This window comes from Phoenix dactylifera, unplaced genomic scaffold (assembly GCF_009389715.1).
Source record: "Phoenix dactylifera cultivar Barhee BC4 unplaced genomic scaffold, palm_55x_up_171113_PBpolish2nd_filt_p 000100F, whole genome shotgun sequence".
Classification (NCBI taxonomy): domain Eukaryota; kingdom Viridiplantae; phylum Streptophyta; class Magnoliopsida; order Arecales; family Arecaceae; genus Phoenix; species Phoenix dactylifera.
In genome coordinates, this window is record NW_024067682.1 from 819,943 (window position 1) to 964,121 (window position 144,179).

Sequence of the window (144,179 nt, forward strand, 5' to 3'; positions counted from 1 at the left end):
TACTCTGCTTTTTCTGGCCGTTCTGCACACTCTGTGCAGCCTGACAATATGACCGTTGGTGGGTTGGAGTCGACTCGCGCGATCAGGAGTCGACTCGGCTGTAGCAGGAGTCGACTCACGCTTTTCCGGAGTCGACTCGGCAACTGTTCCAAATTTGAATTAAAGTTGCCGTCTTGACTGGGAGTCGACTCGTCTTGATCTGGAGTCGACTCGCCAACTTCTGGAGTTGACCTGGCAATTTTTGGAGTCTACTCATCCACTGAAGTCCGTGGATCCAAATTTGAATTTTGTCCACTCGAGTCGACTCGACTGTCCTGGGAGTCGACTCGAATCTCAGAGCCCGAACTCTCGATTCTCTGTCGTTTGGCTCATCCAGTCTTGGAGTCGACTCGAACCTCCTTGGAGTCGACTCGGCTCTCAGTTTCCGAAAGTTGGTCTTCTGCCTTTTGACGTGAAGCTTGTCTTGGACTCGACCCGAGCTGTCTGGGAGTCGACTCGAATCTCAGAGGCAGTAACATGGTCTTCTGTCTGTTGATGGTCGCTCAGTCTCGGAGTCGACTCGTGTACTGCGGGAGTCGACTCGAATCTCAGAGTCCGAAAATCGTTCTCTGACTTTTTCCTTGTGTTCCTCTGAGAGTCGACTCTTACCTTCTTTGGAGTCGACCTGCCAACCATCAGAGTCGACTCGCATTCCACTGGAGTCGACTCGAATCTCAGACCCGAAAACTGCTCTCTGACTTTTCTTTGTGTACCTCTTGGAGTCGACTCTTACTACCCTGGAGTCGACTCGTTGAACATTGGAGTCGACTCGCGCACTTCAGGAGTCGACTCGTTGACAGGTTCTGAGATGAGGCTTTATGTTCTTCTTTCTGTTCTCAGTCGGAGTCGACTCGTACTAGTCTGGAGTCGACTCGAGCTCGTGCCAGTGAACTTGATACGCTTGGAGTCGACTCGTGATACTCGGGAGTCGACTCGAGTCTCAGACATTGGTTCATGCAGACTTCTTAACTTATCCAAAATACTATGAACCAAGTCTAGAAACACTTGGACAGGATTTTCACTGAAACACTCAATTGAATTCATTAGTAATCACAAGATATACTCAATTGCTTTGAGCTCATCAAAATCAAATGGGGTTTTAATCAATCACTCCACAATCTCCCCCTTTTTGATGATGACAAAACTTTGAGTATATGTAAAATGAATTGCTCATAAAATAATGAAGTAAAATCCATAAATGAATTCAAATGTCTGATAATTTAATTTATCCAAGTTTGAAAGGAGTGAAACATTAAATTTCGGAGTTAAAGCTCCCCCTTTCATTTGGAATTATATAAGCCTTCATATTATGCAATCAATTGTTTGGCTTATATGTCATTAATGATTTAGCTTGATTAAAATTCAGATTCTCCCCCTCAACATATGCATTCAACTATATTTTGATTTTCTGAATTTCCTCTTCATGCTTTGAAGTTTTTTTTTTTGAACTGAATTTTATCTTTTTAGAGGGAAAATCTGTCAATTTATTCTTGAGTAGGATTCAGCTAATCTCCGAATATCCCTTGAATAGATTCTGGAGATTACTCCATTAGGAGCCCCAAAAGAGAGATAATGAGCCTCGAGGTACCGAATCCACTTAGAACAAATTTGTGTGTGTTTTTAAGAGTTTATCGTTTTATTTATTTCCATTGATTTCTTTTACATATTTTTTTTCAATATTTCTCCCCTTTTACATATTTTACCATATTTTATACATATTTCTCCCCCTTTTTGTCATCATACCAAAAAGGAGGTAATCACACACAATCAATGGCACAATCAACAAATGGCACATCAAATGGCACATAATTGAAGATAAAATGTCTACTCATTGTATTGATATGAATGTGAATACATTTGAGAATACAATAAGTAAAGTAAAACAATACATCACACAAAAACATCTATGGCCTCCTCGAGGATGAGGCTCCCGCTCTCGAGGATGTGGCACCTCCTCTCGAGGATGGTGCTCCTCCTCTCAATCGGCTCTGCTCCATGAGGAGGGTGACTGCATCTGTCACATGTCCGAGCTGCGTGATAATAGACGTGGTGGCTCTGCTATGTGTAGTGGAGAGCTCTGTCACCGACGCCTGAAGCCCAGTCACCGATGTCTGTAGTGCGTCCAGCTTGTCGATGAGTACATTCGACAAGCGCTCGGCCCCCTCGGTGGTGGTGTGCATGTCACGACCTATCTCCTCTCGCATCTGTCGAGTGGAGCTCGTGACCTCATTCATGCTTTGGAACTGGGCCTGGACCAAACTCCGGATATTGTAGATCTCTTCCCGTACATGAGCCGTCATGTCAGTCACGGCTGTCAAGGAAGGGACCAACTGAGAAGATACGGGTGCAGGAGTGGGAGCAGGCACCGCACCTCGGAGCTCCCGAAGCAGCTCGTCCCTCAGATCTCGGACGATCTCCTGCCGCAGTTCCCGGAGCTGCTCTGGATCAATCCGAACCTCCATAGATGGTGTAGCTGAGGAGGAAGGTCCGGCAAAGGTGGTAGGAGCAGGAGGAGTGGATGGGAGGTCTGGATGGTCTGGAAGGTCTGGGTAGTCTGAATCTGGCTCAGGACTGGGTGATGGTCTGGTGGTCTGAGCAGTGAGAGTAGACTTCCTAACCCAGATCCCTTCTCTCTTCCGAAATCCCATCTTGTGCATAGTCCCCGTACACAATCGATCAGTCCATCGCAAGGCACGAGAGGGTTCCCTCTCAGGAATGGGAATCTCGTATTGCCTAAAAAGAAGAGTGAATAACATCCCGTATGGGAGTGAGAGCCTAGGTCTATCTAGGGGCTCACACATATACCTATAAATGAGCTTTGGGAAGTTGATCGGGGTGTCCTGAAGGATATAAGACATAATAGCTAAGTCCCTCTCATTCACAAAATCAAATCTCCCTGTCTTAGGGAAGATGGACCTGGACAGAATGCTCAAAAGGATTCTCACTTCAATAGGAAGTGAGCTAGCAGATACCTCATCTAGGGGGGACTGAGGTGGATGCCCTAAGACGACCGTAAGGGCCGCAACTCTATCCTCAGGGTGTGCGGGAGCCACCCCTACTAATGGAAGGTGAAGGATATGGGCAATGAGGTCCTCTGTGACACGCAACGGGACACCTACTACCGTACCCTCGATACCTCCATCTCCCCGATGGACGGTACTGTAAAACTCTTGAACTAGGCCAGGATAGGTGGGAAGGTCCAAGGTGAGGAAGTACTCTAGGCCCTGGGCTCTAAGCCTATCGCCTATGGTGAACCCCTCCCGGGAGAGATAGTCGAAATCGACAAACCTCCCGGAGGTGACGGCCTTCCCGGCCAACGGCCTAACGAGAACCACCCTAGGCGGGGACCGATCCGGAGGTGGTTGCCTCGCGGGATCGTGCCGCGCCTTGGAGCGTCGCTCGGGACCGGCCTCGGGACAGGACCTCTTCCTAACGACGGTCTTACGAGGCATCTTGACTTAAACGGGAAGGAAAATACCTAGAGGACGGTGAAGAACCGACAGAGAAAGCTCGGGACGGACCGGAAATGACCTAGGAACGGACGGAAACTCAATGTCCGGCGAAGAATCGACGGGAAAAGGACTTGGAGACGATCGGGGATGACCTAGGAGTCGGCTCTAGGGCTTTGTGAACAGTGGCGGCTTGAGGAAAAGTGTCTGCAAAACGACAAACCTAGGGTTAAAAAGTCGGATCCCGACTGCGAGTTGACTCTCTGTTAGCGCATGTAGACTTCGAGTCGACTCCCGACAGTGTGCGAGTCGACTCCCCCTCAGCTGCCAACTTTGCGAGTCGACTCCCCCTTAGGAGTCGGCTCTGAAACTTACTCGAGTCGTCTCTAACCTTGGCACGCACCTAAAAACCATGCCATAATCATGCCAAATGAGGAAAAATCACCTAATTAAGGACTGATTTGATGATCACTGCATAGAAACTCTATTTTAACCTCATTCTAATCATCAAAATCAATTAATCTAGTGAAAAACTCCCACTAGGATGGATCAATCACTCCTAATCCCCTTCTAAGCACACTAAACCTCTCTTCACTTAGGGGTTTTGTAAAAATATCTGCTAATTGATTATCAGTACACACAAATTGGAGTGACACATCACCATTCAATACATGATCTCTTATGAAGTGATGTCTTATCTCAATGTGTTTAGTTCTTGAGTGTTGAATTGGATTTTTAGTTAGATTTATGGCACTTGTGTTATCACAATTAATGGGAATTTTATCTTGTTTAATGCCATAATCTTCTAATTGTTGTTTAATCCATAAGATTTGAGCACAACAACTCCCAGCTGCAACATATTCAGCTTCTGCAGTGGATAATGCAACCGAGTTTTGTTTCTTGCTAAACCATGAGATTAGGTTTTCTCCTAGAAATTGACAAGACCCGCTGGTACTTTTTCTATCAAGCTTACATCCAGCGAAGTCTGAATCTGTGTACCCTATTAAGTTTAGGCTAGATTCTTTAAAGTACCACAGCCCTATGTTCTTAGTTCCAATTAAGTATTAAAGATTCTCTTAACTGCAGCTAGGTGTGATTCTTTAGGATTAGCCTGATATCTAGCACACATGCACACACTAAACATAATATCAGGCCTACTTGCAGTAAGATACAGTAAAGAACCTATCATACCTCTATAAAGTTTTTGATCTACAGATTTACCTGATTCATCTTGGTCTAACTTGCATGATGAGCTAATGGGGGTGCTGATTGACTTGTTTCCCTCCATATCAAACTTCTTGAGCATCTCCTTGATATATTTTGCTTGATTGATGAAGATGCCTCCTTCAGATTGTTTGATTTGAAGCCCGAGGAAATAGTTCAGCTCTCCCATCATGCTCATCTCAAACTCACTCTGCATCAAATCAGCAAATTCCTCGCAGAGGCGATTGTTAGTAGCACCGAACATAGATCTGTACTAATAACATATCCTTATTTTTCTTTTTCAGAAATAATGTTGTATCTATATTTCCCCTAGAGAATTCATGTTCTAATAGGAATTTACTAAGTCTCTCATACCATGCTCTAGGTGCTTGTTTTAGTCCATAAAGCGCTTTGTTCAGTTTATACACATGATTAGGGTATTGATGATTTTCAAAACCAGGAGGTTGTTCTACATACACCTCCTCATTAATAAACCCATTTAGAAAAGCACTTTTTACATCCATTTGATATAGCTTGAAGTCCTTAGAGCATGCATATGCTAATAGAAGTCTAATCGCCTCAAGTCTAGCTACGGGAGCAAAGGTTTCATCAAAATCTATGCCTTCTTCTTGATTATAACCCTTTGCTACTAGTCTAGCCTTATTCCTTATAACAATTCCATTTTCATCTAGTTTATTTTTATATATCCATTTTGTACCTATTATTGGATATTCAGAAGGTCTCTCTACTAGATCCCACACTTTGTTTCTAGTAAATTGGTTTAGTTCTTCTTGCATTGCATTTATCCAATTTACATCATTCTCGGCTTCTTCTATATGTTTGGGCTCAAAGTGTGAAACAAAAGCTAGATGGTTATTCAAATTCCTAAGAGATGCTCTAGTCCTAACCGGTTGAGATGGATCATCTAGAATGAGTTCCTTAGGATGCCCGTGAGCATACCTCCAAGCTTTTGTTAACCCATGATCCACAATAGGCTCTTGGTTTGATGATTCTCCTTCAATCAACTTTTGATTACCATCTTGTAATCCCACCTCATCTATCTTTTCTTCAAGTATTTCAATATCATCATCAAGATTGGCTTTCTTACTAGAGGAGATGTCACTAGAGTCATCAAATACAACATGTATAGATTCTTCTATAACTAGTGTTCTTTTATTAAAGACTCTATAGGCTTTACTAGTTGTAGAATAACCTAAGAATATTCCTTCATCAGATTTAGGGTCAAATTTCCCTAGATTATCTTTCCCATTATTATGTACAAACACCTACATCCAAAAACATGAAAATAGTTAACCTTTGGTTTTCTGTTTTTCCACAGTTCATAAGGTGTTTTCTTTATGATGGGTCTTAATAGAACTCTATTTAATATATGGCAAGAAGTATTAATGGCTTCTCCCCAAAAGTACTTAGGGAGGTTACTTTCACATAACATCGTTCTAGCCATTTCCTCTAGTGTTCTATTTTTTCTTTCCACAACTCCATTTTGTTGTGGTGTCCTAGGTGCAGAAAAATTATGGGTTATCCCCTTTTTACTACAAAATTCATCAAATAATTGATTTTCGAATTCGGTACCATGGTCACTTCTAATGGCTATGACTGAAGACTCTCTAGCATTTGTTACTTCCTTGTGGAACTTTTTAAACATGGAAAATGCTTGGTCCTTATGTGCTAGAAACATGACCCATGTGTACCTAGAGTAATCATCTACTATGACTAGACCATATTTATTTCCACCTAGGCTTGTTGTTCTAGTTGGACCAAATAGGTCCATGTGTAATAATTCTAGAGGCCTAGAGGTAGAGACACATTTTATGAGTTTAAAAGAATTCCTAGATTGTTTGCCAAATTGACATGCTTCACAGATTTTGTTCTTTTCAAATTTTAACTTTGGCAAACCTATCACGGAATCTCTTTTAACTAATTTAGTTATTGTGTCCATGCTTGCATGACCTAACTTACGGTGCCATAACCAACTAGCATTATTATCTTTAGTTTCATTAACAACTAAACATTGGTTATGTTTTGCAAGGTCTTCTAGGTCTACCACATATACATTTCCACGTCTAATCCCTTTAAAAACTAAACTATTATCATTAGTATTTGTTATAATGCACAGTGATGGTTTAAACATAACATCATATCCTTTGTCACATAATTGACTAATGCTTAACAAGTTATGCTTAAGACCATCAACATATCTAACATTATCTATAAAAGTAGAAGGGGTGATTTGAACTTTACCAATACCAATGATGTGACCTTGGTTGTTGTCTCCAAACGTCACAGCACCTCCCTTCTTAGCTTCAAGGGTGAAAAATTGGTCTTTATCACCCGTCATGTGCCTTGAGCAGCCACTATCCAAATACCAGCAATTTTTGTTGACCTTGGCTGCAAGACACTCCTACACAAGCAAATCATGTCATCTTAGGTACCCAAGTTTTCTTGGGTCCTTCATGGTTAGTCAAGTTGGTTCCTTTTGGAACCCATACCCTTTTAATTTTTCTTTTAGTTTTACTTTTCCTAAAATTACATACATTTGCTTTATGGCCTACTGTACCACAACAAAAGCAGGTTATTTTCTTAGTTTTTGTTTCCCCAGCTTTAACAAAGAAGTTACTAAGAAGTTTTTGCTTATTCCTTGGTTTATATCCTAAACCGGCTTTATTAAACACTGCACGTTGACTATTTAGTATCATGTTTAATTTTTTAGAACTATAGGTAAATCTTTCAACTAAGGGTTTGTATTTGTTAAGTTCTTTAGTTAGTGTCTGATTTTCGGCTTTTAGATCATTAAGTTCTTTAGTAAGATCCTTATCTAAGGTTTGTTTATATTTTTTAAGTTCTGAAAATTCCTTAGTTAGTTTTTCATTTTCTTTAGTTAAGGTGTTGGTCTTTTGAGTTAAAAGTTGGTTGCTTGTTTTAAGTTCTATATTTTCTTTGGTGATTAAATCCTTATCCTTAACTAATTTATCGTATTTATGTAGGTATGATTGATTAGTTATTTTCAGTTCTTTATTCTTAAGATTTATAGCCTTATATTCTACCATTAATTCATTAAATGCATCATAAAGTTCATCAAATGAAAAATCATAGTGCGTATCGGAAGTTACCTCATTTTCGTTGGCCATGAAACAAAAATTGGCCTTCTCTTCTTGTTCTTCATCCGATGATGAAGATGATGCGTCGGAGTCCGATAGGGTGGTGACAAGGGCTTTCTTCTTCTTCTTGTACTTGCTGCTCTTCTTTAGTAAGGGACACTCAGCTCGGATGTGTCCCGGCTTTTTGCACTCATAGCAGCCGATCCCCTCACTTTCCCTTTCCTTACCTTTGTCCTTGCGGTAGGAATTTGAGGGGCCTCTCCTTTGATGATAGGACTTCTTGTGGTTGATGAATTTCTTGAACTTGCGCACAAGAAGAGCCTCACCACCATCTTCCTCATCTTCTTCTTCTTCACTGCTGCTGCTGCAAGACAAGTCCTTGTTAGAAGAAGTAGATTTTAAAGCTATTACCTTTTTCTTATGGGAGGACTCTTCCTCGTTGTGTTGTTTCATGGTAAGCTCATGCGTCATAAGGGATCCAAGGAGCTCTTCAAGTGGAAGCTTGTTCAAGTCTTTAGCTTCTTGGATTGCCGTCACTTTAGCTTCCCACGACCTTGGTAGACACCGAAGGATTTTCCTGACAAGTTCACTGTTAGTATAGTTCTTGCCAAGGCTTTTTAGGCCATTGATAATATCAGTAAACCTAGTGAACATGCATGTAATTGTTTCGTTAGAGTCCATTTTAAATAGTTCATATTTATGAACCAAAATATTTATTTTGGACTCTTTCACTTGATTCGTGCCCTCATGGGTCACTTCAAGTCTGTCCCAAATCTCTTTTGCAGAATTGCAAGTAGAGACCCTATTGAATTCATTACGGTCTAAGGCACAATAAAACACATTCATAGCTTTAGAGTTTAATTGTGCCTTCCTCATGTCATGTTCATCCCAGTCCATTTCTAGTTTAGGTACCTTAACACCATCTACGTATATGGATGGGATGTATGGCCCATTTACTACAATGGACCACATCTCATAGTCTTGGGCTTGGATGAATATTCTCATCCTAGCCTTCCAGTATGAGTAGTCAGATCCATTGAAGAAAGGGGATCTTTGGGTGGACTGACCCTCAATGTGAGAAGATCCAAATGGGGTTGTCATTTTGATCTTTTAACTCTTGAGTGGAAGAGTTTTTGGCTCTGATACCACTTGTTGCCCAGATAGACAACCCAAGAGGGGGGGTGAATTGGATTTTTAATATAATTTGGCTAATTAAAACTTTGTGGATGATTAATTAAAAACTATAGCAAGTTATTTAATTAAAGCCTAGTGCTGTGAGTAATGTACGGAGAAGAAGATGAGAGACAATGCACTACAAACACAAAGTTTTATAGTGGTTCGGAGCTAACCCTTGCTCCTACGTCCACTCTCCAAGTCTCACTTGGGAATTTCACTATAACCCCCTTGGATTACAGCCGGTTGTTTTGCAAGCTCACAACCAAACTTGTTGTTTTACGAGCTCACAACGAACTCGGTCGGTTTTCCCAGGCTCACCGACTAGAACCAACTCCGATTGTTTTTCCGGGCTCACAATCAAACCCTTACACACGTTGGTTTTAACTTGGCTCACCAACCAACCTTAAACCCCTTGATTCAATCCCCCGATTGAATCAAGTAAATACAAGAGATAGAAGAAAACAGAAAATAGCTTCTCAAAAGCAGATTTAAGACAATATAATCGTAAAGGAGTTAGAAGCCCTCAAACGCTTTTAAGCTGGTGAAGAGGTATGGCTTCTGGAACTCCGGTCTCCTCTTGAAAGAGTGGTCGACTTGAATGCAGGAGGAGGAAGCTTTGATTGTTGGGAAGAAGTTGTTGGAGCAGTAAATGCAGATCTCCCCTTTTTCGTTTAAGAGCACTTGGAGAGCTTGAAAACTTGAATGCTTGGAGTGGAATATCTGTTCTCTTCCTTGCTACAGTCCTCTGTGGCTATTTAAGCCAACCCCCACGGAAACTAGCCGTTACTCTGCTTTTTCTGGCCGTTCTGCACACTCTGCGCAGCCTGACAATATGACCGTTGGTGGGTTGGAGTCGACTCGCGCGATCAGGAGTCGACTCGGCTGTAGCAGGAGTTGACTCACGCTTTTCCGGAGTCGACTCGGCAACTGTTCCAAATTTGAATTAAAGTTGTCGTCTTGACTGGGAGTCGACTCGTCTTGATCTGGAGTCGACTCGCCAACTTCTGGAGTTGACCTGGCAATTTTTGGAGTCTACTCATCCACTGAAGTCCGTGGATCCAAATTTGAATTTTGTCCACTCGAGTCGACTCGACTGTCCTGGGAGTCGACTCGAATCTCAGAGCCCGAACTCTCGATTCTCTGTCGTTTGGCTCATCCAGTCTTGGAGTCGACTCGAACCTCCTTGGAGTCGACTCGGCTCTCAGTTTCCGAAAGTTGGTCTTCTGCCTTTTGACGTGAAGCTTGTCTTGGACTCGACCCGAGCTGTCTGGGAGTCGACTCGAATCTCAGAGGCAGTAACATGGTCTTCTGTCTGTTGATGGTCGCTCAGTCTCGGAGTCGACTCGTGTACTGCGGGAGTCGACTCGAATCTCAGAGTCCGAAAATCGTTCTCTGACTTTTTCCTTGTGTTCCTCTGAGAGTCGACTCTTACCTTCTTTGGAGTCGACCTGCCAACCATCGGAGTCGACTCGCGTTCCACTGGAGTCGACTCGAATCTTAGACCCGAAAACTGCTCTCTGACTTTTCTTTGTGTACCTCTTGGAGTCGACTCTTACTACCCTGGAGTCGACTCGTTGAACATTGGAGTCGACTCGCGCACTTCAGGAGTCGACTCGTTGACAGGTTCTGAGATGAGGCTTTCTGTTCTTCTTTCTGTTCTCAGTCGGAGTCGACTCGTACTAGTCTGGAGTCGACTCGAGCTCGTGCCAGTGAACTTGATACGCTTGGAGTCGACTCGTGATACTCGAGAGTCGACTCGAGTCTCAGACATTGGTTCATGCAGACTTCTTAACTTATCCAAAATACTATGAACCAAGTCTAGAAACACTTGGACAGGATTTTCACTGAAACACTCAATTGAATTCATTAGTAATCACAAGATATACTCAATTGCTTTGAGCTCATCAAAATCAAATGGGGTTTTAATCAATCACTCCATACAACTACATTGGCATGCTACCCCATCGCTCTCCCCTAAGACATTTTGGTTTGGACTTCCTCATTAGAAAAATTAAAAAGAATCTATTTGCATGGAGGGTCAAAGTTGATAGCAGACTTGATTCATGCTAGCCTCAATCACGGGATATGCCAACATGATTACCATTTCTAGTGCATTTCAAATTTAAATTTGAATTTCAAACATCAATAGTAGACATGATTTATGCAATCACAACATATGCCAACATGATTACCATTGTTGGTGCATTTCAAATTTGAATTTGAATTTCAAACATCAACCATGCAATTGTCTTCTCTCAGTCTTGGGATATGCAAAATTACCATTTCTCTTGCATTTAAAATTTTGAATTTGAAGTTTGAATTCAAGAAAGGTCCACTCTTAATGCAAGAGTATTTACATAAAATTAAACAAATTAAGGACCAACTAGCTGCTAATAGGGAACCTATGACATTGATATTCTTACGTACACCTTATAGACCCTTCCAAACTGCAATTAGAATATGTGCAAAATATGTCCCAGTCACTGTAGAAGAACTCCGTAGCCTTTTATTGGCAGAAGAGTGAAGTCTTTGTAAGTCATCCAATTTCATGCAACTCAATGCTACTGCATTTGTTGCAAATCACAATGGGTCCAACAGGCAAAATGATGATCATTCAACAACTAGAACAGCAACCCTCCAGCAAATATCAACAGTGACATCAAGCATTTGGCACTCAAAAGCATTCCTAGCAATATTGTAGAGGGCCTAAGAATCATGCCAACAATCATGAAGCACCAATCTAGCAAAATAGTATACGGCCTACTTGTCAAATATGTAGCAAAGCTAGATATATAGCTTTGGATTGCTATCATCTTTTGCTCTTGCTTTCTAAGGTCGGCTTCCTCCTCAATGCCTAGCTCCAATGATGGCCACACTGTAGCCCGTGAATGACTCTATAGTGCACGAATACTAGAGCTAATCACCATATTATTGCCGATCTCAGAAATCTGACCACCAACTCTCCATATCAAGGCTCAAATAATGTACAAATCGGAAATGATAAAGGGTTGATTATCAAACATATTAGATCTTCTCATGTCACCACTTCATCCCAATCATTTATATTAAATGATATCCTCCATTGTCCCAATGCATCAGCCAATCTACTTTCAATCAAAAAATTTGCTCATGATAACAATTGCTCCTTCATATTTGATGCTGATGACTTTGTAGTAGAAGATAAGGCTACAAGGAAGATGCTCCACTGTGGGTTACTTAAGAATTGACCCTACACTTTTTACTCACTCCAACCATCAAATAAGAAGATCTCTCCAACATTATTCATCGAGCATTGTGTCTCTATGAGGTATGACACTATCGACTGGGGCACCCATCTTCTTTTCAACAACATTTACTCCTATCTAAATTTTCTCCTTCAATAAAGTCTTCCAAGAGCATTTGCCCATCATATCAACTTGGAAAAAGTCACGAAATTTTCTTTTCTTTTTCTAATTCCTTGTCCTCTATACCCTTGGAACTAATACATTATGATGTATGGAGCTCCGCTCCCCTTATTTCAATTTCAAATTTTAAGTATTATCTTATTTTTGTTCAAAATTTTAGTCATTATAGATGATTATTTTCATTTAATTGCAAGTTTGATGGGTTCACCATATTTGTTCACTTCAAACAACAAGTTGAAACTGTTTTTCAAACAAAAATTAAAATTTTTACATTTGAATGGTGGAAGTTAATTCATGGGACATGCATTCACTAATTTTCTTAAATCTCATAGTATTGTCCATCATTTAACATGTCCACATATGCCTAAATGAAATGGTGTTTTTGAACAAATACATCGCCATATTATTGAAACCACCCTAAGCTTATTGCCTCACTCCAATTTGCCCTTAAATTTAAGTCCTCTTGCAATATTTTTTTGGCTACAGTACCAATCAAAAGGGGCATGGATGCCTTGACATTAAATTAGGTCATATTTTTTTATCCAGATATATTGTCTTTGATGAATTTTTCTTTCGATATCAAAATATTACCTCTCTTCCTTCCACCACATCCTCATCGCTTTCAAATTTGCAAACATGGTGGGTTACATTTAGTTCTAAATTGCCTCACTCAATAGTGCCCCACCAAAATGCTATCCAACGTCCAAGCTCCACTTCAAATCTTGAGCCTATTTTGAGCATTTACCATAGACAATAGTCCATCACATGCCTTGTTAGGCCTCTCTTCAAGCCCACCTGTACCACAACATCAACACACTCAGCTACCAGCCCACATTGATCCCCATGCCCAACCACTAATCACCATCGAGCAACCCTTCCAACCACTCAATTCAACTCACCTAGAATAGTCCCAAAATAACTCAATCCTGCAATCTAATCCTACATCTAACTTGTCCCCATCTATCCCACCCCAACCAGCCTCAAACTCAAGCCGCACTCATTCAATGGTGACAAAATCCCAACATGGAATTATTAAAAAGAAGACCTTCTTTAGCATCAAACATCAAGTTGTCAAGTTATTCTCATCGAAGAAAGGCTTCAACCAGAAGAAAGGTATTGACTTTGATGAGATATACTCTCCAGTTGTCAAGATGAGTTTCATTCGAGTTGTTCTAGGTTTGACAGCTAGCTTGGATCTTGAGCTTGAGCAGTTAGATGTGAAGACTGCTTTTCTCCATGGTGATTTAGAGGAAGAGATCTATATGGTTCAGCAAGAAGAATTTGAAGTAAAGAAAAAATAGCATATAGCTTATAGGTTGAAAAAGAGTCTGTATGGGTTAAAGAAGGGTCAAAGGTAATAATACAAAAAGTTTGATTCATTCATGGCGGGTCATGACTATACCAAAATAGAGACAGATCATTGTGAGTATATTAGAAAATTTTCTGATGATAAATTCATTATTCTTCTGTTATATGTAGATGACATGTTGATGATAGGACAAGATGATCAATTGATTCACAGTTTGAAGGTAGAGTTGTCCAAATCTTTTTACATGAAAGATCTTGGTGCAGCACAATAAATTTTAGGTATGCAGATTTTTTGGTGACAAAAAAGCCAAGAAGCTATGGTTATCAGAGGAGATGTATATTGAGCGGGTACTTGAAAGGTTTAATATGAAGCAGGCTAAACCGGTCAGTACACCTCTTGGCGATCACTTCAGACTAAGTAAGAAAACTTGTCCTACCAAGGAAGAGAAAGAAAGCATGACAGTAGTTCCTTACGCCTCTGCAGTCGGGAGTTTGATGTATGCTATGGTTTGCACATGCCCAAATATTGCTCATGCTGTTGGAGTTGTCAGCAGGTTTCTTGTTAATCCTAGCAAAGATCACTGGCAAGCAGTAAAGTGGATCTTTAGATATTTTAGAGATAGCTCCAAGATATGCTTGACTTTTGGGGGCTCAAAACTAATTTTGGAAGGCTATACAGATACAGATATGGCAGGTGACCTTGATGGAAGGAAATTAACTTCAAGGTATTTGTTTACTTTTGCAGGGAGAGCTATATCTTGGCAGTCAAAACTGCAAAAGTGTGTTGCCTTATCTACCACTGAGGCTGAGTATATTGCAGCTAGTAATGCAGGAAAAGAGATGCTTTGAATGAGACAATTTCTCCAAGATTTGAGTTTGAAGCAAAATGAGTATGTAGTTTATTGTGATAGTCAAAGTGCACCAGACTTGAGCAAGAATGCTACATATCCTTCACACATGAAGCACATAGATGTGAGATACCATTAGCTATGCTAGGCAGCTACAGAGTAGTTAGTACTGCTAAAAAAGATTCACACTAAGAAGAACCCGGCTGACATGATGACAAAAGTTGTTACTAGAGAGAAACTGGAACTTTGTGCCAGATTGGCCGGATGGATTCTAACTAGTAAGTTAGAGCACAGTCTCCTTCCTGTATGGGTTGAAGGGAGAGATTGTAAGTAGGTCCAGCCCATTTGGGTTGGGGGGGCAGATAGCCCACTAGGGCTTCATCCCTTTGCTTTAAAACAAAAAGCTGAAACCTTAATAGGGGTGGCGGTGGCGCATAATAGAGAGACGAGTAGAGAGAGTGATGTGCAGCGGAGAAGAAAGGACACTAGAAGCTTTGGATGCCGAATGGAGAAGAAGAAAGGAAGAAGAAACAAGTTTTTCTCTTATCTTTCTTGAGTGTGGTTTTTCACGCGGAGATTTAACAAATTGGGTTTCTATCTAAAAGTTGTATTTGATACTATAAAGAGATGTAGTATTTATTATTAGGGATCTCATTACATTCTTGGGTTCATTACATTGTGGTTGTTTGAGTAAGATTATTGTTACTCTTAGGGCATTGATAATGGTGTTTTTCCAATTTATTGAGAACTCAAGTTTTGGGCATAAACTTGAGCATTGTGAACTCTATATTTATTATAATGGATTGATCAGATTTACCCCATAGTTTTTTTTTTTCTCTACACTGGTAGGTTTTTCCACGTACATTTGGTGTATGGGTTCTTCTTTCGCTCCCTAGGTGTTTGATATATTGCTTGTGTCAATATTGCTTTTAGTTGGTTTTAGTTTTGGTTTAATATATTCCACAATATTCTTTTTTGGCCCTAACACAACCTAGGCATCAGGCTTGTCTCCCACCTTTCCCACTTAATCCTTGTAAATATGTTATCCTTTAACCACCAGGTGTTAATCACTCCAGTTCTTCCTATAAATTCTTCATATTTAATTAAACTCTCGAGTCAGGCCTCCCTCTCCTCCTCTTTAACATCTTTCACTGTTCTGCATTCTTTGGTGCATTGCTCCCTCCCTTGCTCTTTGAACTTGTTGGTGGCACTCTTTGTGAAACCAAAATTTTGATGCTTAGTTATGGTTTTCTTTCTAATTATCTATTTTAGTGAAATTTTTAGATAATGAATGTCAACCTAACATGAAACATATGATGTGAGACTTGGGTCCATTCCTCCATGACAAGTCCCAATCTCAAAAATAAATGATGTCTCACTAATGCTAATATCCCAGAGCAAAGGGTTAAAATTCTCCGCTGCATGGTTTAGAAAACTAAAACTCCACTGTACATTTCCCCATATCGAAGGGGTGCCGACATGATGCTCTTGGAATGGCCAAAATCCATGGGAATCCCCCACCTGCTACACTCCGTGTATCCCACGGATCCAAGGCTGCCGTATCGGACCGGAGAAGTGAAGCACGAGCAATAACAGTGCTCAACCCCATGCAAGTTTTGGATAGGAATGGCAATAGGTGGGATATGAGCAGGACAGACCATCACTCATATCCGTCCAATACCTATCTCGGTAGGAGACAAAACAGGTGGGGCAGGTAGGCTCTCGGAATAAAAAGGATGGATTGGTTTAGATACAAGAAGTTCGATGGATTGGGCCAAGTAAAGCTACAAATTTAATTTTTTATTTTTTTTATCTCAATTTTTTTTTTTTTAAAGAGTTATATATAATCTGTTCAGGTTCGGGATGAGTTTTGGATAAAACCCGTCATATTAGGTTCAAGTCTGATATATGATGGGGCGGACTAAATTTTCATCCTTGGTTGTGGACAGCATCTAACACCTACTTTTGATGAATATGTCTTGAATACAATAATAACTGTTATGGCAGTCAGTATTAACTATTGTAGTAGAAATTAATGGAGAATAGATATCAGATAGAGGTATTATATTTTGCAATGTAACTATTATAAAAGTTCTTATATACATTGTGTCAAGGGGATCTGAGTTGAAAATTTGTCCATTGGACGGATGCTTGACAGGAGAAAATGTCAGCCATATTTAAAGAAAAAAGCTGGAATGGAGGCCTGTGAACATTATGACAGCCCTTAACTATATATGTTTGTTGTTGTAAGCTGTGCTGCCCAGCCCTTCGAGTCTTCAGCACGTACATAGCAAACTGTGGAGTTCCTATCCTTTACTTTGGGCCATGTTTGTGAGACTAGGAGAGTGGTTGGATGTCTTGATTAATCCATGACAAGACCTGACTTCAAAGTCACATAACATCCAAAACACTTCACCCAACTCCATGTATGCTTTGTAATGTCGGTGAGAAATTAGATTTGCTCTCTTGACCACCCTCACCAAGTAAACCTTCTAAAGCCAAGAAAGGATGCAGTGGTCTAAATTGAGAGAATCAATCCAGTTGAAAACTTCAATTTTGTGGACTTGATAAAAGCAGCTGAGGTCCGCCACCTAATGGTCATATAACAAGGAAAATTATGGGCGAGATCAATTCCCTTTCTCTTCACAGCTCATAGAATCATATAATGTTCAGGCTGGAAAACTGGTGAATTGAACCCCTGGCCAGTTCTTCAGACTGTTTATAAAACCTTTGAAAATGGTGCTTTAAATAGTATTCAAATAACTATAATCTGGTTTAGGTTGAAGGCCATCAACCAATTAATATAGCAACTCTTGCAGCTATAATTAAGATTCTTTTTTATAGTTAATCTATATCATTATTTTTTTGTTATGGCATTATCTTAAATAGGTGTTTCATAATCAATTATTTCCATGAAATATTATGATCAATTCTTTAATGATTTAGTAGAAATTTACATATATACTCATTTCAGTTTTTTTATATTATTAAAACCATATAATTTAGCATATTAAAAATATCTACGAATTCCATATATTTTTCTACATCATACATTCTTTACAATTTTTAGAAAACTTTAGTGATTCATCTTATTTCTATTTATGTTGCAATTAAAGAGAAGCATTTAATTAATGTTGACCTATGTGATCTATGGAGTAGTTTAAAAAATATCAATTATTATGCATATCTAATATAAAATAATATTATTTTTAATTTTTTAAATTTAAAATAATTTTAATGCAAATCAGTCCTAGAAATTGATCTAGTGGTTGGACCAGTGGCCCAATGACCCGTACCCTTGCTCATCTATGGTCCCGTTTTAATTACTATGTATAGAGTAACATTATCCTTTAAAATTTCAGCAAGATATTCAAGATTGCAACAAATCCCAATGCCATAAAAGAAATGGTTAGTTTGTTTGATTTAACTAAGCACTGCAATTCATATTAGATTCCCATCCTACTCCTAATACTTGAGGTTTGCTTGGATTAAGATGAGAAAATTATTTTTCAGTTTTCCTTTATTTTTGTTCCAAGATATTCTTTTTTTATTTATTGGAAAAAAAAATTAAGCATGCGATTATAGATAATAATTGTGTCTCAAGGAAGAAAATATTATTTTGTATGTGGTTCTATAAAATCTACCTACTTCCTTCTGAGAAAGAGAAATCTTTGTCTTGAACATGTCCCCCAACCATTTCCCCTTTTGACTTCCCATCTTGCTTTAAGGTTTACTGGTGATTTCATTTGGATTGAACATAAACAACATGAATAAATAGAAGTAGAGGAGCTCCCTGTTAATTTTTTCGCCACCAATTCATGATTTGCTAATGATTTAGTTAATTAGAAACAGAGTTTATGATTTTATAAAGCAACCAATGAGAAGAATCTTCAATTGCATAAGCCGGATTTTCTGATTATATCTGGCTATCTGCATGCTGATTTAGCATTATTACCTCTATAATTGTGCCTACAAAACAAAAGACATGCTGTGGTAACTAGTTGCCCATTATGGTAGTTATTCGTGGAAGCAACATGACATTTCAACAACTGGTTGTTGGATCGCTGAGTTTGCCATTGTTAGCACAGCTATCATATTTTCTTTCTCAGGAAGTTTTAATTTCTAAATTCTGAATTAGATAATGTGACGACTCACCTTTAATCTCATGTCGGTTATCCGTCGAGAAGATCTTGCGTACCTATACAAGACTAAAGAATTTAAAAAATACATTCCAGTTAGTTTTTTTAGGTGAGGTCCTGAGTTGTGACAAATGGTATCAGAGCGAACTTAGCTCATAGCCTATGTGGACTAAGAGACACTACAGCATAGGTTCATGAAGACTGACCATGGGCCTATCGTAGTGCTTGTGATTAGATTTGAATAAATTTGAATTCTCAGCCTGACGAGAACGTGAAGGCTTGAACGCCTTTAGTCCCATATGGTTATTCGCTGAGGAGATCTTGAGTATTTATATAGAATTAAGGAACCCAAAAAAAATACCTTTCGGCTAGTTTTTTTTGGTGAGGTTCTAGGTTGTGATCGATAATTAAGGGGATAAAATAAGTTAAGCAAAACTATCTTTTATATTTCTATGACGACTCCTACAACAGCTTACTGAAAAATGTTGTTTCCATCGATCTTATGATTAATGACCGTTATCCAAACTCTCATGTCGCAACCTATATCTGCCAATATAAAACCAGTACATTTCTTAGACTCTCTCTCTCCTTATAACTAATCTAAAGTGACATTTTATAATCAAGACTTTGTCGAAAGCTGTCTGATATTACTAACAGGAAGAAATCACTGTATCCTGACTGCTTCAATCAATGCTAGATAAGAGAACAAATTAAACATTTGAAATGGCGTATTGACTATGGGTCTTTAATTAACTTTTTCTACAAGAACTGTATTATTTGGAATAGGATCAAATGGCAGTGTTTACTTATAGTTTACCAATCATCAATTGTATTTACCGACTCACTTTTTTCTGCTAAAGTTCCAGACATGCTCGCCCATCACAATCCAGTTCGTTGAACTGTCTACATCTCTCTAATGGGCAGATTCCCATTGCATCTTTGGCTGCTTCCATCATTGCTGACATGGAAAATAACATGAAAAAAGCTTAAAAGTTAAAGAAAATTTGTTGGGTTTTAGTCTTCTAGTTTGAAATTAATGTAACATAGTGGTATTATTGCATTAAATGGAATGGGATTTGATCTCTTCTATCTTTGATGGTACTGGAATCCAAAATCCACCATTAGCTTCCTTGAGCGTGGCTAGATTTATAGCCATTGGAAGCAAAGCAAGTGGATGATGAGGTAGCACTATTACTATATTCAAATATCTGAGATGCATAGAATAGCAAAACCATCTTTACAATTTTACCACTTTCACTAATCCTCTAAATGTTATCTAAAATAGAAAAGGGAATGTTACCTTAAGAGAACATGGCATCCAGTTAAATATTTATAAGCATAACTGTGAGGACCCGTACGGGCGTGTGTTCAGTCTCATATTAGTTATTTGCTTGATAGATCTTGGGTACTTATACAGGATCAAAAAATTCAAATAATACCTTCTAGCTAGTCTTTTTGGGTGAGGTCCCAGATTGTGACAAATGGTAACAGAGCGGACTCGACCTATAATCTATGTGGACTAGGAGACACTGCAGCACGGATCCATTGGGGCTGACCACGGGCCGATCATAGTGTTTGTAATTACATGTAAATAGATTTGAACCTTTAGCCTGACGAACACGTCAGGATTTGAACAGAGAGAGTATATGAGGACCCATATGGACGTGTGTTTAGTTTCATATCAGTTATTTACTAAATAGATTTTAGGTACTTATATAAGATCAAGAAATCCAAATAATATCTTCCGGCTAGCCATTTTGGGTGTGGTCTTGGGTTGTTACAATAACAAAGGACAAACTAATGGCTTGAGGCTACTCCAGAAGCTACTGATATTGAGAGCATGGTAAAGGTTACACTCTAATATTTGCTTATGTTAAGAGAGCATATGATACAGCTGGAAAGGAAGAAGAAATGATTTGATCCATGAAGCTACACTTTGAAGATTGGCATATAAGTAGAAGTAAACTGAATTGAACAATCTTTTGCTTAGTGAAGAAAATTCTCTTGAATTTTATTAGTATACTAAAAAACTACTCTAAAGGTTCAATTATAGGTTTACTAATATTCAGAAAGCATGTGACATAGTTGGAAAAAAAGATTGGGTGATTTGATCGACGTTGTTACATTTTGAAGATTAACATGTAAATAGAAGTTAACTAGATTAAAGAATATTTTGCTTGGTGAACAAAATTCTCCTGAAAAATTTTATTAATATGTCAAAAAACTACTCTAGAGGTTCAATCACAGGATTTACTTATATTCAAAGAGCATGTGATATAGCCGGAAAGAAAAAAGGGATGATTTAATCGACGATGTTACACTTTGAAGATAAATATGTAAATAGAACCAAACTAGATTGAATAATCCTTCGCTTGGTAAAGAAAATTCTCTCAAAAAAAATTTATTAATATGTCAAGAAAACTACTCTAAAGGTTCGATGACAGGGTTTACTTATGTTTAAAAGTGTGAGACATAGCTAAATAGAAAGAAGGGGTGATTTGATCAACAAAGTTATACTTTAAAGATTAACACATAGATAGCAATAAACTGGATTGAAGAACCCTTCACTTGGTGAAGAAAAATTTCTCATAAAATTTTATTAATATAGACTACTCTGTACAATATATTAGATGCATATATAAGACATAATTCTCTAACCCTAATTCGGGACTTAAAATAGAAATTAACAATAAGAAAATATGCTGTAGTTATTCTACTACAGGTATAAAAACCTGACTAAAATATGATATTGTCCCTACTAAAAAAATTATAAGAAAATCCAACAAAAATCTGTGAATTTGCTAACTCATGCGATGCTTGGCATGATCTAGCTAGTCATGGTGCTTGTTGGCTGCACCCTGTGCTACATCAGCATGTGAGATAGTAGGAAACCTAAAGAACCCTAAGGGTTTCTTCCTTAACACATTTTAAACATGTACTATGAATTGCTATATAGTAGGATACTAGTCATTTTCTCCTAAAAACAGTATTGATCGTTTGTATTATGTATCATGCCATTATATACTATTTCCTAAAAACAATATTATATGCTTTGACTGTTTAAAAATCCATTTCTCCGAGAAAGTCACTTAAATAAATTAATTAATAGTCATTAGTAAGAACTCATTCCAAACAAATGCATACATCCATATATATGTATATCGGGTGTGTGTGTGTGTGTAACTGGGATCAGGTCTTAGATTAGTTTGAGTCTTGATTGAATGATAGGGGTCCAACATTAATGATTCAAGCTATTGGATGCAATCTTCTACATCTAAACTATTTATATATAAAAAATCGTGTGTGACTGGGGGATTTTGCGGTGGCCATAAAACGGCACCATATCTCTTTTTTCTGCCATCCCTGTCCCTATCCGTTTTCATAGGAGTTGGATTCTTCCTATGCATATGGCTTGGATCCTTCTCACCATGTGTCTCCTTCCTACCACAAGTCTTGGAACCTTCATTTTAAATTTATTAAATTCCATGCTTCCTTTCTTTATGTTGAGGTTTGTAGGAATAACAATATCATAGGAGTTGGTGGTTTTACTACGTTAGCTGTTAGTTATGTCTGTATATGTTTAATTGGTTGCTTGTGATCAGATTTAAGAATTCAGACAACTAAGCCTGCTGGAACGGAAGAAGTACTCCGGTATGGTCTCAGACAATACGAGTGAAGAAGGGAAGATGGAAAGGGTGCCAGATGTGAATCTTTCAAGATCTCTAAAGCTAAATCTTGGCACCAAAAAGTACGAAGATTCACTGCTTGCTTATGCGAGTCCCCTCCTCAGTCCTTTATGCTAGCAAGGGATGCCATAGAGTTGCGATTAGTTGGAAGAATCTAACACGGTTGCAATCGTCCGAACATCAACAGTTCATTGCATGGAACCACAGAAAGCAACACAAAAAAAATCAGAAGCATACCAAAAATGAGTGAAACATTCACTTGGGTCGCTTGTCAAAAGAAATTGCCTCCACTGGACGGCAAAAATTTTCACTATATAGTAATAATAGACTAGGATATGAGTTCATATGACAAGATCACAAAATGCTACCTATAGCAGCATGCCTTCATGTAGTGGTCATAGCAAGTAATATATCCAACATTAGTATTTACATATTTAATATAATTTATGTATTTTAACATATATATGGGAATTTACATTTATAATTTCGTTAAATATAGAATGATTGTAGTGCTGTTTTTCTCACTATTAAGAGTTGTTATATCCAATATCCTAGTGACTAATATATAACAGGTACCATGACATAGAAATAAAGTGATACTTTATTGTTGGCCAAACAGTGATCCATTGGAACACTACTATAGTCCATAATAGTTTCAGCCTACAGCCTTTAAGCAGCCAAATAACATTTTTCTTTTACATTTAATATAGGCTTGAAACTAGAAAATATATGGAATCGATAAATTATCAGGGAATTCAATTACCTACCATGGTTTCTCACTATGTCAGCAATGCTGCAGGGGGACATGTATCTTAATGAAAGGATACCAAGTGTCATAAGCCTCTGTGCCATGTCCTCTGCAAGCCAACTAATTAGACACTGGTGCCATGTGATATGCCTCGCAATGTCAATGTAGTGGGATCCAACGTTTTTGGTAATTGTCGTTCTATTTTCCATTATGGAAGTCTAATCACCATACTAATAAAAAGCCATCCTAGCGGCCAAATAAACCCAACAATGGATTTATGTCGTTCTTTACGCTCTTGTTTATGTTTTTCTTCTTCCAACTATTATTAAATTAACTATATATTAGCTAGTTTCTTATAAAATTTAGAATAAATTTTGCTAATGAAAGGTATTGGCATAAATGAGTGGATTTTTTTAGTTGGTTTATCTATTCATTCCACACCATTTGTAATGGTGAAGGATATAATAAGGAGAAAAAAGATAATGATATATTGCTTCTAAGTCAAGTCAACTTGTGAAGTTAAAAGACATCTTCGGAATGTCTTCAAAGTGAGGCTGCCAAAGTTTTAGTACCCAACCTGCTGCCTCTTTTCCCTTGCACGCGGAAGGATCTTCCCTTTGCATACCTTCTTATTCTTAGTTTAATGACTGTGAAATCTCAGCATTAGCTATTGGAAAGGATTTAATAGAAAATATTCAAGATTTTATATTGGAAAAGATTTATTGTAGATAGACAGGGTTTATGTATTATACTCTTACAGAATTAGCTAAAATTCTCGACCTCAAGTTGGGTATATACGACAAGATTTAAATAATATTTTTTCCGATTGATCATTCTGGACAAATCAACCATGGGGTTGTTAAAACGATGCAAACTCAACCATTTTTCTTTAATGGATATGATTGGAATGAATGTTGAATCCAATATCTTAGGATGGTGAATCTAAAAGGATATACATATATAGCATCTTCTCTCGTTATAACATAGCAGCTTCGTCTGAAGCCCGTTTCATCATGGAAGGATGTTCTTGTGGCAAGTCCTAGCAAACTAAGACACAAAATGGAGTCTGAAGACAACATGGAAGGGTGTTCTTGGGGCAGGTCCTAGGAAACTAAGATGCAAAATGGAGTCTGAAGAACATTCTTCCAATATGGATCAATCAACATCGACAAATGATATGAATGTTGTCGGGTATGCATTGAAAAGCTGAGACTAAAATCCTTCATCAAATTCCAACAGTATCTCACACTAGCCTTTAACCATATTGTTGTTGCATTTTATTGGAAGGAGGCATCTCCAAATGGAGGGTGGAAGTAAAAGATTGCTCATTTAATTTTGTTTATAACTAGCTACAATTAAACTACAATATATTAATTTTCTGACTAGTTACAAGTTTTCTGGCAGGAGAAAGACTCCAACACAAATTTAGTCAATATCTTCAAACATTATTGATCCGAATATGAGGGAATTTTGATAAAGGATTTGCATTACATCCCGAATATATTGTATGAAACTTGTTGGATGTTATTTCATATATTATTCTCTAATTTTGATGTTTAACTTTTCCTCTCTCCATTTCCAACAACTATTTGTACAATGCCATTGGCACCTAACTTCTAAGAGCTTGCCCTTCAGGAGATCCAAGATCATACAAATCCTAGGTGTATATATATATATCCCCTCCATTGTCATGTAACACAATGGAATGCATTCTTATATTGCATTGGAAGTCTATTACCCAGAAGTACGTAAGGTTAATAGAAATTGAGATAGTTTGGACACGGCCCGCAGCTAGTAGCTCAACTGGTTGGCAGGCCTCCTCTTCAAATTAGAGGTCTCGGATTCAAACCTAAGTGGTGGCGAATGATCCTGCCGTGTAAAAAAAAAAAAAAAACTTGGACATATTGTTTATAAAATGATAATACAAACCTTTCGTTTTATTCCAATCATGTAATTTTAACTGTTTGTCATTACATATTCTTCCTTGGTCTTCTTGCCTTCAATCAGAGAAGGAATCTTTAAAAGCTAGTACTTACATGACCAAACACATAAAATGATGCATGACCTATTGAAGCCAGACCACTCACCAAAACTTCCTCTCAACATAAACACACCCACCCACACACACACACACACACACACACACAAAGAATCTTCATATAATATATGGTTTATCTGAGATAGTCTAACAGCATAGATAAAGGGTCCCAGCATAGTCCCTTTTTCCTCATCTCTGAACCCTCAAATTTCTTCTCGCTAAAATTCATTTCATCAATCTCTTCTCCCCTCGGCTCTCCACAATTAGCACTTCCCAGACTCTTTCTCTACAGAAAACCGAAAACAATATATATATATATATATATATATATATATATATATATATATATATATATATATATATATATATATATATATGTTTGTTATGTAATATAAAACAAGAAAATACCAAAACCTGATCAAGATACAAAGGGAAACAGTAACAAAACCGACATAAAAAACTTAAGCTATCGGAGATATCTTTCTGTCGTCCTCTTTCCTCCTTAAATCAACACCTAAATAATTCAAATGACTAACCTGTTCAAGAAATCAACGTTTTTAGAGCCTAAACCATATAAGAAAATATTAATAATAACTTGAGCATAAGAGAAGAACAGGAAAATAGAACTTGAGCTATCCTAACCTTAGGACTGTTAAGAGGAGAACTAGCAGTATCCTCCAGGGGATCATCCCCCAAGGTCACCTTTGCCTTCCTTTTCTTAAAGCTTAACTTCTTGCACCCCTTGGATGGCTCGGCGTGAGCTGGAGGCTTCCATGCGACGTATGAAGCGGCATCAGAGACCATGGAAGACCCACCACCAATATTAGGAGAAAAACCAGTAGAAGTAGAACCTTCCTTCTTCTGTGATGCTAAGAAGTCCTCGAGATAGGAGGTCCAACCACTCTCCTCAGACAGAGGTGTCCCTTCCTTGGAACAATGAGACTTGCCCATGGAAGAGTGGCCTGGGTCCTCCATTTGAGGGAATGGGTGATAGTGAGGTTCGCCTTTATGTAGAGAGAAGAGGAACCAAGGAGTCGCTTATATAACATCGAAGAAAGGAGAGTAAACGGAGACAAAATATGAGAGAGAGAGAGAGAGAGAGAGACCAGTGTGGGGTTTGGGGAGTTATAACTAGGGAAGCCTTGACCTCTCATGTCAGTAACATACGAGATTTCAACACAACTAGACATGTATTCTCCCCCACCCACCCCCTCTCTCTCTCTCTCTCTCTCTCTCTCTCTCTCTCTCTCTCCAGTTTACATGCTTGCTTTCTTTCGGTCTTCTATTTCAAATATGGTCTATAATAACAGCTGGTACAGCAGCATTTATAATAACTTCAGTTGCTGCCACAGCTTGTGGGCCTAGCAAGTGGTTTTCTACTCGATGTATTGAGCGGTCTCTTCAGTATTTATATCTGAACTTCTGAAGAACTATAATGCTTGATGACTCTCTCTATCTAAAACAAAAAAAAATGTTATTCAAATATATCATGAATATTTATTAAGTATTCTTTTTTAATAATTCATCTATTTTAATGGCTGTCAACCAAGGCGAATAACAATTTTACTATTTATCTGGTTAAAATACTTAGGGACAAGCATGTGCAATTATCCTTCGTTGTTAAAGTTATGACATAAGCAAAGCATGCGAAAAGAATGCCTTTCGCTTCCTTCTGGGTTTGGAGGCTGTTTTTTTTTACTCTATGGGCCGGCAAATGGATCTAAACCATGCATGCTCTGCCTACCGGAAGCACAGAGTATGAAATTTCTCCTCCTTTTTTTAAATTTTTATATCAATTCAACAACCAACATTTGTTTTCATTTTTTAAGGATTAATTTTAGTTACCTTTATTTTTCAATTATATTTCATTATAACAGTTCATGATGACCATTTAGCAGCAGTTATTTCAGTCCAAAATTTCAGTCATTTGGACATATGAATGTCATTTCGTTAATATAGTAATTACATGGATTTTGGATTTTTTTTTCCAGGAAAAGAGAGGGGAGAAACACACCGAACACAGAACCTCCCCTATATATATGGATGGCATAGTAATAGATTAGAAACTACTGTTGAAGTACTTTATCAACAAAACAAGCATTATTGAAACATTGCTTTCTAATGAAGACTTCGACGGCATTGACCAGTTTGTCTAGCGGCCAGTGTAAGATCACTATTACAATTACTAATATGATTCAAGTAAATAACTTATCCTCACTTAGATGGTTCTAAATTATAATAATTTAATTATTATAAACTAAAAACAGCATCCTACTTTATATATATACATATTTTGTATCTTTGAATAAATTGTTATTCCATGTTCTACTGGATGAAGTATGAACGTCAAACTGCTTCAAAACTTGTTTGATTCCGTATAGTAGCATGCTTTTAGAAATTCTTTCTAGTAAAATATTGTATCCAAGAGGCATACAGTTTGATTATGAAACAGGAATGCTCAGCTTTGTCTTGTTTAACTTTATCTCCCTATATGGACAAGTTGGACCTCCATAAAAAAAAAAAAAAAAAAACGGCCAACACATGCTATTCTATAAATGCGCTTTCTCTAAATTCCTTGGATTTTCTTGATGCAGGATAAGGACATTCGCTTTTGTTGATTTATATAATCTGATTAAAAAAATATTCTGAAATATAAAATTGGCTGTAAGATTGTTTGAATTTATCAAAATACAAACAGTTTAGAGAAAAGAAAAGAAAAAATAGTTAATTTTTTTTAGTACTTCTTAATCTTCTTTGAAGTAAAAGAGAGAGGGAAAAGCATACTGAATTTGTTAAGAAAGAAGCAAAGACTATATAAAGGCTAACAAAAAAAGATCAGTGTGTGGAGTTCACCGATCCTAGACTCAGAGATTCTTCAAACATGGAGTTCCAACAGATCAAGAGATAAAAATTGAAAGAGGACAAAACAGCCTTCATGTTGGAGCATTGTTCAGAACGAGTCTTCAATTTCTCTCACCAAATTGTTCGACACAAGGCTAGCAAGAGTCAACTCCAAACTTTTATCACATCTTTCCAAATATCTATGAACTTGTCCTTCTACATCACTTATTATGTGGAGAGTCTCAACCTAGGATGAACTAAAACAAATATAGAAAATTAAAAGAAACAAAAATATATGTGGTTCAGTCTATAGCCTAAAAATGAGGATATAAACGAGGAGAGAAAATTTTACTTATGGTAGAAGAGTACAAAGGTGAAGAGCAACTCTAATATGAATTTATCGGTCTCGCCAAAGGTAGACCTTAGGCTTTCTAAGTGCAAGATACAATATTACATCACTCAAAGAGGATTTAATAGAACCAAGTTTACCTCTCACTTCCAAGGCTTTCAAAAATATTAAGCGGTTTGATAAATAGACACTAAAAACAGATGATCGATAGTTTCTGAAGAATTACCACTAAATGCACAATCCGTACAAGAGCAGCAAATCCCATCAAAAATTCACTTATAAAGAGGGAGTTGGAATAGATGACCCCTAGGAACTCCTTGTGTTGCACCAAAGTTAAGCATGCTTCTTTCGTTAGCGGTAGTACTAGAAATGGGTGATTAGGAGAAAATCCACATGTTGCACTCCATAATTTTTTTAAAAAAAAATAGGGTACTTAATTCATTTGACATTTTTATAAGCTTCTAAATTATTTAAGATACTAAAATACATGGTGAGACTTTTCAATTCGATCACAATGATTCATAAGTTGCACTACTTATTTGAGTAAACTTTTATAGGATTCTGTATCATAAAATGCTAAAGCATACTATGATCCTTTGCAATTCATAATTTACCCATAATTCAGCAGACTAGGTAGCTCCATTGTAGCCCAATGTCTTCTGGATTTCTATAATGAAAATTTATATGTTAAACTATGCGCATATTTCAGAACATCTCTTTCGGTGATGTTTGGTATATCCATCGGTTGGGTGCTTGAGTCGGTAGGTTGGCCCCTCGATAAGCCAAGTTAGATAGGCACAGGCTAACCGTGGCCTTCTATGCCACAAATTCTCAATGTTCTTCCAGATACAAAATGATTAGAAAATAAGCATTGCCTGTACTACTGAATGTTCCTCATATCTCCTGGCAATTTCCAGTTACAGGCGTTTTAACGAGAAGTGCAGGAATGCACATGCTCGCAGCATTAAACATATATTCTTGTGGCCAATGCCGGATTCATGCATTATCATAAAAGTGAGTAGTCACGCTCATGAGTAACTCATTGCCTTGGACCTTCTCAACATTGCAACTATCTTAATTTAGTCCCACATGCCCCCTGGTTATTGCCTAACTATATCCACTCAATCATACTTTTAAGGGGACAATCCACCCAGACATCCAATTCAATCTTCCATGAAGAGATGTGATTTTCTGTTTATTTGTTTTTGTCTTGAAGCCTTCATTGATGCTTTGATCATCAAATCATTCCTCGTGGTAAAAAAAAAAAAAAAGGAATGAAAGCGATCTTAAGAGAATGATGTTGTAGGACCAATTCAGATGCCAGATCCCAATGGTGAGAAGCATAATAATGTGTCGGTATTAGTCAATAATTCCAAGGCATTGAAATGTGGATAACCGGTACAAGAATGTTCCGAATAATTTCCTTGTACTATGGAGATCGATGCTCTACACTTCTAGAAATTTTTTAAACTTTTGCAATTTTAATAATGGCATAGTTTAGACTTTGAAGAGGAATGACATGTATATACAATTTCTGCACTCCCAGATCAAAAATTGATTTAAAAAATTTCGATGATATAGGAATATGAACTCGATAGTAGATTTTATTTTATTTCGTTTTATATCATTTAGAATGTAAACCGGTGTTGCCACCTTCTGAGCTTAAAATCAGAACCTCTTTGAGGGGATGGGGATGGGTGCGCTTGGTTTGTGACTATAATCGGAATCAGAAACGGAATGAGATTTAAATACAAAGAGAGAGTCGGAATTGGATTTTGAGAAATTGAGATATTTACATTTTCTCCTGAAATCAGAATGGGGATGAAATCTCCCCCAACCAAATAGCTGAAATAAGAGTCACTCATTTTCGTTTCGGTTCTAGAATTCAACCATCTTTAACCAAACTTGCCCTTAATGGAAAGTTGATATTCAATAAGTAGCATTTTCAATTTTCTGATCATCAGGGAAATGCTGCATTCCATGCTCCAAACTAGAATATCTCACCAATGCTTTGCTGAAGAATCTCTGCTGGGTTGACCCTAATCAACAAATTTCCTGATAAAAATTAGAACTATCAATTCTTTCGGTTTTACCAAGTTTCAAAGAATGCAAGCTAAAATATAACTGTAGTTAGTACATCAATAGAACACCCAGCATAACTTATGCAGAGATAAACTACCAGTTGGGTGTCCCAAATATTAATATTTGTATTGAGCACATGCTGGCATAGCATAAATCTCTCATTAGTCACTAAGTGCCAGTTGATTTCTCAACATTAATCGCTTATTAGTCATAAGAACTAATATTTAAACTTTGGAATTCCATGAAACGGCATCAGGATCATGTACAGAAGACCAATGAGCAAAGCAATAGTAACATCACACCATAGATGTAATTTTTGTGTGAGCAACATCTCAATGAGCATAGCAAATTTCTTCCTTCCAAAGTAGCCGTGGTGCCCAATCTTGGTAACAAAAAAATTTCACCTCCTTGCCACAAATCTAATTGGTTAAAGGCATTTACCATATTCAACAAACTTCATTATCTCAGGTTGGCATTAAAAGAAACTGCTAAAAGTCACCCATCCTTTCATCGCCCAGTTCACCTGTCCTCCGTGGAGGCAAGTGATTGGTTGAATCAGTATATGAGAACTCTCACGACCTACCTGCATCAATCCCTAATTCCACGCGGTATTGGTGAACTGGGTGAACAGTCTCCGTGATCTGTAATATTACTCGAAAGAAAGCTATTGCAGGTATATTGGAAACTATAAGGGATCTTCTATATAACGTATTCCTGCTATAAGCGACGGGAGTAGATGAGAAATAGATGTGTGGGAGCATTCGGAAGACTCCGAGAAGGACGCTGCGTACTCACAATCCCTGTAATCCAAGGATAAACACACCTACCCCTCCATTCAGCCATTTTGATCTCCTTTTCAAAAGTTCTTCCATCAAAATTTGGATTTGATGCTAGAATTGCTCGAACTCAGACTTCAGATTTAACCTTAAACCAGCGTCGGCCTCACTACACAAGTCTGTAAAGATTTGATTAACATAAGCATACTTCATTATGAAGGACAAATCAATTTTATCAAAAGAAACAAGAGACACTGAGATGATGCCAGACCAAATTAAGGTGGCATCCCAAATAATACTAACATACAAGCCTTGCTGATGTTTCAGAAAGAGCACTATGATGCCGATTCAGAGCTAACAGAATACAAACAAGCAAATTGCCTAGATAAGATGAGCCTCGACTAAAATTGGATGATCTGCTATCTTACAGCGTTTCCCACATGATGTTGGCGCACCTGAAGTGCTGATGTTGAGTACAAACCTAGTATCGGCCATACCCTGGTGGTGGTGGCGGCCTTCGGTTTGAGCCCCTCTCTAAAGCTGCAAAACGATTGGTACTTTGTTGGTTATGCGGATAACCTCTCCCAACTGCGGGTTGAGATGGCAGGGGGCCTGTCCTGGGATCATGCCGTTGATCCCACTGCTGTGCTCCATAATTTGGATAGCCCCCATAGCCACCATGGTATACAGCCCCTGGATGACCATAGGGTCCTGGAATTAGTGGCAGTGCTGCAGATCTATTTACCGAATGATAAGGGTGACCTCCATTTTGAGGATAGCTCTGCACTGGAACTCTTCCCCTCACATCAGGTTGGCTGTGTCTTCCAGTTGGGGTATAATGGGACCTACCCTGTTGATCTCTTTCATAGTGATGTGATATACGTCTTTCATAGTGATGATGATTCGACGCCGAAGAAGCATACCACTGCCCATGACTGTTACGTAAATGGTTACCAGGACCATGCCACTGTGCATTGCTAGCTTGATGCTCTACCCGAGCAGCTGCTCTCCGGTCTATAGAATGGTCTCTGCCGTTTGAATATAGTCTACTATTTGCAGCCATCTCATATGATGGTGGAGCATAACTTGCGTCACCACCATTACGGTCTGCACTATTCTGTAGACTGTTTATGACAAGCCGATGAGCTGCTGCTCCAAGTTGGCGGCCTGAAATAGTCCCTGGAGGATTTTGCCTGATCAAGAGAAGATCATGTCAGAAGGAACCAACAGCACAAAGTCTTTCTAAGATGAAAGTACAAAAGACAATTACAGACACACACACACACACACGGATGCATACAACACATAAAGATCATTAGCTGAATTTTCTTCTTAAGCTTTCAGATATCATTAGAATGGAAGCATATGCTTGAGAAAACAGTACAGATAAATATGTTAGGTATAGCATTCCAAATAGCTTCACCAGCTACTGACCTTCCATTTTCAAATGGCTTCCTGCCAGTATCTTCGTGCCATAGGACAGGAGGTGGCTTCAAATCACCAGCTGTAACAGTCTTTAGCCAAAAGATAATACTTTAACCAACTGCAATTGCTTGAAGGACAAAGAAAAGGAAAAGCACTTCTATAATAGAATATACTTACTATCAGCAGAAACTATTAGAATGTGACCTAATTTGAACAATGATGTATAACTCAATTCAAAAATCTCCAAATTATAAGGTCAAGACCCTCTTGATTTGTCAAGTGATAAGCAATTGCAAACTACCCCATAAAGAAACCAATGATGGGGCCCCTCCAGGACAAAGTTCTAGACATCAGCAGTATTGCCTATCATGACCCAAACTGGTTACCATTTGGGGCAAGTGGCACTTGATTGATAACATTCTAACTGATTGTTATGCTCACTAATTAATCTACACATTCCGTTGGAGTATATTACTAGAAAACATAAGCTTAGTGTCGCGTTCACTGCTGAAAAACTACAGTTCTGTTTAATCACCAAGAATAGTCTATTAACATGTTTGTTTTTCAAAGATAGGTGTTGACCAATATGTTCTAACATCTTGGAGCATCATCAGGAAAAAAATGGAGACATCAGCAATGTTATGTTCGGCCAACATTTATTTGCTCACTGTGTTACATTGACAGCGTCCTGCTCCAAGGATGAGTATCCGATACATGCCACACATGAAAACTTCTCCTTTTTTTTCCAGCTTTTACAAAGAAGTGGATAATTTGACCCTTCCAATACTGAGTTCAACCCACAATAATAATGTTGCATGTGACCTCCTTTTCTTTTCAGAAATTGGTCAAGCATATACACAATGAAATTACTTCACAACTCCTCAGCTAAGAAGTTTGAGAAACATATAGTGAAAGATCCTAACATATAATATCTCCTAATATTTTTATATAATATTTAACAACAACATATAATTTTGTGAAAATTATTTTTCTCCCTCTTGCTGAGTCAAAACACGTAGACATGTGTCTGAATCTGATCTCATATCTGTGTCCCTGAAACACTCGATGGCTGAACCCATTTGCTTGGTACAAGAGAGATTAGGTGCAACTGAGATGTTGCACACAAGAAATGATACAAAACGTACAATTCTGCAATATTGGCCTAGACATCAGTCAAAAGCCAGTCACTGAGACGTCACTAATCTGTCCAACTAGAGAGAGCTTATGTGCAACTGTCAACCTACAAAGACACAGAGATGCACTTAACATGCACTCCCTTTTTTAAGACAACAAATTAAAAGATAAGACAAACATGAATATCCCAATTACATGCTGTGGCTCTGGTTAAGCAAACAGAAGAGACAGACCATATTCAAGAGAGGATATCAAAATAGACGCAATAATCCTTTCAACTCAGAACTCATGTAGATTAAGTTGAAAACAACTTAGGTTTGACCAATCATGGGCTAGCAATATGGAAAAGACTCGCAAAATAGGATTGCCTGGTTGCCCAAAGTGAACATTTAAGTGCAGTTCGGCCAGTTCAACAAGACTTCTTTCCAGTTCGGTAAACTATTAACTATAAACACACCTGGTGACTTCATAGAGGGGGGTCCAAAGTGACCTAAAGTGGGCCTCTTCAACTTTTGCCACTTTCAACCAACCCAATATGCCCTAAGGTCAAATATTACTTGTACACAAATACAAGACACCTCCCTCCACTAAACTGTTCCATTTTAATTAAGGTGACTTTTTTTAGCTTACTCCCACCTTCCCTGAATTAATCCATACACTTCAAATTGCATGTAGGTTTGAACACTAGCATTAGATGCGCACGAGAAAATGCTTAAGATTGCTGAGGAATACTTGAATTATTCTCTACAACCAAGATAAAAATATGCATATATTGTGAAAGAGTTTGACATCACAAAATTCGACTCGTTAGTCTACATGCTAGCCCTAAGCATAATATAGAAATTTTGCTACAGGTAGACCTACATATCACTTGCAAATTATACCTACAAGCCATAGAACGGTCAAACGTTACACTAACTAATTATACATAAAGTGAAAGCTAAGCAGATTAAAAAAAATAGTTAGAAAGAGCAGGAAAGTTGAGCATCATATTCTATGAAAACATTAAACTAAAAAAAAAGTTTAAAAAGAATCCAAATATTTTAAAGTACAAAACTACCCAAAGTATTACCAACCAGATCATATATCAGAAAGCACTTAAGCAAGCTACATTCAATAAAAAAATCTGAGGTAGTTTGCACGCATGCACACATATGCATATGTGGATATATATATATATATATACATACATATATATACACATATACATACATACATATATACATACATACATACATACATATATACATATACATACATATATATATATAGACATATACAGTTTCATAAATAAGCACATCAAATTTGGTATCAAAAATATCAAATCACTGGTAAAATCCTCAAGCAAAAATATGCACCTTCTTTGGGAAAATGACGCCTGGTGGCGGTCTAGTGATATGTTTATGTGCATCCGGAAGTATGTATAAAGAACATCTGGAGAAAACGGAAAGGTCATGAATGCAAAATTTGCAAATAGTATTAGTAAGGATTCTGTCATTTTACAGATTATGAATATTGCTTACATGACTTGATTATCCATTATATCTTCCATTCCTTTAACAGGAGACCTGAAGACAGGAGGGCATGGATCTCCATCACAAAGGGACAAATATCCATTCATTCCACCACTGCAGACAAAAGTGGAGTCAACTAAGAAGGAAACCAAATAGACTCGTATATTAACAATTCTATTTATGCATTTTATAAAAATAGCATAAATTTTCTTCAGAAGAAAAATTATTGCAAATTGACAAATCTCGCCCAGTAACATGTATCACAAAATCTCCAAATAAACTAAGCCTTTTTTATTTTTCTCACCACAAGTGAGTCAACAGAGGATAAATGAGAAGGCATCTGGACATGTCAACAGAAGAAATAGTACACACAATGATGCAGACAGTACAAGAGAAATGATGTAGCTCTAGAGTTAGATCTACATAATATCAGACTCAGAGGCACTTAAAAAGGAAACACTAGGGTTCTAATTAATCTGAAATTTCTGCACTGAGTTTCAGCAATAGAAAGCAAAAAACATAGAATTATGCTGAACCAACAGATAGCAAATATTTAGATGCATGAACAGTTGCGTGAAATCTGGACTTAATTAAACAGTAACCGCAGTATTTACAGGAATATCCAACAAAGTTATAAACAATTATGCCACATTTGGTTCACAGGAATGAAAAATAATTGGAATGGAATGGGAACACAAGGCGGGGAATCAGAATCGCAATTCCTGTTTCATAGTTCGAACATAAAACAAAAGAATGTATGAAAAAAGAATAGCAGTTGAGTTCCAATGTTCAATTTAACTAGTTATATTTTAAATTATAACCAATTTATATTATTTTTAAATAGATCATTACCTAAGAGATAGAACTAATTTTATAACAATGATCACAATAATTCTTTTGGGGGGGCATCCTATATTTTTGGATTTTCCTTTGATTATTATGACATAATTTATGCTCTTTATTTTTTTATTTTTATATTCTTATTAACCAAGGTCCGCCGAACCGGTACCGGGACCTCTACCAGTTGGCGGACAGTTCAGTATAGTACTGGTTCGGTACCGTACTGACACAGTATGGTAGGGCGTGCCGGTAGTACCGTACCGACACATGGTAGGGTAAGGCGTGCCGGTATGGAACCGGCACGTCCAATTTTTTTTTAGAGTATCTCAAGTTGATTTAATTGATAATCACTCTTTTTCAACTTTTTCAATGATTTTAAGTCTAATCTGATATTGTTTTGATGTTTTTTTTTGATGTTTTTTGATATTTCTATGATCTTGATTTAATCTAAATGATACATCTTACTATTTTAAAATGATACAAATTATAAAATGATTAGTGTAATGGTGCATGCTACAAGAAGCAACATGAAATATCCTCAAATCTAGTGAGATAAAAATTATAAAATTATACAATCAATTACATACACTTAAAGTACAATATATATACAAATATCTAAAATTGGGTCGAGTGGTGATGCCTCTCGTAGATATTCGGATCATCAGCATAGTCAGGAGGCACATCAGCCCACCCCTCTAACCAAGCGGTGTTGTAGTCTTATATGTTCATTCCATAAGGAATGCACTCTGATTACAAGCACTCAGATCTCTAGTTGAAGCTCTAACTCTGAGAGGTTTCATCTGGCTGATAAACTAGCTGATAAAACTGTGAAAGGGTCCATCCGAATAAGCCGACAGCAAAATTCGATCCGTAAGATGCTCCGAGCTGTATAGAATAGTAGCCACAGAAAAATGTCTCAGACGCACCATATTCGTATCTGCAGTGTCCTCGGAATAACCTCGAAGAGCCCGTCTACTATACAATAGGATTCAGGCAGGCACTACCAAATCGTGTATCGTGATCCATATCCTGTGTAGCACGCATAAACTAGAACTCACCGGTGAATCGAAGACCACCCTACGATTATCTCATAAATGGTGGTCTCTTGTCCACTCCTAAGCCGGCAGATCCATGACCACCAGAACTGCTATTTCTGGACTCTGAATCTGAGTGAACTGACTCATCGACACTCTCCATTGGGGTTTGGATCTTTTGAAGTGCTGAATTGGTGTGATTTTGGACTTGGCGGAAAGAAAAAAAGGCAGAAAGTTATCCGCCGCTTACAAACAAGGCCTTCCAACATCATTTTAACACCAGACAGAAAAAGAGGGGCCCAGTTCAGAACCGAGTCGACACGGTGCGAACCGGCCAGTTCGCACTGAGTTCGAATGGAACCGGCCGGTTCCAAACGTTCCCGGCCAGTTCGCATAGGTAAGTTCTGATTCGAACCTTTTTCAACATGTTTCGACCAGTTCTAGGCCGAAACTGAATCCAAAGACCAAACTGACCCAAGTTTTCACCAGGTCGACTCGGTATGGGCCGAACCGGGCGGTTTGGCCCGGTTCGGCCCAGTTCAGCATTCCTTGCAATTAACTAATTTTTTATATATTAGATTTAATATAATACTAAAATGCATGCCACTTGATATGTTCCCTATTTTCTAATTTAATGAAATATGTATTAATTACATATTTTTATTTTATATCATAATTATCTACAACTAACTCATATCGACGATATTATTTGTTACTATTTTTACCATAAATATTGTTAATCCATTCATTACCAAAAATATCATTCAGTCCCATTATCATGGGAATGACCATTCCTCCTATTTACAAGTGGAACCGTCATTCTTTCATGATTCCAAAGGAGATGTGATTCCGTCCTATGTTGTCATACCAAATATTTGAATGAGGCCAAAGTATAAAATCACCATTCCATTCCAATGCACATTCCAGCGAACAAAACGAAGTTAATAAAACAAGCAAAAGATGCAAAAAGACATAAGGAAATACAAAAAAGGCGAGGGAAAAGAAAAAGAGCAGTAAATGTGAACAATAGCACCCAGTGATCGCCGAACCAACCCAAGTTGGGCAGCTCGGCCCATACCAAACCAAATTGACATTAAGTCTGAACAATTTAGCTCGGTTCAATTATAAATCCCTCTCACAAATTAGCATTTGAAGGTTCGAGAGCTCAAAGGCTCTCTCGTTCGATGAACAACTCTTCAGCCCCCCTCTATCTCACTCACTCTCTCTACACGAGACACAAACCACGGCCCTTTGGAACATAATGGTTTCTAGTTGTCCTCTTCCTCTCCAAAGGCCGGAAGGGAGCAAAGAAAACCCTAGATTTGGTCTCCTCTAATCGAGTCTTTCTTGAAGAAAAAAGTTACTGTGTTCATAGTTTGATCGGATCTGAGATCAATTTGAGGCTCCGGACAGAAGCGATCATCGCGTTTGACGTCGGAGATCGCCAAAATATTGAGATTCGGTGCTCTGATGACTGAGATTTGCTGTTCTTGTTTTGATTGATCATTTTTCTTTGCCATTTCAGAATATGGTTGTCGGGATTGCCGAATGTATCATGGGAGATTGATGAAGATGGTAGTGTTGGTTTACTTTGAGAGAGGCGATAATCTAGATGCTGGTTTGTTTCAATCCTACAAGCCTCCTCCCCATTTCTCTCCCCCCTTCCTCCCTCTCTCTTCTTGTCCCTCCTCAGTCTCCCCCTCCCTCTTCATGTAAGTACGTCCAAGAATATCACAATACAGACCCATACCGTACCAAACCGGACATCAGCCGATATGAGACCCAGTATCGGTGCGGCAAACCTTGATAACACCTATACCATTTAAGCAACAACTCAGTAGAGGGGCTGATGTGGCTTATTAACTAAATGTTATAACAATACAACAGCTTGAGGATGCATAAAACTCAGCCATGGACTCTAATCAAAAACAAAGGTAAAAGACAGCAACATTTAAAATTATACTAGATCTAAACTACGTTTCAACAGACAAAGGAACTTCATCATCAAGCAAATGAGCACTTATCCTAAACTCCAACTGTACACTAAATGCTGAATACATAATCTCACTATATCTCAATAAGGAGATTAACAAGAGCACCAGAAATAGTGTATCTTCACCAAATCATCAAATCAGAATGTCTAAACCAGCAGTTCAGGTGACACAATCCAGCATATAAGCAGAGCATTATATTGCTCAAATTAGTCATTCTATCATCCCCCTTCTTAATGGAGAAACCTAGAGTGAAAAATTGAGAGAGAGGAGGGGGAGGGGGTCAGATCCAACAAGAGAAAAGCCAGAGCACCTTAATAGCTATTTATTGTCAATACCACAACTAAAAATTAAAGAATGAAGTACTTTTCTGCACAAGGAAGAATGCTCTTTCCTTCTGTCCCTTCTCTCATTCCTGATAAATAATACTGCTGACCCCATATAGCATCAAAACTTGAATGAGGAATCTGAGTATTTGGCTCAGGAAATTTATAGTTTAAAAGCTAGAATACCATCAACTCTGCTGAAAGGAGAAGTTGCACAACCTGGACATACAGAAAATTTGATATACGCTGCTTGTATAAAGACCCACAATCCTCCATGTCCCAATCAGTAAATATGTTTGGAATCAATGCTTTAAGAAGAATGATTGAACAGTTCCGTCCAATGCAAAACCTTATCGCAAGCTTTCCATATCATTGCAGCATCAATTACATACTTGATAAGTACAATTGCCTACACTATTGCAGGAAGGCAGTTTATCAAGCATGCTAATGCCTATAATATAGGATGTGATCCTGTCCATGGGTCGGTTTCAGGACCTGAGCTGACCCAAAAGCCAACCCGACCCGAGTACTTTCCCTTACCTAAGAACCCGACTCAAAATCGAGATGTCATTTGCAAAGAGATGCTGCAACATCTTATCTCTATTCTCTCAGCTCCCTCACCTCCTCCGCCTCTGCCGCCCATGGAGATAACCCACCACTCTCTTCTCCGCTGCCTCTAGTCCCATGGAGGTTGTGCCACCACCTCCTCACTACCATGGACATGGACAACACCTCCCCGCCCTCAACTGCCTCAAGGAAGCATTCCTCGGCCACGCCTGCCTCCCCTAGGATTCCTCCTCCCCTCGCCACCCTCCTCCATGACCTTGCCAGACTCCACTCAACCTCCTTTCCCCCTTCACTCCTACCCATCTTTCTTCATTGCTGCCACCGCTGTCCATGACACCACTCGCACCAACCTCTCTACCGTTCACTCCAACCTTGGCCTCAAATCGAAGTTGGCAGCACCCCCAATCACGTAGAAGAAAGGAGACAATGTTTGTCAAATCGGGTTAAAAGTCGGGTAATCGGGTCCTCATTTTGGGTTAAGTCAGGTCGGGTAATGTGTTGGGTTACAGATCAAGTTGGGCTAAACCCGAACAATTGACAGATAAGAGTACGATGCTTTCATATCTCAAAAATAATGATATAAGACTCTCCTGCATCAATCTCTTTGTTGAAATGTTTGTCCTGAGAAGTAAAGGTGATTCTTTTGCAGTTGAAGTCATCTAGATGTGAGATCTAACATTGGTAATCATGAATGAAATCTAAAAAGCAGATGATTGTCGCAATCATAGACAGAACAAACTTTCTAATATGGTCTCAAGTTCTCATTTAACAAGTGTTCATTAAAACAATGATTGATAGAGGATACATCAATCAAAAATTTGATCAGTTGAGCAGTCTATCCCTGATTATGAAAGTACCTGTCAGAAATCATCTTGAGAGGTCTTAGTTGTCATCTTTCAAGAAAACCTTCTAGCGCCTGGACTAATTATTTCTTAGACTGCAAAGTCAGCATGTCAAAGGATTGCTCGACCTAACTCACATAACTAATATTCTGTTCGATATATCAGTGGCTTAGAGTCCTAATAATCAGATTATCCAATCTAAATATGACTTTTCAATACGGATCCCAAAACTATATTTGAACAAGTTTTAGTAATCCAACACTATTCTGATCTTGAAGGATCTAAATTAGATAACCAATATATCACACATAAGGAGGGTCCAGACATGCACCTACACTGAGCATGGCACATATGAGACTACTGAAGGGCAATTGATCTTTGCCATTAGTTAGTTGATAGACTGAAATGTATAACAGTATGTATTCAACCTGAACACGTATCAGATGAATTTATTTAATAATCAATAAAACCATACTTGTCTTTTTATGTTAATAGGTTCATAAGTAAAAAATTAAAAATAGTATTAAAAAGTAACAATGGCAAATACAAAATCCGTTCTCTAGTTTCTACCAAACTTCTTAAGTTAATTACTGTTCTTTTTTCAAAATAACTCAACATGACCAAAATGGTACCTGACCGGGAAAACATCAGTTGACACAGATTTAACCTTAAAACTTCTAGTATTCAACATATGTTTCCATTTACGTTAAGTTGGGGCGTAATTTAAGCTTGGCAGACTTACCTGGCTCTTGGGTCAAGTTTTTCTTCTACTTCAGCACGCTCTTTCTCTGACAGTTGTCCAGAATTGCTACTAAGAGAAAATATATATGGAGAGAGAGGGTGAGACACATTTACGAAAAGCATGTCAGCCATGACACTGTTCCGACGGACTTCCTCCTCCTACAAAAGGGGAAAAAAGCAACAATATTTAGGCTATTTTGGAAAAGTAGTTTTCTTCTCATGAACTGAGCTGTATCTAGTGCAATAGCAGGTGTCAGTTATACCGTTAAAGTATGCTCCACTTTTTCAATCTCAGCAAGTAATCGAGTCTCATCTATAAAAGGCAGTTTTACAACACCCTGAAAATAGGGAGGATCAATGTATACACCAACAACATAACGTGATTAAAATGAGAGAGAGAGAGTGGGGGTGAAGAAAAGTAAACTCAAGAAAAATATAGATCAATGCGACAATGATATAGTTCTACCTGCCAAGAAAATCTCTTCCCATTCATATCTACCTCAAAATCTGGCAAACAGAGTAAAAGCATGAGAAATGTTTAGATCTTAAACAAGAGGGAAGACCATGATGTGAATATAAAACATTACCAGTCGGATAGAAATCGACTATGGGAGAGTTTGGATCAGTCATCAATTGCCTATAGTGCAAAGGAAGAGCATGGGAACTGCAAATATCTAGACCATTTTAGCCAGCCTTCCACATGATATAATTTAAAACTCAAGAAAAAATATTTGAGGAACTTCACCTTGCAGCTGGAAACACCCCCATTAGCTGATTGAAAGGTTTAAAAGGCACACCTAGTTGAAAGCTTATATTCAATTGACCTAAATCCTTGAGGTCAGATGCAAAAGGTGCATAATGGTAAGGATAAAACCTGAATGACAAGCGGAGAAAAAATAAGTGCTGAGTCACAACAGTCAAATGTGAAAATGCAGTTTGGAAAGTTACATAATTTTTTATACACAAAAGAAAACTCGATATGTTCTTTCTTGGTTTGTGACGTAAACAGGAAATATGTACCCAAACTTTTATTAGTCATGCTCTCTAGATTCACCCACATGTTTGCTAAAAGAAGCCAAATCTTGTCAAACAAACTACTGTAGCAGATCACGTAAAAAACCCAGAAAGGCAAACTTATCTATTTTAAAATTTGCATTTTAAAATGCAAATACATAGTCTAAAGACCTGCGGATCAGAGTCAAAACCTAGCTGAGTTGGATCAGATAGGCAAAAAAGCTTTCAAGATATCTCGATACATTAGATCAACCAAAAATTTTCCAATACTGGATCCAGATAACATGAGTTTATTTTTGTATCAGATGGCCTTGATGGCCAATACTCATACTCATAGTTCAGAACACAACTAAAAACTGTGTCGTATTTATATTTTATAACTATACCTCTTGAAAACTTTCTACCTAGAATTTTTGCTAAAGTAACAAGCCTGTTCCCTTGTTATTTCCTTATTGTTATCTCTAGCTCGCTCGCCCACCCCATCCACCACCAACACCACCCCCCCCCCCCCCCCCCCCCCAAAAAAAAAAAAAACAGCTGATGCGGTGTCTGCACAAGCAGGAGCCTTCTCCTTTTGATTATGTTATTACATGCTACAACAACTAATGTAATGTATTTGATATTTAATAGTCAAAGTATGGCATATATAAAGTATATAATTTTTTTGAACCATTCGGAAGTCCATACTATATCATAAATTGAGAGGAATATGATGAATCAATTCTGCCTATCAAATTTTTTGACCAAAATATCCTTGGTCTTTCTAGAAAAACATTTTCTCAAAAATAAATTACAGTGATAATTTAAGTAAATATTCAAAAAATGTCTTCATTTTATCTCTCAATTGCATAATTACCTCCTTCACTTGGCCATTGTTTGACCAGATTTAGTTTTTATCTTCGGTGACATGCTCCCAACCAATGTTCGCTCTCTCTCACTCCCAACCAACATTCCCTCCTTCCATTTCTCCTATCACCCGTGCCTCACCCTTTCCACCCTTGCACTCTCTCTTCCCAATGCCTCTCCCCCACCTTCCATCTCCTTCCCTTCCTTGCACACCGCACCCTCCCCCCTCCCCACCTTCCCGGCCCCCCGCCCCCCCCCCCCCAAAAAAAAAAAAAAAAATCTACTCTTCCCAACCCACTCCCCTGCTCTCTCAACCCACCAGCCACAGCCCTCGTCTCTGGCCCCTCTCCCTTGGTTTCCCACCCCAACAATCTCTCCTCCTAGCCCATCAATTTGAATATCTGTCTCCTCCATAAAGTTCCTGCATATTTTTCAAATTTTAAGTTTAAGTTTACTTTTATTTTATTCAATTAATTTTTTGTTTTTAGTTGATCACTTGATTTGTTATTTATTTTATATTTCATATGTTTTTTATTTAATTTTCTATAATGATATTTTTTTACTTTCCATTTTATTTTAATTTAATTTTTTGGTGCTCAATAAATTTCAATAATTTGTAAATTTTGTATTCTTGTTATGTTCATTACTTCTTTCACATGCATTTCACCTCTACCTCCAAGCCTGAATGAGAAAGCAGCAAAGGATTCTCATGCAACAGAAATGTAATAATCATCAGCAGACACCATCATCAAACCAATTATAACTTCTTAGTATTCACAACTATAGGATCTCATTAATCATAGAAGCTGAAACAAACCATTATTAGACAACACAGGAAAAAGATGGCTTCAAGTGCATGAGAAAGTTGTGACCATAAAATATTATACAAAATGAATAGCAAACGTGTAACAATATTTTGTGAAAATAAATAAAAGGACTCTTGTGACAGTTCAAGGACAACATAAATATGATTATCAGACTTTGTGAATTGTCTAGATAGAACCAGCTATAAAAAGTGGCATCTAACAAAACTCAGAGATTTCCAGTATTAGGAAATGGAGCAAGTTTTTGAAGACAATGAAGCATATAACATGTAGGTTTTAATCCACACAGATAGGAATATATAACATGTAGCTTCTGAATACTACAAGTCAGGTTTTCAAAAACTTATCATTTCACAAAGTTATCAGAAGTGATTTTCTGTTAAAATAAGGAATCTCATAATGCAGAGCTATTTAAATCCCAAGGTAACTAACAAACAAACTTAAATAATAGCTGAACATGCTCACCATTGCCATGAGCAAACCCCTTCATAGTAATAGCGCATAACCCAACACAAGCCTTCTGCGTACTTTGTGACCTAATAAAGATAGCCGATGTATTCAACATATTACATACATTCTTTAAGTTATCAACTCAACACAAGAAATAGAGGCATACATTTATGAGACTTATTGCTCCACAATATATAAGATTAAAGAAAAAACAAAGTGCTTTTTAGATGAGAATTAGCAGTTGAAGCAATGCCAACATGATATTCCTGTGAAATGCGAGTGGTAGATGGTAATGATTGCTTGTCTACATGAAAATATATTTAAAAATTTCAGAGTGACTAAGAATGAGGATCTAGGGCTGTAAATGGGTCAGACTAGGATGCATTCCATGTTATATCCACATCCAAACTGGATAAGACAAATTAAGTTTGGATTCAGATTCAGGTCCATCAAAAATGAGTAAGCTCTGAACTTGAATCCAAGCTCAATAAATAGTCGGATTCGAGTTTGCATTCAGGCTTATTTTTAAATTCAATTTAGCCCATGATTTTATCTTATGTTTCTTCATGTTATTATTTTTTATATTTTAATACTTAATTAGATTGTGACTTGAAAAAATCCACTTGCAGGTATGACTCTGTTTTAACACTCATTCAGAAAAAATAACTTGGTTACTCAAAACTAGAGCCGGTCTGAAATTATACTCCTACTAACCTGCACGCATAGTAGGTAGGATAGCAAGGACAATATTCCCCAAACCAAACTGGACAAAAAGAAAAAAAACATTTTTGTCTATAGCAAGTTTTCAGGAAATTTGTAAGATTCAACTCTACAATTCTTTCTTGGCACATTGATAGCCGCATCCACCTGGCCATCTCCATGCTACACAAATAACTTCAAATGTAGCTACTAGTTTATTATGGTTCGTTTGTCTGTCTGATAACAATTCATATCACTATCTGAAAAAGTTTCAAGCTTTTTTACATCGCATTACATCCAACTTCACGCAAACATGCTTTGTTACTTGTGCTATGAAACTTAGGATCAAGGTATACCGTACCGGCCAAAACCGAGCGGTACGGAGCGTACCATACCAGTTCGGTACCGGTGGCATACCGACACTTGATACGCTAAAAAGAATCCTTACTATATCATACCGACACTGTACTAGTGTAGCATCGGTATGAAGTCCGGTACCGAGACAGTGAACCTTGCTTAGGATAGTAGGTGAACCACAAGATTTGGTCTTTCAAATTGTCTTCTTACCATAGCAACAGGGAAAGAACTTTTCAAAGTCAAGACTCAGGTCACTACAGTTACCACTGTATAAAATTACACAGTTTAATCTCCTTACTTCATCACCTACCAAGACAACAATGACATTCAAAGAACTAAACAAACCTCAGTTTCCATGAAAGCATAAATAATAGTAACCATAACCTCAGGGAATCACCTATATTTCACTGGCAAATACTTACTCCAAATCTGACAAGTCGTGGTTATCATCAAAACAATTCACTCTTAAAACAACCAATTAAAACTCCAGCTGAACGATTTTTCCATGAAATTAGATAAAAAAACAAGTACTATTCTTTAGAATAACTTTCAATGAATAATCTGCTACGAATTTAATGAAAATGTTAAATGCATAGCCAAGTGTATTCTATATAAGCGTACACTTCATGTCATTGCCATGAGACATGACAAGGCTGATATATTAAGAGAAGTAGATAAAGTAGACAAATTTTTCGTTTGCAGAATAATAACTGTTGTATGCTGAACTCTTACCTAGAGAATAGCATCAGAAACTCGCATGTCAAGATGATGTGATGGAAAAAAAGCTAGTAACATTTCCCTCACTTAAACTAACTCACAGAACCAAGAACTACATAAAAATCCAAGCCATGGATGTTACATGCAGCCAAACACAGTAAGAACCCATTGGAGCAAGTGCAGCATTTATTTAAGATATATTAAGCTGCAAAACCTGCAATTGCTATAAAAGAAATACGCTCATAGGAAACATTTAAAACATGCCAAGTCATAAAGGTAAACATGATTGGACCTTTGAAATAATGTGTTCAACTAACTTTGTTAGCAAATTACTTACAACATCTCTTCGCACTGCTTCAACTTCTTCAGGAGTTTTTACAGAAAATTTTTCTTCATAATATCTTTCTTTCCATCCTGGTGCTCCCAGTTTTACCTGACAGAGCGAGCATTGCATTTATAGGTGTCATAGAATGAATAGTAGAAGGCACATGACATGCATGTTTGACAATCAAGAAAATTAACAGAGAGAGTTTACTGGTTCAAGTTTCCATTGAATACCATTATGGTAAATACCAATAATGCCTAGCTTAAACTAATTTAGCAATAAACCAGCTTTGTAACTTCAATCCATATTTTTTTTTGGAAAGAAGTAAATTGAGTAGATTCATGGATACGATATGACTTATTTAACAGAAACTTTCTTGTTGGAAACTGAGACTTCAAATGACACCGCGCAACCACATAAATAGATTCACATCCAAATTTATTTTTAAGCATGTTTATAAAATGACAGTGGGGGTCATTGATTGTGACTATTTAAAATGACAAACAAAAATCCCTCTAGATATGGAGAGAAAACATAGGCCCAAACCTTGTCCTCCTCTGGAGCTTCAGAGTTAAAAATATCCGACTTCTCACGAAGCACTTCCTTAAGTTTTGTTTTCAACTCCTCCCTATTTTCCTGAATCTGGAAGTAATAATATAAAATTAGGGTCAGAATTCCATAAAAATTTACAAAAGCAATCCAAATGGCTACCAGGGAACAAAAGGCACAGTTGAAAAGAAAATTCATCAAGACTGAAAATTATCCACCTTGAACAAACAAACTTACTGCTAAATCAAGACTATTCTCAGCCTCCACAATAGCAGCACCAACAGTTGCTCCTTCTGATAAAATGCGTGCTACCTTTTGGGCTCGAAAATTTATTCCCTTACTATCATATGTATTAGACTGATTAGACTTAATATTAAGCACTTGCATGGCAGTAGTAGCTTGTCTAACTTGGTTATCCTTTTTTGTATTTTCTGACCTGTTTGAAGGTCCACTCTGATCATATGGCGAAGGCAAAGCACCAGATGCAAGACGTGAACCTTGAAAACGAGCAACAGGCACTATAAGCTCAGGTTTGACGTCTGGCTCTACATCATCTCCTCGTTTTGCTTGTTCCTTTTCACGTTTTATTCTTTCAGCTTGGCGCTGGAATGGATTGTTATTTGTTATTTCAAAAGACATGGAAAGAAAGACATCTTTAAGTAAGAGATATTACATTGCAACCATGAAGATACAGTTAAATGTCAACATAAAAGCAGCCAAGCATTGAACTATAGGCCAATTAAGCTACTAAATATCAGTCTAGCAAAAGCATTTATGACAACTTATGTCTATAAGAATTCTAGACATGATTAAAGTCTTTGCATACTATTTGCAGCTAATATATGCATTTAAAGGGCATTCATGACAGCACCATTACATCTAAAAAGATGGTCTCCAACAAAACTCATTGTGCCATCAACCATGAATATCAGAACATCACCATATAGAAGAAGCATCGTAACATCTAATGTATTAGACAACAAAACAAGTAAGTTCAACATGGCCATTGAAAATAGGAATGAATTCCTAAAATCCTCCTCCCTATGGTATCAAACAAAGTGTTCAGAAAGTGTGAAGAAGCATCATCACATTTAATATATTAGACAACAAAACAATAAGCTCAACAATGCCATTGAAAACAGGAATGAATTCCAAAAAATCTCCACCATATGGTATCAACCAAAGTGTTAAGAAAATGTTACGCTGCTCGTAAGCATCAAATCTTTCTATGCACACATTATGTTCAGACATGACCTCAAGGTTGCAAAACAATGAGTCAAAGATGTTCGTAATTTCAAAATAATTATAATTTGACTGCAACAGTAAAAGTAGAAGGACCAAGTAAATTAGGGGAAAATCTCCAAGGATCAAAGACCTGTCTAGAAGGCTAAGCAAAACTTTTTCAGCTTGAATAACATTGCGAATGGATTGAATCCTCAACAAAATCCATTCCACATCCAACTACTCAAACAATAACCAAAACAATTTAGGATAAGGGCAAACACCCCAATTCAACCAAATTATATTATAAATGTAAAACAATATAACCAAATATTGTAAAGCCCAATTTAACGGTATTATAGTAAATTCAAACAAATAATATTATAAATATAAAATAAGATGAAAAATACAGTATGCAAATATTATTATATAATCCACATTAAATATAAAACATATGGTAGTCCCAGACTACTTACCCCTATCTCTGACCCCATCCTTCTTCCTGCCCATCCCCCCCAACCAAGGTCCGTCGTACCAGGTCCGGTAGGCGTACCGATTGCCTACCGGACCGGTACGGGCCAGTTCATACCGTGCTCCGGGCGGTACGAACCGGGAAGCTCTTCCCCGCCGGAACCGGAAAAGAAGAAGAGAACCAGAGAGAGCGTAGGAAAGAGAGGGAGGGAGCCCACCTTCAGCCGCCATCGGAGAGCCGCGAAGGGGCGTCGGAGGCCGGTGGGGGGCGGCGGAGCCCGGCGGGGGACGGGGGAACCCGCGGGGGCGCTGCGGAGGCCGTGGCCGCTAATTTGGGGATTTTTAAGTGAAGTCGGCAACCGATTTGCCGACTTCACTTAAAATTCCCAAATTTAAAACCGCGGCCGCGTCCCCTGTTTCTATCGAAACAGTGGATGCGGCCGCGGCCTCGGCCTCCGCAGCGCCGCTGCGGGTTCCCCCGTCCCCCGCCGGGCTCCGCCGCCCCCCAACGGCCTCCGACGCCCCTCCGCGGCTCTTCGATGGCGGCCGAAGGTGGGCTCCCTCCCTCTCTTCCCCGTGCTCTCTCTTTTTCTCCTCGTCTTCTTCGTCTCCGGCAAGGAATCGGCCTATACCGGTTTCCACGGCTCCAGCGTACCGGTAGCTGGCCGGACCGGTTTGTACCGGCCCGTACCGGCCCCCGTGCTCTCTCTTTTCTCCTCGTCATCTTCGTCTCCGGCAAAGAATCGGCCTGTACCGGTTTCCACGGCTCCAGCGTACCGGTAGCTGGCCGGACCGGTTTGTACCGGCCCGTACCACAAATCACTGCCCCCAACCAAAACTCAACCACGGTCCCTCACCACAAATCACTCTCGCTAGCTTGATTTTGTTTTATGATTTGTCCATCCTCACAGTCCATGGTTCTCTGTCTCGATACTAATTAATAACTACCCACTGCTACAGCAAACTGTGTTTATGCTCCCCACCCGTGCTCCTCCCTATCAACACAGTCAAAGCCCATCTGCCTCCATATTCACTCCTCTCCTTGGTTCTCCTCTGCCCTTCACCTTGCTGTGCCTCCACACTCCATTGACCACAGCCCTGACACATCCCATCCTTCTTTTCAACTGGGATCCCTCAACCTTCCCTCCCCTCCTAAGCCCCCAGTATCCCTCATCCACCTTCAACCCTCCTTCTGCCTTTCTCAAACCCAAACAGAACCATATCCATAGGACAATGAAACTAGATTGTCGGATAACCAAATATTAAAATTTTAGCCAGATCCAGACTAAACGAGGATTTACCGGTTAACTGGATTATCAGATTGGGTGAGGACAAATTTACTTCCCATAAGCAGTTATTATGTGTGACCATACTGCATACGGGCTGAAAATACACCGCTCAGTATTAATCGGCCGTACATGCAGCCTATTTAGCATTGTGAAGCTGCATATACAAGCCTACTTAGCATTTTGGAGAAACATATGCAAACCACTCTTATGAGACTCCATGCAGATGACGTGGGTTCAAGCTGATGGTTAGGTTTGAAATGGTTTCAGATGAAAATACCAATTATGTTCTACTATTGTTATCAGCCATTAGGTTATAAGTAATAAGCACTAATAGTCATTATTATCAATAATGTTATCATCCATCCAAAAAGTATTACCATTATTATTATTGTTATTATAGTATTTAATGTATTATATTATCTTAAATTTTGAAAGCAACCGCATACTCCCACACATCGCACATGCACTATGCAGTCCCTGACAACCTAAATATCACAACTGCCTTTAAAAACACTGGTCAATGGTAGGTCAGGATACTTCTTAACAAATAGCACTTGATCAACTAATTATTTTGAAAGGAGTCATATGAACCATGGTCTGCCGAACCAGTCCAAACCAGCCGGTTCAGCCCGGTACAGACCGGTCCGGCCTGGAACTAGTACCCGGACAGCGTGGATATCGGTTCTAGCTGTCCGGATATCGGTTCCAGTTGTTTTCAGGCCGGTACCGACCGGTACACATGCATACAGAATGCGTACCGATCTTGTACCGGCCCGTATTGATGCAAACCGGCCGGTTGGCACCGGTACCAATTTTTTTTTACCACAGCGCGTGTGAGAGCGCGTGCTCCCTCGGGCAAAGCACCACGCATGGTTCCCCTCGCGCATGGCACGGTTTCATGGCGCGCGGGCGCGATTCCCCGCACTCTGTGGCCAGCTCTGGCGCGTCCGAGCTCGCCAAAAAAAAAAAAAAATTTCACGCACGGCCGTGAACCCCCCCCCCCCCAAAAAAAAAAAAAGAAGACTGGTTCGTACCGAACTGATTCCGATACGAACTGGTCCAGTAGGCGTACCGGTTCAGCGTACCTTGATATAAACTAAATCCACCATACTTCTTTTTTGAATCACATGGTTTCCTGCTGATGTACGTTCAAATCTTAGCCAAAGAGATATTAGTGATTAACAAATTATCAGGGACAAATTAACTGTTCATTGCCATTATTTAGGAAAAACCTTCATAAATACTTGGGTAGATAGATCCAGTGGTTTTCTAGACCAAAGAGTCCACAAATATAGCATTTTCATTAAGCAGAGAGATCTAAAATCACATAAAACATGATCCAATTGATATGAAGAAAAGAGCATAAACTCAAGAACCTAATACGTGCATTGATTGAGCTCATTACACCAGTGCTTTATTAAAATGCAATCCAAGTGGATGTGTCCTGGTGACAACACCACGTTCTTAAAAAGCAAGCCACATATATGCATGCAAATGCACCTACATACTGTATATGCACTATGATGCCTCACCTGCCCCCCACAGCCGCTTTTATGACCTTGCAATACATAACTGAAACTCACCTCATTGCAATAAAGCAATCAATAAACAAAAGAAGCAAAATATAGTCACTTAATTTCGACTTTGCAACTAAAAATACAATTGTTGCAACCTCTTTATAGCACATTTTACATGTGAATGCCATGAGAACAAACATTCATGGTGGAAGGCACCAACCAATTTTCAAACTACAGCTAGGACTATTATAAAGAAACCACCCATATGCTTTTGCGAAATGTAAACCAATTTCTACCCATTCCACTTATTTATGAATGCACAAACGTAAACACATTTGTTATCCATTATAAATGGCATTTAAAGAAATAAGAAAACCACTACTCTATGCAAGCATGCATGTATTTATTCATGTATATATGTGAAAGAATTTTTTGTTTGATAAGAAAAATCACTAAGCTAGTACAGAAAAGTATCTGTAAAGGATTTCCTGGTTTAGTTCTCATGATTTTTTTAGAATCAAAAAAGGCTTAGAACCCATATTCTTTATATTTCTTATTGAAAGAAAATCTTTTTGCCATGACCTTAGAATTTAACTATACACACCTGGGTACGAATAAGTGTCGTTTTTCAGTTTTGTTATAAATCCTCATAATGGTAAGAGATTTCAGTGACATATTCTATTGTTTCAAGAATGAGTAGTATGTTTAGATATTTAGAGGTAATAAAGCCAAACTTTGTGTAGGTTAATGCCAATTAGTGCATGTATATGTACTTTGACCTAACTAATGAGCCCTACTTCCGTATACCAATAAATATAGAATACCACTTCTGCAACTACTCACAAATAGATATGAAGCGATGGAAAAGAAATGTCAATCATCTATAAAACATACCTGATGCAACCGAGCCCTTTTCTGAAATATCTTATCCTCGTATGATCCAACTGCCTGAATAAAATGCTCAACTATGCCCAAATTTGGCTGGAACAATATAAATGAAAGCCTGTTAGTCATTATACAAAATTATGTGGAAATAAAGAAGAACGGAAAGAAATAAAGCCAGCTACCTTGCTCGAGTCTGTCAAATAGCCACCCATTGCCCTAAACTCCTTCTTATAGACAGCCATTAATAAATTTATTGCACCCTGTAAATAATTCCATAAGGCATTCACTTTAAAGAACAAATAAATGAGAAACTATGTGACGAAAATACAGAATTACCTGAAAACATAAACTAATCTTTAACATCATTGAGCTTACATCATTGATTACTGTTACGGGGGAACTAAGCCGCCATGCCCCACGTGACCGGCACGCGCGCCCAGGAAGACTACGGCTGCCCTTTGATCCAGCGCTCCGACCCCGAGTCGGACGTCCTCGGCTCCGCAGCCCGACCCCGAGTCGGCTGCCCTTTGATCCAGCGCTCCGACCCCGAGTCGGACGTCCTCGGCTCCGCAGCCCGACCCCGAGTCGGCTGCCCTTTGATCCAGCAATCCGACCCCGAGTCGGATATCCTCGGCTCCGCAGCCCGACCCCGAGTCGGCTGCCCCTTGATCCAGCGCTCCGACCCCGAGTCGGAGATCTCTTGATAACGACAGGCTATTCCCCAGAGGCACGCCGCGGCCTCCTGCTCCGCTACTCCCTGCAACGGCTGTATCCGATGCTGCTCCACGATCTCCTGCATCAGCCGTACAAAGCGGAGCCCCACTATGCCCTGACGTGGCCGTACCCGGTGCTGCTCCACGACGCCCTGTAACGGCCATGTCAGTGGCCACACCATCGTGCCCCACGATAACGAACCCCCCTGAGAGACCCCCCAGCCAGGTATATATGCGGCTGGGGGGAGAAAGGGGGGGTGAGCAATATCTCCCAGAGCACTCTCTTACTTGCGATTATCACCTCTCCTCCTCCTCCAATCTCCTCTGACTTGACCGTCGGAGGGCCATCACCACCCTGGTGGTGGTGCAAGGCTTGTTTGCAGGTTTCTTGGCGGAAGGTGGAGCGCAACCAACACCAACCAAGACAACTCAGACGGAACCCCGTTCACACCGCAGTGCCAATCGTTCTCGGTTTGGACCACCAGCAACAGTTGGCGCTAGAGGAAGGGCCCGAATCTTAGAACGATCGTAATGGCACGGCGAGGTGGTCGTGGAGCTTCCAATGCTTCCGGTCGCGGAGCCTCTCGCGCCTCCGGCCGAGAGGCTGCTGCGTCCCCAACGCACTCTCAGCAGCACTCCACCGCCCCTTCTCCCATTCAGACGGTCGAAGCTGCTCAGTTCGACCAGCTAGCCCAGCAGGTTCGCACCCTCGCGGAGGCAGTGCAGAATCTGCAGGGTGTGATCTCTCGGGTGCCGCAACGGGCTCAGGAGCCGCTGCCCCCCGAGCACTCGCCTCTTCCTCACAACCCGCGCTCCTTCCTCTCCAATGGAGAGGAGCGCCGGCGCGAGGAGGATTCTCGAGTGCGGTCCATTCTGCCAGGACCTTCTCATCGGAGCTGTGCGGGGTACGAGAGGCGGACCCGGGCGCGTTCTCAGACACCCCAGTCCTCGAGGGGCCCGCACTCCAGTCGGTCCCCCTCGCGCCGCTCCTTGTCCCCCACCCACCGGTCGCGCTCCCTGGACCGGCGGGTGGACGATCTCCACAGACAACTCCAGGTCCTGAAGGGCCACTCCAAAGATCCCTTCGCTGACTTGGAGATCTCCTCCCAGCCGGCGCTTGCCTCGAGGATCCTGCGGACCCCGAACCCGCCGGGGTTCAAAATGCCGGCGATCGAACCCTACGACGGGGCGGCGGACCCGCGGGACCACGTGGAGAGTTTCAGGACTCTTATGCTCCTCCATGGAGCATCGGATCCGCTCCTCTGCAAGGCCTTCCCGGCGACCCTCCGTGGCCCGGCAAGGGCATGGTTCGCCGGCCTGGAGGCTAACTCCATCCAGTCCTTCGACCAGTTCACCCGCTTCTTCATCAGCCATTTCGCCGTCAGTAGCAGGCGGCGACTGGTCTCCGACTCCCTCTTTGATGTCCGGCAAAACGAGGGAGAAAGCCTGCGGGATTATCTCACCCGCTTCAACAAGGCTACACTGGAGGTCCGGAACCTGAGCCAGGAAGTGGCTCTCTCAGCCCTGAAGCGTGGCTTCCGAAAGGGCAGACTCACCTTCTCCCTGGACAAACGCCTGCCGCGGAGCTTCCCGGAGCTGTTATCTCGGGCAAACCAGTATGCAGACGCCGAGGAGGCAGCATCCCACCGGAACAAGGAGGCCGCCGAGGCCCCTCTAAAGCCCGGGAAGAAAAGGCGAAAAGAGGCACCCCAGAGGAGGAGCCCGACGCCTCAACGCCGGCGCAGAAGCCCGTCACCAGCAAGGAACCACGGCGCCACACGCCCTCGTTCTCCGCACCGACGCTTCAACCGGTACACCCCACTCCTGGCCCCCCGGGCCCAGATCCTCATGGAGGTCAAGGGGCGGGAGGACCTCCCGGTCCCGAGGCAGATGAAGAAGATCCCTGGGAGGAGGCCTTCTCGGGCGTACTGTGAGTACCACCGAGACCACGGCCACGATACCGAAGACTGCTTCCAGCTTCGGGACGAGATCGAGGCTCTCATTCGCCGAGGGCGTCTCGGTCGATATGTAAACGACCGACGTCCCCCGGCAGACCCGCGTCCGGCCGACCCGGCCCCTCAGGAGCCTCGGAAACAGAATCGACCCGTTGCGGGAGTGATCCACACCATCACTGGGGGCTGCTCTCGGCCCGTGAGGAACGCAGGGGGCTCGGCGGGAGCATCAGGAGTGGCCGTCGCGAAGAGGCAGCGGGTCGGAAATGTAATCACTTTTTGTGATGAAGATGTAAAGGGGGTTCAGACTCCCCACGATGACGCCATGGTGATCTCTCTCACTATGGCGAACTATGATGTAAGGCGTGTTCTTGTGGATAGTGGAAGCTCAGCTGATATTTTGTATTACGAGGCCTTCCAAAAGATGAGCTTGTCCCGACAATTGTTGCACAAAACATCCACCCCCCTCATAGGATTCACTGGAGACGCTATCTCGGCCGAAGGTGTCATTGAGCTGCCTGTGACTGCGGGCGTTGCACCCGCAGAAGCCACGGTGCGACTCGGGTTCTTGGTCGTCCGTGTCCCCTCGGCCTACAACGCTATCCTCGGACGACCCGGACTGAACGCCCTTCGCGCGGTGGTTTCTACCTACCATTTGCTCATGCGGTTCCCCACGGCGGCCGGGATTGGAGAGGTCCGAGGTGACCAACCAACCGCACGGCAGTGTTTCCTAGCAACTCTCAAAGGGAAGAAGCCCATGGAGGCCCTAAGCGTCGAGTCCCTTGACGCCAGAGACGAAGTGGCCTTGCGGCACGGGGAGCCTGCCGAGGGCGTAATCGAAGTTCCCCTCAAAGAAGGCCGCCCGGACCGCACGGTCCGGGTCGGTGCCAACCTCGACTTGGAAGCTCGGCTCCGGTTAGTGGAATTCCTCCGAGCCAATGCTGATGTGTTTGCCTGGTCGGCGGCCGATGTACCTGGGATCGACCCGGAGGTCATTTCTCACGCCCTCAACGTCGACCCGACCCACCGACCAGTAAAGCAAAAGAAGAGACACTGTGCCCCGGATCGGATCCGGGTGGTCGGCCAGGAGGTAGACAAACTCTTGGAGGCAGGTTTCATAAGGGAAGTGAACTACCCCGAGTGGCTGGCAAACGTCGTACTTGTCCGGAAGGCGAGCGGGAAGTGGAGGATGTGCGTCGACTACACCGACCTGAACAAGGCGTGCCCCAAGGATAGCTTTCCGCTTCCGCGAATAGACCAACTGGTCGACGCGACTTCCGGATATCAGCTGCTGTCTTTCATGGACGCCTTCTCCGGCTACAACCAAATAATGATGGCTCCACAGGACGAGGAGAAAACGGCCTTCATAACAGACAGGGGGCTGTACTGTTACAAGGTAATGCCTTTCGGTCTGAAGAACGCTGGCGCTACTTACCAGCGCCTCGTCAATAAAATCTTCAAGGAGCAGATCGGCCGGAACATGGAGGTGTACGTGGACGATATGCTGGTAAAGAGCCGCCATGCGGATCAGCACATTGCGGATCTGGAGGAGACCTTCGCCACCTTGCGGAAGTTTCGTATGAAGCTAAACCCAGCGAAGTGCGCCTTTGGTGCTTCGGCCGGGAGGTTCCTCGGCTTCATTGTCAACCAGCGGGGGATCGAGGCCAACCCGGACAAAATCAAAGCCATCCAAGATATGTCCCCTCCGACCAAAGTGAAGGAGGTTCAGGAGCTCGCTGGGAGGGTCGCCGCGCTCGGACGATTTGTGGCAAAATCGGCCGAACGCTGCCAACCGTTCTTCAAGGTGTTGAAGCGCCCGAAAGACTTCCTCTGGACGGCTGAATGTCAAGTGGCGTTCGACCAGCTCAAGGAGTACATGGCGTCTCCTCCCCTGCTGTCCAAGCCGCAAGAGGGGGAGATGCTCTACCTTTACCTGGCGGTCTCCCCAACCGCAGTCAGCGCAGTACTGGTTCGGGAAGAGGCAAAACTTCAGAAGCCCGTGTACTACACCAGCCGAGTCCTCCGGGATGCCGAGACGCGGTACACGAAGGCTGAAAAGATCGCCTTCGCGCTGCTGACTGCGACCAGGAGGCTTCGCCCCTATTTCCAGGCTCATTCTGTCACCCTTTTGACCGATCAACCACTGCGGCAGATCCTCAGCAATCCTGAGAATGCGGGACGGCTGGTGAAGTGGGCAGTAGAACTTGGCGAGTTCGACATCCGCTACCAGCCCCGGCCCGCCATCAAGGCCCAGGTGCTCGCGGACTTTCTCGCTGAGTGCACTGTGCAGGAGGCGGAACCTAGGCCGCCGGAAACACCCAGCCTCGATCTCCCGATCTGGACGCTCCACATTGACGGGTCGTCGAACCCTGAAGGTGGAGGGGCTGGGCTGGTCCTTACCAATCCCGATGGAGTGATAGCCGAGTATGCCTTGAGGTTCGGATTTCCAGTGACCAACAATGAGGCGGAGTACGAGGCCCTAGTCACGGGACTCAAACTCGCCAAGGAGCTCGGCATCCGGCGTCTGAAGGTCTTCACCGACTCCCAGCTGGTGGTCGGGCAGGTTCGAGGGGAGTTCGAGGCACGGAGCCCGACCATGCAGAGCTACGTCCGGAAGGTGCAAGCACTCATTCCCGACCTCGGCAGTATTGACATTCAGCAGGTCCCAAGGAACGAAAATGCTAGGGCCGACAGGTTGTCCCGCTTGGTGGGCGCTGAGGCACACAACTTGTCAAGGGCGATATACCTGGAGACCCTAGATGCCCCGAGCATCGGCGAGGCTGAAGCGGTAATGGCAATTGATCCGGAACCATCTTGGATGGACCCGCTTGTAGCTTACCTCGCCGAAGGGATCCTCCCCGAAGATGAAGATCAAGCTCGGCGACTTGTTATGAAGTCCGCCCACTACGTACTCTACGAAGGGAGGCTGTATCGGACCTCGTTCACCGCCCCCCTCTTAAGGTGCCTCCGCCCTTCGGAAGCGGCTTACGCCCTCAGCGAAGTCCACGAAGGCATCTGCGGATCGCACCTGGGGGCTAAGTCCCTGGCACATAAGATCATGAGGCAAGGCTACTATTGGCCGACCTTATTGGAAGACTCAAAGGATCACGTACGGAAATGCGACGCCTGCCAGCGCCACGCCAACATCCAGAGAGTCCCCTCTGTTCCCTTGGCGCCAATCACCGCCCCCTGGCCCTTTGCACAGTGGGGAATGGATATCCTCGGACCATTCCCCATCGCTTCGGCCCAGAGGAAATTTTTGATTGTCGCCATCGACTACTTCACCAAGTGGGTGGAGGCAGAGCCACTGGCCACCATCACGGAGGCGCAAGTCCGGAAGTTCGTAAAGAAGAACATCATTGTCCGATTTGGGATACCTCGGGTCCTCATCTCGGATAACGGTCGACAGTTTGATAACAAGCATTTCCGAGACTTCTGCGAGGAGTTCGGGATCGAACATCGGTTCACGTCCGTGTCGCATCCCCAAACCAACGGCGAGGCCGAGGTCACAAATCGGACAATCCTCCAAGGTATCAAAGTGCGGATCGGACGGACGGGGCAAGCTTGGGTCGAGGAACTCGAGAATGTCCTTTGGGCGTATCGGACCACGCATCGGACTCCAACCGGGGAGACGCCTTTCAGCCTAACCTATGGCACGGAAGCCGTTGTCCCCGTAGAGCTCGGACTTCCCTCACCTCGGGTAGCCGCACACCGACCCGAGGCCAACTCGGAGCAACTCCGAGGGAACCTGGATCTCTTGGAAGAAGCAAGGGAAATGGCGCAGGTTCGGATGGCAATGTATCAGCGGAGGGTGGCCCGATATTACAACTCCAAAGTCCGACCGAAGCTTTTCAGAATTGGAGATCTGGTGCTGAGGCGAGCTAAGGCATCTCAACCTACGGAAGGTGGGAAGCTAGCGCCGAATTGGGAAGGCCCGTATAAAGTTCGTTGGGTAAACCGACCTGGCTCCTACCAGTTGGAAGCCCTAGATGGCCGAGAAATTCCAAGGGGCTGGAATTCCGCTAACCTGCGGATGTATTACCAGTAGAACAACAAGGCCAGAAAGACAATTTGAAAAGGTGCAACACTTTTCATTTCAATAATTTCTGGTTACAATGGCGTGCTCGTGTGATTACAAGGAATTCCCAGAGGGGAATTAGGGAGTAAAGAAAGCAAAGAAGAGGTGGAGAATCCGTGGAGCTGAGGACCGAGGATCCCAAACCCTCAACCCAAAGCAGCTGCAATCCCACCGGAAGTGGGTGCTTCTAACCGGAGGCGCCATCCAGCACCTCACCAAAAAGACGAGGAGCCGCCGCAGAAGAAGCTCCCGCTGCCCCCAGGGGAACGCCGCCTCCAAAGGATATTCCCATCCTCCCCAGTGGTAGGAAAGAGAAGGAATTCGAGGGGGAAGAGCATATGGAGGCGCGGTCCCGGACTGAGCGTCTGGTGCAGAGCTCAATCGGGAGGCTGAACTTCAAGGAGGGGAGATGTGATCCCGGATGAAACGCCTAGAGCGGAGTTCCGCCGGAAAGACCCTCCTTGTTGATCCCAGATGAAACGGCTAGCTGGCTGAAGTCGCAAGGGGAGCGCCTCCCCTTTCCTTCAACAGGAGTCTCTCAGTCATATGCCAAGGAGGAGGTCCGCGATCCATGGCAACCTGAACAGCTCCGGCTTGGCAAACTCCATCGTACCTGCACCTGTATTTATAGCCAAACTGCGGCCCCCTGGTCGTTCCGATGCGGGTGGCTCCAATAAATGCAGGCGCATTGAAACCGGAGCCGTTCCGGCTCCCGAGGCGTATCTCCCCGCGATTTCCTAAGCGTCATTCTCCTTAAACCGCATTCTTTGTGCAGGACAATCCGGGTGTCATGTACCCCTAGGTCCACATATCTCCGCTCGCGCCCAGGCCGTATCCTCCTCGAAGAACCCGCGTATCGCGGCCGCTCAACTAACACTCCTCGCAAGCAGCAGCTGGCGATCCGATTTCCCAGGTAACGCATTAATTAGCGTTTAATGCCCTTCTCGTGTTCCCCCAGGCAACGCTTAGAGAAAAGGAGAAACATGATCGCGGCTGGCCACGGAGAAACCCCGTCGGGCAGCGAGCGACAAGCGCACGACCAGCGAGCGGAATTTCCCGAGGCTCGGCCCTCGGATGCCTGGCTAGCCCGATGATCATCCCGGGAGCAGACTAGCCGGAAGCCCCGACCGGTCGCCTCGGCTTGCGCCAGCCTTGGCCGACCAACGAGTGGAATGTCCCGAGGCTCGGCCCTCGGATGCCAGGCTAACCCGATGATCATCCCGGGAGCAGACTAGCCTGAAGCCCCGACCGGTCGCCTCGGCTTGCGCCAGCCTTGGCCGACCAACGAGCGGAATGTCCTGAGGCTCGGCCCTCGGATGCCAGGCTAACCCGATGATCATCCCGGGAGCAGACTAGCCTGAAGCCCCGACCGGTCGCCTCGGCTTGCACCAGCCTTGGCCGACCAACGAGCGGAATGTCCTGAGGCTCGGCCCTCGGATGCCAGGCTAACCCGACGATCATCCCGGGAGCAGACTAGCCTGAAGCCCCGACCGGTCGCCTCGGCTCGCGCCAGCCTTGGCCGACCAACGAGTGGAATTTCCTGAGGCTTGACAACCCTCGGATGCCAGGCTAACCCGACGATCATCCCGGGAGCAGACTAGCCTGAAGCCCCGACCGGTCGCCTCGGCTCGCGCCAGCCTTGGCCGACCAACGAGTGGAATTTCCTGAGGCTTGACAACCCTCGGATGCCAGGCTAACCCGACGATCATCCCGGGAGCAGACTAGCCTGAAGCCCCGACCGGTCGCCTCGGCTTGCGCCAGCCTTGGCCGACCAACGAGCGGAATTTCCTGAGGCTTGACGGCCCTCGGATGCCTGGCTAGCCCGATGATCATCCCGGGAGCAGACTAGCCGGAAGCCCCGACCGGTCGCCTCGGCTTGCGCCAGCCTTGGCCGACCAACGAGTGGAATGTCCCGAGGCTCGGCCCTCGGATGCCAGGCTAACCCGATGATCATCCCGGGAGCAGACTAGCCTGAAGCCCCGACCGGTCGCCTCGGCTTGCGCCAGCCTTGGCCGACCAACGAGCGGAATGTCCTGAGGCTCGGCCCTCGGATGCCAGGCTAACCCGATGATCATCCCGGGAGCAAACTAGCCTGAAGCCCCGACCGGTCGCCTCGGCTTGCGCCAGCCTTGGCCGACCAACGAGCGGAATGTCCTGAGGCTCGGCCCTCGGATGCCAGGCTAACCCGATGATCATCCCGGGAGCAGACTAGCCTGAAGCCCCGACCGGTCGCCTCGGCTTGCGCCAGCCTTGGCCGACCAACGAGCGGAATGTCCTGAGGCTCGGCCCTCGGATGCCAGGCTAACCCGACGATCATCCCGGGAGCAGACTAGCCTGAAGCCCCGACCGGTCGCCTCGGCTCGCGCCAGCCTTGGCCGACCAACGAGTGGAATTTCCTGAGGCTTGACAACCCTCGGATGCCAGGCTAACCCGACGATCATCCCGGGAGCAGACTAGCCTGAAGCCCCGACCGGTCGCCTCGGCTTGCGCCAGCCTTGGCCGACCAACGAGCGGAATTTCCTGAGGCTTGACGGCCCTCGGATGCCTGGCTAGCCCGATGATCATCCCGGGAGCAGACTAGCCGGAAGCCCCGACCGGTCGCCTCGGCTTGCGCCAGCCTTGGCCGACCAACGAGTGGAAGGTCCCGAGGCTCGGCCCTCGGATGCCAGGCTAACCCGATGACCATCCCGGGAGCAGACTAGCCTGAAGCCCCGACCAGTTGCCTCGGCATGCGCCAGCCTTGGTCGACCAACGAGTGGAATTTCCTGAGGCCTAACCCTCGGATGCCTGGCTTAGCGCCGGAAGAATTTCCCGAGGCCTAACCCTCGGATGCCTGGCTTAGCGCCGGAAGAATTTCCTGAGGCCCAACCCTCGGATGCCTGGCTTAGCGCCGGAAGAGTTTCCTGAGGCCTAACCCTCGGATGCCTGGTTTAGCGCCAGAAGAATTTCCTGAGGCCTAACCCTCGGATGCCTGGCTTAGCGCCGGAAGAGTTTCCTGGGGCCTAACCCTCGGATGCCTGGCTTAGCGCCGGAAGAATTTCCTGAGGCCTAACCCTCGGATGCCTGGCTTGGCGCCGGAAGAATTTCCTGAGGCCTAACCCTCGGATGCCTGGCTTAGCGCCGGAAGAATTTTCTGAGGCCTAACCCTCGGATGCCTGGCCTAGCGCCGGAAGAATTTCGGGAGCCAGGAGTCAGCAAGACGCTACCGAGAGTTAAAAGAAAAAGAAGGACGAAGGCGAGATGAAACATTCAACTTGCATTAATTTTCATTGTTTCAGGGCCGAGGCCCATACAATTTGGCAAAACCCCGGTATACAAAAAAAAAGAGAAGACAACGAAAGGTACAAGAGGTCAGCTTGGAGGAACTCCCGGGTCGGGAACCAGCAGGAGAACCAGCAGGCAATGGCGCCGGAGAGGAGTCGAGAAGGAAAATCTCGCTCAGGTCAACTTCGGGGTACTTAGCCGATACCCTTGCCAGGCCCTCCTCGAAGCCTAAGATAAAGGCTTCGGCCCCCGCGTCCGACGCGTCACGGACAAACTCGTCGGACTGACGATAGGTCTGTACTGCCTCCGACATATCATGAGCGAACTCGGCGGACTGGCGATAAGCCTCTACCGCCTGACGCCCGATTTCCGCACTCCTCTCGGCCAGCGCCGCCTCTGCCCGCTCCATAATCTGGGCTTTCGCCTCCAAGACCTTCGCCACAATCCGGCCTTCCGCCTCGGTGGAGACCCTCAGCAGCTCAGCCCGAGCCTCCTTGTGCTTCGCTTCGGCAGCAATGCGAGCAGCCTCAGCCTCCGTCAGGCGCGAATGAAGCTCCTGATCGCTCGCACGGGACTTCTCCAAGGCCGACTCCAATTCGCCCAGCTTAGCTTCAAGAGACCGGATTCGGTTGCGGGCGTTGTCGGCTGACCGCTGGGCCTTCTCCCACCTCTCCCGGTAGTCGGCAGCCTTCCGGGACTGCTTCTCGGCCCGCTCATCCGCCTTCTTGACCTCGCCCTCGAGACCCGAGGCAACCTTGAGCTGCTCCTGAGCCTCCAACAGTTGCTTCTCGAGGGCAGCAAAGCCGAGTGCCCGCTCTTCGGCCTCCCGGAGCCTCGCCTCGAAGTCCCCGGTCGTCCTGCCTGCCACAGCCTGGCCTCCCTTTTCCACTGCTTCAGCCGGTCCTCGGCCTTCGCCAGAAGCCCCGCCTGTTCCTTGTAGCACTCCTCCAGACGGATCATGTACTGGGCGAGCTAAGAAATAGGAAAAATAAGGGAGTCAGGCGGAGAACAACAGAGCCAATAAATGGTGAAAAGCGGCCAGAAGAACACTCACCGACATGAGACAGACACAGCTGGCAGCCCCAACGTCAGAGACCTCCAACTCCCGGACCCGCCGACGGTCCTTCTCCAGCAGCACTGTTTCGATGAGATTTCGGGCGCCATCGGTAGTGAAGGCAGACCCCGATTTCTCCCCAAAGCCGGACGGTGGTTCTGCAGCCTTACCCCTATCCATCGCCTGGGGAAGAGTCCGGCCGATCGCGCTCGGGGCGGGGGTCACCCCAGGAATTGATAGGGTCCCGCTCGGTCGGGGCCTCGGCGCGTCCCTCCTCGAGTCATCAGGAGCCGACCGAGTCGAAGGCCGGGTCGGGGACCGATCACGTCCGACCCGTCCGTCTCGGGCAGGCTCGGATGATACCTCCGGAGTAGCGGCAATCTTACCACCGGAGGGCTGATACAGCGTCAGCTGCCGGTCCGTGCCCACGACGTCTCCCTGATCGGTGGGCCCGGACTCGTCGGTCGGCGTCGGAGGCACCTCCTTACGGGACTTCTTCGCCGGTGGGGCCCCGCTCGGAAGAGCTTGTTTCCTCCTCTGGGCTGCTTCCAACAGGGACGCCCTACCAACAGCCTTTGTCTTCACCGACCGCATGACGTCGTCGATCTCTGCAAAAAGGACGGGATAGTCGGAGACGGAGAAACCAAAGGAAAGAACGGGACGAAAGAAGGGAAAAAGTCAAGAAAGAATCGGTGGCGGACTCACGGTCGGTGGGGACCGAGCTCAGACCGACATTCACCAAAGTATCCTCGGAAATAAGGCGGGCCACCGGGGGGAGCTGGCCCTCGGCAACCAACCCCTTCAAGGCGGCCAAGCCATCGGACTCCTCCCTTGACAGTCTCGATAGGCCGATCGGAGACTTCATCGGGGTCTCCCAGGTCGCCCTGATTTCCCAAGAGGGATCTGCATCAACAAAAAAGAAGCGCTCCTTCCATTTGTGAATGGAGGTAGGAGCCTCCTTGACAAGGCCGCATCCTCGCCGCGCTGCGAAGCACCACCACCCTTTGTCCTGGGGGTGGCCGCTCAGGCTGTAGAACTCCCAAAAAACATTCAGGGTGGCGGGGATCTCGTGCATACGGCAGAGAACCTGGAAGACCGTCAGGGCCCGCCACGAGTTCGGCACCAGTTGCGTCGGTGCCACTCTTAAACCCCGTAGCACCTGCATGACCAAGCCCGAAGGGGGAAAGCGGAACCCGGCCTGGAGAATGCCCTCATTGATGGCGATCTTCCCTGGAGGAGGATGGGACATCCTCTCCTCAGGCCCCGGGAGCGTGGCGTTGCAGGCCTCGGGAAGGTGGTACCGAGCCACGAGTCTGTCTAAGTCTGTGGCGACCAGCTCCGACTTAATTTGGTCTGCTCTCACTTCGCCCATTCCTAATGGCCAATAAACCTACGGTCAGGACGGGGACAGGAAGGGGGGAAAGACCGGAGCGACTGGAGTACACTAGTATAAGAGGGGAAAGTATGGAGAGCCCTAAGTAGAAGAATGGGGAAAACTCACCGGAAAAGAGGTAAGAACGGCTCCGAGAGCGCCAAAGGAGAAACAAGTGAACAGTCCGACGGCAGCAACAGCAGCGCAAAGGGGAAACTTGAAAATATCTGTAAAGAAGAAGACGGACGGGGAAAGGCCCCCGATTAAATAGGCGGAAAGGCAAGTGACGCCTCGATGACGCCAGAGGACGCCTGGCTGCCGAAGGGTCGCTCGCGCCCCAAAGGCGAATCGACACCATTAGGGAAGGATGTCCGCCGAAATCCTCAGACTGCCAGGTCAGCAATAACCGCCATACGCCATAAAAAGGGCGGGGGGCTCGAAGCGCGCGCGCCTCTCCGAGGAACGGCGGCAATCCCGAAACATCACTCCCTTCACCTGTTCCCCTTCTGGTTCCAGGCTCGGAAGTGGGGGGCTACTGTTACGGGGGAACTAAGCCGCCATGCCCCACGTGACCGGCACGCGCGCCCAGGAAGACTACGGCTGCCCTTTGATCCAGCGCTCCGACCCCGAGTCGGACGTCCTCGGCTCCGCAGCCCGACCCCGAGTCGGCTGCCCTTTGATCCAGCGCTCCGACCCCGAGTCGGACGTCCTCGGCTCCGCAGCCCGACCCCGAGTCGGCTGCCCTTTGATCCAGCAATCCGACCCCGAGTCGGATATCCTCGGCTCCGCAGCCCGACCCCGAGTCGGCTGCCCCTTGATCCAGCGCTCCGACCCCGAGTCGGAGATCTCTTGATAACGACAGGCTATTCCCCAGAGGCACGCCGCGGCCTCCTGCTCCGCTACTCCCTGCAACGGCTGTATCCGATGCTGCTCCACGATCTCCTGCATCAGCCGTACAAAGCGGAGCCCCACTATGCCCTGACGTGGCCGTACCCGGTGCTGCTCCACGACGCCCTGTAACGGCCATGTCAGTGGCCACACCATCGTGCCCCACGATAACGAACCCCCCTGAGAGACCCCCCAGCCAGGTATATATGCGGCTGGGGGGAGAAAGGGGGGGTGAGCAATATCTCCCAGAGCACTCTCTTACTTGCGATTATCACCTCTCCTCCTCCTCCAATCTCCTCTGACTTGACCGTCGGAGGGCCATCACCACCCTGGTGGTGGTGCAAGGCTTGTTTGCAGGTTTCTTGGCGAAAGGTGGAGCGCAACCAACACCAACCAAGACAACTCAGACGGAACCCCGTTCACACCGCAGTGTCAATCGTTCTCGGTTTGGACCACCAGCAACAATTACAAAAACAAATGTGAATCCACAAGGCAAGCAGTAAACTTCAATGAATTCTAGTCAGAGTTACTTATAGATTAATCAATTGATATTATGCAATTTACTCTTTATTGAAGCTGGCAACATCACAAAGACAAAAACAAGAAATAAGGAACAGACCTCACGAATTTCTAAAGTTGGCATGTGTGGCAGAAAGTCATTGCCGACAAAGAAGCACATGAAGATAAAATCATCAACTATGCGCTCAAAGTCAATCTCAAAAGGAGGATTAGGAATTCTGAATTCATATTCTAAATACTCCCGAAGAGTCCAGATTTGAAGAAACTGCAATCATTCAAAAATTAGAGCAAGGAAAAATATAAGTAAAATTATCACTGACACAGCAAATTGCCAGAATACAAAGACTATAAAGCAAAGTTAACACTCACAGACCTGGAAAGGCTTTTTTACAACATCTTCATTCTTCTCATCAAATTCTCCAGCTTTTCTTTTGGCATTTCCCTGGCAATCTGCAGCCAAATGGCCCATTTGACCACACAAGAAACACTTGTCTTGCTGTCCAGGAGTGAACACGACCTGATAATTACCATTTAAAGAGATCATGCTTCTGAGATATTCATCCCATTTCCACAACATATCATAAGATATAAATAATGGTGCAAAATATAAAAAACATGTTTAAAAAAAACAAAAAAAGGAAATTGATGATGGAAGCTCAACCCGTGTTCACAAAAGAAAGGACTTAAAAGATACCAAACAATGCATGCAAACTTCATACTACAATCTGGTAGGGCAAGGGAACAACTGGGACAGCACAGAATTGAACAGAGACAAACTGCAGATTTGACTTCAATGGAGAGAAGTTACAAGCAAAAGATTTATTTCTTCAGTTAAAATGCATAAAAATCATTTAACCATCCAAGCCAGATCATCCAAATTTTCAGAAATCAGCAAAACTCCTGGTTCATGAAGACACTGACCTCCCTCAAGATTGAAAAATGCACTTCATGCGTTGCCAAAGCTAACATAATCAGATCTGCATCCTGTAAATACAATGTAGACAAAACAAAATACTTAAACAGTTGACAAAATTTAAAGCAAATAAAGAATCTAGATGAAATTTAAACCATGAGTCTTACAGAAGGGATCATGTTAACATATACACATAATTTCAAAAGGTAGATCCAAGTGCCATGGGGTTAACAGTCAACAAACTTAACAGTATCACAAATGAACCCAAATGAATAATATTAGTCATTGCAGAAAGGGTGGAAAACAAAAGGAACCCCACATAGTACAAAATCATGATGAAAATAGCAGAGGATTACAACAAGAATAAAAACAGTACTAAATCAGTATTAAAACTGTTGACAGGAGAACAAATAATTCAGCAGATTCATAAAAAAAAGGAGGGGGGGAGCCGCAGGAGCAAGATAATGGGAGTGCACTCGGATGTAAGAGCTATTAGACGTAGTCAAGGATGACAACAAGGCAAAGTGAGCACAAATATCACACATGATTAATCCTTAATCATCACAGTTATCAGAATTTGATTTGTATATTTTCAGTAGGTAAGTACATAAATATCTTCATAAGATGCAAAATTTATTAAAACAAGGAAACGAAAAAGAAAAAGGTTGTGCTACCAGTGACTTAAGTAATTAACTAGGTAGTGGTAATAATATCTTATGATTTAAGAGAGAATATGTGCAATCTATGAGCACCCAAAAGCAAGAGTTGGAGTAGAACAAGCTACCCAGGCCATCTTGCAATCTCAGACTCAATGTCCATGCAGTGAACTGGAAAAGTACTGGTATATATAATGGCAGCATGAAAGAAAAGAATACATTAAGTGTCCAACATGAAAGTAACTTTTAAGTGCACATCTGTGAAAAGAGACGCATGTTGATATCTAACAACAAAAACAATACTTTAGAAACCAAAAGCAGAAGCACAAGTGGAAGCAAGCTCTGAAATCAAGTAAAAAAGCTACAAGCAAAATAAACACAACTATGAGTATCTAATAAAATCGGGCATAAGCAAAACAGACAGAGATTCTGTTTCCTATGTGAGATTTTGCAGTAAAGGAGTTCCACTTCATGAGAAAGGGATCCATATTGACGGATGACCATGACCAGATTATAAGACCCTTTAGAAAAATTACCATAAAATGGGCTGAATGAAAAGATCTCATGACAAAGTAAAAACTTAAACAAAAAAAGAAGACATACCAAACCATATAAACAGTGCCGAGTATTTGGATTATAACCAGGTAGATTTCGTTGCAGGCGAATGTATGACATAATTTTGTGTTCCCCTTCACCAGGAACATTTGCATCAGAAAGGATAACCTTCAAGAAAATAAAATATAAGCAAAATATCTAGTTTGAATGTGCATTGCTGACACTAAATGACAAAAACATATGAGAAATATGAATAATAAATTAGTTTTTAACAGTTTGCTAAATAAATAAAAGAACAGGCCGGAAGCAATTAATATAAATTAAGTTCCATGACGCATACTTTGATCTGTTTCCATCCAGGGTCATAATTGAGTCTCAAATGAATATAATACTGTAGTGCAAACGATAAAACAGCCATAAATTCAGTCCCAGGAGTGATAACATTAGAATCAAAAACTTGTGATTCCAGTTTTGGAGGAAGCTTTCTGCCTTCCTTCTCAAACTCTTGACGTAACCGTTCTTCTTCAGCTGCCTGCAAAGCTCAAAATGGCCATGCATTAAAAATTATAAGAGGCTGCAGATAATACAATCATTTAATAAGTGCATGTGAATGACATTTAAATTGATTGAAACGGAAAAATATGGTGCAAAAGGAGAATCTACAGATAAACCCACCGCATCTGCTGCATCTTTTGCTGCCTTAAATCGCCTGGAGCGCTGCTGGTTCATCTTAGCTCTCGGTGCAACACCATCTACATTTGCACTTTGGTGTTATTACATTTGACAGGACAACATACAGCATAGCACCAATATAATATCATAAAGATGCACACATGCATACATGCATGCATATATACAATTGTATGCATGCATGTATGCATGGATGTATATGTTTGCAGCAATGCATGCATAATGTCTCCAAATGTATACATATATTTGGAAAATATTAAGCTGATGCAACTATTAAAATTAACCACAAAAGGCAGCAAAACTTAAACATGAGCTCAAGATTGAGAAACCAATGCTTTGCTAGTAGACATGAGCCTTGGAATATTTGTGTATCTAAATAATAATAGGAAGAAAGAACGAAAGAGTGAACAACCAACAAATTGAACACATGGCAGAAAAGCTTTATATACACTCACCAATTGCCATGTATAGAAGTTTCCGAGGGCGAACGATGGCAAAAAGTCTATCAATGTAATCAAACATGCACTGGAATACCTCATCAAAGGTAGTTGGAGCAGGCTGTTGGAAACCATTTGCAAAAAAATCAGATGAAAAACCTTACACATGATATCAAGAGACAAAGTTAATCATTCTCTAGGCTAAATTTATAAGTCACTATACTAAGGATTTCATAGACAATATAATGATATCCAAGGTGAATCTAAAAAAAAAGCATAAAGATTACAACTAAAAGCATTAGATGGACTATAATTAATCAACAATCACCAGCACTATAAAATGAAGGCAAACCAAAACTCCGCCTACCATTCCAACAGACTTTTGTGCTAATAAGAACCTATGCTATCAAGAATAAGCCACTCCTCAGCTCTTCTAGATGGGGGGATCATGGCACCAAATAGTGAAATCAGGAAACAGAAAAAGATAGGAGCAATTGTTTCTCTTCGTAGAAAATGCACCGGGAACATAACTCCAGAACTTATGTACCTTCATGGTTTTAAGGTGAAATTTGTTTGAAGTGTCTCAAAACAAAAGTCTGGGTCAGGACGAGGATTAGAGATTCACTCTTGCAATAACTACCTCAACCCATCATCAAGACCCCTAAGGACCTAAAAATCTAACATATGATCCATGTACAAACCCATTTGTTAAAACCTATGCCACTTGCATGCAAATCGCTTACTAAAATGTCAATGTCAGAGGCATCAAACAAACAAATATAAAGATAAAAATCCTTCTTATATCATAATCATAATCACCAAGCCGTTTTCCAACTATTTAAGTCAGCTTTATGGATACTCATTAACCAAAGTAATCCTACTAAGGGCCAACTCTGATGTTATTCCAAGTTTCTCCCCATCCTTCCACACAACCTCCATCCATGTTACCCTAAGTCTTCTCCTTTTTCCTATATGATGTTGGATTTTTATAACACTGCCATGACCAGCCATAGAAGTGTTATAAAAATCCTTCTTGTATCCGCTACAAAATTTTGCAGATCACGACTGACTCTCACAGTTGAACCAGCACTATATCCATCAAGATTGTGATATTCACAGTATTATCCTTACAGCACACCTACTGCCCAGTAGCCACCACTCCAACAACCCCCACCCCTTCCACCCCAAAAATAAAAAAAAATAAAGGAAGAAAAAGAGAAATCATTGCCTAGAATACAGTAATACACACAATAAAAGAACTTGTCAATTGATTCATAATCTCCCCATTTACTTACATAAAAGGGCCCTCATTATTTCATCCAAACTATTGGTAGCTAAACTGTCCTCTTTTTGAGTTACATGGACTGCCATGCCTTGTAATTTTAATGACGCTTAAACTATGAACCACCACCAAGATCATCACCCCTCCACACAAAATCCTTCTAACTGTTGTTCCATTTAGAAAACCCATAATGCCATTACAACAAAGATTAAAACAAACAGCTTTAAAAAGAATAGCTTGAACCCAGAATGAGAGAATTTTTAAATTGTCAATCAGTCATATTCAAGAAGTGACCACACAATGACTCCGTGGTTTTTATGGATTTCCTTGATCAAATATTGTCAAGAAATATGTTCCACACATGATCATTTCTATGTACCAATCAATCAAATCTAAACCACACCTAATTTGTGACATAAATCCAATCAAAACTTTAAAAAATGACCCACTGTTAGTCCATTAATCATTACAAGAAAATAAACAACATGTTGACCTTAACTAATGCTTTCAACATGTTAATATTAATCAACACCTTCAAGTTATTTAGGGGAGAAAATGCCATTGCATATCAGAGACAAGCAACAATGTCCAAAACTCGTTCCCATTCCAACCCTATAGCTTCAGGGTTGTTGAGAATTCCTCCAATGAATCTTACTAGTTAACATTGACGTACAAAAATGAAAAAAATAGTCCCCTTGCCTAAATCATCCATTTCTACCAAGGGACAATCTACAGGTGGTCCTCCTTGTTAATTAATTGATAGTGAAAAGAAAAGAAAAAAGAGAGCAAAATACAAGGCAACCAAATGAAAAACCTATAGATAATCCATTTAACAATTTTGAAAAATTATGTACAATGCTCCCACAATTCACACACAAAACACCTATCCATCCTTATTCCATTGCTAAGTTCACTCTCATAAAATACAAGTTGACCCCTAATAGCGCTTCTGCAGATAGTCATTTTAGCACGTGGAATGCATGTGCAATGAATATATGGTTGTGATTCTTTTGAAAAGTGCTTAAAATAATCGATCAAGCAAGGATTTTTTTTCTGTTCCCTGTGGTGTTGTAGATTCAAGGCAAGAAAGAACATTTTTCCATCATTTATAATTTGATAAACCAATCCTTTTTTAGATAGTGCATTTCTTTTACGTGTTAGAGGATAAAAGAATATAGAGCGGCAGATCGGTCAAGTCAAACTGGGGCATGCTTGACCCCGATCCGACCCGGTTTCATGTTAAGGTCTTCATTTTGTACCTGAATCCAACCCATTGGCTGATTGCAGCTGGTTAGGTCTTGTCCATAGAAGGATTCTTAGACCCAATAGGTCATTCGAGTTGCATCGGGGTCAATTATGAACTAGACCCAAATCGAAATGTTTGAATCCAAGAAGGATGAGGTCTATAACTCCAACCAAGCATTTAACTGATTCTTTATAACTTAATTATGGTCGTTGATAACTAAATATAAAATTACTAAAGTTTTTAAATAAAACTAGAAAAAAGCCAGCTTAAACATGAATTTTCATTAAGAAAAATAATTTAATCCAAGAAAGTGATCTTTTTGAGACACAAGCTTACAAACTACAAGTTAAAAAATAAATATTGATATAAATAAGAATCCACCAAAACAAACATGAATTTTTAAATATAATTAAATGAAAGTAGGTAGAGGAGATGAGGTGGTCGAGATGAAGCGAGAGGGATGAGTTTAAATGAGAGTTTATTCAATGAATTGAAAAGGACATTTAGAGTGATGGAAAACAGGTCTTATATCATTTGAGTTTTTAGGTTAAGTCACATCGGGTCCTGGTTGGGTCAAGTCGGTCCCATTTTTTATTGATCCAAATTAGATTCGGACGATACACCAGTAGGGTCAAGTCGGGTAATACAAAATCCATAGTCAATCCTATTTTCAAATCGGGTCCAATTTTTGACCCTGACATATCCTATGGCTCATCAAATTTGAATCAAGTCAAGATCGGGTAGAATCATGCATCAACCCAACCCAATTGCAACTCTAAACGAGCACTTTCAATGTCCTTCAAAATAAAGCTAATTAAAGAGTATGAAAGGCTTGGGCCATGTAAAATCCCTCAGCTTCATTTTTTTCAGCATGTTCAAGCAAACCAAACAGTTTTTTGGGGGGTAGTATGGTTTGGGCACACCATTTTTTTTGGAATGAAGCATTCGCAGCTTCAGACACTAAACCCCCACAAAAAAAAGGGTTTCATGCTTCATTTTTCACAGCTCGAGCTTGTGAAGGGAACCATAGTTTTTTGGGCCAATGGGGTTAAAGAACCCAATTTTTTTCCTCAAGAAACCAATACACGAGGCAAGTAAATCCTATGCAAGGGAAACAAAGCCTTAGCAGCTTCATGCTTTGATGTAGTGGGCTTCAATGTCTTTCGCATTATATATTAGTAGGTAGAAGATCAAACTCCAATGAAACTACTTTAAAAAGAACAATATTTAATTTTTCTTCGTTCCCTAAAAAAATCCACGAAGATTCTTCTCGAGAATAAGCTAAAAACTACGTTATAACTGAATCAATAATACACCCACAACCATTAAGCATTGTTAAAACTATATGGTTTCAAATTCATAGAACTCTATTCCACCAATCATTTCTAGTGAGGGATACCTCAGATGCCCTTGTAAGCTTTCCTTTGAACGGTGAGCCTTGGTGCAATGATAAGGTTGCTCCACCTTGGCCTGGCTATGACGAATTCAAATCGCATGACGATAAGTCCCTTACCCCATAGTGGCAGGAGCCTCGTGCATTGGGGCGCCCATATGCTTTCCTTATTCTTTCTCAAACTTCCCATCCATGTTAACTTAGATCTTACCTCGTCTTTAAATGCTTCTCAACAATTCTAATTCCAGCACCTAGCTCGCCAAGGCCTCTCTATATCATCATTTCACATGCAAATACCATCTTAATCAGCTCCATATCACTTTAACCTCAATAATTTCCACACTACCTCTAATGTACTCATTCATCAAGTCATTCTACTCTTAATCAAATATAAACATCAACATTTTCATTTTTATCATGTTCGTCTCATTTGCTTAGATCCTCTCTACTTGCAACCTTTTGAACCACACAAGCTAGACTTATTGCCATTCCATAAAATTTTCACTTAAGTCACCAACTAATGGACCATAGACAACATCTCAAAAGCACAACACTTCTCCACTTTATCTACCAATCACCTTTTCTATGGCATAGATCATCATCTATCACTCCATTATTTTATAAAATCAATCTAGATAACAGCAACAATTGCAACACAGTATTTGTTATCCATCAATTCTCACTAGGACTTTTTTTTTTCCAGGACGGGCGATTCATATCTGATGAGACTAGGACTTTATTTGCTTAAGCATAATTATGGAGCACATGGATTTGGAGCAAAACAAGAAGGAAAATCTTGCTTTAGCACTTGAACTATAAGCATTCCAACCATCATTAATGTGAGACATATGGAGTTATTTCATCTCTAGAAGAAATGATAGTGCAGATTTACATTGTGCGTATAAATGATATATATTTCTCGAACATTCGATCAAGAAATTTCTTTTTTCTTGATAGGTTCATTTTAATAAAAAAAATGCAACGAGAGGCAGTTGAACAAAGTTCCTTTTGGATTGGGCCCACAACAGGATTAAGTTTTAATTTGGATGGGAGACCTAACTCTGCAGAGTGCATGTCTGGAGGTTCAAATAATATCTCGACATTCATTCCATCGAAATCTTAAAGTATATGTTTTGCAAACTTAGATAAACCCATGTTTTGATGGGAAGCTGTGACAATGATAACGATGACTTTATTTTCAAACTGTGGCCCATCGATGGATATGGACTTTTTCCTCCCATAAGGAAGGTCGGGATCTTCCCCCCTTTCCTTTCAGCATGCTGCTGTTTGTTCCAGATGCCATCCCTAAAATCACGATAAACCCAAACCCAAAACCAGACCTTACAGACTGTTTTCTAATGCTGTAAACCATTCTTCCCGACTTTATACTACACCTTTCGAAGTTTAGTTACATCTAAAACAGGTATTGGGCTATCTTCCACTTACACTTCAAAATTTTCATTGGCCTTGGTCTCATGATTCTGAAATACCTAGAATTATTTTTGTAACTAAGCATCCTACCTCGGCTACCATGTTTTCAACTCTGTTTATATTTCAGGAAAGCAGCCTCAGCTTGCTTGCTCCAACCCTATCCTAGGCATTGCATCACACCCATTATGTATCCTAAACCTTTTTAAATCTTAGGAATCAACAGATCATACTTTTATTATTCTATTACCACAAATTTGTTAATACCCAGATTTTCTGAAGAACAGATCCTTCAGACCCAAAACATCAGTTATCTCAAAAACTATTCTCTGAATCACTGTAGAAGTGAACCTTAAGCCAGGAATGCATCTCCCTCTCTCTTTGCACCATGCTCTCTCCCTTTGCTGCCACCTGTCAGTCCCCAATACACAACCATCTCTCGATTTCTGTTCTCTATCCTCTGCTACCCCATTTAGTAGGCCAAATTTTGCACTCTCCTCTGCTTCACCCTGCTGCTCTCCACCTTCACCCCCTTCCTGCAGCCCTTGCTTTCCCCTTGAGCTTGCATTAAAATAGTAATGAAATTCAACCTAAAGTCTTTGCTTCCACCCTGTTCCTCCAATCATTCCTCGAAATCATTTTTAACCATCATACAATAGATGACAAAAGGAGGTATACAATTCAATTGCCATGATAATATCATATACCATCAGCCTAATAAATCAACAGCAACAACAGCAGAAGCAGCAAAAAAAAAAAAAACTATACCATGCATATTTATAGGAAAAATCTTATTGGATAGTAGCATTTCGACTACCTAAAACCACCTGTATTATGGAGATCACTCTTATATCCCGGATTTTCACCGAAAAAAAAAAAACCTTTGTAATGTTTCCTGAGTGCTTGGCCGCATAATAAAATTCACGATAAACAAAATAGAAAGGTAAGTGATAAAACATGTCTCTAACTCTATCCATTAAAAAATTTCTACATTTTCTGATTATATTCTCAGAATTCAAATGTTTTTCCATGTGAAAAAAAAAATGCGAGCAAATTTCATCACCAAATCTTGAACAAGACAAAACCCAGTTAGACAACCGTCCCCCCTTACATTATCCTCGTATCTTGTCCCCCCACCGCGGCACTCCAAAAAAAAAAAGGCAAATAAGGGAAGAGGGGAAGAGGATAGCTGAGGCTTACTCGATCCTCGGGGTGGAAGCAGGGATGGATGATACCATTCATATCAAGGTAGAGGTTATCGTATTCCATGCCATTAGGGTTGATCTTGGAGGTATCGACGGGAATCTTGACGCCATCGATCTCCACCGGCTCCTCCTCCACGACGTCCACCACCACCATCGGGTACTTCTCCGCCAGCCACCGGTAGAACGCCGGAACCCCCATCCCTCCCTATCTCGCTGTCGTTCTCGACCCCTCTCGCTCGCTGCTTTCTCCTCCAAGCGCTGAGCTCTCGATCGAGAGAAGAAAAGACGAGGAAACGAAACCCTAGATAGATGGCGGCATGAGAGAGAGAAGGAAGGAAGGTAATCTTATTTCCTCGGAAAATCCACTCTTCGTCAGCAACTTAACGTGTTAAGTCATGACGCCCGAACGATGGCCTGGAAAGTGGATCGGATTAATGCGGATCCGACATATAGCTGACCCGATTTGTAGCGGATAAGTATTCAGAGACTCTTGCGTCTCGGTGGGTCGGGTATGGTCAAGTAGATGGAGTAGGGTCCGAATTCCAGTGGGATTGGGACCAGATCGGTCAATATAGCATTTTGTCCTACTGGATCGGAATATTCTATTCTAAGTTTCAAGTTGGGATTGCTTGGATTAGGAGCCGAGCTTGAGCTTGGATTTGAGCCTGGAATGTAATCGAGCTGAGGAGTCATGTCTAGCCCGTTGAGTTCTGTCCTGCATCAGTTTTATACCACAACATTCTATATTTTCTATCTTTTGAGCTTATCCAATGTCAATTTGGAGTCAGAGCAAATCTTAATCCATTACCACCATCACGTCTTTGCTGATTTATCAATGCAGCAGCCCTAGCAACCGCTCGAATCACCCTAAGGATCTGTCGTCCATGCCCCACCACAACGGCACCCAAAACCAAAAACTAAAGAGAGAAAAGAAAAAGAAACCCAAATAATACTTTTGAGACTAGTTAGCATATTGTAGTGTCATTCATTTTCTTTTTTTCAATTTTCAGACAGGAAAAAACAACAACAGTTATCGAACATATTTCAGTTTTTAGTTTTCAGGAAGAATAAACAGAAATACGTTTTTCAGTTTCAAAAAACTGAAACACTGACAGCGATACTAAATGTAACCTAAATTTACTATATTTAGTTTTTGCGTAGGAGTATCTATGATCAATAATTAAATTTACCTAGGTAGTAAAGGAAGTCCATATGTTCGGCCTTGGAGCCAGCCCGGTTTGAGGTCCAAATTAGGCTCAAGGAAGCTTAACGTGTTCCGACCAAACCAGCCAAGCAGTGGTTCTCTCGAAGACACGAACCGGTCTTCTGACTTGATCGCTGGCCGCTAGGTTCCTCTCGAAGAAGTCCCCTCCGGCCTCCCCTCATCTCCGGTCTCCTTATCAGGCGTAGCTAGCGACCCTTACGGTTCTCTTCGCCTCCGCCACCTCTCCATCCTCTTCCACTCCGATCCTTTGGTCCCTGAAAGGCTTGTCCTTCGACTCGTCGCCGGACGCCGGTCTCCGGTCCGAGCAGGGCGGATGCGACTCTTCTCTTGTCGGCCGACAGCGGTGCATTCAGGTACGTCTTTCCCTTCCTCTGTAGAATCCACTTAATCCACCCCCCCTCTCGGTGCCTGTGGACAAAGCGAGGCACTCGCAGATGCTGTCCTATTGAATTTAGGATTCTGGAGATGTATTCTCCAGTTTTGAGATGTGAATCAAATCTACCAGCAACCATTCATTAAGGGGAAAAAATGCCATGGAAGAGGATGTCTTTTGGAGATGTCTTCTTCTTCTCTTCGCCTCCGCCGCTTCTCCCTCCTCTTCCAGTTTTGCGGCTAGTGTTCTCCCCGAGATACCAGCAACCATGCATTAATGGAAAAAAATGCAATGGTTGTTGTATCTGTGCCTGATGCTTTGTATAGACTATAACTATGATGAATAGAAAAAAATCCAAAACATTTCTTATATTCATATTATCGTGTGGAAGAAAAGTGTTTAAATTCACAAATGTCTATTAATCAGTTTTTTATTATTATTCTTATGTTTGTAAATGAAAAAAATTTCAGAAGAGATAGTGAGATGCTGAAATACTGATGGATTTGCTAACAAATTTATATATTGATTACCTGATACCAAAATATTGAGGGCTAATCTTCTTCATAAAAGAAAAGAGGTTTGAGAACCTCTTGCTGCTGTTGAATCCGGTCTGAGGTTGAAGCGCAGCTCAATTGACCCTGAGATTGGCTAGAGACGAGCTGGGCAGACCGGTTGGGGTGTCGGGTGCTGGGCTCCTCCAGAGATAGCCTGCAAGAAAGTCTGCTTGCCAGAGAGTTTTCGGCGGAGACCCTCCGATGCCTAAGTCAAAATAAAGAGGCAATAGTGTGAAAATGAAAGATTTCAACAGTGTGACTCTGTGAGTAATATTGCAAGTGTTATATCTTTGCTACCTAAGGTCTCCCAGACTATTCCTTTATATAGGAGAGCTCATTTTGTCGTTATCTAACCTAACATGGCGTGTAACGATAGCTTGATAACGGCCGGTAGTACGATCGCAGTGTGGAATCAGTTCGCATGGATGGCAGATAGTGCTGGCAGGGCGCAGGCCGTGGTTCTTTCATGACTGCGGCTGCCAGAGCTGTCGGTTGTTAGGACTATCAGTCCTTGCTGACACATATTGATTGTTCTTCTTGGTTGATGGCTCCTCCTCGATCAGGACTGAAGTCACTGATCTCGGTTGGTTAGATGTTTGGCTAGTGTCAAGGTTGTTCTTGTTGTCTGTGTGTTTTGTGAATTTGTAAAATAAATTAAATAATAAATATATGAATAAATAAATCTGACCTCAAATGAAGATTCAACTATGTTAGATCAAGGCTAGTGTTTGACACTATGTCCTTAAGACAGATTTCGCCCTCCACACAGGTGCTTTGGATCTCGTGAGCGTCTGCCTCCCAGGATACAATGATCTTCACAAACAAAAGGAGCACACCAATTTGTTTGTACGGCGAACAAAAACTGAGTTTTTGTACTCTCTTTGAATGAACTCACTTATGCTCTCTAAGAACTCTAGAATGAGAGAACTAGATGAATTGAAAAAATTCCATGTTTAGAATGGTTGGAGGAAGGCTCTATTTATAGAGTTCATGGTGACTTTTCAGAATAGACACCAAGTGAAGAGACATGTCTTTTCTATTCAAATGAATAGACACATCCCTATGAATAGTTATGTCTTTCATGCTAATAGTCATGTCTTTTAAATGAAAAGATGCATCATACAAAGATGCAATGAAAAGATGCAACTCTTTTGAAGAGACATACCTCTTCTAAGAAGCACCCTTTCAAGTGGGTCATTTTGCAGCCTATTTTCTCATTCACCTATTATAGCAATTAGCATACGAATGGATGTTATTCTCGTAACAGGCGAGTAGGTATCGAAATAATCAATACCTTCCTTTTGCTTGTAACCCTTTGCCACAAGTCTAGCCTTATATTTATCAATTGATCCATCAGCTTTCATTTTTCTCTTGAAAATCCATTTACTACCCAAAGGTTTACTTCCAGGTGGAAGATCTACCAATTCCCATGTGTGATTTTGCATAATGGATTCAATTTCACTATTAACAGCTTCTTTCCAAAAAGGTGCTTCAGGAGTGGACATTGCTTCTTTGAAGCTTTGAGGCTCATTTTCTAATAAATATGTTAGAAAATCTGGACCAAATGACTTTGCAGTCTTTGCCCTCTTACTGCGTCTAATTTCATTGCCTCTTTCTTTTTCAATGGACTCATGATCCATATCACTAGTTGCAACATCATAAGTTCTTTTATGAGAACTTGTATCACTTATATTTTTGCATGGAAAAATATTCTCAAAAAATGATGCATTTCTAGATTCAATAATTGTATTGACATGTATTTCAGAAATATTAGATTTATGCACAAGAAATCTATAAGCACTACTATTATTTGCATATCCAATAAATATGCAATCAATGATTTTAGGTCCTATTTTGCTCTTTTTGGGAGTAGGAACTAATACCTTAGCCAAACACCCCCACACTTTTAAATATTTGTAGGAAGGTCTTCTACCTTTCCATGCTTCATAAGGGATTTTGTTTGTTTTCTTATGGGGTAACTTATTGAGTATGTAATTTGCAGAAAGCAAAGCTTCCCCCCACAAATTCTGAGGTAATCCTGAACTTATCAACATAGCATTCATCATCTCTTTTAGAGTTCTATTCTTTCTTTCAGCAACACCGTTTTGCTGAGGTGAATAAGGCGCAGTAGTTTGGTGAATAATGCCATGTTCTTGACAGAACTTATTAAGCGGTGCATCATATTCACCACCTCTATCACTTCTAATTGCCTTAATTCTTTTGCTAAGTTGATTTTCAACTTCATCCTTATATTGGACAAACATATCTATTGCCTCATCTTTGCTTCTAAGTAAATACACATAGCAGTACCTTGTGCAATCATCAATAAAAGTAATAAAATACTTTTTTCCTCCTCTAGTTTGAATATTTTTCAAATCACATATATCAGTATGTATCAATTCTAAAGGTTCAGTACTTCTTTCAATTGAATGAAAAGAGGATCTTGTTAGTTTTGATTCTATACAAGTCTCACATTTATTACTAGTATCAATATCAAATTTAGGCAATAAATCTAAACTTACCAATCTACGCATAGTATCAAAGTTAACATGTCCTAATCTACCATGCCACACATTTGAGGACTCAATAATATAAGCAGAAGATAAATTCTTATTATTAATAGATGGTACAATAGTCATTACATTCATCTTAAAGAGCCCTTCGCTCACGTACCCTTTGCCTAAATAAATTCCACCTTTAGTGAGTACAAATTTGTCAGACTCAAAAACCAACTTAAAGCCATTTTTGCTCAACAATGACCCAGACACGAGGTTCTTTCTAATATCAGGCACGTGCAGCACTTCGTTTAGAGTAAGTTCTTTTCCCGAAGTCATCTTCAATATAACCTTGCCCTTGCCTTCAACTTTTGAAGTGGCAGAATTACCCATGAATAGTTTTTCACCACTAACTGTTTCATAGGAGGTGAACATATTCTTATCAGAACATATGTGTCGAGTAGCCCCAGTGTCTACCCACCATGTCTTGGTATTGGAAACCAAATTTGCTTCAGATATGACAGCAGAAAAATTTAATTCTGCAACATTCGAAGCTAGCTTATCCACCTCGGTTATATTAGCTTGTGGAGACTTTTTCTTGAAATTCTCGTGTGCCTTTCGGTAGCGACAATCCTTAGCACGATGGCCGGGTTTGTTGCACACATAGCAATTTCCCTTGAATCTCTTTCCGTTGCCACTCTTGGAATCTTGTTGATCATTATTCTTTCTTTTTCTTTTGTTGGTCTTTTGTCCCTTTTCCACCACATGAGCCTTGGACTCCATGAAATGGTTTCCAACCTTTTTCTCAGAATTTCGATTGTCTTCTTCAATTCTCAATCTAACAATCAAGTCTTCAAGTTTCATCTCCTTGCGCTTATGCTTGAGATAATTTTTGAAATCCTTCCAAAGTGGTGGTAATTTTTCAATAATTGCAGCCACTTGAAAAGACTCACTTAGTATCATCCCTTCAGTATGAATGTCATGGATGATCACTTGGAGATCTTGAACTTGACTTATGACATCCTTGGAGTCGACCATTTTGTAGTCTAAGAATTTGCCCACAACGAACTTCTTTGTTTCAGCATCTTCCGTTTTGTACTTCTTGTCCAAGGATTCCCATAGTTCCTTTGCCGACTTGAGAGGACTATACACATTATATAATGTGTTGTCCAATCCATTAAGAATGTAGTTTTTGCATAGAAAGTCAGAATGCTTCCATGCTTCTACAGCGGCCATAGTTTGAGCATTCTCTTCACCCTCGGCAAGAATAGGAGCCTCTTCACGAAGAACCTTCACAAGATTCAACGTAGTGAGATAGAACAACATTTTTTGTTGCCATCTCTTGAAATCGTTCCCATTGAACTTTTCGGGCTTCTCTCCATGGCTCACATGTGAGGCAATGGGAATGGCGGTAGGCACCACATTGCTTGAACTTAAAGCCATCTCTAATTATTAAATAAATGAATAATCTCAAATTAGAATGAGTAATATCAAAATTTAGTTTGTCAAGTTAATGCAAACCAACAATGAACAAATTTTGCAAACAGAATTATAAAGTGTATATATAAAACTATTTGTAAATAATTAAATAAATACAAAATCACAATATACACAATATAAAAAGTGGAAATCTGTCTTAAGATTGTTGTCTGTGTGTATTGTGAATTTGTAAAATAAATTAAATAATAAATATATGAATAAATAAATCTGACCTCAAATGAAGATTCAACTATGTTAGATCAAGGCTAGTGTTTGACACTATGTCCTTAAGACAGATTTCGCCCTCCACACAGGTGCTTTGGATCTCGTGAGCGTCTGCCTCCCAGGATACAATGATCTTCACAAACAAAAGGAGCACACCAATTTGTTTGTACGGCGAACAAAAACTGAGTTTTTGTACTCTCTTTGAATGAACTCACTTATGCTCTCTAAGAACTCTAGAATGAGAGAACTAGATGAATTGAAAAAATTCCATGTTTAGAATGGTTGGAGGAAGGCTCTATTTATAGAGTTTATGGTGACTTTTCAGAATAGACACCAAGTGAAGAGACATGTCTTTTCTATTCAAATGAATAGACACATCCCTATGAATAGTTATGTCTTTCATGCTAATAGTCATGTCTTTTAAATGAAAAGATGCATCATACAAAGATGCAATGAAAAGATGCAACTCTTTTGAAGAGACATACCTCTTCTAAGAAGCACCCTTTCAAGTGGGTCATTTTGCAGCCTATTTTCTCATTCACCTATTATAGTCTAACAGTTCTCCTTGGTTCATGTCCAATGTCAATATGCTAAGTCTGGCCTGAGGTCGAGGTGTCAACTATTTCTCTTATCAAGGGTCTTGAAGCTCTTATAGTGATCCAGAGGATCCGAGGTACCGTCGTGCGACTCTACATGAGGCATCTTGAACCAAAGTGGGGTCGGTTCCTTCATGATCTGCCTGGTGAAGGGGGCTCCGAGAAGAAGTTGAGATCATTGTTCGCCCTCGGAGCCTGTCCTTTGAGTGCCTGAATTTGTCGGCCCATCTCTTCGATTCTCCTATTGAGATCAACTACCCACTGGGGTGGGGGCTTCACTTGACGAAGAGGCGAGAGACTCGAAGTGGAGTCTTCGCCGGAATGGGGGCTTGGAGCATGCGACTTCCTATACCGTCCAGAGCCGCTCCTCTTGGTGCGTCTACTCTGATGCAACCGCTCGGGATTCCGGTTCTAAGAGGGGTAGCTGACCAGGCGCATGCTGTGTGCCAGCGACTGAAAATAGTGGCTGGGCTGGCCAGATTTCGATCGGACCGGGTTCGATCTCGCCACTATCTGCTGCAAGCCCTGGACCGCCGCGGTTAGCACCTGCACCTGCACCTGTTGAGTGAGAAGGTTGAACTGGCCATTGTCCACAGGCGCGACAGGTTGTTCTGACAAAGTAGATTTTAGGCTCTGCAGCCACCCTCGGAAGATCAGAGTGTAGCGTTGCGAAGCATGCGATGCGCCCGAGGCGTCTCGCGACCTCATGCTTGTTGTCTCTCCTTTTAATTGATATTGATGTAGTTGGAGGGAGGCCCTCCTAACGTCAATCTGTTGCCACCGAATTTGGACCGAGGTGGGAGGGCAGACCGATTGACCCTAAAGGCAGCTGGAGGTAAGCTGAGCAGGATGGTTGATGTGTCAGGTGTTGGTCTACTCCACTGGTGGCCTACAAGAAGTCTACTTGCCGGAGAATTTTCGACGTAGAACCCTCAGATGCCTAAGTCAGAATAGAGAGGTAATAGTATAAATGAAGAGATTTCAGTAGAGTGTGATTTTCGGTGAGGAATGAATGTCATACCCGAGAAGGCAAGAAGTTGGGTGATTGAATCTAAGTTGATTATTGTTAAAGGGCAATTTGTCCAGGTTTTCTTTTGCTAATGGATGCTTGAGCCCAATTAGGACAAATTGGGTCGGCCTTGTTTTCGTCCCAATCGAGCTAATTTTGGTCAGGCCGGTTGGTTTCAAGTCGGGTCCGAGCTAGGATTATCTAGAATTTTTGGGCCTAAATCTGGCCCGAAGCTTGAGAGAAATTTTGGGCCAAGCTTGGCGGAAGAGTGGCCCAATCGTGTCCGGCCCATTTCTAGGCTACCACCAACCCGTTCGTCTTTCTTTTTTTCCCTCCTCTTCTCGCAACCAACCCCATCCCCTTCTTCTTCTCCTCCTCCTCCTTTTCTTGTCCTCTTCTTGTTGATTAATCCTTCTAATTAGCCATGTAATCTTAGTAGATTAATGCTTTCAGAAAAAAAAAATAATCTTTTTGGGTTGATGCATTTTCTTGAAGTATGTTATGTGTGCATTGCGTTTTATTAAAAGAGTTTTTTATGTACATATCCTCCTAAATATGAAAATTTACATGAATATCTTTCCAAAATTGATATTTACATGTATATGCTTATAAAATACTTATTTTGCATGTATACCCTTCATTTTATTTTTTTCTTGCATATGTGCCCACACCATCTAACACCGTCAAAAAATTAGCGATTTAAAATTAAAAATGTTGAACTATCCTTAATGGGTAAATATGCAAAAAAATATTTATAAGGGTATATATGCAAATAACACTTTGCGAGGGTATTCATGTAATTTCACATATTTAGGAGGGTTTACATGCAAAAAATTCTAATTTTGTTTTTTTTTATTTCAACCTATTTTAACACTCGGATTTATCTAGTGCCTACTTCTCAATATTTTTCGTAAAAATATTGCTTAAGAAAAAGACTTGTTAACATGTTATCCGCTTTAGAAATAATGAGATACTTTCATAAATTTAATTAATTTTTAATTTAAATAAATATGATTTTGGCTAATCACGTTAGTTGAATCACTATGTCAAAAGTATTCATACAAAAATAGTATTTTGGGAGGACATGCATGTAAATATCAATTTGGAGGGCATACAGGCAAATTCCAATATTTAGAAGGGGCTTTATGCACAAATCTGAGGATGTTTTTATGTGTATACTCTCCTTAATATATGAAATTGCATGAATACCCTTTAAAATTGCTATTTGCATGTATATCTTTATAAACATTTTGCTTTGCCCGTTAAGAGTATTTTCATCATTTCAATTTTAAACTGCTAACTTCTTACCGGCATTAGATGGCATGCGTGCATATGCAAAAAAAAAAAAAAAAAAGGGTATACAAACAAAACTAGTGTGTAATGAGGATATACGTATATATATCAATTTTGGAAGGGTATTCACACAAATTTCAATATTTAAGAGGGTATATGCGCAAAAAATCCTTATTAAAATTGTATGAAGTTGTCTGATTAATGGGAGATTTTTGCAGAAGTTATAATTTTTTTTCATTCTTCTGATTTTTTTTCGTGCATATCGACTTTGATTTTTCTGTGCTGCCTCATTTTTGTGGCTTCGTCATTCCACAAAAAAAATCTCAAAGAATCATTTTTATTGGGATAAGTATTAGATCCTGGATATGGCTGAGCCAATAGACCTGTTTGCAAGTAAATGGCTGATACTAGATGCCAATCACCAAAATTAAAAGCAATTGATTTTTTTGGTAGTTTCATTTGCATATAATATATTTATTTACAATGTATTTCATTTAAAATGTTAATGCAATCCTTTATGGTTTGAATTCATTTTTTCCTATATTGTTTCCTTTAACTTATTAGTATGCAAGGAAAAACAGCTTACTAGTGTGCGACCTTCTTATTATTATACTATGGCGGTATTTATTTTTTCTTTTTCCAGTTTTCAGATAGAAAAAACCACACTGGTTATCAAATAGATTTTGGTTTTTAGTTTTGAGAAAGACTTGAAAGGGATTAGACTTATTTTTATATATTTGATTGAATGCAATAAAGCACAATGATCAGAGGCGACACGGGGAAGATGGCAAACCTGATCTTTAGGGAATAAATCAATCTATCCCCTACTTACCATAGCTGAATCAATTTGCTCTCACATCCTAGCACATCTAAGGTTACTATTACACCAGGTGTACTAGGAGCCAAAGGTCAGTAAGCCTATTGTCACAATGAAAGGTCTTATATTTTCGAGCAAGGTTCGCCATCTTGGTACCGGACCTTGTACCGATGCCACACTAGCACTGTGTTAATATGGTATAGTACGGAGTCTTTTCGGCATACTAAGGGTCGGTACGTCATCCGTACCGAGTACCAGTACCGAACTAGTACGGTATGATATGCCGGATACTGCCCGGTTCGGACCAGTATGGCGAATCATGCTCTCTAGCATTATTAGCCACCATAAATTTCTTGCCAACACACTTCTTTGAGCTAGCAATAATACAAATAAAATCTCCCATAAGGAGAGTGGAGAATTGAGATCAATCGCTTTAGAAGCTTGCTGCCACACAGGCCTCCTCAGGGGAACTTTGGTTTTAGCTAGGGATGAAAATGAACTAAGCTACTTATGACCAACTCAGGCTCGGCTCTCTAAGAGCCTAAAAACTTATTTGTGCTCAGCTTAGCTAGGAATTGAATTGTTCTTAAGCACATTTTAAAGCTTGGCTCATAAATGAGTTGAGCATGAACATCTCTTTTGTTTGTATATAGTGGAAAAGCTTGGTTTGGCTCGACTAAAGATTGGCTTTAGACTTTGCCAAGCCAAGCTCGAAGAGGTAATGCGGAGCTTGGCTTGAGTTTGAGCTGAACTCAAGCAGCTTGTTTAGTTTTCGAGTCTAGCCCAAGTAGCCAGGTATTTGTCTCGGCTCAGCGTGCTTGCACCCCTAGTTTAGTATATGCCAAGGAGAAGAATTGGGTAAAGAGATAACTTCAAAGGTAACTTGATTATAACTAGCACAAAAGTCAATATCACCTATACCAACCTTCCAAATAATAATCATTCCCCAAGTTAGACCCTTCACCAGGATGGTACAAAGTACAAACCCTCCGCACATTACCAAAAGCCTTTAAAATATATGAACCAAATCAAGGGAAATCCTAGTTTTAAAGAAACAACAAGTGTCAGGATCATGGGTTCGAATATGCTCTTTAGCATAATTGAAAAGGAGAGCGTTGATATCCCATATAATTCCAATATAAGATCAACATAAGGAGTGATGAGGGTAATCAGGGTTTACCTATTCCCTATCCACCATGTGTTTGCCTATAATGGAATTAGAATCATCCACTTGCTATGAGGGTGTAAAACCCCCCAAAATTTAAAAAAAAAAAAAAAAAAAGGAAAGGGCGGATGGGCCGGCCCGAAAAGACCGGGCCCATCCCCTTTATCACGATCGTGCCCTAGGCACGATCGTGGAAGAAGAGGGAGAGTGCGAAGGGGAGGCGGCGGCGGCGCTAGGTCGATCGCTGGAGGGAGCCGACTCGCCGGAGGAGTTGAGCGTCGGGAAGGCGGCAGATCTCGTGAGCCGGCCGGTCAAGAAGGAGGATCCCCATCAACGCACGAAGAGGCCTTGGATCCGTGGGTTTACTCACGGATTTCTCCACCAAACCCTCGCCGGAAGGGCCGCCGGAGCATCCCGCCGGACCGAGGTAAGCCTTGTGCTTCATTACTTTGTTTTTTTGGGTGGTGTTGGTGAAGTTTTGGCCGGTGAAGCCGTCGGAGAGGGATCCGAAACAGGGTACCCCTGTTTCGGCCCCCTTCTTTCGGATCTCGCCGCCGGCGGCCGCCGGGAATGGCCGAGGTCCATGGCGGTGGGGTGGTCGGGATATTGGAGGTCGGAGAGGGATTTTTCTAGGGTTTATTGGAGAAGGGAAGTGATGGTATCCGAGGTCTTCTTCCTCGTGACTCCATCTCCTCCCTTCTCCCCTTTCCCTCTCGTCGGCGGTGAAGATGGCGGCTGGCCACCGGCGACGATGGCGGCTGGCCACCGGCGGCGACGGCGACGGCGACGGCGACGGTCGTGGGCCACCGTGGCTGCCGTCGAGTTGGGGGGAGCCGAGCCACCATCACGGTGGCCCTCTGTCAATGATGGTGGAAGAAGGGGGGGTTCTTTGTCTTAGGAAAGAAGAAGGCAGAGGGCCTTCCGACCTCTGCCGACCTTTTCTTTCATCCCTCCCTCTCTTGGCCGGCCATCATCATCGGAGTTGTGGCCGATGATGGTTCGGCCAATGGTGGCTGAGTTGTTGTCGGGTTGGGGAAGGAGAGGGCACAGCCACCATGGGTGTTGCCCTTGGATCAAAAAGATTTGAGGAAGGGAGATGTACTCCCAACTATGAAGAGAGAGGATCATCCCTTTATGTTGGTCTCTTTACCGGGACCGGCCATCATCGTCGCGGCGTGGCTGCGGCCACGGCTGGCGACGACATAGGCCGGTGGTACAAGGTGGGAGTCGGGCCACCCCGACTGCCCTAGATTTGGAGGGACTGAGATGTTTGGGGATCTGGTGATGGATCCCATAGTAGATGTGAATTATATTTTGGAATATTTAAATATTAAATAATTTAGTTGTGATTTATAATTGATGTTGTAGAGGAAGAGTCGGCGGTGCCAGGAGATTTTGATCAGGGGACTCAGCACCCCAGCTCGTAGTTGTGATCCGGATCTGTAATTGTGACAGTCTACAATCTCTGTAAGAATCCCTACATCTGAGCACTTCTATGCATATATTGATTTATCGTTGGATTTATTTACGGTTTTGATGTTATTGCTTGTGAGTTGATATGATACATATGAGACGAATTTTTATCAACATATTTTCATTATTATGTTGTTATTGTTTATGAGTTGATGCGGCACCTATGAGGCGTGCATGTTATTTATAATGAAAATATTGAGATAAATTCATTTGGGAAGAAATAACATATTTTTGAAAATTTATGAAAATATGTGATGTGATGGGAATGTGATTGAACATGTAAAACTAGACATGTAATATGGGTTGGACTAACCTTGTCATGAGATAGCCTCTACGAGCTTATGCGTAGGATAGCGGCCACGAGCTGATGCGTGGGATAGCCTCCACGGGCTTACGCGTGGGATAGCCTCTACGAGCTTATGCGTAAGATAGCCTCCACGGGCTTACGCGTGGGATAGCCTCTACGAGCTTATGCGTAGGATAGCCTCCACGGGCTTACGCGTGGGATAGCTGCCACGAGCTTATGCGTGGGATTTGTGCAGTCTTGGACTGGGACATGATCTTGGTTAGTCCAACGCCAGAAATGAAAAGTTTGAAAACTTTGGAATTTGAGTAATACGGAAATGGATCACATAATGTGAAAACAACAAAGGATTTGTGTATATGTACTGATTACATATATTTGTTGTTTGTTGAGCTTTTGAAATGATGAAATGATATATATATATTTTGATACTTGATTATTTTATGATTTTATGGTGTGTGGCTGTTGGGATTCTTACTGGGCTGGAAAAGCTCATACTACACTTCCATTTTTTTTCAGAGGCACTGGATTCGTAGAATCTGTCGGATGAGACAAGAAGTGAGCTCGATCTGGAGTCAGACTGCTAGATAGTTAGAAGTCAATTTATCTTTTATTTATGGACATTTGAATTTATGTAATCATTCAGTATATTTTGGTTGGATTTGATTTAAATACATTAATTATTGATTTTGGCATTTATGAGGATATTGTTTATCTTAGGCCTTGCATGATCTCTACGGCTCATGCGGCCGGTCGCGTGCTGGACCTGGGTGATGGGTTCGGGGCGTGACAGAGGGCCTCATTTTGCTTCCTCCATTTTGCCACATTTGCCCCTCTGGTCGTCACCAGCAGATGCAAAGTGGTTAGTAAAGTTGAAGCTTAGTAGAAGTGACCTTAGGTGCGGAGTATGAGAACTTAGAGCAACATGAGTCTCAATTAGGCTAATTGGGCTGAATTAATGTGCCGTTATTGGTTGGACCTAGAGGACTGGGGACTTGCTCCGCACCTGGGCGACCAATAGATTGGGCTTAAACCTCTGTTATAGCACAATCTGGACCATCTATGGTCTCAATGTCCTCAATTGGGAGCATCTTGGAGAAACAAATGCATTGCCTCTGTACGGGCCAGCAGCATTTGGGGGAAGGCTTGGGTGGTGAGTATTCCTTTTCCTCTTTTTAGGATCACCCACATAAGCCTCTTTTTCCTAGAAGCTTGTAGCCACAACTTCCACTAGGTGGGACTCTGACGTGGCAGAGGAGAGGCCCAGAGAGTCGTTGCTCGCATCTAAGGTAACAAAGGGAGGCTCACCTTTAGCCTTTATAGGCTCTCTGCCCTCCCAATATCACTACATGTCCCAACCTTAAAGGGAGGCTCTCCTTTAGCCTTTATAGGCTCTCTGCCCTCCCAATATCACTACATGTCCCAACCTTCTTACAAGATTTTCTAACCACCATCCGTTCCCGTATTGTTCTCACTTGAGTTGACACAATTGACTGATCCAAAGTAGGTTGAACTGCCTGGCTTGTTTTGGGTTGACCTAGTTCTTTTGATCTTCTTTCCTAATTGAAACCCTAGTAGCAACTATCCATTCCCCATACAAGCACCTCCAACCATGAACCCTTCCTCCTCGGGTACCTCCACCATCTGGAGGTACAAAAGTCCTCAAGTTGTACCAATCCTCCACAACGAAAAAAGAGATTCAGGATATGTTAATATGAAAATTGCTACCAAATCTACTGCTCTTTTGCAAAGACATGGATTCTTGACCGTAAGGACTTTGTGATGTTAACATGGACGTACACCCTTGCAAAATCTCTTGGAGACGCCTTATTTGTCCAGTTTATCAATGAAGAGAGGTTTCCGACTGTCGTTGCTACTTTGATGACCTTATCCCTATTTCAGAGTTCTATTGGCAAGTTTGGTGGACATCCAAATAGCGGCATGGGAGAATTATTAGGTTTAAGCCGAAAGTTAGGATGCTAGACTTCTAGGTCAAGGATTTTCCCTAAAATAATCCAAGGCCCCTTGAAGCAATACTTGATCTCTGTCTTCAGCATTATCAGGTTTAAAGATTAGATAACCTTCAGTGAGGAGGATGATTCTAAAACTAGCTGGGAGTTTCCAGTGCGTCTGAAGGTCTCGCATCAAGAAATCTACTGGGAATCAGAGTCCATGGGAATCACTAGAGAGAGAAGCTCCTAAACCAACAGAATGGAAGTTCAAAGATAAAGATTTAATGAATTTGAAGTTAAATGCTCTACATCTAACAGAATGGAAAAATTGTGTCATTGATCATATTTATTGGGAACTAAAAGGGCTAATTTGCAGATTTGGGCCCTGACAAACATCCCAAAATATGCAAACGGGAAACAAGTGCTACACCAATATACCATCTCAATCCCATCCTAAACATGAGAAAACTCAGCAAAACACCAATTTTGTGAAAAGCAAAACAAAAACCCAACGGATTAGAAAAATGGCTGTGGGTTGGCATTAGAATGGCCCATTCCATTTAGGATTGAATTGGGCCAATTTCTTAGAGGGCTTACAACCAGCCGTGCCCCTTCTCTCACTCAGACCAAGTCAAAAAAAAAGGAAAAAAATTGAGGGGCGAGAGAGAGAAGCGAAGCGATTAGGAAGAAGAACGAAGGTTATGAGATCGCTTGTGATGGTAGACGAACGAAGTAGGAAAGGTATTCCGACCCCAAAGCTCCTAACCTCCTCTTCCTTCCTCTCCTTTCTCATTTCTTTGATTTAGGGCTTCATTTTTGTTTTCTTTTTTATTCCCCTTCCTTATTCCTTTTCTTTTTTTATTTCTTTTCTTTGGTGAGCCATGGGGACGGATTCGGTGATATAAAGGTGAGAGGAGCCAAATAGGCCTCTCTGATACTAATTTTATCTTATTTTGTTTTTGTATACCTCTAAATTCTATAGAATTTGTTGATGTTGCATATCATAATAGCTTTATTGGAAGTGCTACCATGTTCAATTTTTTATCCCTATTTTACATTAATTAGTGAAACATTTATTGGTTTTGCTTTTTCTTTTTCTGATTGAACCATTTATTTTACTTGAAGTGCTGACTCAAAATCTTTCTCATATGCTGCTGTAGGTTCTTTGTTGGAATATCTTAAATTGCGGATTCTAGTCTAGAATTAACCTTGTGACAGTAAATATAATGCCCCTTCTGAAACCTCCACTTCCACGCATCCTCATAAACAATGTTTCCTGCATGCGTAATGCTCAGACTGTCCTCCGCAATATTAATGTCTCTATGCATGATGGCTCTGCTCTTGTATTGACTGGTGCTAATGGCTCTGGGAAGACAACCTTTCTTCGCATGCTAGCTGGATTCTCTCGCCCTTCTGCTGGTGAGATCCTTTGGGAGGGGCATGACATCACATCGCCTGGAGTATTCCAACAATACAAGCTTCAACTTAACTGGCTATCGTTAAAAGATGGCATAGTGGATAAACAAACTGTGTTAGACAATGTTGAGTGGTTTGAAGTCTTGGAAGGAAAATGCGGGAAATCTATGGGGGCTCTTGAGCTCATGGGGTTAGGTAGGCTTGCAAATGAGAAGGCAAGGATGCTTTCTATGGGGCAGAGGAAGCGGGTACAGTTGGCTAGATTGCTGGCTATAGATAGGCAGATTTGGCTGCTTGATGAGCCTTCAGTTGCGTTGGATGATGAAGGAGTCCGCCTGTTGGAGTATATAATAGCAGAGCACCGGAAGAAAGGTGGAATTGTTTTTGTGGCAACTCACCTACCGATCAAGATTGAGGATGCTATGTCTCTGAGGCTCCCGCAAAGGTTTCCAAGGAGGAAAACTTTAGTTGATCTGGTTCGTTGATGTAAGCATAAATCACAAACTGATCATGTTCTCCAGTCATGTTATATATTTAATTTTACCCGTATCTCAATCAGTTTTGTTAGGTTGCATTATCATGTCCGCTGTCATTATAAAATCACTGATTACTGCCCATGTTGTTTTGAAGATTGTTGGAATTTGGAGAAAGTTCTTTTGTACTAAAAATTATGCTAGAAAAAGTCATCCCTTATTGTTAAAGTACTGGTTAAACAAATTCCTATAATTTTACTTTACACATTTTGTTTTAAACTTTCGAAGTGTTCTTTTAAGCATTATCTGTGCAGATGGGCAGTCTTTGTTTTGTGTTTAATGCAGTATTGCTTGGGAAAGGGTAACTATGTTAAATAAATTAATAAATTGAAGAAAATCTGTGTTGCTTTATTTTGTGATGTTTTAGATGGATCAAGTAAAGTCCTTATATTTCTACGCTGTGCAGATGGGCAGTCTTTGTTTTGTGTTTAATGCAGTATTGCTTGGGAAATGGTAACTATGTTAAATAAATTAATAAATTGAAGAAAATCTTATTTTGTGATGTTTTAGATGGATCAAGTAAAGTCCTTATATTTCTACTCATGTGTGCATGCGCACGTGTTCTAGGAGAATGTAAAAGGTGAGATATGAGAAGTTCCAACATTGAAACCATGAGCATTAGTAGGGGTCATTTTATTATCTGTCATTGCTTTGTGAGAGAACATACCTTGAGGGCCATGGCTTGTTGTGACATTATGAATGATGGGTTTTTTCTACTCTCCCAGCTAGTGCAGAGACCTGGGCAAGGGTTTTAGGTTCAGCTTATAATGCTTGTGTCAGTTAATCACATGTACGCATATGGTGCTAGATGGTACACATTATCATGAGAAGCTACACTACCTTGTTAAGGGATGTGTATGTAATACACTAACCAAAATTATTTATGACCGATATAGATATCTGGATTTCTATGAATGATGATTAAAAATTTGATAACAAAATAATAAAGATACAAAATTTCTAGAACGTTTGCATCATATGTTTGATTCCTAAAGAAATCATACTCTAGAAAGTCTTCCTAAGTATGTTTTGTTAATTTTTTATCGAGAATCATTTGAAAAACATCGGCGAGCAGTAGTGATTATTTTGTTGAAGGTTGTTTGGTTTCCTGAGTGTGAAGCCTTTCCCTTATGATTTTATTTAGTATCATCTGTCAAAGCATGTAGACAAGATAGGAATGCACTTTTAAAATAAAGATGGTTAGATTGGAGGCCTTAAGTCTTTCTACATAATACTAAAGCTGATATGTTACAATGAGTTTTGAAGTCTTTCTAGTGAAGGGTTTAATTGCTTTATATCATTTATGACTGATGCATAGAACAATCCTTCAAGAAATAAGAGGAATGAAAGACGAGAGGAAATATATAAGAGGGAAGAAAAGAAGGGGAAAAGAGAATAGCAGATCCAAAGGTGGGTTGGCGAGAAGCTTTACAGGGCAAAAGAGAGACCCATCTAGGTAACCTCCATGAAGTGCTATTATCCTCCCTCCCCTTTTCACTTAGCCCATATTGAATTTCCTGCTGACTTGAGTACACAATGCCTCCTAAAAATCAGAGTAATGTATTTTCAAAAGGATTCTCTTTGAACACTCAACTTTGTTTCTTAAAACAAACCTTGTTGCCCTTTTATAAGCTAGTTTGTCTATTTAAAGCTAAACTTTATACACCTATTTTAGGAATCATCCTGATGTACACCAATTCATTAACTTGGGAAGTCCACAATTATCAGGGTAGTTGCATAAGTGAAAGGTTTTTGCCTTTAGTGTATACAAAGTAGGTGCATTTGCTGTAGTTTATAGAATCTACAATACTGTTTTATACTTATTTCCCCCACTAGCTCCATTTTAAAGGAAAACCATGTTAATGTGGCTTGAAAGAGCAATTACTCCTTAAGATATAGAGTACTTGGAGTCCATCCAAGTATTCATAGAAGTGGATCAAATTTATAACAACATAAACGCACCCGTAGGGAGATAGTGTTTTGACCTTACTGTATTATGAGGTTTGTCTCTTATTCTTCGCATCTGTAGTAAATGATGGTGTTCAAGTTTCATATCAACCTTGAAGCCAAAACCATTATCTAGACCCGTAGTGATAAAATTGGGATCGTTCCTTCCAGAATGAAGCCCTTATGCCAATCTCGTATAAGGGAACGTGGGGTTGCTTCATGAAGAATGAGGTCTTTATTCCATTCTCATATGGTCCAACACAAGATAACTTCTTGCAGTCCCTGGCCAAGACCATCATACCACCAAACAGGTCACAAGGATTCAGGTGGGTGAAATGGGGTTAGTATTCTTAATCTGAACATGTTCTAACATCATTATCTATTTCAAATTTAGTATTCAGTGTTGATAACAAGGGCAGAAGGAATTTTGATACAATAACCATGCTGGTGAGGTTAAATTGTTGGCCTCAAGTAAAAATTGTGGATTTCACCTTAGGGATAGTTAAACATGGCTGAATGATCAGGCTGTCTGTGGGAGATCAGTTCGAGCATTAATCCGGTTGAGTTGGTATTGGACTGGCTCATGGTCTAGCGTCAAGGAACAACATGTCCGCTTGATTTCTCTTGAAACTTAATCATAGGCTTGGCTTTGGTTTGGGAGAGGCCATTCTGACTTCTCAATCATGCGATCATTGTGTTGTTTTGTTGCCAAAAACACATTCATACACACACACACCCACACAAACACACAGAGTTGGGTTAGCAATAGGGAGTGGGGAAGGTGGTCGCGAGGAAGGGCTAACAATGATAGTATTGTGGCTATTGAGGAAGCTAGAACAATCATGGGGCAAGCATGGTGGTCTGAGGTCTGGCGACCATGGAATCTTGAGTGACGGTGAAGAGAGATTAAGTGTGCAAGGGTTGAGCATTGATTAGGATTACAAAGTAAATTAAGGTACATGTTGTTTACACCATGTTTCGGCTAATGATGACATCTAAAGGGAACATGTATACCCAACCACATGGCAAGTAGAGGTGCAAATGGGTCGGGTCAGATCGGATCATAAGTGACCCTGACCCAACCCAATTTCTTGTTTGGATCCTAATGGTGGACCTAGATCCAACCCAATAGAAGATCGAATCGGGTTGAGTCGGATCTACAACTACAATTTTTGATCTAACGGGTTGTTGCCCAGTAGATACAACCCAAGAGGGGGGGTGAATTGGGTTTTTTTAAAACTTTTAAGCCACTTCTGATACTTTTTGATTGATTATGCTAAGTTGTATAGATGCACAGTGAAATTTAAACTTAGCAACAGTTTGATGTATAGAATTGATTGAGTATGCTTGCAACTAAAGGATCCGCGGATAAGAGTTAAGCAAGCAATTTATCTAAGTAAGTAAGTGAGTAAGTTAGACAATGACAAGAAGCATTACAAACACAACAAACATATAGTGGTTCGGTGCACCCCAGCACCTACATCCACTCCCCAAGACCTCTTGGAAATTTCACTATAATCCTACAGATTACAGCCGGTTGTTTTACAAGCTCACAACCCAACTTGTTGTTTTACGAGGTCACAACGAACTCGGTCGGTTTTCCCAGGCTCACCGACTAGAACCACCCCGATTGTTTTTCCGGGATCACAATCGAACCCTTACACTGTTGGTTTCAACCTAGGCTCACCAACAAACCTATTACCGTTGATTTTCCCTTTGGCTCACCAACAAACCTTAACCCCTTGATTCAATCCCTTGATTGAATCAAGTTACAAGATATTAAAACAAAGGTTTAAAAACAAATCAAAGCTTCTTAAACAAGCAAATATAACAATATAAACAAAGAGAGTAAAGAGAAGCCCTCAAACGAGTTTTGAAGATGAAGGAGCTCGGCTTCTTCTTTACTTGACCCTCTTCTGATTTGGCACGAAGTAGAGGATTTCCGAGGCAGCACACGGATGAAGAGGAAGCTTTGGGATTCACTTGGATGCTCTTCTTCTCTCTATTTCACTTTGAATGGCCCTTTTGTGCTTATGGGAGATTTCCCTTGTAATCTCTTTGAAATCTTTTTCCTAAATGTTCTCTCCCACTTCCATAAGTTCTCCCCTAGCTCTCTTCTTGTTTTTATAGCTTTAGATGGTGTGGAAACAAGAATGTAGCCGTTAGAGACAAAAATAGAGCCGTTGGACATAGTCTGCACTTCCTGACAATATTACCGTTGGGATCGGAGTCGACTCGCGCGATCAGGAGTCGACTCGTCTGTTGCAGGAGTCGACTCGTGCTTTACTGGAGACGACTCAGCCACTGTTCCAAATTTGAATTATTGTGCATTCTCGACTGGGAGTCGACTCGCCAACATCTGGAGCTGACTTGGCATTTTCGGAGTCGGCTCATCCCATGAATTCAGAGGACATTCTTTCTGATTTTCTTCCTCGAGTCGACTCGGATTCTCTTGGAGTCGACTCGGCTCTCAGAGCCCGAAAACTGATCCTCTGTATTTTTGGCTTGTCTGGTCTTGGAGTCGACTCAAATTGTTCTGGAGTCGACTCGGCTCTCAGTTTTCGAAACACAGCCTTCTCCCATCTTGGTGTAGCGCTGCCTTGGAGTCGACTCGCGTATTGCGGGAGTCGACTCGAATCTCAGAGTCCGAAAACTGCTCTCTGACTTTTTTCTTGTGTTCCACTGAGAGTCGACCTGCCAACCATTGGAGTCGACTCGCGTTCCACAGGAGTCGACTCGAATCTCAGGGTCGAAAATCGCTCTCTGACTTTTGCCTTGTTTTCCTTAGGAGTTGACTTGCCAGCTATTGGAGTCGACTCGATAAGCATCGGAGTCGACTCGAATTCCTCAGGAGTCGACTCGAAGACTATTCTTTTGAATTTTCCTTTGAATTTGCTCCTCCAATTTGAATCCTTTGAACTTGAGACTTGGGCCAATAAATTGTAGCTTTCTTCCAACTTTTCTTGAGAGCTTTGGAGGCCTTCTTGTGTTTTTCCAACTTGCTATGTTCCTTGCAAAATAAATATCTTTCTCCTTGCAACACAAACATTAGTATTTATACTTCAAGGTTTTGTGATCATCAAAATCAATCTTTAAATCAATCTTTGGGTCATCAGTCTCCCCCTTTTTGATGATGACAAAACTTGGAGTATATGCAATATAAAATATATTGTGTTCTAAAAGTAATACATAGCTAAGTTGCATGAAGTAGAAAACATATATATTTAAAAACATACTTCATGATAATGCTTTAGATTTAATCAGCTTAACACAATCAACATATTTCAATTTAAGCTGAGTTGGTGTTCAATGCAAAACACAAAGCATTATGAGCATATACTTAGATATTTCTCCCCCTTTTTGACAACATCAAAAAGATAGTGAAACATTAAGCACAAAGATAAGAATACTCAAATATTTCATTTCCTTATTGTACTCTGATTTGCATGTCAAATTATTGCAAGGATATGAATCATAAAACTCAAGGCAATAATATTAGAATCAGATTAATGAGCATAGATCAGAGCCAATTAAGATAATTTCAGAGCAGAACACATCGAATGTGATTTCAAGAAGTTTTCTAATTTGATACCACAGATAGTTTTCTAATCAAGTATAGGTGGAATCTTCCTTAGGTTAATACAAGAAGTACCACAAATGATATTCAAGGAAACACATGAGTGGAAATCTAACCTCTCTTTAATAAGTATGAAAGCTTGTTCATTTAAGACCTTTTGCCCAATCTATTAAGTATTTTATCAACATGAGAGCAATTTAATTGATTTTCAGAGTAAAAGATCAAAACTTATATATTTGAAAGACATATCATCATGTTGGATCATTAATTCTTAATGACTTCAAGGTTCTTTTATGATAATAAGAGCATTGGGGCACAAATACCAAAATATGAATTCATGCAATTTATGATTCATCTCAGAGCTCTTTTAAAGACTTTCTTTTGTTCTTTTAGAAAATAAGCACAATTTGATACATAAAAAAAAATGAATTGGCACACAATTTAAGTTCTAAAGAGCAAGCCAATTTGGACTCATTAGTAAATTTCAAAATAGATTTTCTAAGAGATACTAAAAAAAAATTCAACACGTTATTCTCCCCCTTTTTCATTAAGTTAGAGGCTCTTAAGATCAACTGTTTGACTTGCAATTTGGTTCATGATGTATGCATAAGAAATATTAACCAAATAACAATCCTCAAGGTGTATCATAAAGATTTTCAGATTTAAATTTCAGATGATAAATATTGGAGAGCATTAAGATCACTTTTCATTTAGTATTCTGTCTCTCTCCTTTAGTTATAGATTTATGCGATTAAGTTCCATAATACCTCTCCTTCTGAAATTTTCTTTCTCCCCCTCAATTGATTATTCCATTTAACAGTTTAGAGTTTGAAGATAATGTTCAATAAAATTGTCAATCTCAAAAATATGTTTTCCATAAGTTTCAGCTTATTTTCATAAGACTCAAGGTATGAGATAAGACAACCTTTATAGAACTCTTCTCAAGGCATAAACTTATAATTAAAGCAAGTATTGCATTATAAGGAGGTTCATCCAAATCAATCCATAAAAATCAAGGTATGCTTCAAATTGAAGTAACTTTAGGATAAGATATCTAAAGCTCCCCCTCAAAAGATGCATACTTCTTTAATCATTCTTTTCTTTTGTTGAATTTCAGATTTTAATGTTAAACATAAATAAACCTGAAACTTTATGATATCAAGAATGTAGAGTGATCTAGAATTATTCAAAATTTATAGTAATCACTCTTTCTAATCCTTTAAGAACAAGTTATGCTTTCTCCTAATCTTAGAGAAAAATGTATAGAAATATTAATCAGAAAATGATTCATTTGAAGCTCAGTTTCTTTCAAAGGCATTTACATTTTCTTTCTTTTAGAATCATTCGAGTGAGCTGAAATATTTCTTGCTTTAAGATCATTCACTCTATTCTGTCTTTAATAATGTAGGAGAGAAAAATATATAGATGATCATTGAAATATATATATTTATAGAACTCAATTTCTTAATCACAGTTTTTCAGCAATGTATACATGAAGCACAATAAATATTTTTAATATCAAAATAAAATCATATATTTAAAAATATTTGCTTGCAATCAAGATCATTGATCATTTAGACCAATATTAGTAGATTTTAATGATAAGAAAAGATATGTTTCGGATGCGTATCGGAGCAATCAGCCAAGGCATCAAAATTAATTCTGTTTTTCTTAAATTAAGATTTTATTTAGAAATCATATTGAGTTTAAGCTTTTATACAAAATCAGATTCTGAATTTTCATAAGAATTTCCAAGAAGGCTCTCAAAATTTGAGATATGTATCTTCTACTTTGTAGCTCATCTTAAATTACTAAGATTGAAAACACATATTTCAATAACATTAGAGCACTTTCAGAATCTTTGTATTTAGTATTGAGTTTCGATACAAAATGGAGGATATTTTAACAAGTATTAGGATATTATGTATCAAAGTTAGGCAAGTAGAAAGATAGATCAAGATCAGTTCATTTTGCCTAAATAGAGATATCTTTCTCTTCTCATTTCAACTTTCACATTTTAACGATGATTGTGAATGACAAATCTGAATTTTCTTACCAAACAAAAATTTTATGTAGTATTTCAAACAATCAATCAAATTGTCCAAGCATGAAGCATTACAAAATATTGAGAATCCATAATTTAAAGCATCATGCCATATGCAAAATATATTATGTGTTAAGTCATGCATTAGAATATTAAGAGTAAGAATGTTAAGGATCAAAATCAATTCTTTTCAAATAAACTCTCCCTATTTAAATATAATTTTGCACTGATTTCATCCTTAAAGTATGTTTTCAAGTGATTAAAAAATTTGACTTGATTCTTCTTATATACTTTCATTTACTTTGTCTTTCATTTATAACTTTCTTATGCTCTATACTCTATTTGCTCCCTATCCGGTGGAGTTGGAAGGGGCACGAGGTACTACCACTAGCCTCCCTCTTGTGCCGTTCCTAATATACCCTACACCGAATAGTTGGGTCAAATAGTGCCGGGTACTACCACTAGCCTCCCCATTGGCACCATCCCTATTATGAGCAATATAGAAATGTTAAAATGTTTACTTCAAATTCTTCCTGTTTAAGTGTAATTAATTATGAATTTTATTCCTTCCAAATGTGCCGAATATATTATGCTTGTTTTGCTTTTCCTTAAGATTGAAGTATTTGTCTTTTACTTAGATCTTTACTTCTCTTGAATAATGTCCATTTTCTTTTCTTTATCTTTCTCTCTTTTTGTTATTCTCAAGTAATTTACATGAAAGAGCATAATAAAGAATTAATCTTATGTATCATATAGATGTATATCATGCAAACAACATTTTCATTATGCTCAAGGATTCATCATTCCTCACAAGTTATTTTAAATCAAAAGTTCAAGCATAAACTTGTGTATTTCATGGTTATGACATAGGCAAAGATATATTTTAGTTTGGGCAAACCATGAAACAATTTCTAAGAGTATAAGTCAATCAATATATATAGAGACATGATATCAAAAATTAATAATTAAAGACCTTAATCATGCCATAATAAGATTTAAGTTATTGACTTTGCTCAATTAATTTATGAGAGAAGTATCTAGAATTACCAATTCATTCTGCATTCTTCAGTTAAATACCTACTAGATTTCTTATGTATGAACTTTTGGCTGAAGAAGGTCTTCTCTCTTGTTTGCATGTGAATGTTCGTTGTATCTTACATGGACATATCCTTCAAGTTGAGATCTTTCATTTTCTTGCTCAAGGATCCTGCATTATTAACAAACTCCTTTTCTTTCTTGAAAGAAAGTCTTTAGTTTCTTTAAGATACAAAATATTCATTCAACATATAATTTTTTTTTAATTAGATGACTCAACATAAGATATGACAATAATTAAATGTTGAATCACTTTACTCAAGAGATTGCCTAAATATAAGCAAGCACATATCACTTGAACTAAAGAGATAGTTTCATTAACCAAGATAGTTCAAGGACAAGCATGTGAGGCAATAGGAAGATTTATCAATGTCAAATCAATTTCTTATTTCCAAAATCAATTTAGTTTAGATTCTATTTGCTTAGGATAATTATCAATAAGATATGTTAGCTAAGTTTTAATCAACTTATCTTAAACGGTTGTTTCTATCAAAATTCAGATTATGATTTATTTGTTATCAATAAAATATGATTCATTAAAGTTGGATTGAAGTCTTGCATAAGGGCACATAATAAGCATACATTCTGGTTTACTAGCTGTATGATAAAATAATTATTCTATCATGCTTCAATACAGCTTTAAACAATAGATCTACTTTGCTCATCCTTTTCAAATTCTACAAGATGGGGTCATAGATATACCTTCTTCATGCCAATCTTCTATAAGAGTTTTTCTTGTGGACTAACTTTGGTCAATGAAGATCCCCCTTTTCTTGTTTGTCTTAATTTGGAGTTTGAGAGAAGATGTTAATTCATTCATCATATATATTTCAAACTCACCTTACATGAGCTAAGTAAAATCTTCATATAACTCTTCATTAGTAGAACCAAAAATGATGTCATCAATGCATACTTTGAGCAAATAAGATGCCACAAGTCCTTCTTTTTGATGTATAGATTTATCACTAATACTTTCTATCAAAAAGGTTACTTAAGCTTTTATATATCATGCTTTTGATGCTTGTTCCAAATCACATATTGCTTTATCATATATGTAATGTGTAATTTTTAAATATGGTGGTTATTTCACATAGATCTCCTTTTTAATGAAATAACCACATAGGAGTGAATTCTACACATTCATTTGACAGATTATAAAGCTCATGAAGCAAACAAATGATAATGGTGATCTTTACTTCTAATCATGCAAGAATCTTATCAAGATCTATTTCATCTTTTCTTGATTTAGTCTTTTAGTAGTTATCAATTTTTCTTCATTAAGTGCATATCTGAAAAATCCAATTTTGGTTCTAATTATTAACAAGTTTTTCAGATTGTTATATGTAAAAGATTAACTATATACATATATAATTTGTTTTTAGTATTTTGATAATAAATCATTAGTCTCATAAAGAATAAAATAAATTGATACCTCTACAACTAGAATTTTTCATGAATGTTCTATATGCATTGCTTGATGAATGATATCCAAGGATAGAAGTATCTTTATCAGATTTGGCATTATTTTCATAAGAGCATATCAAGTATAGTATGTACGACTGAAAAATATGAAAGATATGCAATGGTTCATTTTCCATTTTTCAGAAGATCATAAGGAGTTTTCATCAAAACTGGATCTAATAGAAATCGTATGTATGACAAGCAGTGATGATAGTTTTTTTTTTTTTTTTAAAAAAATCATTTAAGTAGATGACTATCATACACAATTGTCCTTTTCATTTCTTCAAGAATTCTATTACCCCTATTTTACTTATGATGTCCTTGGAGCTGAAATAATCGAGTTTAATATTATTTTCTGTATAACCTTTATCAGGATTTTGGTTTTCAACACTGTGCCATGATTCATAGTTTGGAAACCTTTATCATTTGAAGCACTTTCACACGATTCAGCAAATACAGAAAATATTTCAAGTTTATTTTCCAAGAACAAATCCAATATAAGCTTTAGAAAACTTAGTGATGGAAACAACATCTTTAGATTTAGAAATGATTTTTGTTTGTTTCCTTCGTTAGCATGCATAGCAAAACTTTGACCTTTCAGAAGATAATCTACGTAACCCAATGGCAAGGTCTTTTGAGATTAAGTACATACTAGCATGAGTTGATTTTATATGCCAAAGATGGTTTCTTTAATCATGGTATTCATAGTGCATATATTTAAGTGCACACCAAGTACACATTATCATATCTATGATCAATAAACAATAATGCCATGGATAAAAACTCTCAATCAAGCATATAGAGAATTCATAGAGTTATTCTTAATAAATTGATTAATCATTTAGCAACTTATCCAATAATGAGTAAAGTATCCTATAAAATGAAGTGATTTGATTATATTTCCAAAAGTATTTTCTATATCACAAAATTGATCAATACATGCAATTCATATTTTAATCAAATACTAAAGCAAAAATAATGATGAGATGCAAGGATTACTGATTTCCTTATTATTATTATTAATAACTTTTCATAGGTATATTTTAAGTTTCTTTTATTCCATGGGCATCTTGGCACACCTATGTTTGCATCCTCATATTTTCATTTTGGGTACCCAAGCTTGCTTGGGTCCTTGAGAGTTAGGACATATGGTTCCTTTTGGAACCCAAATCTGTTTAATAGTAATAACTTTACCTTTTAATTTAATTGTGTTAGAATGATGGGAAAAGTTGTTATGCCCATTCTTTTCATGTTTGAAATAAGTTATCTTATTTAATGGTTTGCTTGGTGAATTGATAACCTTTTTCTCTAGAGATTTATTGTTAAGTAAAGGAGTCAAGCCAAGTTTTGATTTATCATAAGCAACATATTGGCTTTCAAACATCATTTTTAATCGTTCTGAACTTACGGTGAATTTGTTGATAAAAGATTTTAATTGATTAATTTCATTGCTTAAGTTTTGATTTTCTTTAATTAAGCTATGATTTTTCTGAATCAATTCTTCTGAAAATGACCTTAAGCTTTTATTTTCAGAATTTAGTTTGTCGTGTATTTCAGCAATAGAATTTCTTTCTTTTGAAATTTCCAAATTTAGCTTTTTAAGATTTTTATTTTTCATAGCTAATTTACTACATTCACCATACAACTCATGAAAAGCATTTAAAAGTTCATCATAAGAAAATTCTTCATGAAATTCATTTGGTGTAAAATTAGATTCAGATTTTACCTTATCTTCTTGTGCCATAAAGCAAAAGTTAGTTACCTCTTGTAGTTCCTTGGAGCTAATATCATTATTGTTGCTCCTAGCTTTTATTTCCTTGCTTGACTCTTCCTTGGTCAAGACTTTCTTCCTTTTTATCTCTTTCTTTCTTTCTTGCTTCCTCTTCTTCTTTGTCTTTAGGAAGCTGATTTGCCTCGGAGTCGACTCGGTCCTTATTGGAGTCGACTCGGTTAACTTGAGGGTCGACTCTGGAATACTTGGAGTCGACTCGACTGAGGTGGGAGATTCAACACCTTTTTCTGCAATCTCATTGTTAGTAGGCAATTGAAGCACATATGAGCTAATCTGAGACTTATCATAAATATTTTCTAAAGTATCCCAGATCTTCTTAGCAGATAAGCATGCAGAAATTTCATTAAACTTCGTTTCTTGAATAGCACAATATAATATGTTCATAGCATTAGCATTCAATTGTGCTAAGTCCTTTTCATTAATAGTTTGAGAGAGTGTGTGAAGGTCATTTATTATGATTTTCCATAAATAATAGTTTTGTGATTGAATAAAAATGCGCATGCGTATTTTCCAATGTGTGTAGTTTATGCCATTAAATAGTGGAGGTGTATCAATTGATTGTCCTTCTCCTAGAAAACTATCTATTTGAGTTGTCATGATCTTTGGCTCTTGATCGTAAGATCAATAATTAAACTTAGAGCACCCGCTCTGATACCACTTGTTGCCCAGTAGATACAACCCAAGAGGGGGGGTGAATTGGATTTTTTAAAACTTTTAAGCTACTTCTGATACTTTTTGATTGATTATGCTAAGTTGTATAGATGCACAGTAAAATTTAAACTTAGCAACAGTTTGATGTATAGAATTGATTGAGTATGCTTGCAACTAAAGGATCCGCGGATAAGAGTTAAGCAAGCAATTTATCTAAGTAAGTAAGTGAGTAAGTTAGACAATGACAAGAAGCATTACAAACACAACAAACATATAGTGGTTCGGTGCACCCCAGCACCTACATCCACTCCCCAAGACCTCTTGGGAATTTCACTATAATCCTACAGATTACAGCCGGTTGTTTTACAAGCTCACAACCCAACTTGTTGTTTTACGAGGTCACAACGAACTCGGTCGGTTTTCCTAGGCTCACCGACTAGAACCACCCCGATTGTTTTTCCGGGATCACAATCGAACCCTTACACCGTTGGTTTCAACCTAGGCTCACCAACAAACCTATTACCGTTGGTTTTCCCTTTGGCTCACCAACAAACCTTAACCCCTTTGTTGCCCAGTAGATACAACCCAAGAGGGGGGGTGAATTGGGTCTTTTAAAACTTTTAACCTACTTCTGAAAGTTTTTGATTAATTATGCTAAGTTGTATGGATGCACAGTGAAAGTCAAACTTAGCAACAGTTTGATGTATAGAATGTGACTTGATTGAATATGCTTGCAACTAAAGGATGCGCGGATAACAGTTAAGCAAGCACTCTATCTAAGTAAGTAAGTGTGTTAGTTAGACAATGACAAGAGGCATTACAAACACAACAAACATATAGTAGTTCGGTGCACCCCAGCACCTACATCCACTCCCCAAGACCTCTTGGAAATTTCACTATAATCCTACAAATTACAGCCGGTTGTTTTACAAGCTCACAACCCAACTTGTTGTTTTATGAGCGCACAACGAACTCGGTCGGTTTTCCCAGGCTTACCGACTAGAACCACCCCGATTGTTTTTCCGGGATCACAATCAAACCCTTACACCGTTGGTTTCAACCTAGGCTCACCAACAAACCTCTCACCGTTGGTTTTCCCTTTGGCTCACCAACAAACCTTAACCCCTTGATTCAATCCCTTGATTGAATCAAGTTACAAGATATTAAAAACAAAGTTTAAAACAAATCAAAGCTTCTTAAACAAGCAAATATAACAATATAAACAAAATAGTGTAAAGAGAAGCCCTCAACCGAGTTTTGAAGATGAAGGAGCTCGGCTTCTTCTTTACTTGACCCTCTTCTGATTTGGCACGAAGTAGAGGATCACCGAGGCAGCACACGGATGAAGAGGAAGCTTTGGGATTCACTTGGATGCTCTTCTTCTCTCTATTTCACTTTGAATGGCCCTTTTTGTGCTTATGGGAGATTTTCCTTGTAATCTCTTTCCTAAATGTTTTCTCCCACTTCCATAAGTTCTCCCCTAGCTCTCTTCTTGTTTTTATAGCTTTAGATGGCGTGGAAACAAGAATATAGCCATTAGAGACAAAAAATAGAGCCGTTGGACATAGTCTGCACTTCCTGACAATATTACCGTTGGGATCGGAGTCGACTCGCGCGATCAGGAGTCGACTCGCCTGTTGCAGGAGTCGACTCGTGTTTTACTGGAGACGACTCGGCCACTGTTCCAAATTTGAATTAATGTGCTTGCTTTGTCCTAGAGTCGACTCGGACCAAACTGGAGTCGACTCGCCAATAGCTGGAGACGACTCGGGCACTTAGGGGTCGGCTCATTCTCAGAAATCCAGAGGACATATTTTCTGATTTTCTTCCTCGAGTCGACTCGGATTCTCTTGGAGTCGACTCGGCTCTCAGAGCCCGAAAACTGATCCTCTGTATTTTGGGGTCGCGCTGCCTTGGAGTCGACTCGAACTGTCTTGGAGTCGACTCGCCTCTCAGAGACGAAAATACCGTCTTCTGTCTTTGGGGTTGCGCTGCCTTGGAGTCGACTCGAGCTGTCTGGGAGTCGACTCGAATCTCAGAGTCCGAAAACTGCCCTCTGACTTTTTCTTTGTGTTCCACTGAGAGTCGACTCTCGTTTTTTTTTGGAGTCGACCCGCCAACCATTGGAGTCGACTCGTGTTCCACAGGAGTCGACTCGAATCTCAGGGTCGAAAATCGCTCTCTGACTTTTCTGCCTGTTTCACCCTGGAGTCGACTCGTTCTACTCTGGAGTTGACTCGACAAGCATCGGAGTCGACTCGAATTCCTCAGGAGTCGACTCGAAGACTATTCTTTTGAATTTTTCTTTGAATTTGCTCCTCCAAATTGAATCCTTTGAACTTGAAACTTGGGCCAATAATTTGTAACTTTCTTCCAACTTTTCTTGAGAGCTTTGGAGGCTTTCTTGTGTTCTTCCAACTTGCTATGTTCCTTGCAAAATAAATATCTTTCTCCTTGCAACACAAACATTAGTATTTATACTTCAAGGTTTTGTGATCATCAAAATCAATCTTTAAATCAATCTTTGGGTCATCAGTCTCCCCCTTTTTGATGATGACAAAACTTGGAGTATATGCAATATAAAATATATTGTGTTCTAGAAGTAATACATAGCTAAGTTGCATGAAGTAGAAAACATATATATTTAAAAATATACTTCATGATAATGCTTTAGATTTAATCAGCTTAACACAATCAACATATTTCAATTTAAGCTGAGTTGGTGTTCAATGCAAAACACAAAGCATTATGAGCATATACTTAGATATTTCTCCTCCTTTTTGACAACATCAAAAAGATAGTGAAACATTAAGCACAAAGATAAGAATACTCAAATATTTCTTTTCCTTATTGTACTCTGATTTGCATGTCAAATTATTGCAAGGATATGAATCATAAAACTCAAGGCAATAATATTAGAATCAGATTAATGAGCATAGATCAGAGCCAATTAAGATAATTTCAGAGTAGAACACATCGAATGTGATTTCAAGAAGTTTTCTAATTTGATACCACAGATAGTTTTCTAATCAAGTATAGGTGGAATCTTCCTTAGGTTAATACAAGAAGTACCACAAATGATATTCAGGAAAACACATGAGTGGAAATCTAACCTCTCTTTAATAAGTATTGTTACGGGGGAACTTAGCCACCATGCCCCACGTGACCGGCACGCGCGCCCAGAAAGACTACGGCTGCCCCTTGATCCAGCGATCCGACCTCGGGTCGGATATCTTCGGCTCCGCAGTCCGACCCCGAGTCGGCTGCCCCTTGATCCAGCAATCCGACCTCGGGTCGGATATCTTCGGCTCCGCAGTCCGACCCCGAGTCGGCTGCCCCTTGATCCAGCAATCCGACCTCGGGTCGGATATCTTCGGCTCCGCAGTCCGACCCCGAGTCGGTTGCCCCTTGATCCAGCAATCCGACCCCGAGTCGGTTGCCCCTTGATCCAGCAATCCGACCTCGGGTCGGCAATCTCTTGACAACAACAGACTGTTCTCCTGAGGCACGCCGCGGTCCCCTGCTCCACTAGTCCCTGCAACGGCCGAATCCGGCGCTGCCCCACGATCCCCTATAACAACCGTACGAAGCGGAGCTCCACTACGCCCTGCCATGGCCGTACCCGGCGCTGCCCCACGACGCCCTGTAACGGCCATGTCAGTGGCAACCCCATCGTGCCACACGATGACCAATCCCCAGAAAAACCCCCCAGCCTGATATATATGGGGCTGGGGGGGAAGGGGGAGGGTGAGCAAGATTCTCCATAGCATCATCTTACCTGCTACCTCTCCTTCTCCTTCGATTCCCTCTAACTTGATTGTCGGAGGGCCCCCACTACCCCAGTGGTGGTGCGAGGCTTGCTTGCAGGTTTTCCGGCGGAAGGTGGAGCGCAACCAAAGCAATTCAAAGGGAACCCCGTTCACACCGCTGTGCCAATCGTTCTCGGTTTGGACCCCCAGCAACTGTTGGCGCTAGAGGAAGGGCCGGATCTCAGAGCGATCGTAATGGCACGGCGAGGTGGTCGTGGAGCTTCCAATGCTTCCGGTCGCGGGGCCTCTCGCGCCACTGGCCGGGAGGCCGCTGCATCTCCAACACGCTCTCAGCAACACTCCACCGCCCCACCGCCCATTCAGATGGTCGAAGCCACCCAGTTCGACCAGCTAACCCAGCAGGTTCGCACCCTCGCGGAGGCGGTGCAGAATCTGCAGGGTGCGATGTCCCGGGCGCCGCAGCGGGCTCAGGAGCCGCTGTTGCCTGAGCGTTCGCCTGTCCTCCTCAACCCGCGCTCCTTCCTCTCCCATGGGGAGGAGCGCCGGCGCGAGGAGGATTCTCGAGCACGCTCCATTCTGCCGGGACCTTCCCACCGGAGCTGCGCGGGGTACGAGAGGCGGGCCCGGGCGCGTTCCCAGACCCCCCAGTTCTCGAGGAACCCGCGCTCCAGTCGGTCCCCCTCTCGCCGCTCCTTGTCTCCCACCCACCGGTCGCGCTCCCTGGACCGGCGGGTGGACGATCTCCACCGACAACTCCAGGTCCTGAAGGGCCATTCCAAAGATCCCTTCGCCGACTTAGAGATCTCCTCCCAGCCGGCGCTCGCCTCGAGGATCCTGCGGACCTCGAATCCGCCGGAGTTCAAAATGCCGGCGATCGAGCCCTATGACGGGGCGGCGGATCCACGAGATCACGTCGAGAGTTTCAGGACCCTTATGCTCCTCCACGGAGCATCAGATCCCCTTCTCTGCAAGACTTTCCCGGCAACCCTCCGTGGCCCGACGAGGGCATGGTTCGCCGGGCTGGAGGCTGACTCAATCCGGTCCTTCGACCAGTTCACTCGCCTCTTCATCACTCATTTCGCCGTCAGTAGCCGGCGGCGACTGGTCTCCGACTCCCTCTTTGATGTCCGACCAAAACTTTTCAGAATCGGAGATCTGGTGCTAAGGCGAGCCAAAGCATCTCAACCCGCGGAAGGTGGGAAGCTGGCGCCAAATTGGGAAGGCCCGTATAGGGTTCGCTGGGTAAACCGACCTGGCTCCTACCAGTTGGAGGCCCTAGATGGTCGAGAAATTCCAAGGAGCTGGAATTCCGCTAACCTACGGGTGTATTACCAGTAGAAAGACAAAGCCAGAAAGACAGTTCAAAAAATGTATAGTCCTTTTCATTTCAATAATTCCTGGTCGCAATGGCGTGTTTGTGTGATTACAAAGAATTCCCAGAGGGGGATTGGGGAGTAAAGAAAGTAAGGAAGAGGTGGGGACTCCGTAGAGTTGAAGATCCGGGATCCCGAACCCTCCACCCGAAGCAGCTGCAATCCCACCGGGCGTGGGTGCTTCTCCCCGGAGGCGCCATCGACGCCTCACGCAAAAGACGAAGAGCCGGCACGGACGAAGAAGAAGTGGACGAAGGAGGAGTTCACACTGCTCCTAGAGGAACGCCACCTCCAAAGGATATTCCGGCCCTCCCCAAGAGAAGGGGAGGGAAGGAATACAAGGGAGAAGAGCGCGAGGAGGCGCGATCCTGGATGAAGCGTCTGGCGCAGAGCTCAATCGGGAGGTGGGACGGAAAAGAGGGGGGATGTGATCCCGGATGAAACGCCTAGAGCGGAGTTCCACCGGGGAGAATCTCCCCGTTGATCCCAGATGAAACGGCTAGTTGGCGGAAGTCGCGAGGGGCGCACCTTCCGTTCTTCCGGCAGGGGCTTCCCAGCCACGCACCGGAGAGGAGGTCCACGATCCATGGCAACCTGAACAGCTCCGGCTTGGCAGGCTCCACCGCACCTGCCCTTATATTTATAGCCAAACTGTGGCCCCCCGGTCGTTCCGATGCGGGTGGCTCCAATAAATGCGGGCGCATCGAATCCGGAGCCGTCCCGGCTCTCGAGGTGTATCCTCCCACGACCTCCTAAGCGTCGTTCTCCTTAATTGCATTCTTCATGCAGGACACTCCGGGCGGCGTGTATCCCACGGCACGCGTATCTCCACACGCGCCCAGGCCGCATCCGCCTCGAAGAACGCGCGTATCGCGGCCGCTTAACTGGCACTCCTCGCAAGCAGCAACTGGCCGATCCGATTTCCCAGGTAACGCCTCAATTAGCATTTAATAGTCTTTTGGTGTTCTCCAGGCGACGCGTCGAGAGGAGGAGAAATACGATCGCAGCTGGCCACGGAGAAACCCCGTCGAGCGGCAAGTGATAGGCGCGCGACCAACGAGCGGAATTCCCCGAGGCTCGGCCCTCGGATGCCAGGCTAACCCGATGATCATTCCGGGAGCAGACTAGCCTGAAGCCCCGACCGGTCGCCTCGGCTTGCGCCAGCCTTGGCCGACCAACGAGCGGAATTCCTCGAGGCTCGGCCCTCGGATGCCAGGCTAACCCGATGATCATCCCGGGAGCAGACTAGCCTGAAGCCCCGACCGGTCGCCTCGGCTTGCGCCAGCCTTGGCCGACCAACGAGCGGAATTCTCCGAGGCTCGGCCCTCGGATGCCAGGCTAACCCGATGATCATCCCGGGAGCAGACTAGCCTGAAGCCCCGACCGGTCGCCTCGGCTTGCGCCAGCCTTGGCCGACCAACGAGCAGAATTCCCCGAGGCTCGGCCCTCGGATGCCAGGCTAACCCGATGATCATCCCGGGAGCAGACTAGCCTGAAGCCCCGACCGGTCGCCTCGGCTTGCGCCAGCCTTGGCCGACCAACGAGCGGAATTCCCCGAGGCTCGGCCCTCGGATGCCAGGCTAACCCGATGATCATCCCGAGAGCAGACTAGCCTGAAGCCCCGACCGGTCACCTCGGCTTGCGCCAGCCTTGGCCGACCAACGAGCGGAATTCCCCGAGGCTCGGCCCTCGGATGCCAGGCTAACCCGATGATCATCCCGGGAGCAGACTAGCCTGAAGCCCCGACCGGTCACCTCGGCTTGCGCCAGCCTTGGCCGACCAACGAGCGGAATTCCCCGAGGCTCAGTCCTCGGATGCCAGGCTAACCCGATGATCATCCCGGGAGCAGACTAACCTGAAGCCCCGACCGGTCGCCTCGGCTTGCGCCAGCCTTGGCCGACCAACGAGCGGAATACTCCGAGGCTCGGCCCTCGGATGCCAGGCTAACCCGATGATCATCCCGGGAGCAGACTAGCCTGAAGCCCCGACCGGTCGCCTCGGCTTGCGCCAGCCTTGGCCGACCAATGAGCGGAATTCCCCGAGGCTCGGCCCTCGGATGCCAGGCTAACCCGATGATCATCCCGGGAGCAGACTAGCCTGAAGCCCCGACCGGTCGCCTCGGCTTGCGCCAGCCTTGGCCGACCAACGAGCGGAATTCCTCGAGGCTCGGCCCTCGGATGCCAGGCTAACCCGATGATCATCCCGGGAGCAGACTAGCCTGAAGCCCCGACCGGTCGCCTCGGCTTGCGCCAGCCTTGGCCGACCAACGAGCGGAATTCCCCGAGGCTCGGCCCTCGGATGCCAGGCTAACCCGATGATCATTCCGAGAGCAGACTAGCCTGAAGCCCCGACCGGTCACCTCGGCTTGCGCCAGCCTTGGCCGACCAACGAGCGGAATTCTCCGAGGCTCGGCCCTCGGATGCCAGGCTAACCCGATGATCATTCCGGGAGCAGACTAGCCTGAAGCCCCGACCGGTCACCTCGGCTTGCGCCAGCCTTGGCCGACCAACGAGCGGAATTCCCCGAGGCTCAGTCCTCGGATGCCAGGCTAACCCGATGATCATCCCGGGAGCAGACTAGCCTGAAGCCCCGACCGGTCGCCTCGGCTTGCGCCAGCCTTGGCCGACCAATGAGCGGAATTTTCTGAGGCCTAACCCTCGGATGCCTGGCCTAGCGCCGGAGGAATTTCCTGAGGCCTAACCCTCGGATGCCTGGCCTAGCGCCGGAGGAATTTTCTGAGGCCTAACCCTCGGATGCCTGGCCTAGCGCCGGAAGAATTTTCTGAGGCCTAACCCTCGGATGCCTGGCCTAGCGCCGGAAGAATTTCCTGAGGCCTAACCCTCGGATGCCTGGCCTAGCGCCGGAAGAATTTCCTGAGGCCTAACCCTCGGATGCCTGGCCTAGCGCCGGAAGAATTTCCTGAGGCCTAACCCTCGGATGCCTGGCCTAGCGCCGGAAGAATTTCCTGAGGCCTAACCCTCGGATGCCTGGCCTAGCGCCGGAAGGATTTCCTGAGGCCTAACCCTCGGATGCCTGGCCTAGTGCCGGAGGAACTTCAAGAGTCAGGAGTCGGCGAGACGCTACCAAGAGTTAAAAAGAGGAAGGACGAAAGTGAAATGAGGAAACACTTTGTTTGCATTAACTTTCGTTGCATCAGGGCCGAGACCCATACAACATGGCAAAACGCCAACATACAAAGAAAAGAACAAAGAAAAAGTACAGAGGGTCAGCTTGGAGGAACCCCTGGATCGGGAACGGCGAGCACGTCCGCGAAGGGTAGGGAGACGGTTGGAGAACCGGCAGGCAATGGCATCGGAGGGGAGTCGAGGAGGGAGACCCCACTCAGGTCAATTCCGGGGTATTTAGTGGACACCCTTGCCAGGCCTTCATCGAAGCCTAAGGCAAAGGAGTCGGACCCCGCATCCGACATGTCACGGATGAACTCGGCGGACTGACGATAGGCCTGTACCGCCTGACGCCCGATTTCTGCGCTCTTCTCGGCCAGCGCCGCCTCCGCTCGCTCCGTAATCTGAGCTTTCGCTTCCATGACCTTCGCCACAATCCGCTCGTCCGCCTCGGAGGAGACCCTCAGCAGATCGGCCCGAGCCTCCATGTGCTTCGCCTCGGCAGCGATGCGAGCAGCCTCAGCCTCCTCCAGGCGCGAATGAAGCTCCTGGTTGCTCGCACGAGTCCCCTCCAAGGCCGACTCCAATTCGGCCATCTTGGCTTCAAGAGATCGGGTTCGGTTGCGGGCATTGTCGGCCGACTGCTGGGCCTTCTCCCACCTCTCCCGGAAGTCGGCAGCCTTCCGGGACTGCTTTTCGGCTCGCTCCTCCGCCTTCCTGATCTCGCTTTCGAGACCCGAGGCAACCTTGAGTTGCTCCTGAGCCTCCAACAGTTGCCTCTCGAGGGCGGCGAAGCCGAGTGCCCGCTCTTCGGCCACCTGGAGCCTCGTCTCGAGGTCCCTGGTCGTTCTCCCCGTCGCAGCCTGGCCTCCCTCCTCTACAGCTTTCAGTCGGCTCTCGGTCTTCGCCAGGAGCCTCGCCTGTTCCTCGTGGCTCTCCTCCAGACGGATCATGTACTGGGCGAGCTAAGAGACAGGAAAAATGAGAGCGTCAGACGGGGATCAATAGAGCCTATAAATGACGAAAGCGACCAAAAGAACACTCACCGACATGAGGCAGACGCAGCTGGCAGCTCCGACTTCAGGGATCCTTATCTGCCGGACCTGCCTACGGTCACCCTCCAGCAGCACCGTCTCGATGAGGTTTCGGGCGCCGGCGAAAGTGAAGGCCGACCCCGACTTCGCCCCGGAGCCGGACGGTGGTTCTGCGGCCTTACCCTTACCCATTGCTTGAGGGAGAGTCATGCCGACCGTGCTCGGGGCGGGGGCCGCGCCAGAAATCGACAGGGTCCCGCTCGGCCGAGGCCTCGGCGCGCCCCTCCTCGTATCATCCGAGGCCGACCGAGTCGAAGGCCGGGCTGGGGACCGACCGCGTCCGACCCGGCCGTCTCGGGCGCGCCCGGATGACACCTCCGGAAAGGCGGTAGTCTCATCACCGGAGGGCTGATACGGCGTCAACTGTCGGTCCGAGCCCGCGGCGTCCCCCTGATCGGTGGGCCCGGACCCGTCTGTCGGTGTCGGAGTCGCCTGCTGGCGGGGCTTCTTCGCCGGTGGGACCCCGCTCGGAGGAGTCCGTTTCTTCCTCCGGACCGCTTCTAGTAGGGACGCCCTACTAACAGCCATTGCCCTGTCCGACTGCATGACGTCGTCGATTTCTGCAAAAAGAACGAGATGGTTAGAAATTGAGAAACTGATGGAAAGAAGAAACGAAAGAGGAGAAAAGAGCTAAAAAAGAAGAAGTGATGGCGGGCTCACGGTCGGCGGGGACCGAGCTCAGACCGACGTTCACCAAGGCATCCTCGGAAATAAGGCGAGCCACCGGGGGGAGCCGGCCCTCGGCAACCTACCCCCTCAAAACGGCGACGCCATCGGACTCCTCCCTTGACAACCTCGATAGGCCGATCGGGGACTTCATCGGCGTCTCCCAGGTTGTCCCGATTTCCCAAGAGGGATCTACGTCGATGAAAAAGAAACGCTCCTTCCAGCCATGAATGGAGGAAGGAGCCTCCTTGACGAGGCCGCACCCTCGCCGCGCCGCAAAGCACCACCACCCTCTGTCCCGGGGGTGGTCGTTCAGGCCGTAGCATTCCCAAAAGACATTCAGGGTGGCGGAAACCTCGTGCATGCGGCAGAGAACCTGGAAGGCCGTCAGGGTACGCCATGAGTTCGGCACCAGTTGCGTCGGCGCCACTCTTAAACCTCGAAGCACCTGCACGACTAAGTCCGAGGGGGAAAAGCGGAACCCAGCCCGAAGGATGTCCTCATTAATGGCGACCTTCCCTGGAGGAGGATGGGACATCCTCTCCTCAGGCCCGGGAGCGGAACGTTGCAGGCTTCGGGAAGGTGGTACCGGGCCACGAACCTATCTAGATCTTCGGAGACCAGCTCCGACTGAATGCGGTCCGCTCTTACTTCGTCCATCCCTAACGGCCAGAGAATCTACGGTCAGGACGGGGTCAAGAGGGGAGAAGGGACCGGAACGACTGGGGTACACTAATACGAAAGGAGAAAGTACGGAGAGCCCTAAATTGAAGAATGGGGCAACTCACCGGAAGGGAAGGAAGAACGGCTCCGATAGCGTCAAAGGAGGAGCGAACGGACAGTCCGACGGCAACGGCAACAGCACAAGGGAGAAACTCGAGGATACCTGTGAAGAGAAAGGCGGACGGGGGAGGGCCCCCGGTTAAATAGGCAGAAAGGCGGGTGACGCCTCGGTGACGCCAGAGGACGCCTGGCTACCGAAGGATCGTTCTCGCCCCAAAGGCGAATCGACGCCATTAAGGAAGGATGTCCGCCGAAATCCGCAGACCGCCAGATCAGCGACAACCGCCATACGCCATAAAAAAGGGGCGGGGAGCTCGGAGCGCGCGCGCCTTTCCGAGGGATGGCGGCAATCTCGAAGCATCACTCCCTTCACCCGTTCCCCTCCTGGTTCCAGGCTCGGAAGTGGGGGGCTACTGTTACGGGGGAACTTAGCCACCATGCCCCACGTGACCGGCACGCGCGCCCAGAAAGACTACGGCTGCCCCTTGATCCAGCAATCCGACCTCGGGTCGGATATCTTCGGCTCCGCAGTCCGACCCCGAGTCGGCTGCCCCTTGATCCAGCAATCCGACCTCGGGTCGGATATCTTCGGCTCCGCAGTCCGACCCTGAGTCGGCTGCCCCTTGATCCAGCAATCCGACCTCGGGTCGGATATCTTCGGCTCCGCAGTCCGACCCCGAGTCGGTTGCCCCTTGATCCAGCAATCCGACCCCGAGTCGGTTGCCCCTTGATCCAGCAATCCGACCTCGGGTCGGCAATCTCTTGACAACAACAGACTGTTCTCCTGAGGCACGCCGCGGCCCCCTGCTCCACTACTCCCTGCAACGGCCGAATCCGGCGCTGCCCCACGATCCCCTGTAACAACCGTACGAAGCGGAGCTCCACTACGCCCTGCCATGGCCGTACCCGGCGCTGCCCCACGACGCCCTGTAACGGCCATGTCAGTGGCAACCCCATCGTGCCACACGATGACCAATCCCCAGAAAAACCCCCCAGCCTGATATATATGGGGCTGGGGGGAAGGGGGAGGGTGAGCAAGATTCTCCATAGCATTATCTTACCTGCTACCTCTCCTTCTCCTTCGATTCCCTCTAACTTGATCGTCGGAGGGCCCCCACTACCCCAGTGGTGGTGCGAGGCTTGCTTGCAGGTTTCCCGGCGGAAGGTGGAGCGCAACCAAAGCAATTCAAAGGGAACCCCGTTCACACCGCTGTGCCAATCGTTCTCGGTTTGGACCCCCAGCAACAAGTATGAAAGCTTGTTCATTTAAGACCTTTTGCCCAATCTATTAAGTATTTTATCAACATGAGAGCAATTTAATTGATTTTCAGAGTAAAAGATCAAAATTTATATATTTGAAAGACATATCATCATGTTGGATCATTAATTCTTAATGACTTCAAGGTTCTTTTATGATAATAAGAGCATTGGGGCACAAATACCAAAATATGAATTCATGCAATTTATGATTCATCTTAGAGCTCTTTTAAAGACTTTCTTTTGTTCTTTTAGAAAATAAGCACAATTTGATACATAAAAAAAATATGAATTGGCACACAATTTAAGTTCTAAAGAGCAAGCCAATTTGGACTCATTAGTGAATTTCAAAATAGATTTTCTATGAGATACTCAAGAAAATTCAACACATTATTCTCCCCCTTTTTCATTAAGTTAGAGGCTCTTAAGATCAACTATTTGAATTGTAATTTGGTTCATGATTGATGCATAGGATATACTAACCAAATAACAAGCTTCAAGGTGTATCGTAAAAATTTTCAGATTTAAATTTCAGATGATAAATATTGGAGAGCATTAGGATCACTTTTCATTTAGTATTCTTTCTCTCTCCTTTAGTTATGGATTTATACGATTTAGCTTCAGATGATCTTTCCTTCTGAAATTTTCTTTCTCCCCCTTAATTGATCATTCCATTTAAGAGTTTAGAATTTGAAGATAATGTTTAATAAAATTGTCAATCTCAAAACAAATATATTTTCTATAAGTATCAGCTTATTTTCATAAGACTCAATGTTTGAGATAAGACAACCTTTATAGAACTCTTCTCAAGGCATAAACTTATAATTAAAGCAAGTATTGCATTATAAGGAGGTTCATCAAAATCAATCCATAAAAATCAAGGTATGCTTCAAATTGAAGTAACTTTAGGATAAGATATCTAAAGCTCCCCCTCAAAAGATGCATACTTCTTTAATCATTCTTTTCTTTTGTTGAATTTCAGATTTTAATGTTAAAGGTGAATAAACCTGAAACTTTATGATATCAAGAATGTAGAGTGATCTAGAATTATTCAAAATTTATAGTAATCACTCTTTCTAATCCTTTAAGAACAAGTTATGCTTTCTCCTAATCTTAGAAAAAAATGTATAGAAATATTAATCAGAAAATGATTCATTTGAAGCTCAGTTTCTTTCAAAGGCATTTATATTTTCTTTTTCTTTTAAGAATCATTTGAGTGAGCTGAAATATTTCTAGCTTTAAGATCATTCACTCTATATATATATTCTGATGAAAGTCTGTAGGAGAGAAAAATATATAGATGATCATTGAAATATATATATTTATAGAACTCAATTTCTTAATCATAGTTTTTCAGCAATGTATACATGAAGCACAATAAATATTTTTAATATCAAAATAAAATCATATATTTAAAAATATTTGCTTGCAATCAAGATCATTGATCATTTAGACCAATATTAGTAGATTTTAATGATAAGAAAAGATATGTTTCGGATGCGTATCGGAGCAATCAGCCAAGGCATCAAAATTAATTCTGTTTTTCTTAAATTAAGATTTTATTTAGAAATCATATTGAGTTTAAGCTTTTATACAAAATCAGATTCTGAATTTTCATAAGAATTTCCAAGAAGGCTCTCAAAATTTGAGATATGTATCTTCTACTTTGTAGCTCATCTTAAATTACTAAGATTGAAAACACATATTTCAATAACATTAGAGCACTTTCAGAATCTTTGTATTTAGTATTGAGTTTCGATACAAAATGGAGGATATTTTAACAAGTATTAGGATATTATGTATCAAAGTTAGGCAAGTAGAAAGATAGATCAAGATCAATTCATTTTGCCTAAATAGAGATATCTTTCTCTTCTCATTTCAACTTTCACATTTTAACGATGATTGTGAATGACAAATCTGAATTTTCTTACCAAACAAAAAATTTTATGTAGTATTTCAAACAATCAATCAAATTGTCCAAGCATGAAGCATTACAAAATATTGAGAACCCATAATTCAAGACATCATGCCACATGCAAGATATATTATGCGTTAAGTCATGCATTAAAATAATAAAAACAAGCATATCAAGGATCAAAATCAATTCTTCTCAAATAAACTCCCCCTGTTTAAGTATTATCTTGCAATGATTTCATTCTTAAAGTGTGTTTTCAAGTGATTAATAAATTTGACTTGATTCTTCTTATATAATTTTATTAACTTTGTCTTTCATTTTTACTTTCTTATGCTCTATACTCTATTTGCTCCCTATCCGGTGGAGTTGGAAGGGGCACGAGGTACTACCACTAGCCTCCCTCTTGTGCCGTCCCTAATATGCCCTACACCGAATAGTTGGGTCAAATAGTGCCGGGTACTACCACTAGCCTCCTCATTGGCACCATCCCTATGATGAGCAATATAGAAAGGTTAAAATATTTACTTCAAACTCTCCCTATTTAAGTGTAATTAATTATGGATTTTATCCCTTCCAAAAGAATGCTCACACAAGTCTCACAAATGTGCCGAATATATTATGTTTGTTTTGCTTTTCCTTAAGATTGAAGTATTTGCCTTTACTTAGATTTTACTTCTCTTGAATAATATCCATTTTCTTTTCTTTATCTCTCTCTCTTTTTGTTACTCTCAAGTAATTTACATGAAAGAGCAGAATAAAGAATTAATCTTATGTATCATATATATGTATATCATGCAAACAACATTTTCATTATACTCATGGATTCATAACTTCTCACAAGTTATTTTACATCCAAAATTTTAAGCATATACTTGTGTATTTCATGGTTATGATATAGGCTAAGAAATCATTTAGTTTGGGCAAACCATGAAACAGTTTCTAAAAGTATAAGTCAGTCAATACACATATAGACATGATATCAAAAATTAATAATTAAAGAATTTAATCATGCCATCATAAGATTTAAGTTATTGACTTTGCTCAATTAATTTGTGAGAAAGGTATCTAAAATTACCTATTCATTATATATATTCTTCAAGCCAAACTAGATTTCTTATGTGTGAACTTTTGGCTGAAGAAGATCCTCTCTCTTGTTTGCATGTGAATGTTTATTGTATCTTATGTGGAGGTGTCCTTCAAGTTGAAATCACTCATTTTCTTGCTCAAGGATTCTGCATTATTAACAAACTCCTTTTCTTTCTTGAAAGAAGGTCTTTAGTTTCTTTAAGATACAACCCATTCATCCAACATATTTCTAACTAGATGACTCAATTTAAGATAAGATAATAGTTGAATATTGAGTCACTTTACTCAAGAGATTGCCTAAATATAAGCAAGCACATATCACTTGAACTAAAGAAATAGTTTCATTAACCAAGACAGTTCAAGGACAAGCATGTGAGGCAATGGAAAGATTTATCAAGGTCAAATCAATTTCTTATTTCCAAAATCAATTTAGTTTAGATTCTATTTGCTTAAGATAATTATCAAAAGGATATGTTAGCTAGGTTCTAATCAACTTATCTTAAACGGTTGTTTCTTTCAAAATATGATTCATTAAAGTTGGATTGAAGTCTTGCATAAGGTCACATAATAAGCATACATTCAGGTCTACTAGCTGTATGATAAAATAATTATTCTATCATGCTTCAATACAGCTTTAAACAATAGATCTACTTTGCTCATCCTTTTCAAATTCTACAAGATGGGGTCATAGATATACCTTCTTCATGCCAATCTTCTATAGGAGTTTTCTTGTGGACTAACGTTGGTCAATGAAGATCCTCTTTCCTGTTTATCTTAATTTGGAGTTTGAGAGAAGATGTTAATTCATTCATCATACGTATTTCAAACTCTCCTTGCATGAGCTAAGTAAAGTCTTCATATAACTCTTCATTAGTAGAACCAAAAATGATGTCATCAATGTAAACTTTGAGCAAGTAAGATATCACAAATTCTTCTTTTTGATGCAAAGATTTATCACTATTACTTTCTATCAAAAAGGTTGCTTAAGCTTTTGTATCATGCTGTTGATGCTTGTTCCAAATTATAAATTGCTTTATCATATTTGTAATGAGTGTTTTCAAATAAGGTGGTTATTTTACATAGATCCCTTTTTAATGAAATAACCACATAGGAGTGTATTCTACACATTCATTTGACAGAATATAAAGCTCATAAAGCAAGCAGATGATAATGGTGATCTTTACTTCTAATCATGCAAGAATTTCATCAAGATCTATTTCATCTTTTCTTGATTTAGTCTTTTAGTAGTTATCAATTTTTCTTTATTGAGTGCATTTCTGAAAAACTCAATTTGGTTCTAATTATTAACAAGTTTTCAGATTGTTATATGTAAAAGATTAACCATATATATATATAATCTAATTTTAGTATCTTGATAATAAATCGTTAGTCTCATAGAGAATAAAATAAATTCATATTTCTACAACTAGAATCTTTTTATGAATGTTCTATATGCATTGCTTGATGAATGATATTCAAAGATAAAAATATCTGTATCGGATTTGGCATTATTTTCAAAAGACCATATCAAGCATAACATGTACGACTGAAAAATATGAAAGATATGCAATGGTTCATTTTCCATTTTTCAGAAGATCAAAAGGAGTTTTCATCAAAAATTGATCTAATAGAAATCATATGTATGACAAGCAGTGATGATAGCTTTTAAAAATCATTTAAGTAGATGACTATCATACACAATTGTCTTTTTCATTTCTTCAAGAATTCTATTAACCCTATTTTACTTAAGGTGTCCTTGGTGCTGAAATAATTAATTTCTGTATAAACTTTATCAGGATTTTGGTTTTCAACACTGTGTCATGATACTCTTCACAGTTTGGAAACCTTTTTCATTTGAAACACTTTTACAGGATTTAGCAAATACAGAAAATACTTCAGTTTTATTTGCCAAGAACAAATCCAATGTAAGCTTTTGAAAACTCAGTGATGGAAACAACATCTTTAGATTTAGAAATTGATTCTTGTTTGTTTTCTTAGTTAACATGCATAGCAAACTTTGACCTTTCAGAAGATATTCTAAGTAAGCCAATGCCAAAGTCTTTTGAAATTAAATCCATACTCGCATGAGTTGATATTATATGCCAAAGATGGTTTCTTTAATCTTGGTATTTATAGTGCAATATTCAAAGGCATACCAAGTACACATTTTCATATCTATGATCAATAAACAATAATGCCATGGATAAAAGCTCTCAATCAAGCATATAGAGAATTCATAGAGTTATTCTTAATAAATTGATTAATCATCTAGCAACTTATCCAACAATAAGTAAAGTATAATATAGAAAGATGGAGAAATTTGAAGTTATTTCTTCTATTTTAATTATTTTTCTTGATTACATTTAAGTTTCATTCTTTAATATATGTCTAGAGCACCCAATGTCCAATTTAACATCTTTTGTTGGAGCCTTGAGTGCTAGACACACCTGCAGAAAATATTTAGATTTTCAACTTAGGAACCCAAGCTCTTTTGGGTCCTTGCAGGTTAGCTATTATTGTTCCTTTTGGAACCCATATTTTCTTAATAGCTATTTTGTCCATAGGCTTGCAGATCTTAGGACTACAAGAAGTGTATTTCTGCATCTTCTTATTAAATTTAACAAACATAGATTTAACATGAGTGGTAGATAATCTTTCAGTTTTCTGTTTTTGCCTTTTAGGTTTATCAAATTTGTAATGTACAGATTTAGGAACAAAAGAGATTTTGCATAACCTTTGTTCCTGTTTATCAGTATTATAAGAATCTATTTTAAAATGATTAGGAACTGTTTTAACAAACATATTCTTGAAAGATTTTTGGGTGTACCAAGGTTGACATCCCAATCCAATATTATCAAATTCAGCTCTTTGATTATTTATCATTAGATTCAACTTTTCAGAGCTCAAAGTAAATCTTTCAACAACAGGTTTTAATTTGTCAACTTCTTTAGTTAATCTTTTGTTATCTTCTGAAAGCAATTCATTATTTTTCTTAAGTTTATTATGGCTTTCAGTGAGAAGTTGGTTTTTCTGATTTAGTTCTTGATTTTCTTTAATTAAGATTTCAGTTTTACTAGTTAGTTTCAGTTTTTCATCTATTAGAATTTGATTTTCTTCTTCAAGTTCTTGTTCTTACAAACAAGTTTCTTATATTCTAAATACAAATCAGAAAAGGCATCGTGAAGTTCATCAAATGTAAAATTGCTTTCAGTTTCAGCATGTACCTCATGTGCCATGAAACATGAATTTGCAATATGATACTGCTCTTCTTCTACACATGATGTTTTAGATTTGTTAGTGCATTCATATTTGTCTTCAAGCATATTCCATATTTCTTTAGCAGTCATGCAAGAAGATATGCAATTAAACTCATTCCTATCTAATGCACAATATAATAGGTTCATGGCTTTTGAATTTTGTTGAACCATTTTCTCATTATGACTAGTGTTTGTGTGTGTTCCATTGACTATAATGCTCCATAAATTATAATCAAGTGATTGTATAAAAATGCGCATGCGTGCTTTCCAATGTGTATAGTTTATGCCATTAAATAGTGGAGGTCTATCAATTAATTGTCTCTCTCCTAGAAAACTATCTATTTGAGTTGTCATGATCTTTGGCTCTTTGACGGTTAGGTCAAACACAAGGCAAGAAACTATAGAGCACCTGCTCTGATACCACTTGTTGCCCAGTAGATACAACCCAAGAGGGGGGGTGAATTGGGTCTTTTAAAACTTTTAACCTACTTCTGAAAGTTTTTGATTAATTATGCTAAGTTGTATGGATGAACAGTGAAAGTCAAACTTAGCAATAATTTGGTGTATAGAATGTGACTTGATTGAATATGCTTGCAACTAAAGGATGCGCGGATAACAGTTAAGCAAGCACTCTATCTAAGTAAGTAAGTGTGTTAGTTAGACAATGACAAGAGGCATTACAAACACAACAAACATATAGTGGTTCGGTGCACCCCAGCATCTACATCCACTCCCCAAGACCTCTTGGGAATTTCACTATAATCCTACAGATTACAGCCGGTTGTTTTACAAGCTCACAACCCAACTTGTTGTTTTACGAGCGCACAACGAACTCGGTCGGTTTTTCCAGGCTTACCGACTAGAACCACCCCGATTGTTTTTCCGGGATCACAATCAAACCCTTACACCGTTGGTTTCAACCTAGGCTCACCAACAAACCTCTCACCGTTGGTTTTTCCTTTGGCTCACCAACAAACCTTAACCCCTTGATTCAATCCCTTGATTGAATCAAGTTACAAGATATTAAAAACAAAGTTTAAAACAAATCAAAGCTTCTTAAACAAGCAAATATAACAATATAAACAAAATAGTGTAAAGAGAAGCCCTCAATCGAGTTTTGAAGATGAAGGAGCTCGGCTTCTTCTTTACTTGACCCTCTTCTGATTTGGCACGAAGTAGAGGATCACCGAGGCAGCACACGGATGAAGAGGAAGCTTTGGGATTCACTTGGATGCTCTTCTTCTCTCTATTTCACTTTGAATGGCCCTTTTTGTGCTTATGGGAGATTTCCCTTGTAATCTCTTTCCTAAATATTTTCTCCCACTTCCATAAGTTCTCCCCTAGCTCTCTTCTTGTTTTTATAGCTTTAGATGGCGTGGAAACAAGAATATAGCCGTTAGAGACAAAAAATAGAGCTGTTGGACATAGTCTGCACTTCCTGACAATATTACCGTTGGGATCGGAGTCGACTCGCGCGATCAGGAGTCGACTCGCCTGTTGCAGGAGTCGACTCGTGTTTTACTGGAGACGACTCGGCCACTGTTCTAAATTTGAATTAATGTGCTTGCTTTGTCCTAGAGTCGACTCGGACCAAACTGGAGTCGACTCGCCAATAGCTGGAGACGACTCGGGCACTTAGGGGTCGGCTCATTCTCAGGAATCCAGAGGACATATTTTCTGATTTTCTTCCTCGAGTCGACTCGGATTCTCTTGGAGTCGACTCGGCTCTCAGAGCCCGAAAACTGATCCTCTGTATTTTGGGGTCGCGCTGCCTTGGAGTCGACTCGAACTGTCTTGGAGTCGACTCGCCTCTCAGAGACGAAAATACCGTCTTCTGTCTTTGGGGTTGCGCTGCCTTGGAGTCGACTCGAGCTGTCTGGGAGTCGACTCGAATCTCAGAGTCCGAAAACTGCCCTCTGACTTTTTCTTTGTGTTCCACTGAGAGTCGACTCTCGTTTTTTTTTGGAGTCGACCCGCCAACCATTGGAGTCGACTCGTGTTCCATAGGAGTCGACTCGAATCTCAGGGTCGAAAATCGCTCTCTGACTTTTCTGCCTGTTTCATCCTGGAGTCGACTCGTTCTACTCTGGAGTTGACTCGACAAGCATCGGAGTCGACTCGAATTCCTCAGGAGTCGACTCGAAGACTATTCTTTTGAATTTTCCTTTGAATTTGCTCCTCCAAATTGAATCCTTTGAACTTGAAACTTGGGCCAATAATTTGTAACTTTCTTCCAACTTTTCTTGAGAGCTTTGGAGGCTTTCTTGTGTTCTTCCAACTTGCTATATTCCTTGCAAAATAAATATCTTTCTCCTTGCAACACAAACATTAGTATTTATACTTCAAGGTTTTGTGATCATCAAAATCAATCTTTAAATCAATCTTTGGGTCATCACCCTTGATTCAATCCCTTGATTGAATCAAGTTACAAGATATTAAAACAAAGGTTTAAAAACAAATCAAAGCTTCTTAAACAAGCAAATATAACAATATAAACAAAGAGAGTAAAGAGAAGCCCTCAAACGAGTTTTGAAGATGAAGGAGCTCGGCTTCTTCTTTACTTGACCCTCTTCTGATTTGGCACGAAGTAGAGGATTTTCGAGGCAGCACACGGATGAAGAGGAAGCTTTGGGATTCACTTGGATGCTCTTCTTCTCTCTATTTCACTTTGAATGGCCCTTTTGTGCTTATGGGAGATTTTCCGTGTAATCTCTTTGAAATCTTTTTCCTAAATGTTCTCTCCCACTTCCATAAGTTCTCCCCTAGCTCTCTTCTTGTTTTTATAGCTTTAGATGGTGTGGAAACAAGAATATAGCCGCTAGAGACAAAAATAGAGCCGTTGGACATAGTCTGCACTTCCTGACAATATTACCATTGGGATCGGAGTCGACTCGCGCGATCAGGAGTCGACTCGTCTGTTGCAGGAGTCGACTTGTGCTTTACTGGAGACGACTCGGCCACTGTTCCAAATTTGAATTATTGTGCATCCTCGACTGGGAGTCGACTCGACTTAACCCGGAGTCGACTCGCCAACATCTGGAGCTGACTTGGCATTTTCGGAGTCGGCTCATCCCATGAATTCAGAGGACATTCTTTCTGATTTTCTTCCTCGAGTCGACTCGGATTCTCTTGGAGTCGACTCGGCTCTCAGAGCCCGAAAACTGATCTTCTGTATTTTTGGCTTGTCTGGTCTTGGAGTCGACTCAAATTGTTCCGGAGTCGACTCGGCTCTCAGTTTTCGAAACACAGCCTTCTCCCATCTTGGTGTAGCGCTGCCTTGGAGTCGACTAGCGTATTGCGGGAGTCGACTCGAATCTCAGAGTCCGAAAACTGCTCTCTGACTTTTTCCTTGTGTTCCACTGAGAGTCGACCTGCCAACCATTGGAGTCGACTCGCGTTCCACAGGAGTCGACTCGAATCTCAGGGTCGAAAATCGCTCTCTGACTTTTGCCTTGTTTTCCTTAGGAGTTGACTTGCCAGCTATTGGAGTCGACTCGATAAGCATCGGAGTCGACTCGAATTCCTCAGGAGTCGACTCGAAGACTATTCTTTTGAATTTTCCTTTGAATTTGCTCCTCCAATTTGAATCCTTTGAACTTGAGACTTGGGCCAATAAATTGTAGCTTTCTTCCAACTTTTCTTGAGAGCTTTGGAGGCCTTCTTGTGTTTTTCCAACTTGCTATGTTCCTTGCAAAATAAATATCTTTCTCCTTGCAACACAAACATTAGTATTTATACTTCAAGGTTTTGTGATCATCAAAATCAATCTTTAAATCAATCTTTGGGTCATCACGGGTCATTCGGGTCGGGTCTATATATAGCTCGGTCTCAACCAAAAAAATTTGGATTCGGGTCGGGCTCGGATCTAGTCATGCTATAAGTAATAATAAAGATACATAATTCACTAATTTAAGGTTGAACTTTTTGTCTAAATTTTTTCTTTACCAAGATAAGCAAATTTAAACATATTTTAGATTAACTAGTCCAGGCTAAACATCTCCAAATACATCATAAAAAGTGGAGACTCTATTAACAAATGGAATTTCATACACATTTCGAAGAATAACAATATTGTATTATGATGAAATTTACATAATTCAACTGGAAGCCTACCACAACTTTTTTGAATTAAACTCTCATAATACAGGAGAAAAAATGTCTCAGCTATTGTTTGGATTAGAAAAAATAGTTTTTCACATGTTATCCATCAACCAGATGCTCCACATCAGTCCTATCAAATTAATTATGCTTACTTTAAGTAAGTGTTCTGACAACTCCAACAACATTAACCTTTTAAAGAGACAATGGTTCACCAGCAAATGCTAACAAACTAATAATATTGTCAGGTTAATACATGACAGCGACAAGTACAAACAACAATATGCATGCAGACCAAGCAATTCAACGGGCCTTTATGGGCCTAAAATGGATAATCCAGATTTGGATCAGATCAAATCAGGTCATTGGAAAACGATCGAAAATTGACCTAAAAAATAACGGTTCGGGTCGGGTCGGGTCGAGATTCAATAAATTCAGACTGAAACCAAAAATGGAGCGAGTCCAATTTGAGATCCTGACTCGGCCCCACAGATTCTTAAAAATGGGTTGGATCGGGTCTAAACAGGTCCGGTCGGGACGGGTCAAACCAACCTATATGCCTTAGTGGCAAGGCAGATAATGATGGAAGGGTTTCAGGTACCTTCAATCAACAAACTGAGATGGTAACTTAGAGGCCACAACTTTGATACCCTCTTGATTCCTTTTGATGAAACAGATCGAGTAAGCTCAAGGATGACTCAATACAGGACCTATATGATACCCCGGAAGTTGAATGGGGATAACCTAACTAGGACTGGTTAGATAGATATCAAGGATAGGCTGAATGAAGATCAGTTGTGATGGATTTGAGGCCGATCAAGTATGGTGAACCATGGGATTCTCCTATCAGCCGAGCAAGAGAATAGTGATAAGGTACGAGACCTAACAGTTACCAAACCGCGAGGAGTGGAGAACAATTAGCACTAGTTATTGGAACTATCTAAAAGTAGAGACCAGACATGGACAAATGTCTTTAGTGATCGATGGTTACCTAACCATTTAGAATCATATACATATGAGAATATAACTCTAAGAAAGAACCTTTTGGCCAATTGTGCACCTGTTGTTCATTTCATCTTTATCTTTATCCTCGCATTTACCTTTAATTTACTTGCTTTAGTTATTCTAGTTTATCCATAGTTCTTAGAGCAGAATTGTAGCCTCGATTATGACCAACCTTCTCTTATGAGCAGGTAGTATTATGGTAGTGAAAGTCCCGGAAGATCAAGATATCAGGATCTATGCTACCAACTCTTTACCCTCTCTTCTTTTCAATCATTGATAGTGGCGGCACACATGTGCACTTGCACAAACCTAAGAGAGCTGCAAGATCACTTCCTCCACTACTAAGAAAGTTAGTGAAGAGCATTCAAGTCTATTCAAGAGCAATCATTTGATTCAGGGCTCCATTTATCTTTATGTACTTAAATTTTAGGAGTTGTGATTCATTTGCTTCATATTTCTTTTATACTCTACTGATGTAAGTTTTAGAATTTGAAACTTGAAAAAAAGGTCCATCCAAATCTTGAATTGGATCATATTGAGCCTAGAAAAAGGCTTGAGTGTGGTTTTAGTTGATTGCCAGTGAAAATCAATTGGGTTGATTCGGAGCACAGTTAAAATAATTGGACTGTAATCTTGAATAGATTATAGTGAAAATTTCTAAGAAGGGTGACTTTGGGAGTGGATGTAGGTACAAGGTTAGCACCAAACCGCTATAAATTTGTTATGTTTGTGGTGTGCTTTAATCTCATGCATATTTACTTTTGTTAATTACTTGTTACAACTCATACACACTTATCCAATTTTATTCTACTGCATTTTACTTAAAGTTTTTGAAAAGCCTAATTCACCCCCTCTTGGGCTGCATAGCTAGGCAACAAATAGTATTAGAGCCTTGGTACTCAAGCCCCTCGTCAATCTAACAGTCAAAGAATTAAAGATCTATGGCGGCCCCAATTGGAACCACTCTTACCGAGGGACAGTCCAGAAACAGACCTCTACTTTTTAATGGCACAAATTACACTTATTTGAAAGCACGCATATGCATCCTTGTTCAGTCACTAGATTATGATATGTGGTGTGTCATAGTTAATGGTCCTCTCACACCCATAAAGTCATTGATAGTGTGTCTCTTCCCAATCTCAAAGAGAAATTGGATGAGTCTAATAAGAAAATGGCATAGCTAAATACTAAAGCCATGAATATTTTTTAATTGTTCTCTAGATGCTAATAAATTTTATCATATTTCAACCTGTAACTCAAATAAAGAGATTTGGGATAGGTTGAAAGTAACTCATAAAGGCACTAACTAAGTCAAATAATCTAAAATTAATATGCTGGTATATTAATATGAATTATTTAAAATGGAATCAATTGAGTTCATCATGAAAATATTTACTCATTTTACTGATATTATTAATAGTCTTAAAAGTCTTGGCAAATCTTATACTAATAATGATTTAGTGAAAAAAGATATCAGGTTACTACCAAGAGCTTGGGAGGTCAAAGTAACTACCATTCAAAAAGAAAAAACCTCAACACCCTTCCTCCATAAGAGCTATTGGGTTCTTTGATGTCTCATGAGCTAACCATGAAGCAGAACTTTGAAGAAGAGTCAAAGAAAAATAGAACCATTGCTCTCAAATTGATCGCTCAAGAAAAGGAAGAGAGTGAGATTTAGATGGTACCGAGGGTGATGAGGAGATGGCCTTAATTACTAAAAAATTCAGACGATTCATGAGAAGGAGAAGACAAGGAATGAGAAAAAGGCTATTGGCTAAAGGGCAACCAATCAAGAAAAAAGAAAAGAAGCAATTATTGGTATGTTATGAGTGCAAAAAGGCAGGACATTTAGCGGACAACCCACTGCTTAAGAAATCCCTCAAGAAGCCAAGGAAGAAAACTTTGGTTGCAACTTGAAGCGATAGTGATGAGTCAAGTTTAGAGGAGAAGATCCAAGAAAAAGTAAATATGAGTTACTAGATGAATTTAAGAAGTTGTCTAAAAAGTAAAGAACTAAAACTGAAAAAATCAATTTCTTATAAATAAAAATGAAGAAACCTCAAAAGTAAAACAATCTCTAGTAGGGAAAAAAATAGAACTTAAAGAAAAGAAGTAGATAAACTAAACTAATTGTAGATAAATTTTTATTAAGTTCCAAAAAGCTAAATTTGATCTTAGATAGCCAACGAACTATTTTTGATAAAGCTGGACTTGGCTACAGTTCTTTACAAAAATAGAAATTATTAAAGAATATGTTTGTCAAATTGTCAAGTAATATGTTAAGTAAGACCACATATTTTAAATATGAAAAAAATTATTACTTGCAATTATAGAATAAGTAGCAAAATAAGTAAAGTGGCAATTAAAAAAAAATGGGTTCTAAAAGAAACTATAATAGGTAACCTTCAAGGACCCAAGAAACTTGGGTACCTAAGAAAAAACTTGATTTCTGTGTTGCAAATGTATCTAGCGGCCTGTAAATTAAATATAAGATGGTACTTGGATAGCGGGTACTCTAGATGCATGACAGGAGATGAATCACAATTCATTTCTCTTAAGAGAAAAGATGGAGCTATGGTCACCTTTGGCGACAACGGCAGAGAAAAATTATTGGAATTGGTAATCATTGATATCACTCCTTCTACCTTTTGTTAAAAATGTATTATTAGTTGATGGACATAAGCATAATTTACTTAGCATTAGTCAACTGTGATATAAAGATTTTAAAGTAGTATTTGAATCATCTATATTCATTATTTCTAGTTCCAATAAGAATGGAATAAAATTTACTGGGCATAGGCATTGAAATATATACGTGGCCAATTTAGACCATTTATCCATTAAAAATATACAATGCTTAGTTGCAATAAATGCCAAAATCAGTAAGACTAGTTGGTTGTGGCATCGTAGGCTAACCCATGCAAGCATGAATCTTATTTCAAAATTAGCTAGAAAAGATTTAGTTACAGGTTTGCCTAAATTAAGTTTTGAAAAAGATAAAGTTTGTGATGCACGCCAATTAGAAAAATAGACTAGAGTTTCTTTTAAATTAAAGAATATGGTTTCAACTTCTAGGCTATTAGAACTTCTGCATATGAATTTATTTGAGCCAGCTAAACTATAAGTCTAGGTGGCAAATATTTTGGATTTATTATCATTGATGATTTTTTTCAGATTTACATGGATTTTATTTATGACACATAAAGATGAAGCTTTTCTTGAATTTTCAAAACTATACAAAAGAATTTCAAATAAAAAAGTTTGCAAGTTCTTAAAATCAGGAGTGATCCTGGAACTAAATTGAAAATCAAGATTTTAAAAAAAATTATAATAAAAATAATGTTGAACATAATTTCTCTGTACCTAGGACACTTCAACAGAATGAGGTGGTCGAAAAAAGAAATAAAACCCTTGAAGAAATGGATAGAACCATACTGTGTGAAAACCATCTTCCAAAATATTTTTGAGCTGAGACAATCAACAAAACATGTTACATTCCAAACAGAGTTTCAATCAGACCATTATTCAAGAAAATACTTTATAAACTTTGGAAAAATAGACAACCTAACATTGGGTATTTTCATATTTTTGGTTGCAAATGTTTTGTACTCAATAATGATAAAGATAAATTAGAAAAAATTGATGGCAAAACTGGTGAGGCTATTTTTCTTAGGTACTCATCTTCTATCAAGACATATGGAGTATTCAATAAGAGAACCCTAGTAGTAGAAGAGTCTATACATGTTGTATTTGATGAAACTAATGGCCTTCTATCAAGAAAGAAAAAAGCTTTTAATGATGATGTAGATTCATTGGGCAAGAAAATGAAGGACCTCACTTTGAAAGACATATCTACACAAGATGCAATAGACCATGAAGAAAGAGCTAATGAAAATGATCAAGAAGATGAGGATCAGTGACAACAATATTCTCAAGATAGACATGACTTATATAGAGAATGAAGGTATGTTCATAATCATCCAAAGAAACTTATAAGTAGTGATCCATCTCATGCAGTAAGAACTAGATCTTCTATCAGAACATCCATTTTTTGTCTCACAACGGCTCTTTCGACCTATCTAAGGACTAGAAGTGTTTTCCAACTATCTTCAGTAGTATAAATGTATGAAAATGTTAAAAGGAAGATAAGGAATAGAAAATAAAATGAATTGAATAGCCAAAAAAAAGAAAAGAGCTTAAAAAAGAAAAAAACTCAAGTGCATTCATTAGGAGCCGAAAGATCACATTCTCTACTACTAAGAGATTTGGTGAAGAGCATTTAAGTCTATTTAAGAGCAACCAACTGACTGAGGGCTCCATTTATCTTTGTGTACTTAAATTTTAGGAACTGTGATTCATTTATTTTGTATTTCTCTTATGCTCTATTGAGATAAGTTTTAAGGTTTGGAACTTGGAAAAAGGTGCACCCAAATCTTGAATTTGATTGTATTGAGCCTGGAAAAAGGCTCGAGTGTGGTTTTGAATGATTGTCAGTGAAAATTAACTGAGTTGATTGTGAGCCCGGTCAAAACAATCGGACTGTAATCTTGGAAAGATTATAGTAGAAATTTTCAAAAAGGGTGACTTGGGGAGTGGACGTAGATATAGGGTTGGCATCGAACCACTATAAATTTACTGTATTTGTGGTGCATGTCTTGTGTGCTTTAATCTCGTGTATATTTACTTTTGTTAATTACTCGTTACAAGTCATACACACTCATCAAGTTTTATTCAGCTGCATTTTGAAAAGCTCAATTTACCCCTCTCTTAGGCTGCATAGCCGGGCAACATCTTGTATATAAGAACATGCATAATTGAAAGTATTAGAGTCTCATAAGTTTGTGAGAACCGGAAAATCAGGCCAATTGGGAGACCAAAGACCACAGAGTAAAGAACGGTTTTGGAAGGATGGGTTATTGCATATGCCGTCTTTTCTTGTCATTAAGATTTATAATCCATCAAGTTTGAATAACCATGACTGTGGATAATTGCCTTGGATTTGTTAAGATGTGGTAACTGGTTAAGATATGGAAGCTATTCGATTAAAGAAAAAACATCTGCAATATATCTACTTAGGGAGGAATGTTATACAAAGTTGGGTGAGCCATATTATAGAAAAAAACACATCATTATGAGGTGAGGGGCCAAGGCCATGCGTAAACCGCTCCTCTCTTCCATGCCTTAGTAAAGTTAAAGCATTTAGATATTGGATAATCCTATGCCTTATTTGAAGGATGTTAATGGTGTTGCTAAAGATGGTGCCCAGTTTCACCCTATTGGATGGCGGTATTGACGGGTTCAAGTACCCAACCAGCCAGTCGTTTGTCCTGGCATTGGGAGGTAGTTGCCAGTGCAAGGCGTTCAAGGAACAAGACCTTGCAAGAGTGGCTCCAACCACCCTGGTTTCGATGGATGTGTCCTCAATGCCAAAGGACCACCTTTGACTGGCACTCATAGTGCAGGAGGCTAAAAAGAGGGGAATCTATATAACTATATTGGAAACCTTATTCCGAAGCCAAGACGAGCGAATATCCCAAAAGATAAAAGGTGACACCACCTCTCGTACGCAGGGATATAGGGGTCTACCGACGGTTCTCCCCACCTCTTGTAAGGACGAGGGAGAGGACGTAGGATATCCAATGTTTTGTTTTCCTGAGGTTTTTACCATATTTTTTTTTATAATAACTAGATATAATTCATGTGTGGATGCACATGGTTGCTAAAGATTTTAGATTTGAAATAAATTAAGTGCAATTTTAATTTTAAAACGTCTGAAAATAATTAATTTATAATTAACTTCTTTTTCTTATATCTTTTTCCCCTCTAAAAGTTTATGATTTCAAATTATTAAGACATGTTTTATATAAATTTTTAAATTCTTTTTTGGCTAAATCATATTTTCTCTTAAAGTCCATGAATATCAGAATTCCTTCTTCTATAGAAGTATTAGCATGTTTTATAATTTTTACGAGCGAAACCTAATTAGGAATACTGTAAGAATAAATATTTAGTAGAATAATCTTAGGGTTATTTTTCAATTGAAAAAATTGGGAAATTAAGCTACTTATATATAGCTTAAAGAAAATCTTATAAACGAATCTGTCGATCACTTTATCTTTGGGACATCCTGCAGCTTCTATTGACCAATGAGAACTTTTTCCTTTTCAACTATTTTACATCTTGGTCATTTATATTTCTTTTTGTTGATGAGGTGGCTCTGAATTTCTATAATAGATTTTTCTTTTTGATGGACACTTCCGTTGCCTTCTATGATAGAAAAAACTGTTCAAGACCAAGGAAATTGCAAATTCTAGATGTCCATCAATTTTTGTCTTAAACAGCTTATTGCATGCTAAGACGTTGCAATCTTAGTAATTCATATTGCGTGAAGTCCTCTTTGCATCAATATTTTACTAGCAATTAATGGCATCACCTGAGATCACAATTACATATAGATATGACTGTCAAATTTTCAGCTTCATGGAACGACTGAACAAGTCTTTTTTTCTATCTGTAACTTATGGGATTTGGTATTGTATTTTCTAAAGCTATTGACAGGTTGAACATTGATCCAATTGGAGAGAAGGAAGATTTTCTTCGATCCGCTCAACTCGAATCTCTCAAAAAAAATTAGATGATGAAGAAATCTCGAAAGTAGGGCTTTAAGTCCATTTTTTCTTTCGTTAATGATTCTTCACCTCTTAAACTAAGGTACATAGCCACTATTTATAATGCTAGTGAGATCTTCCTTTCACAATTTAGGTTGGATTCCTCTCCTAGTTCGAATATAACTAGATATCTTAAAATAAATATGATTAATAAAAATATTCTAGAAAAAGCTAAAATTTAGAAATATCCTAGAAAAAACTGAAATTCTTAATGAGGTAGATCTCAACTTCTATATCAACTCTGCCTTCTATCGCTTTACCTGATTCTTCTTGAATAGAAAGTTACATCCGGTCAAAGTCTTACCTGAAAAGAAAACTTTCGGTTTGACTAGTTCGTTACGGAGCCTAAACAATGAAACTTCGGCTTGATTCAACTTCCTATAAGGTTGTGCTAAAGTTATAGATGTCAAAAAAATATCCAATTTCAAACAAAAGATCATCTCAATCAGGTATCGTATGACCAAGTTATGGCCTCCGGAAGTTTGGCATGCGATTCAGTTTTTTGATGTAGCGGATCTTGCTTTTAAACCTTATCCAGTCCTGTTCGTAGTGGCCAAAATGGTTCACATTGAGTCTGGTGAATCTTCTGGATCACATTGGCCAAATTTGGCATGCAATTCGGCTTTCTGATGTAGCAGATTTTGCTTTTGAACCCTATCCAGCCCTGCTCGTAGTAGCCAAAGTGGTTCACATTGAGTCGGGTGAACCTTCTGGATCAAACATCTCCCTTAGAACAATAATCAAGGTATAAACAGATTTGAAGAACATTAATGGAATAGCTAATGAATTTTGGCTTCAGATGTCTAAGTCAGAATCCTTCCATCCTCTTTACATCAATATTTTACGGGCAATGGCATTACCCGAGATCACAATTACATATAGATATGACTCCCATACTGCATATCGGATGGAATCTGCTCGAACAAAATTTTCCATCTAAGATGTTGGCAAATCTGAAATTTTCAGTCAAATTTTTAGCTTCCTGAAATGACTGAACAAGCCTTTATTCTATTTGTAACTTATGGGATCTGGCCATTGACAGGTACAACATCTAGCAAGATACCCTTAGAACAATAATCAAGGTATAAACAGATTTGAAGAACACTAATGGAATAGAATAATGAATTTTGGCTTAAGATGTCTAAATCAGAATCCTTCCATCATATTTATCTTGTTTTTTTTATACACTGTTTCAACCTGCATCCTGGGATGTTTAACACCAAAGGAATTTCTTATCATTTGAAAATGCTTTTCGTTTAAAGTCTCAATTTTGCTGACATCATTTATTGTTGGACCTGAAGACTGTCTTCATTACTTGAGAGCAACTGTTTAACCAGTTTTCCACTGGATCAGATGTAAACAGTCTGTGTACAGGTGTGTGGGATATGTGAGACTTCTTATTTTCAAGATACCTTAATAAAGTCGTGACAGACCCTACAAATTTTCATCTGCAGCCCATGGCAAAACCATTTACTCAAGTTACTGTTAAGTGAGAACTTAACAAATCAAATTTTCCAATTCAGTTTGAAAGATCTTACCGATCTATAAAAAACCATTTACCAATCTTTTTATGGCTTGACAGCCCATGACATATTTTTTCTTTAGGTGTCCTATACCCAACCTGTTCTAAATACCAAATCAAACCACCACTTGGGATTTTAAGGGATTTGTTGAACTATTTGTTATTGTTTACATGAACATGATTCATCTATCACTAGAACTTAATTGTTTAAACAACTTCCTTTTTTTTTCTTTACACGAGTCTTTTCATCTGCAGTTAGTTTTTCAAAGATGGAATGCTCCTAATCTCAAACTTCTCTCGAAAGAGAGATTTTGAAGAAACAGAGATGACCTACAGCACCAACACATCCAATACAGACATAGATTAAGAATAATCCATTAAGAATACAGTTCAGCATCTTTACGCTTGATCAACTTTCCATATTTCTAGAAATTTGGTATAGACTTTAACAACGACCTCCGACCGGCCAGCCGAAATCTCTACATTTTTGACCTCTTGTTTGTTGAAGACAAAACACTAAATCTACATTTGGAGGTTCCATTCCCTTAGCTAATATGGCCGTTTCAACAGCCAGGACTATTTATCTCCAGTATACGTATGAAAATTATGACTACAAAACAGAAGCATGATCACCTATTTATAGTCACAGGTCATAAATATTACTGACCTTGCTGTCAGTCATTGCCAGCTGCCAGTGAATCGTTATGAAAGCCTCGTTTCAACAGCCATGTTCTTTTTCAATAGCTTCTTTGGTCCTTATCTCCTACAGGGTCTCGGAATAAAAGGTTCAGATGTATGTTTTGGTTTTACATTGCTTTTGGATTCTTGCCGCTTGGCCAAGTTCTTGCTTTATGATTTCTTTGCTGTGTGCTCTTGGCACCTATTAGATAAGTATTCTCACTTGAAACTTTAGTAACATCCTTGGTATCTAGACTTATGGCAAATTTTGCATCTACTCTTGAACTTTTAGCACTCAAACTCTGATGTTTTTACCTCAGTAAGCTTCAGACATTAATCCAAGATGAATTTAGCTCTAAGATATCTTTATTCCTAAACTAGGCTTGCAGTATTCTGAGAATGATCATAATCTTGTTTTTTTTTTTTGGCTGCCACCTGCGTCATTGTTAATAAAGTTTACTTTGTAGGGAAATGATTTCTTGCCGGAAAAGATTGAATTCTATCTAGCTTTCTTTCTTCCATTGAAAGATTATGCAAAGTTCAACCAGTGCACTAAGTGGGACATCATTTAGTGAATTACCCTATCATGCTAAAAATGAGCTAACAAGAAGCACCACCTCACTCTCTGTGTCCAATTGTCTTGGGCATAGTTCTTTGGGGTTTGGAAGAGTTTTTTATTTGCAGTAATCTGCATGTCATGGCTCAAGGTTTAAAGGGCTGTGCCATATTGATGAGCATGGGACCATTGCATTGATGCCGCTCCACCCTCAAGCGAAGGCCGGAGTTTTTCAGATTAAACATCCTTTCAGATGCTACAAATCTACACTAGCGCTGAAGGGAACTCAAGGAATTGAGATACATTAGCATGCATGCACATTACTTCTAGTTTCTTAATGTTTGTACCACCATTTTAGAAATTATGTAGCAATTACCTCGTAGGTCTCGTTTGGCATGAGATCTTACTCTCCTGAAAGTCAACTCACTTTTATTACTAGAAACTGACTTGGAGGGGGATGAAGCATAGAGGGACATGAACATGCATTGAATGCACTGAAGTTTTAGATAATTGTATCTGAGCTGACACTGTTATAGCATGCCTGCATCTTCCTTCAACAGTAAGTCAACATTTCTGCTTACAGGTCTAAGTTCACAGGTGAGAACCAGATCATGAATAGTGACCTCATTAGTCTTCCTCGTGAAAGATCGACTGTTGTCGCTGAATGGTAGATATCATGATGAGCGTTTCTGATTTAATGTGCAGATGTTAATCTTGTTTGAGAAGGTATTTTGTGTAGCCCCACAAGGAGTTGGTACTCTGGCCTGGTATACCACAGTGACATGACCTGGTGGTTGGTTTGAGTGGGGCTGCATTGCATTCAATCATGCCTGAAGGCCAGATTCTTGCCAGATTGGTTCCATTAATATGACTCTTTAAATGGACCCAAGCAGAGTTGCTGGGTTCAAGAGTACCGGACCCAATTGGGCTCTGTCTATTACTGAATCTTGTACATGTAATTTCATGGTGGATAAATAGCAGTTTTAAGCCTTTTATTAGTAAATTGAAGGGTTGTCCAGAACAAGGAAATGGATTTTCACAAAACTCTGTGATATTTATGAGATTTTATGATGGCATTGCATAACCCAGAAACTTGTCAACTCTCTCCTAATGTGCCACATTTTAATGTGATTTGGTATGAGGTCTGAGAGAGAACAACTCACGAGGTTACGTTTCATCTCTACGATCATCAGAATTAACAAGTCCTGTTCCATTTATGTATTTTATTCGTGCGATATTTTGATTTTTCACTTACCTATCGATGCAAGTATGAAGTTACTCATTTCTGTTTAAGCATGCGATCTTCTCCCATTCGGAATTGAATTGAAGAGATTTGGTCCATCCTGCAGTGTCTGCAAGGGCTGGTGATTGGGTGGGCCAGTATCCCCAACCATTTTGCAGTACATGGATAGTTAATAAGGTGAAATTTGATTTCTCTAATTCAACCACAAATCATAGAGGATAAGAACTCTTGTTCTTTTATACTACTATGTTAATAAATATGTATCCTGATTTTACTTTGTGGATATTTTTTTTAAAAAAAATTCGTTGGAAACAGAGAAACTTCAGTTGGAAAGGATCAGAACTTTTATTCTTTATACCATTATATCGCTTGAAACAACCTTCTAAAATTATAAATATGCAGAATTTTTATCCTGATTACTCACTTTGTGGATTTAACCCGACCTGGTCCAATTATAACCCTAAAGATTTCTTTTAAGTTTGACCTTCGACCCAACTGAACTTGAGCCCAACCAAACTTGACCCAACCTAACCTGGGCCCAACCTGATGCAATCATACTTGACTTCTTCCGACCCAAACTGATATATGAATAAATAAATAATAATTCATATTTATCATTAATATAGATTATTTATATGTTTATAGATTATTTATATTTTAATCTTGTTAAGTTATGTGTAATTATTGAAATCTATGAGTTTGTGATCTCGGTTCACCAAATAGTAATTCAACAAAGATATTTCGAAACTTTCCCCTATCTTAAAATTTCTATCCAATCTGACTTAATCCAATTAATGTGGCATTACCCAACTTAACTCGACTAACCCAACTTGACCTAGCTAAGCCTATGCAACTCAAATTAGCTTAAGATGGAGTTAGGCTCGGTTACAATTGAAGGATTTAGAGGTTCGATTGGGTTAGCATTTGCTCTCAACATGACCCAACACACCTAAGTTGCATCCCCGCTAAACCTCAATTGTGTCCACCTTGTATCTTGATTCACCCATCAAAATTTCTGATTATAGGAGGACCAATGATGTATGGACTTGCTTGAACTCTAACCAAGATTGCTTAAGAGCTACTTCAATTTCTTAATCGGAACTTGTCTACTTTGTGGCGGTTATATAATGTTTCTTTTTCAAATTTGGCTGCATTATGTACTGGTGGAGCCAGAATTATCCAATTCATGGTAAGACCAAAAAAAGATTCACTTGCACATCGTTCACCATTTGTTTGTTAACAATGAACAGTTGGGTGGTCGTGGATATATGTCTATCATGCAATTACAGGTGGTTAAACTGGACTTCTCTATTACCAAAGCAGATCCAATAATACAGGCAAGCTAGACAAGCCTGTGTGAGACCAAAGTAGCACAACAAAGACCTCAAACAGATTGGGCGGCACTTGCCGATGGCTTTGGCTCATACTAGATGGTTGATCGGCGATGGACGGAGTATTGATGTGACTGAGGACTCATGGGTGGATGCGCTCCCATTGAGATTATGGCCGACGATGTTTAGTGGATCGGGGGCAGAGGGACTCCGGGTTTCTGACCTTCTCAGGCCGGGGGCGGCAGAGTGGGATGGTGACAGACTTGACCAGCTGTTTGGAGAGCATTTGGCAGAGCGGGTTCGGGCACTTCCCATTCCGGTGTCTGCAGGTCCGGATGTCAGGGTCTGGAGCACTACTTGCAGAGCGAGTGTCGGGGTTGGTGATGTTTCCCGAGTTATTCAGCGGGAGTCTGTGCCAGGCCTAGATTGTGGCTGGGTGTGGAGGTTTGGGCTACACCAGAGGGCTGCTCTTTTCCTCTGGAAGGTGGCTTGGGAGTGTTTGCCGACGTGTTCAGTGCTGAGCAGACGAGGAGTGGGCCTCTCTCCTCTATGTCCGGATTGTGGGGAGGACGAGTCGGTGGATCATGTCCTATTCCAGTGCGATCGGGCGCGGGATGCTTGGAGGCTGACTGGGATTCCGGAGGATGCGTGGAGTCGGAGGGACTGTTTTTTGGAGAGGGTCCAGCGATGGGCGAGCACCCCTCTGAGGCGCAGGATGGCTATTCAGGCAGCTTGTACAGCTTATCAGATATGGCTGGCCAGGAATGCCCGTGTTTTTGGCGAGGGTAGGCCTTCACCGCGTTTTGTGATGGAGCGGGCCAGTGCTCAGGCAGCAGAGATTATACATGTAGACTTAGCCCATAGACCTTTGATAGCTCGGGACACCTGGGGCCCCCATTCTGCTTCGGCAGCTTCACATAGGGTATTTTTTACCTGGGAGCCCCCACCCCCGAGTTTCCTCAAGGTCAATTTTGATGGCTCAGTCTTGGATGGAGGTAGGAGAGGAGGGGCTGGTTTTGTTATCAGGGGACCGAGCTCTGGTGTGGTGGTGGCAGGGGGCTGTCAGATTTTTGACACTTCGGTTCCTGGGGCAGAGCTGCGGGCAGCCTGGATGGGTATGTGCTATGTGCGGCGTGTGCTTCAGGCGACTTCTGTCCTGTTAGAGGGAGATTCTGCTACTGTGATCAGCTGGGTTCGAAAGGGCTCGTGCAGCTATGGGGGAGTTCACCCTCTGATCCATGACATTTGGGATATGGCGAGGGAGGTTAGTTTCCAGGCCATGCATGTATATCGCGAGGCCAATGGGGCGGCCGACTGGGTGGCGGCATATGTTGCGAGCCACTCAGGAAGCACCCTATGGTCAGGCGAGTGTGAGTTGCTCAGAGCTCTTCGGGGCCTTTTGTTTTCTGACTCTATTGGGTGTATTCGTACCCGTGTTGTATGAAATGCCCGTTTCATCAAAAAAAAAAAAAAAAAAAAAAGAAAAGACCTCAAACAGAGACAAAATAAATCTTAAAAAGAGATAACCAATAGACTCAACCAACTCTTTGAAAGTCTTTGACCTCACACCTCCAATCTTTCTAGGGAATGCTTGAAGCTTCCAATCTCACGCTAGTTATCTCTCATGCAATCATGGTCTCACACCATGATAACCAAGAAATCACCCCAATCTAGGTGATCCAATCAAGGAGAATGAAAAATTTTCTCAACCCACTCAACTTGAATCTCTCTCTCTCTCTCTCTCAAAAAAAAAGAAAAGATAGAAAAATTTTGAAAGTAGAGTTTACTTCCCCTTTTTTTCATTGATGATATTAAAACTAAGGTATATAGCCTCAATTTATAATGGCGAGATCTGCCCTTACACAATTCGGATCAAATTCTTTTCTTAGTTCTAATCAGACTCACTCTCCTAAAATAAACATGACTAGTAAAAACAAACTCGAAAAAGCTAATATTGTAGAGAAGCTATATCTTAACTTCTACATCAACTTCGCATTTTGTTGCTCTGTCTGATTTCTCTTGGATTAGAAGATACAAAATTTTTTCCGAAAAAAAAACTTTGGTTTGGCCTCCAAAAGTTTGGCTTGTGACTCAGCTTTCGATATGGCGTATTTTGCTTCTAGACCATGTCCAGCTCTATCTATAGTGGCTAAAGTGGTCCATAACGAGTCCAATGATACTCTTAGAGTAGCGCTCCTCTTGTTTAGAGTATTTAGCTCCTACTAAATCATAACGAAAAGTAGAAAAATGCATGTCTCTTGGTCTCACGATTGAATCACTAGACTTTGCTTGCAAGCTGATCCTTTTGACTGATTTGAAAAGACTCGATCCTTTCACTCCTAGTTTCCGTGCCTTTCCTTTCCACCACACTCTGGTAGCCTTTCCCGATCTTGGTCTTCTTTGCTTTTGAATCTTAGCAAGCCACTTGCCCAGCTTTTGCATTTGGACTTCGTGGTAGGGATGCTCCTTACCATCCTTCATGGTTGACGATGACAATGGCAACTTTCCATGAATCTTGATCTCTGTTGATTGATTGGTGGAACCAAAAGATGAGAGCACAACTTCTTATGAGTGGTTTTGGCTTCTCATACCATCATCACAAACTTATTATAGATATTAACAAGTCATTTCATTTGTGCAGTAGTTGCATGGTCAATATTATCTTATGTTTTGGAGGGATTAATCATGAACTCCTTTCTATTTTTTACGAGAAGATACATTTTCTGCTACCTATACAAGACTTCATTTCAATCCTAAAGGTATGGGCTCTTAAGGATGACCTAGTAAATATCCAAAGGAACCATTTTGCATATTATCTCGTCAATGTATTTCTCAATAATTACGAATT

The 144,179-nt window shown here is 41.1% G+C and overlaps 3 protein-coding genes across 7 annotated transcripts; 1 reads left to right on the forward strand and 2 right to left on the reverse strand.

Annotated features, from left to right (window-relative positions):
• Positions 1–25,035: 25,035 nt before the first annotated feature.
• Positions 25,036–26,294, reverse strand: LOC103700641 (vascular-related unknown protein 1-like). Of its 2 annotated transcripts, none has more exons than XM_039116539.1 (2): positions 25,800–26,294; positions 25,036–25,443 (listed from the first exon to the last, which is right to left on the reverse strand). In XM_039116539.1, the coding sequence occupies exons 1-2, from the start codon at positions 26,130–26,132 to the stop codon at positions 25,291–25,293; spliced, it is 486 nt and encodes a 161-aa protein (XP_038972467.1). In that variant the 5' UTR covers positions 26,133–26,294; the 3' UTR covers positions 25,036–25,290. The 2 variants fall into 2 exon arrangements, with proteins under 2 accessions (XP_038972467.1, XP_008780769.1); XM_008782547.4 differs by lacking the exon at positions 25,036–25,443 and adding an exon at positions 25,525–25,693 and having other exon boundaries at positions 25,800–26,286.
• A 5,080-nt stretch (positions 26,295–31,374) lies between these two features.
• LOC103720841 (5'-3' exoribonuclease 3) lies at positions 31,375–76,792 on the reverse strand. 2 transcript variants are annotated; one of them, XM_008810769.4, is made up of 24 exons: positions 76,424–76,791; positions 69,893–69,995; positions 69,423–69,499; positions 69,088–69,279; positions 68,796–68,915; positions 67,545–67,607; positions 66,997–67,140; positions 66,724–66,888; positions 52,966–53,043; positions 52,793–52,879; positions 47,837–48,003; positions 47,638–47,740; positions 47,398–47,493; positions 46,864–46,959; positions 44,769–44,839; positions 42,365–42,493; positions 42,207–42,283; positions 42,086–42,126; positions 41,883–41,957; positions 41,621–41,778; positions 35,288–35,392; positions 35,123–35,198; positions 32,640–32,719; positions 31,375–32,398 (listed from the first exon to the last, which is right to left on the reverse strand). In XM_008810769.4, exons 1-24 carry the CDS (start codon positions 76,625–76,627, stop codon positions 31,687–31,689), a joined length of 3,219 nt encoding a protein of 1,072 aa, XP_008808991.1. In that variant the 5' UTR covers positions 76,628–76,791; the 3' UTR covers positions 31,375–31,686. The 2 variants fall into 2 exon arrangements, with proteins under 2 accessions (XP_008808991.1, XP_008808990.1); XM_008810768.4 differs by having other exon boundaries at positions 47,638–48,003; positions 76,424–76,792.
• Positions 76,793–77,805: 1,013 nt separating this feature from the next.
• On the forward strand, positions 77,806–93,556 carry LOC103720840 (ABC transporter I family member 1). Of its 3 annotated transcripts, XM_039116534.1 has the most exons (4): positions 87,808–88,086; positions 89,028–89,126; positions 89,956–89,994; positions 92,549–93,556. In XM_039116534.1, the coding sequence occupies exon 4, from the start codon at positions 92,615–92,617 to the stop codon at positions 93,287–93,289; it is 675 nt and encodes a 224-aa protein (XP_038972462.1). In that variant the 5' UTR covers positions 87,808–88,086; positions 89,028–89,126; positions 89,956–89,994; positions 92,549–92,614; the 3' UTR covers positions 93,290–93,556. The 3 variants fall into 3 exon arrangements, with proteins under 3 accessions (XP_008808988.1, XP_038972461.1, XP_038972462.1); XM_039116533.1 differs by lacking the exon at positions 89,956–89,994 and having other exon boundaries at positions 87,793–88,086; XM_008810766.3 differs by lacking the exons at positions 87,808–88,086; positions 89,028–89,126; positions 89,956–89,994 and adding an exon at positions 77,806–78,006.
• The last annotated feature ends 50,623 nt before the right edge of the window (positions 93,557–144,179 follow it).

Coding starts and splice junctions, on each gene's coding strand:
- LOC103720840 (XM_008810766.3), top strand. CDS start 92,615: ATGCCCCTTCTGAAACCTCCACTTCCACGCATCCTCATAAACAATGTT.
- LOC103700641 (XM_039116539.1), bottom strand. CDS start 26,132: ATGGAGGACCCAGGCCACTCTTCCATGGGCAAGTCTCATTGTTCCAAG. Junction 25,444..25,799: donor CTCCTCTTAACAGTCCTAAG/GTTAGGATAGCT, acceptor GGTTTTCTGTAG/AGAAAGAGTCTGGGAAGTGC.
- LOC103720841 (XM_008810768.4), bottom strand. CDS start 76,627: ATGGGGGTTCCGGCGTTCTACCGGTGGCTGGCGGAGAAGTACCCGATG. Junction 66,889..66,996: donor TTGTAAAAAAGCCTTTCCAG/GTCTGTGAGTGT, acceptor GAATGATTGCAG/TTTCTTCAAATCTGGACTCT. Junction 46,960..47,397: donor AAGCTCCAGAGGAGGACAAG/GTTTGGGCCTAT, acceptor TCGCTCTGTCAG/GTAAAACTGGGAGCACCAGG.